The following is a 144,179-nucleotide window of genomic DNA, read 5'->3' on the forward strand; positions in this document are numbered from 1 at the left end:
ACTTCCATTAAGTTAAATAGCAAACCTTGTATGTTTGATGACAGGAACAGTATTAGATTGAACAGCCTAACAAGCATACCTTTTTGAGGAGAGAAAAGAATAAAGAAAAAAAAAATACATGAAGACCAAGCTTTAGTTTGACCTTTAGCTTCGTAAGTGATAACTTTCAAAAATGACCAAAAGGTTAACTAAACTCTAAAAAGGTCACTTGTCTTTAATCTAGGCCTTTTCTAGTGTTCAATAATTATTCAGCTACTGTTCATTAAATATCATCCTTTCATTCTCTGATTTTCCCCCCTTCTCTTTCAACAGAAACTAAGTTTTGGTTCTTTTATATAAATACTTGCAACTTTTCTTTATAACTGATATAACTGACTTGGCATCAGGAAATATAAAACTATAGTAGTACTCAATAGAATCTTTACACGAGAAACTCTTTCCAGATGAATTGCTTTATTATTCTGTTTATAATACAACATTACATGTATAATCTAGTTTCCTTGTAGTTTGAAGAACACAGAACAATATGCTTTTACATATGAGAAGAAAAAAAAAAAAAAGTGGTTGACTTAAAAATTGGCAAACATACATAGAAAGCTTGGGTGTTTTATGTTAGGATTTAGACTATTTAACCAAAGCATACTTAACATAGCACAAAATTATCAATTTACGTTAATCAAAAATAAAAAACTGAGTTGTATACAAGAAGTACAGTCAAACCCTGAAAACTTAACTTTTTCAGTTATCTGTAGGAAAATGTGTGTACAAAGATACTATGGAAACTGAATGAATCCTTTATTTGTTTATAATGCATAGAGGTTGCCTGTGGTTTGAAATTAGGCTATAAATACCTAATTGCAGGCAGGGGTATGACATTTTTATAAAAATGCTTTGGTCTCTCACCAGATACCAATAGGGCGCCTGTCACTCAAAAATCTAGTTTGGGCAAACAAAAAGATGTTGTTATATACTAATGGCTGTTCACTGATTTTTATAAAATTAAGTCCATGTAACAGTAGAGATAACAAGCATGGAAACCAAACTACTGAATTACCTCAGAATTAAAGGTTGAGTCACACTAGCAGCACAACACTACATTTGTGTCATTCAAAAAGAGAACGATGATATAAGTGCTTCTGCTGTTTCTTGTTCATTCTTTATTGGTACAGAGGCTTAGTATGCATGCTAAATAGCATGGAAAGGGGGAGAGGGAAAGGAAAAGAAATCAATCCATGAGCTACAGATTCAACTTTCCCTATCTTTCCATGATTCTAAATTACAATGCATTGCATCATCACCATGTACAAACCCATATGCAAAGAAGGTCTAGTTATTATTTCAATTCTAACCCTGCTCAAGGGTGATTAAAAGCAATCAGTAACTGATTACACTTTGATTTAACTGGGATAGGGACATATGGGAAGACATGGATACTTATTTTCATGAAAGCTCTAGACAGGTATGGAGTTGTGGCCAAACTTGAGGAAGGTACTGGGGAAAGTGCACTTGGAAATGCTTCTACTTCAGACAGTCACAGTCACACAGGATGTGTGAAAAACATGATAATGCTGGGTTGCCTTGGAGTCTTTCAAGCAAACAGAGACAGATATTTCATAGGTATGTGCCCTCCAAGGGCGATGGAACGCTGTGAGAAGAAGTGGTACCAGGCACATGTGGAGACCCCCTTGGGTGTCTGCAAAATTTCATGAATATGGACATACGCTCTCATCTAATGTGAATCCCTTACTTGTTTTGCAGTTTCTTTGTTCTGTTAAAAAGACAAAGTGATGTTTAATTTATTGGGTGTGCATCTATCTATTTGTGCATGTGTATATAGCAGTGAGTACATGGTAAAACTTTATTCAGTTTAAAGAATGCTTCCATTATTTTAAGTTTCTAAATAACCCTCTTGATCTGGATTAAAAATTCTGCAATCTAGCTAAGGATGGTTTCATAGATGTTAGCAGCTGCAAGACAGCATACAGATCACTGGGTCCAGCCCCTCTGCTCTTGGGCAGGAAAGACTGCTGATATCAGATGATCCCAGCAAGATGGGCATCAAGATGCTTTTTGAAGATCACCAGAGTGGATGAGTGTACCAGCTCTGTGGGGAGTCTGTACCAAACCCACAGCACTTGACTTGCAAAGACATTTTTTCCTTATGTCTAGCCTGAAGCAACCTGCAATCAGTTTGTGCCTATTATTTCTTTTCCTCCCCTTGGTGAATAGATGCCTGATGTATACCCTTGATATACTTATAGGGTGACACCAAGTCCCCTCGGAGTCTTCTGTTCTCCAGGTTGAACAGTCCCAAGTCTTTCAGCCTCTCCTCATGTGACCTATTCTAAGCTTCTAATCTTGCATGTGACCCTCCTTTGGATTCTCTTGAGCTTCTCCACATCCTTTCTGAAGTGCATCACCCAGAACTGGACACAGTACTCCAAATACAGTCTCACCAAGGCTGAGTAGAACCAGGATGGCATCCTTAACCCTGCTTGAGATGCCTTGGTAGATGCTTACCAGTGCTTGATTAACTCTCACAGCTACAGCATCACATTGGTGGCTCATGTTCACTTCGTTGTCTATCATCATGCCCAGGTCTTGTTCAGTTGTGGTGCTGGCAAGCATAGCACTGACAAACCTGTAAATGTGTTGTGGATTATATCCTCTCAGATGGAGTACTTTACATTTCTTCCTATTAAACAGTAGCAAAACCCCTAGTTTTTATTTTTTTTTAATTTATTTTAAAATGCATTCCCTCCCCTTCCCCAACCACTTCTGATTTTTTCTCTTCCTCTCTATTCCCTATAGATAAGTATAAGTAAGCTAAGATGTAGGATAAGCTTGAACATTTTATTTTAAGTAGTAAGTTTTTTCTCTCCCCACTTTGCAAATAAGTGCCTTGCTATTTTGATATAGATATCCACTGTTTTATAAGTGATAATTATTATGTTTTGTATTGATTTTTTGTACTGCTTTTATATTGTGCGATTACTGTTTTAGGCCTATATTCGTTAGGTTAGCATAAGTTATGTGAAGCTTCCATCTTATCCCCATGCCCAGTTGTGTAATCCATGACTCATACCTACCCCTCCTATGTAACTTGGTTCCTGAATGAATGGGGGTGAATGAGGGTGCTTGAGAGACAATGGCAGTAGGTCTAAAAATAGCTCCCTCTGAATGACCAAACCATCAACACCAATACCTGAACCAATGACCCAGCCCTTGGAACCACTCTCAGTATTCAAGAAACAAAAGATAAGGTAACCCACCATTGTGCCAAGGCTGCACATGCTCAGTAAGAACACCTGGAGCCCTCTGGAACAGGGCTGACCTTGCCTGAACAGGCCCTCCCCATAGGAGATCAGATCTAGTCTGCCCCATAAAAAGGGTAGTGAAGACTGACTCCTTGGGATGCCCTCTCCATGTGGACCAGCACCATGCCACACCACCTATCCACCCAGAGGCCCTGCCAGTGACCCCCCTCTGGACAACACCTACTGGACAAAGACCCCTTTCCAGCCTGGATAGGTAGCTATCACCCCCACCCCCTCTTCAACCAAGGACTTGGACTCTGTTTCTCTTCCCGAACTGGACTCCAGCCCTTCCACTGAGTCTTTCTCCTGCTGCCAGTGTGTACATGTGTATGTACCAATAACTTCATGGGACTGTGTAGCATGTTGTCTGTTTAATAAAGCTGTTATTTGGACCCCTGAGTTGGGTTTTGCTTTACTATGGTTCAGCCCTGCTCCAATCTCTGCTCCTCGCCCCTCTAAATTTTATCTCATTTCTCCCTCTCCTGCTTCTGGCTCACTGCCACCTCCAACACCTGGTTTCTACCTCAGTTTCTTTCTTGGCTGTCTCCTCCTTGCCACCGCTTATCTGCCCCCCACCTCCCAATATCTCAGCTGTTTGCCTCAGTTTCCAGCCCCAAGCTCCCAGGTTTCTGTCTCTCTATTTCCTGGCTGTCTCCTCCTTGCCACAAGGCTTCTTCCCCACCATGCACCAGTGACCTCAAGTAACCCTGGGACCACTTGATCTCAAGTAAACTCAAGCTTCAGTTCCTCAGCCAGATTCTCTCTAGTCCACTGGTTCTAATCCTGGTTCTGGCAACTTTCACTCCCTACACTTTAACTCTCTCTCTCTCTCACCTTAACCTTCCCCCAAGTATCCCAGGCACCCCAAGCACACACATACATACCGTACCATCCAAGTTAGGAACTTACCTATGTGTAGGTGGGTTGTATGCATGTGAACTGGTGAGTGTGTGAATATCATTGTGTGCATGATATACAAATTAGTGATCTGTGTATGTGTACTGAGTTTGCAGGTATTGGAAATTGATTTTTGTCTAATTTTTAGTGTTTACTGTGTATGTGCTTGAATTGGTGATAGGTATGTATGTATGTGCCTAGGCTGGTGTGTGTGTGTGTGTGTGTGTGTGTGTGTAATTGATTTGTGTGTTTGTATATGTGCCATTGTGTCACACCCTCCCGTCTAACAGTGCAATATTGAGATCCTGAGAGTTGGCCTGACCCCACAGGGCAACAAAATGACATCAGGTTGAGGTCCACCCACCTCGCAAGCTTGTCCAGGTCAGTCTGTTTTACCAGTCTCTCCGAGCATGACCACACTCTCCCATAGTTTGGTGTTGTCAGTCAACTTTGCCAGTTTGTTTTTAATACCCAAATCCAAATCATTGCTGAATATGTTGAAAAGCACTTGTCTGAGTACTGAACCCAAAGGAATGCCACTGGTCATCTTGTGCCATGATGACTCAGGTCCATCAGTCAATATTCTTTAGGTCCTACCATGAAGCCAGTTATCTAGCCACCAGACCATAAAGTATTTGAGGCTGCATTTTACCATGAGGACAGTGTTAGGGTGACTGTATTTTGATCTTGGGGAGCACTGGATTTGCAGCTGAATAAAGGCTTTACCCAGTGTCTTAGGAAAGCTGCTGACCACAAGGCAGAATTATATATTAAAAGTATAAGTACACTGCAAGACACTTAAGCAAGCATTTTCCTAACAATGGAGTATTTTGTTAAGATATAAAGCTCATTGTGTAAAAAAGGAACAAGATGCAGACCACCAAATATCAAATCAGGAGATAAAGCAGAAGCAAGATCTTGGAGATGAAGGAGTCAGCAAGAAACAGCAATGGACTGAAAGAAGCCGAGTTCATAGTCTTATGCATGCACTCATAGCAAAAAGGCATGCAAACGAATGAAATACATAGGCAATTCCATGCTAATGAAGGAAACAGTAAACAGAGGCAGAGCTTGAGCTAGGAGGAGATATGGGTGGAACAAAATGAGAGGCAAAGGTGGAGTAAATGTTAATGAGCATGAACCAAGGTGTATAGAATGGGGAAAAATCCCCCCAAAATCTCATGTTTACTATGGCTCCCTGGTTTTTTTGGGGAGTTAGTCCAAAGCCATCTCCATTTTGAATAAAGCTATTGCTAGCAAGGTGTGCTGGTGTTTGCTCCCTGTGCAATTGGATCCATGGGCAATTGGATCATTGTCTCCCTATTCATTTGGTGCCACATGGAGTCGGGGTCTAATAGATATCATGAAAGACCAGGTCAAAGGCCTTGTTAAAGTCCAAGTATATAACATAAATTTCCTCTATCACATCTATAACATCAGTAACCTCATTTCCCCTATCCAGGTGGTGATTTACTTGATCATAGAAGGAAATGAAGTTGGTCCAGCATGACCTGCCCGTTATGAAGCCATTTTGGCTATCCTTCAGAACACTGCTTTCTGTTAGCCCATCTGTAATGGATTCTTTGATAATTTTCTCCAGGATCTTACCAGGGATTGAGGTCAAACCAACTGGCCTGTCATTTTTCAAGTCTTCCTGTCTCCCTTTCTTAAAGATAGGCACCATATTGGCCTTCTTCCAGTCTTCTTGGACCCTTCCTGAGTGCCATGAGTCTTCAAATAACTTAGGCATAGGTTGCACGATTTTGTCGGCCAGTTCTTTTATCACTCTCAGGTGTAATTCATCTGGTCTTGCTGACTTGCAGATATTTAGCCTTTGTTGGTGCTCCCCCACAAGATCTATACCAAGTATGGGAACATGGTTACTCCCACCACGATCATCCTGCATCCTGTCAAGCAGGATGCCACCCATGGACTGGTGAAATTCTGATGTGAAGTATTCATTTAGGAGTTTGGTTTTGTCCCGAGTGAATGAAATGGGATGGCTGATATCCAACATCAAGGGTCCTATGCTTCCGTTATTTTTTCTCTGACTTCCTACATATCTAAAGAAGGACTTTTTGTTGTCCCTGATTCCAGTTGCCAATTTCTATTCAGTTTTCACTTTTGTCATCCTGATCTGCTCTCTACAGGTGTGGGCTGTTGCTCAGTACTCCACTTTGGTAGTTTTTTCTGACTTCCATCCCTTGTAGGCATCTCATTTTAATTTCAGGTGGAGACCCTAAATTCAATAGAACTAATACTTTCCAACTGTCCAGAAGTAGATAGGATTTAATAATTTAGTAAATCCTAGAGCCTCTACATTCCTATGTACTGATGAGCATACCATTCCTAGGTTCTTATTCTCTTGCACAGTTGCATTTTGAGAATTAATAAAAAGGAAGAGAGAGTACCAGGATTTCTAGATCAATGGCTATGTGGAAAATTTATCCACCTCTCTTCCCTCATTATGGAAGAGAAGACAACCATTATGGAAGCACCAAAGATAATTGCTAGTTTGCAGGGCAGGGTCATAGGGTCTTGGCGACAGGAATAAGATTGTGAGGATTTAAGAAAGAAAAAAAGAGGATCTCCATTTTAGTTCAAGTTGTTGGTGAAAGATCAAGAGAGAGTTATTATATGGGATTAGATAGATGAGGAACTTTGATTCTGAGAAGTAGATTTTTGAGTCAGCTGCCTAACAATGACAAATAAATTAGTCTAGGTGACATTCACATCAGATCTTCCACAATATTTAACTCAAGCATTTTACAGTCTATTCCAAGAAGTACAAATAGCTCAAGTAAACACTAATACAGCCAACACTTCTTTAAGGTCCACAGTTCAAATCTTACCTAGCTCAGGCATGACTGTCATCAATAATCATCGGTATTGGACCACTCTTTGGTGGCTGACAGGCATCAAATAGTCTCAGTCCAATGCCTAGCAAACATTGTAAAAATATTTATCTCAGCAGTTCAAATAACACAAAATGGCTCCCTTGTTTGTAGTTGCAGGATAGAGGATAAAAAAAAAAAAATATGGAGCTTAATCCACCTTCTTAGCCTTCTGTCACAATGGCACAGATTCTCTTGGACATTGGCAACAATATGGATGCACTAACAAGTGGCCTGATACAAAAAAAAAAAAAAAAAGTAGGACTTAGGTAGACTTTAAGGGCACCTATATACATGATGGACCTCTGCTCTGATGCGTGCCAATTAGCATGCATTAGAACAGACTTGATTAATCAAGTCTCCTGTGAGTCTGCTGGAGTGTGCTAATTAACGTGTGCAGCATCTCTGCATTTCAAAATGGTGGCGGGGGTGCTTTAACACATGAGGCTGTGGGAACTAATTAAAGCAGCTCTCACAGCTGCTCTAATTAAAGTGCACACCTCTTTCACCCCAGAGCATTTATATAGACACCCCATATGCTTTATCCATTGCTGTCCAGCTTGAACTGCAACAGCCAATTTTCCTCTTGCCCTCTCCACAGCCCTGCAAAAGTGTCATACATTATGCCTTAAATACCTCATAAATGACTCTGTTCTGGCTTTCTCCATCATACTCTGTAACCTCTCAACCTTCTGCTGCTCTACATTGTCAACTTTCCAGCCCCCCAGTCTTACCCCAAGAGCTCTGACTTCTTCAGTGGCTAGACTACAAATGCAAAGGCTATTCTCCCTTCACAAATGACCCTTAGTTGGGAGGAGCTGGAAAATGACAGGCCCACAGCACTAAGAGTTATTTGCCAAATACTAGGCCAGGCTTTTGTAATGAACAGGTATGAGGTCTTGGCGACCCTGCAGGAGATGGAAGGAGGAAACCTCTGGGCAGGAAACAACGCCACATTCTCCACACTCTGAACAGGTCAAAAGAACCAAGCGGACCCAGAGAAGGAGGCATTGAGTGATCGTCATAGGCGACTCCATTCTGAGAGGTACGGAAGGGCCCATTTTGCGCCAGGACCCTTCAACACGAAAGGTATTACTACCTGCCTGGAGCAAAGATTCAGTACATGACAGTTCAACAAGGAGAAATGCAAAGTGCTGCACCTAGGGAGGAAAAATGCCCAGCACACCTACAGCCTAGGGAATGACCTGCTGGGTGGCACAGAGGTGGAAAGGGATCTTGGAGTCCTAGTGGACTCCAAGATGAACATGAGTCGGCAGTGTGATGAAGCCATCAAAAAAGCCAATAGCACTTTATCGTGCATCAGCAGATGCATGACGAATAGGTCCAAGGAGGTGATACTTCCCCTCTATCGGGCGCTGGTCAGACCGCAGTTGGAGTACTGCGTGCAATTCTGGGCGCCGCAATTCAAGAGGGATGCGGATAACCTGGAGAGGGTCCAGAGAAGGGCCACTCATATGGTTAAGGGCCTACAGACCAAGCCCTGAGGAGAGACTAGAGAAACTGGATCTTTTCAGCCTCCGCAAGAGAAGGTTGAGAGGCGACCTTGTGGCTGCCTATAAGTTCATCACGGGGGCACAGAAGGGAATTGGTGAGTATTTATTCACCAAGGCGCCCCCGGGGGTTACAAGAAACAATGGCCACAAGCTAGCAGAGAGCAGATTTAGATTGGACATTAGGAAGAACTTCTTCACAGTTCGAGTGGCCAAGGTCTGGAACGGGCTCCCAAGGGAGGTGGTGTTCTCCCCTACCCTGGGGGTCTTCAAGAGGAGGTTAGATGAGCATCTAGCTGGGGTCATCTAGACCCAGCACTCTTTCCTGCTTATGCAGGGGGTCGGACTCGATGATCTACTGAGGTCCCTTCCAACCCTAACATCTATGAATCTATGATGGGAATAATCCAGGCCATGATTCAGCCCACCAATTACTACCCCATGGTCCTTGTCCATGTGGGTACTAATGATGCAGCCAGGAGAAGACCCGATCACCTGATGATGGACTACCATGCTCTGGGCGGTGTGCTGAGGAAGATCGGTGCACAGGTGGTATTCTCTTCCGTGCTACCAGTAAGCGGATGTGGAAGACGACATGAGAACTGCATTAGAGAGACCAACTGGTGGCTTCAGCAATGGTGTCTCGAGGCAGGCTTCGGCTTCCTTGACAATGACCCACACATCACGACGAGGGACATGCTCAGTTGGGATGGGCTTCACCTGTCCCCCAAAGGTAAGCATGTGTTCTCTTCTATGTTGGCGGATGTCCTCCGGCGGGCTTTAAACTAGGCTCATCAGGGGGAGGGGAAGATGAGGGTGGGGGAAGCCATGGACCACCAAACCATGTGGCACCCACAAGGACAGCCCAGCCTGAAGAAGGAGAACATCGGGAACCTGCAATCCATGGGGCAGCCAACAGAACAGCACAAGTAAGCAGTAAGCAGGTAAGCAATAAGGGGCCCTTTGGGAATCAGAGCTGGGGGGCAGCAAAGGCGCCAGTCACAGGGATCAAGTACCTATATACTAATGCTAGGAGCATGGGGAACAAGCAGGATGAACTAGCACTCCTGCTTGCAGAAAACACCTCCGACTTAGTAGGGCTAACCTGGTGGGATTCTTCCCATGACTGGGCGGTACATATTGAGGGTTATAAGCTATACAGAAAGGACAGGGGGGAGAAGGAAGGGGGAAGGGTTGTGCTCTATGTTAATGAGCAATATACATCGACCCTCATCAAGACGGAATCGAAGGAGGAGAAAGTAGAAGGATTGTGGGTTAGGTTACATGGAGGTCAAGGAGAAAGGGATTTGGTGGTAGGGGTCTGCTACAGACCCCTACACTAAAGGGGAAGAACTAGATCTGGGGCTCCTGAGGCAGCTCTCAGATACCATAAGAACTAAGGAGGCGGTAGTCATGGGGGACTTAAACTACCCAGACATCTGCTGGGAGACGCAGACAGCAAAGTCCCACCGTTCGCGCAGGTTCCTAACTGGTGTACAGGACCTGCACCTGACACAGGAGGTACATGGTCCCACTAGAGGGAATGCCTTACTGGACCTGGTATTGGCAACAGGGGATGACATGGTAGGAGACCTACAGATCGGTGGTCACCTGGGGGACAGTGATCACCAAATAACAGAATTCATCATAAGACGTCGAGTGGGTAAGGTAACTAGTAGGGTGAAAGTGCTAGACTTTAGGAAAGCTGATTTCAATGAACTCAGGTGATTAGTCAAAGATGCACTGCGGAGTAGGAGTTTTGAAGAGATGGGAGCCCAGGAAGGGTGGCTGTGCCTTTAGGAAATGATCCTTTGGGCACAAAGGGAGATGATCCCGATGCGAGGAAAAAGAGGGAAAGGGGCCAGAAAGGTTCCCTGGCTGAACAGAGAAATCCAGAGCGGCCTATGGGCTAAAAGGGGAGCATATAAAAAGTGGAAACAAGGAGAGATTACCAAAGAGGAGTAATCATTAAATCACTTTTTGTAGTCCTCTAAAAGTGCCATTTTGTTTGTGTCTGAGTTCATGAATATAGTAAGGAGAAGCAGGTTTTTTCAGACAAAAAGGTAATTTTAGTGAAAGTCATTTTTCTCAGAGTGATTAAGGGAGTTCTCAGTCCTCATAGAAGCCATTTTACAAGTGGCTGCTTTACTGTGCAAAACAATACAACCATATTCTATAAAAATAGCAGCTTGCAACGCAACTTCTTTTAAGGTATTAAGTGACATTACTCCAATTGGACAATTTCAGAATGTTTTTGATATAGTCTCCTGAATGAAACAGTACCCTTCATGTTATACTAATACCGGGCTTTCTTTTCAGGTTTTGATAAGCAGTCCAAAAACTTGCTCTCAGTTCTGAAGTCAATGGAACATAACTATGAAAATGGGTAGGTGAGTGGGAGAAAATGCATGCATCTAAAAAACCAAATGGTCATGCAACTACAAGTCCTGAAATTGTCAATTCTGAAATTTTCCCATCCCATATTATCTAAAAATACAAGTGCTTATCTATTATTTCCCAGCCCAAACTTCAACTACATATAGATAATTTCAACATAAAGTCTGATTTTTGCTGTCCAACTGGTCCTACTGGTGGAATAACATCTGGAATTTAATTTAAACTTCAAAGAGCAGAGCTAAAAATGCACAAAAATGTTAGTGCTACAACACTTAATGGATAGAGATCCTGTCACCTACTGAATTCACATTCTAGAGCTAAGCAGACAGACTGTATGTAATTCATGGGAAAAGTTAATGTAAACTCCCAAGTGTGGGGTTCAAAGAAGCCAGGATATAGACTTTTGAAAGAGTTGGCATTTCCTACTGACTACTTTAGCTGGTTCCATATGCAGTGTGCTGGCTTTTTTAAATTCCATTCTTAGGTGCCTATCACTGTTCATTGGCTAGGAAGTCTGAGAGCCTAATTCAGGGGTGAGGAATCAACTACACAGAAGTGTGCTTAAATGTTAGTCTCAACACCGTAATGCCCAAGTCCCTTTTGTAGAACTGACCTTCAAAAGAATTGGACTCTTCAGCAGTCCTGTGCATGTGGTCAGGTTCAGACTGTTCATGGTGCCCTCTTTCAGATAAACTGCAAAGTCAATATCCTTCCACTAGAAACGTTGTTGATGTGCACCGATGAACATATGACGACTTCCACCTGGAGCTAACCATGAAATTATTTCATATCTGCAAGTCAGAAGGAAATGGCAATACATTTTCCCCCCAAAGGGTTATAAATAAAGGGGTTTTGTGGGCTATTTTATTTTCACATTATCTAAAGTTGCCTATAGACAATACTTTCCCCCTCACTACTATTATTCTCCCTTCTGAGATGGTCAGAATTTGCTTTACTAATTTTGATGCATCTCTCAGCTCCTCTCCCCAACTATAGCTGCTTTTTGGAGACATAATCCATCGTTAATGATTTTTTCCTTGATGTGACAACAGTTTTTGGGACCCTCAGAGCCAACTTTTCCTTTCATACATACCACAAAGAATGTACTCAAGATGAAAGGAAAACTCATGCAACCTTGAAGAAAGGGCGATGCTTAGATATAAACATAAAACATGATCATCATGTAAATACAGTACTCTCAAACTTTTCTTTCAAATGAAAAAGGTCAGGAGACAACCTGCACTAGAATGTACAAGGCATTCAAGACACCCACCTGATTTGTCTGAACTACAAGCAATTGTTATTTTAATTACAGTTTTCCTAGCTCATTTCTATACTATGAAATAAATTACTCTCTCCATGCTACCTATTTTTATCTTTTGATAGAATGATACAGGCTAAAAATCCTTGCTAACCATTAATTCAAAGAGTATCATATGAAATCCTTAATTTACCACATAACCCAAATAGAATTTTACTTGAATAAAATACCTTCACAAAAAAGAAATGTGAGTAAATTGAAACAAGGTGGATATCTAGTAATAGATGAGATACTGTTTTAGTGTCAGTTTTTGCTATTAGTTGCTTTTCCACCACATTGTCCTGTTTTGTATAGTCCCATGACAATGACACTAAATATCCTTGAGAACAAATGAACTCCTCTACTGAAGATTCTTCAGGCTCAAGTGGTTATTTTACTGAAAGAAAACAGACTAATAATATTTTTTCTGCACTTAAAGGAAGCCCATTGTTACAACTTCAAACAATGTTTCTTGACTTTGTAGCTTTTGAATGTCTCCTGCTGGAACTCCTTTACTGTGTTCCATAAGGTGTAAGTTCTCCCCAGTTGTAGTGATTTACAAGTTATTCAACTCTACACTTTTAGCATATTATACTGCCATGACGGCTGTCTGTGAAGGAAGGCCAAGTGTATTGTTCGACAAAGAGAACTGTCAGGAGGGCTCAAAACATTTGTTCTCATTTAAGAATTCTGTAACTTTTGACATTCTGGATTTTCTTGCCAAGTAAATAATTGAGGAAACTTGACTTTACATTACAAATCAGGAAATGAATATTTAGTTAGATATGTGAAGATGGTGATGACGAGCCAGGCAAATGGGTGGATCTGTGAAAGTGACAACAAACAGTTGGACTGATATTGGGCTCAACTCTCTGGTGCCTTGCCTCATTTACTAGTATTTATAATTGTGCAAAATGGCTATTAAAGTTTATTATGCTACTCTGATAGAACTGAATATAAAATGGATCTATATTGTGAAGACTGAATGCCTAAACAATCTGAACATAGAAGACCCATTTCATCAGAGTTCAATATGATTGAAATCTATTAAAAAAAAACAAAAAACAAAAAAAAATTAAATTACACCAGAAAAATAATTCTGAAGCAGTGCTGAATTAGAAGCAGCATAATGATTACAAAAATTCAAGGCAGTAAAGAATGAGGTTGCTAGGAAATGATCCACAATACTGCACAAGGATATATTTGAGAGGTGGGGAATCCACACACACATGCGATTACCAGAAATCCAGGGTTTCTGTTTGCCACAGAAAAAACATGGTAAAACACAGGTTCTCTCATTTTAAGAAGAAAAACGCAGGAAACAACGTTTCGTTTCTCCTTGTAGGCTGGCAGAGTTCCAACCTGCAAGGGGCTGGTGGGGGAGCAGGAAGAGGGGATCAGGCAGGGGGCACCACATTCATGTGTGCGCACACATGCATGTGGCAGCCAGGCAGCATATCCCTGCAGGTAAGCCTGGGGGGGTGGAATTGAGATCCCCAAAATGTGGGAGGGAGGAAACTGGGCAGAGCTGAGGCTGGGGCTGCTGCCCAGCCAGGGTGGGAATGTGAAAAAAACACACACACACACACACACACACACAGGTTTCCCTTGCTTTATGTGGGTTATGTATGTGAGAATTCTCTCTTATGTGCCAAGCCTTTTTATACCAAAAATGTATTATATGCGAGATAAATTCACCCATATGCAATCAATGTGGTGGAAGCCCTCAGTCAGCTGCTTTGTGTGGTGCATTGTGGAAGTGATGTGCACCAAAATGTAGTTTCCTGGTTGGATCTGTGTTCCTCACTAGTTGTTTACGACACATTTCTATAGTTGCCATCCCCATACTGGCTTCTAAGCATCTCACTAGCTTATCTTCTATCCCTTTCCCTCATCCATCACCACCCTTTCCACACCAGCTAAACATTCACCACCACCCTGTGCTTCTGTGTACTGTCTGCTGTTGGTGAGTAACAAAACTGTCTTGTAAGACTGGTAGAAATGGGCCCGGGGGCCAGAGCGGTTGAGGTCTTGGAACGTATCCCTATTGGTTACATTGTAAAGTGGGTTCCATTTATGTGAATTCAAGTTATGCACCATTTTCCAGGAGCACATGCACAGCATAAAGTGAGGGAAACCTGTATGTATATACGTGCGTGCGCGCGCGCACGCACGCACGCACGCACACACACACACAGACCAAATCAGACCTTTGCTAGCCAAATCTTATGCTTTTTCAAGCCTGATCTGGCCTGTGGGTTGCAAATGTCCAAGATAGGAAAATGAGGTTGAGACACTCTAACAATCTTTTTCATTTAATAACCACTAACATGTATATCGTTGCCTCCACAGTCACAATTTTTATTTAAACCACCCTCTTCTTGGGCAGACCGATTTATATAGAAGTGGCACAGAGGGCAGTGCAAATCTTTCCTTGTTTTCATTTAGTTTTCCTTTCGAGATTTAGTTATATATGTCCTGAACATTTGCACAATGGTTTGTTTTAACAGAAAATCAATTTTTATCAGGAAACAGTAGCCACTAAACTCTCTCTCTTTTTTTTTTTGGTGAATTTAAAGAAGAAAGAAAAAGAAAGAGGAGGAGGAAAATGCAGGAAGCTTTCAGCTATGAAGATTCAGAAAGAATTTTAAATCACTCAAACAGATGGCATGTTTGGACCAGGAAGAGACTGCTTCTAAACAAACCTGTACATACGATACTTAAAGTGTAGCTGAAGACAGTCACAAGAATAAGATAAGTATGAATAATAGAACAGTAGACAATGTGTACAGTTCCTTTAAATACAAAGGAGGCAGTAAGAACAGAGCAGATGAAGGTTCTGAGCAGAAGTTCTGTAGTGACAGAGATAAGAGTTTTGGGACTCTCCTTTCAATACATATACTGCATTGTATAGATAAAAGAATACCTCCACATAACTTCAAATCTGTGTTTATGCCTAGAAATGCAGTGAGAAGAAATAGGCATCCATGCTGTGTGCCATCTTTACAAAATAAGTTATAGTATTAGCTATTATGTATACCCTCAACTACATTAAAAGGGTAAAACTCATGCAGCCACTAACACAGAATCAGTAGTATTGAATGGAAGTAAGCAATGCTCTAAGTTTTTGAGGGATGGAAAACATGGTGCTATTCAGAAGAAAAGATTATGTGGAATCATTGCAGCCACGGCACTCCAAAGGTAAGGATCATATTACCAATGGAAAGATCATGGTTCATTATGGGGGGGGGGGGGAGGTTGAGTAGGGGAGCATCTCCGAAACAATAGAGATAATGGGCTAAATCTGTATCCCACTGAAGTTAATAGGAATGTTACCACAGACTCCTAAATGAGACTAACATTTGACCATTTATTGAAATAGTGCACCTCTTCATTTTGAAAAAGAGAATTGCTGTGGTTTTACCTACCACAGCATTCTAACATACTACTTATCCACAGAGCCTTTAAAGTTGAGTGCAACGGTTGGACCACATGACCCCTTCTAACGTCAAACTCTGACTTTATGGCTACCATCAATTCTTCTCTTCCACTGGAAAAAGTTGCTATTTTTCCAGTGGAAGGGAAGAATTGAAGTTCCTACTTTTCCAGTCCTCCACAATTGTTTAGAAATGTTAGGTTGACTATAATTAGCTGGCCCAGTAGCTTCATCCAGATAATAGTGATGGTGTCAGGAAACTCAATAGCTGATCATTAAATGATTCCATATATAGCAAGTTGTTCAGTGATACAGCAATTTAAAAAAAATTGAATTCACAAGTTGTCTATAGGAAAAAAAAAACCCAAATAACAACAAAGTGAAATTCTAAGAACAGTTATATGATTAATTTTCATTGATGAGAAGTCAGTTCTTAATAATTTCTGTGCAACTTAAACTACAAAGCATCTTGTCTTTAACAAAAGAGATAACCTTGATGTAGAAGGTATAAACTGTAAAAGGTGATGATAACAACAAAAAAAGAAAATATTTTTTCCTATTGTTCAAGAGAGAAAGAAGCCCTGGTCCCAATTCAGTCAAGGAGAAAACTCATGTTGACTTCAGTAATATGGGAGTTCATAAACTTTGAGCTAGAAGGGAGCATTGCTAACACCTAGTTTGACCTTCAAAACACAGGGCATTGGACTTCCCTGAAGCAGGATGAATTCAAGTGTAATAGCTATGGTTTAGGTAGAACACATCTTCTAGAAAAGTGTCCAATAATCATTTTGAATTTTCCAGGGACAAAGAACCTTCCTCAGTCTTTGTTAAATTTTAATTATCAATTACTCTTTCTGTTAAAAAGATACACCTTACTTCAAGGTCTGAATCTATAAGACTCTCTGCCACTGGATCTTAGTACTCCTTTTTGTGCTGTGGAATCAAGAGCCTTGTATTATAAATTTTTGTTCCCCATTTAGGTATTTGCAGAATGAACAAGTTACCTCTTAACCTTCTGTTTACCTTGTTGAAATGAGTCCATGTCTCACTCTAAGGCAAGTTTTCTCATCCGCCAATCATTCTTGTGCCCCTGTTGAACCACTTCAATTTTTCAGTCTCTTCCTTAAATGTACAGTCTCCAGAACTGGATATAGGATTCTTTCTACAAGTGGTTGTACACATGGTAAACAGAGGTAACAAGCTTGGTAGTCACTATGTCTATTTATATATATTATACAAGCAACTGCATTTAGTTACCAGTGTGTTGCTATTGCAAAAAAGAGAGGGAAAAAAAAAATGTCAATATTTAGAGGAATATTCCCTATCGCATAAGTATGGCTTTCCTCAGAGGAGTACTTGCTTGGGACCTCCCCCACCTTACACAGTCTCTTGGAGCACCCCCTGAAGCCAGCCCTGCTGTAGCTTTTAGAGAGGGTGAGTCCCTGAATCCTTGGACTCTGAGACCAAGCTCTTTGGTCACTACAGAGGCATAGCAACTACACTGAGCACCCAGACAGGAGTGGGGTTGCATAGGGGTTTGCCAGCCACTGGGAAAGGCAGGGAAGGCTCACCTTTCTCGGTGGCTGCTGCCACTGCAGCCCCCATTGCTGTTTCTTGTAGCTGCAGCTGTATTAGGCAGCAACCCCATGGCTAGGCTCCCAGAGAGGTGACTCTGGTGCCCCATTAGCTTTTTCTACTTCTCCCAATATACACCTGTTGGGTACATGTCTGCTCTGGAAAAGGTTCCACAGTGGGTTGACAGAAAGAGCACCATTCTGCTCACTTCACTCACCTTCTGCCCTCTAAATGCACTGCTTAGCGTAGTACTGCCTTGCCCAGCTCACATGGTTAGGGAGGGCCCGTACACAGATGCCCGTGTCATAATAGACAGTCCCAGGGGAAAAGGGGTAATTCCGGGACCACCTGCTCAGCTGGGTTAGTGCCCTGCGTGTCCCACTTGAGTTTCACTCCCAGGTTACTGACACTCTTGATTATCCATGCCCACTCCCAAGATAGCTGCACTACTTCACTTCTGGAAAGGAACCTTTACTTCTCCAAGGGGACAGAATATACCTAAAATGCAATGAAGCAAACTACTCTTCTTCTAAACAAAACCAGCATTTATTAGTCAACCACAACATAGCAGGCAGAGTCCTTAAGTTAGTACCTCCCCAGGCAATCTCTGACAGGAAAAAAACAGCCTTTACCATTCTCTTTCAAATATCTCCTGCTCACTCTCTCCCCTCTTGTCTGTAGGCTGCTCTGTTTTTGAAGATGGTCTCTGCTTGTAAGTCTCTCCTAGAAGCAGTGGGATATATCTTCAGGTGCTGAGGATGCTCCCTACTGTTCTTCATTTGCAAATTGGTTCATTGATCTCTTGATGGCCCTTTCCCCTCTAATAATCACTCCAACAGGTTCTGACAGATCTGCCTCCTAACACAGTTGCCCCCTTCCCCCAGGTACAAATTAATGCCATATGCCTCAGTTTCCCTGATTAATGACATGAACACATTTAATCCAGAAATATTATAACAAAACCATAGTCTGTTACAATCTCCTAAATTCTTTTCTTAGATGTAGGATTATATAATTGGCTATATCAACTTGCTTGTATAGAGTCCACTAATTGGTCTAAATCACCTGTTATCAATAGAGACCTAGCCACCATTTACTACTCCCTAAATCTGTGTACTATTTGCAGATTGAACTAGTAAAGGTTAAATGATAAATCTTTAATAGTGGTGAGCACAGAAGTGATCCCTTTGGGTCACACAAAAAATACTCAATGGATTATGATTTCCTGCTTACATCTGGAATGATTAAGATTATGATCATGTGTGTACTCTAATATTGGGGCTAAAGTAACTTGTTTTTAATTGCAAATGGTAGTAATATATTGAAGGAACCATTTGGATTTTACATTTGGAAAAATAAGGTTACATAATTTGGCTTGTATATTATTTGAATTTAATATTTTATTGAGACTGAAGTATATTTAGCTGCAAGACTGAAAACAGCCTAATGATATATCACATTTTTTTCTCTGATGTGAACCAATCTTTTATGTATTTCTCCATTTCTATAATCATATTGCCATCGATTTTTAAATCTATTTACAACTTTGAAAGATCAGAAGCATGTTGCTAGCTAATGAACACCACAAGTACAACTCAACAGAATATTTTAATTGCCCAAACCAAATAAAAAGAAGAAATAGATACATTACATTTAAAATTCATCACTGTTTGTATTATTTCATTAAAAAAAAGTTAAGGGATCTTTATTAGTAAGTTAGGGTCCAATTAGGTGAAACCATATACAATAAACTGAGTTTACAACACCAAGTTGTTTGGTAGGTCACTGAAATACTTAGTGCCCATAGGACTCAGTGGAACTACTTATGTGAGCGAGGTTTAGAAAGTTAGATTATAGAATTGGCAGAAAGCTTAAGCCAGATCCCTGAATTTGATAAGCTGTTTAAAACAAGGATGGTGTTTTTTTTCTTTATTTTGTACCATGCAAAACACAGTAATTGCTCAATAGATTTTCTCCAAAAATGTATTTGACAATATTCATAATTATAACATATTAATTTTGCATTATTAGAATACCTATCCACTAACTATGAAATAAAGACATTTAATCCTAAAATATTAATAGATGTATTTATGGATTAATCAAAAAGCCCACAAAATAAAGAACCATAGGAAACAAAGAAGTGTACCATAGAGTTGGATTACATATGTCTCTCACCAATAAACACATTACAAAACGTGTGTTCTGTTTATTTATTTTCCCCTAAATACTATGGGCAAATTAAATGATGCATTAATACTTTCTTAGTCACCAGCTGCATCAAATAAGGTCAAAGATCTGCTTGAGCCTAGATAGTCCAACAGGATTTCATGATTATTCTAGTCAAAAGCATACAAGAGAAGGATACCCATATGGACCTTTGGCAGAAGTCTAAAATGAGATTTAAACTTCCATTTCTGAATCAGAAATATGATGCCTTAATAACTATGGCACCAAGCTCCTCAAGCTCCAGTCACATGCTAAATGGAGGGGGGAGGGGGACATAATATCAGATAATAATAATACCTTTTCAAAGAGCTATTTTAACCCATTGAACAAGTTGAGGAACCACACACTACAACAATTGCAAATATGTTAAAACACTCCAAGACACATGGGCAACACTTAGAGGGAGTACCAGGGGGCACATGCCCCCCCCCGAGACTGGCCACCACCAAAGCCTCTATCAGCTTTTGAGGGCGGTCACCACTGCTGATGTGCCCACTGGCAGCTGCGGGTGGTCCCTACTCACCACCTGCCCCACCCCAGCTCCCCTGCCACTGATATCGCAGGTGGTGGCTGTGGGCAGGCCCTGCTTGCCACCAGTTGCGAGATGCACCAGTCGTTTATGCCAAGACATCATCAAAACACTCTTCAAAGACTCAAAAAGATGGGTGGGGGAGGAAGAGAGAGAGAGAGAGAGAGAGAAGGTATAAGAAGAGCAAGGACAACATGATTAAATAGTCAATAATGATCATACTAGAGACAAAGAAAGAGAGATTTAGAAACTAGAATGATACAGATTGCTAAAGGTAAAACCCATATTTCAATACACTGCAGCAAAGGCCCAGTTGCCTAGTTACTTAAAATATGATGTGGAATCTTAAACTATCAACAGTGTCAGAGTACAGATACTCACCAAGCTGAGGCTGAAGAAGGAATTTTAAAATAACTAGAACCAACACTGTGAAGGGTCTTTAAAAAAAACCTCTCTGTTGGATAAGCAGCTATTGTAGCGAATGTATTATGATCACAGCAACTCAAGCCAGTGAGCAAACAAGCCATCTGCAATTGGTCAAGAAGCTCTTTTGAAAAAATCTTACTTGAAGGGATAATCACTGAGCTTGTAATCACAACAGCTGTGTAGTTGTTGCAAGGCTGTTACAAAGGTAAGCCTTCACAAATTGTACTCTTCAAAATAAAAATCAGAACACCACTTTTGTGTTCTAGTTTCATGGTATATATCCCAAAGTTTCATTTTCAGTCTTTTGTAAGTGTTATTTTACTCTGTTTAGTGAATTCAGCCAGTCATCATTACCATGTTTCCATACCTTGACATTTATTTGTATTTTTAAATCTTTCAGTCTGATAGAAGCCTCACTCCTATTGAAGTCAGTAGATTTCTGCTAGTGACCAGTCACAGCAGAATCAGACCCTGAGTCAGGCCTCTTGCTCGTTTTTGAAATTTCCTTACATGCTCTGAATAAGGTCCCACCCAGCTTGCTAGAACTTGATCAATGGGTTTCATTCTCTAGAACTCACTGAAAGTTTCTGGCTCAAATTCACTACATTACCACAATCCAACAAATTGATGACAGTTTCTGCAGTCTTTGGCAAAGCTTTAAATCAATGAGGTAATACATATATTATTGAATGCAGAATATAAACATTCATTATGAAGAATTTAATAGTTACAGAGGAACAAACCAATCCAAATGGAAATTAAAAACAAAACAGGAAGAAGAGTGGCCAAATTTTATTTGCAATAAGATTAGATTGGTATTAATGTTTGATGTACTGAAGTTAAACTAGGGTAAATATGAGGAAAGAATCTGGACATGACAAAAATGAGAGGACTATGAATATGATTTTTTGGGGGGAGATATTTACTGGTGGTGGCCCTTAATGAACTCATTACATTTATTACTAGTGATGTTTCCATGTATTATCTTAATTACATACGCACAAAGTATGTTTCTTCATCAATTGTAAAATAATGCAAACAAACACATATTTTAAGAATGATAAATTGAATACTTGGTTTATATATGTTTCTGATCTAAGATTATTGTCACTTTTTTCAGATTTCTGTAATTCTATACATCTAAAGCTCTAAGACATATTGTAAAATTAAAAATATATGATTCCATTCCAGGGAAACAAGCATTAAACTCATTTTCATGTCCCTGAACCAAGTCTTAAAGTTTATACTCTGTTTCTATTCAGTTGTTGCTCATTTAATTAGGTAAAGCCCACTGATGTGAGAAATGATTTTCAAAATGATGCAAAGGGAAATAAAGTAGCCATTTCTCATTGAAGGTCAAACCTTAAATCCTAAGCATACTAGTTCAAAGAAAATGAATAATGGGGCACAGGGGAGAAGAAATCTCCCAACTTGATCTACCAGATTAAAAGGACCTTATGGTCTGGTTCTGTTTTAGGTTTTCCTTCATCTTTACTCAAGCAAATCTCCTATTGTCACAATTGGAAAAAAGCCCTTGTCAATATGCATAAATAATTTCAAGATTCAGCAAGTATTACATCCAAAGTAGTTATTTTTTCATCAGATCTATTTCATTATTTATTATGTCTCTATTTTTAGAGTAATATCAATAAAGAGTGCAGAAGGTCTGGTTTCTATTTATTGGATAAAAAAGTGAGCTGAGGTCCAATTCCTCCTTCAGAGCCTTAGGTGAAATGTATCCAAAGTAATGATCCAGAACACTTTTCTTCTACATAGCTCCAAGTCTATGTCACCTCCTCAATTATGATGTTTTATTGCTTTTATTTTTTTAATCTTGTACAAGGAGACAGGATGTCCTGTATATGATGCAAGTGGCCACTGTGACATTTAATTCTTTTATGGATATATTTGAGTTTATATTGAGTTTCAATTTATCAGTTAATTTAGTCCTTGTATTAAAAAAAAACAAAACACAATTTCCCAACCCCTCCCAAAAAAACCCCTCTCAACTTTTACTAAGATATAACATTAATCTGAGTTAACCAGATTCCAATAAAGTAAGAAGGATCTACTGGCTTCCATTTCATAGATGTTTTAACTATGTGTCATTGCCTTTGAAAATACCAATGTCATAGGAAAACTAAAATTTTGTATGACACAGACAATCAGACTCACCCCAGTTGGTTACCTGACAGTATGGCTACTATAGACATAAATTAAAACTGGTGGCAGTTTGGCAATGATCCAGTAGTGATTGTTCTAATCTAATGCAACTATAATTTTTAAAGGTATAATTGCATGTGAACTTGAATAAGATCTTCCAGTATCTGCTGAAAAGATGATGTAATCTGTTTGCTAGGATACTGGCCTGGGAAACAAGAGACCAGGACTAGGGACATGGGCAGACAAGGTTCCTTGGGCTAGGGACAGGCATTCAAAAAGCCTGAGCCTGAATTGATTTCATTTTTGCAGGTTAGTATAACCTGCCTAGGCTGAACCAGTTTTCAGCTGAACAAACATTCTCTCTGGACTGAGGAAATGCAGGCACATGCCTGCAGTGGCTCAGGCTAGAAGTGGGGGTGGAGGTGCTAGAGCAACCCTCCCTTCCCTACCAGTGCTGAGCTGAGGGGGGTGTGGTCAGGCCCTGGCAGGATGCTTTGATTAGAGAAGAGTCATCTCCCCTCCCCCAGCAGCCCAGCAGGAAATTGATAACAGTGTTTATCACCCCATTAAGAAAACAAAGGGGCATTATCGGCTACCTGTTGATTCTCCCTTTGCCCTGCCACAGCATGGACCATAGCCAGCATGTGGTCTGCTAACTAATGCTGAGGTGTCTGTAATGCAGAGGGGAGGGGAAAGGAGGGGAGGGGAGAGGAGGGGAGGGGAGGAGCAGGCAGATGCCTGCAGTCTGTGTTGGAGTTCTAGCCAGGGAGCAGAGGGGAGGGGCTGTGGATCAGAGAGCTGTGCCTAGCCCAGAGAGCATGCCAGGATGCTGGGGGTGTCTGGTTTATCTTAAACCACCAAGGGGTCTGGGACAGACATTGCATAAACCAGTTTGGCACAAATCGGTTAAGTCTGATGCTACCTTCAACCAGGTTAATCACATACTGGTTTCAGCCATTTTCAACCTGGTTTATGTGCACTGAACATCTGTTCTGTTGCAGGTTTAAACCAGTTTCTGATCACTTAAACTGGTTTATGTGTAATACCTGTCACTAGCTCTGAAGTCTATTCCCAACTCTAACACAAACCTGTTAGATCACAGTGACCTTGAGCAAGTCACTCCACTTCTATTAGCCATCCTTGCTGTTCCTTGACTTGTTCATTTAAACTTCAAACTATTCAAGGCAAAGAGTCTTCTTATAGTATGAATTTGTACAGCAATACAATAGGCTTACCATTTTGTAGTCACTATTTTCTGAATCATATCACACCTTCCCTATATTGAAAACCTGTTCTTTACCCAGAACTCTTTAACGCCCTATTCTTGTAGTTAAAACATGTCCTTCAGGTTCTAAATATTGTCCTTCTACAACCTAAAAAAGTGTGGTCTTTTCTCAAATGTCCTTTCTGAGACTTCCTTTCACCCCAATAAATATATTCCATAGCCCCATATCCTGCCAGTCCCTCTCTCACCCACTGGTCAGAATTTCACTTTCTCCCCTTCCACTTTCCTTTCCCTGTCCTTTCTCCCAAGATAAGCTTTTTATTCTTCTTTGCTTAATTGTCCTGCAGTTTTTCACCCTTTGCTCATTTGTCATTCAACTCCACCTTCCCAACTGAGCCAAGTGAGATTTGTTGACTTAAAAATTATATTTAAAGGGGTTTGTTTGGGGGTCGGAATTAACTTATAGGTATATACATATGTTTTAGAATAGTTCAGGATGGGCAGCAGGGGTTAATTGATTTCTAAGAATCTGGGTCTCACAGTCACATGAGATCACAGCCTCCAAGGCAGACAGGCTGTATAACATAGCAAGGATGCATAGTCTGGGAACAGAGGGAGTATGTACCATACTGCCCATAACATAAGATAAAAGTAGCACCAGCTAACAAGGCTGCAGAGCAGGGCAGGGCCTGAGTCCTGGTTTTGGGGGAACAGACCAAATTAGGAGAAGGCCTGTAAGGACCAGATTAGTATTTGTGCATGTAATAAGCTACATGGACATGTGTCCACACAGAGGAGCCAACCAGAGATAGCCACAGATCAAGAGTCATCAAGAGTCATCAGGAGGGAATGAGAATTCAAAAGCAGAGACTTGAATAACAAAGGGTCCCTCCCTGCCGCTGTCCCCCAAGAAGGGTCCCTGAGGCCACCATGGACAGAGGGCACACCACCACCCCATCTCATCCTCCCCACTGGAGTGTGTGTGTGTGTGGGGGGGAGGGGCTTGGCATCCCACCTCCAGGCTGCTGTCATGCTGACATCTGACACCTAAGAGTGAGCCTCAGAGTGATGACAGCCCTAGGATTTGGTAGATATATAGAATTGCTTGATTGTTTCTATTGTTTCTTTTCTGTTATTATTGTGTATCAATACATTTGCCTATTTTCAAGTAGAGAGATCATGGTCTGTCTGAGGGTGGATTCCCACCCCATACCCCCCAAAACAAGGCCTCTGGGTTCTAAGTCCAGAGACAACAAGATTAATATAGTTTTTCAGTTCATTCTCTGTAGAGTTGATCAACTCCATCAAGAGAACCTAGCACAATACTGCCTTAAATTCACTTAAGGCCTCTAAGTACTGCTGTAATATAAATCAGAACAGGTTAAAAAGGGGGATTCCTCCCTCACCCCCAAGAAAGAAGAGCACCTCAGTATTTTTGTAGACCCAATATGTAATTAAGCCAAAATGTGTGAAGTAATAGAGAATTTTGAATGAAAATCTTTTCAGTGAAAACGTAGAAAGAAAAATAGTGTTGTGAACAAAGTACTTAATATAAAAATAAACAAAAAGGATTTGTGCACATAATTTGCCTAACTAAACCAAAAATATATACATGAGAAAATAGTTTAGATATTAAAGAACCCACTATATTTTCATTCATGGGAGGAATCTGCACAAATCTTTTGAATTAAGTATCAGAAACCAGTTTCAGGCTTTTTTTCCTGTTAAATAGTGTCACATAAAATGATCGCATGTACGTCATCTATGTCTCACTCCTACTGAACTACTACCTGTAATACAGGACTGTGACACACAAACTAGCCCTCTGTGTACCAGAAATACAATGCTGAGCTAAATTAGTTCAGAGCTATACTGGTGATGGCACAGCTGTACTGCTACCTAGCATATCCACAGGTTGCAGATAGTGGAATGACCTTCAGGAAAGGTTAGATATGAAATCAGCAGGGGTAACTCTGACAAATAAGCAATTGCAGACCAAGTAGCAGCAGCACCACCAGGATATGGTGGAGACAGCAGATGGCAATGCTTTCCCTCCTGAAAGCCACATATATCCTTTGACAGCCTTGTGATGTGGTGAGTACAAGTCACCATTATAATAATCCTGTCGAGCCCCCAGACATGGTTCTACAAGTCCTCAATGGTGGACCAGGTAGAAGATGATGTAAGAAACTCAGTGGCTACAAAGGAGGACAAAGGCTTCAGTGGAATGAGATCTCCAATTGTCTTAGCCTCCTTGCTATTGGATTAGGCTCTCTTTTTGTCAAGAACTATGTGGAAGGTGATGTTCAGTGGCTTCTTGATGATAAAAGAAATCATACACAACTGTCTTTCATGAAAATGGCTTTTCCAGTACATTTTTCAAGTCCTTTGGTTATAAGCTAGTGATAATGAAAGTAGGATTGTGATAGTCTGGAAGTTCCTAATCATGAACTGGCATGATGGTGACAGTTACAAAAAGGTTGTCTAGTACTTGGACAAGGCAGGAGTGCAATTTGGTAATGGGTAACTGCAAGTCAGCAGCCCTCTTCAGGATTCGCTCTGCTCACCCCACATAGAGAGAGGGCTAGAAAAGATGCCCTAAACATAGTTTGCCTACCTTTTTCCTGACTGAATAATCATGTCAAGTGGGATACCCTTCACTGCAATTGAAATCAACAAAGACACACAATAAGTTTCAAGACCTGGAACATCAGGATCCTCATGAATAATCCTAATAGAGAATGCCCACAGTGCTGCACCACAGTCATGGCTCAAGAACTCAGCTGACCCAATGTTGATATCATTACACTGAATGAGACCCAGTGAGCGAGAGATGGGAAGCTCAAAGAATAAGGAGGCAATTATATCCTATTCTGGAAGGTAAATAGGAAGGAGACTCTGACTTCATGTAGCTGTCTTTGCCATTAAGAATGAACTCATAGACCAACTCAATGAGTTCCCCATTGGAATTAATTAGTGCCTCATGAGTTACTGTCTTAAATTGGCAGGGAGCCAATATAACACTGTCATGAGTACATCTGCCCCAACTCTTGAACTGCCAATGACACCAAGAAAGAATTCTACACCAACATAGACCAGGTCTTCTCTGATTCCCCAGAGGGAGATGGACTTATTCTGCTCAGCAGTTTCAATGCTAGTCAGAAGGGACCTGACCTTCTGGAATGGAATCATCATCAAAGAATGTGTGGGAGAAGTCATAGAAGTAGGGTCGGAAGGGACTTTGTAGATCATCAGGTCCGACCCACTGCCCTGGGCAGGAGAGAAAACCAGGCTCAAATGACCCCAGCCAGATAGATATCAAATCTCCTCTTAAAGACCCCCAGGGTAGGAGCCATCACCACTTCCCTTAGAAGTTGGTTCCAGATCCTAGCCACCCTGACTGTGAAGTAGTGCCTTTGGATGTCTAGTCTAAACCTACTCTCTAACAACTTGTGGTCATTATTCCTTGTTACTGCAGGGGGCACTAGGTGGAACAAGGTCTCTCCCAAACCCTGCTGGTCCCCCCTAGTGAGTGTATAGATGGCCACCAGGTCCCCCCTCAGCCTTCTCTTGCGAAGGTCCCGTAGCCTCTCTTCATAGGGTCTGCCCTGCTGTCCCCAGATCATGTGGGTGGCCCTCCTCTGAACCCTCTCAATGCTGTCCACATCCCTCCTGAAGTGCGGTGCCCAGAACTGAACACAGTACTCCAGCTGCGGCCTGACCAGTGTCACATAGAGGGGGAGGATCACCTCCTTGGCCCAGCTTGAGATCCAACTGTGGATGCACGACAAAGTACGGTTAGCCCTACTGACCATGACCTCGCATTGTCAGTGAATGTTCATCTTGGAGTCAATAATGACTCCAAGATCTCTTTCTGCCACCGTGCTCCCAAGAAGGGAGTTTCCCAGCTTATAAGTGTGCTGCTGGTTCCTACAGCCCAAGTGCAGCACCCTACACTTGTCAGTATTGAAACCCATCCTATTTTCATTAGCCCACCCCTGTAGCCTGTCCAGGTCCTGCTGTAATATGTCCTTCCCTACTAGTGTGCCCACCTCATCTCAAATATTGGTATAATCAGCAAATTTAAACAGGCTGCTTTTCACCCCATCGTCCAAGTCATCCAAGTCATTAATAAAGAAATTGAACAGTGCGGGCCCAAGGACTAAGCCCTGGGGGACTCCACTGTCCACTTCTCTCCAGGTCGAAAAAGACCCGTCCACCACTACCCTCTGAATACGACCCTTCAGCCAATTTGCAGTCCATCTGACTGTGTAGGCATCAATGCCACAGTCAACTACTTTTTAATGAGAATGGGGTGGGAGACAGTGTCAAAGGCCTTGCTGAAGTCCAGAAAGACTACATCCACCACAACACCTGCATCCAATGCTTTTGTGACCTGATCATAGAAGGCAATTAGGTTGGTCTGACAGGACCTGCCCCTAATGAAACCATGCTGGTTGCCCTTGAGCATCATCCCTGCTGCTGGCCTATCACAGATGTGCTCCTTGATAATCTTCTCAAAGAGTTTCCCCAGGATTGAAGTAAGACTAATGGGCCTATCGTTCCCTGGGTCCTCCCTCTTCCCTTTTTTAAAGATGGGGACCACGTTGGCCTTCTTTCAGTCATTTGGCACCTGGCCAGAGTACCACAAGTGCTTGTAAAGCCATGTCAGGGGCCCCATAATAACCCTTGCCAATTCCCTCAACACCCTGGGTTGGAGAGCATCTGGACCTGCTGATTTGAATACGTCCAGCCCCTCCAGAAGCTCTCTAACCCAGTCCTCCCCAACCTTAGGAGTGGTGGTGTTTCTCCTGAGCCCATCTGGAATCTTGGTTGGGGAGTCCTGGTCCCTGCACAAGAAAATGGAGATGAAGAATTTGTTAAAGAGGTCTGCTTTTTCCTCTGGTGCAACCACCAGATTGCCAAGCATATCCTGCAGGGGCTCCACATTACCCTGTGCCTTCTTCATTTTCCCTATATATTTAAAAAAGGACTTTTTATTATCTTTGATCCTTGATGCTAGCCTTAGCCTCCGTATCTGCCTTAGCTTTTCTAACAGTCCCCCTACAGACCCGAGCAGTGGAGGCATACTCCTCTTTGGTGATAGCCACTCCCTTCCACAGGATGTACAACTCCTTTTTGGCAATCAGGCATTCATGAATGCCCTTGGTGAGCCAGGGGGACTTTTGGGCACTTTTGCCCCCTTTGCTTCTTGTTGGGATTGTCACCCCTTGGGCTGTGAGTATTGTCTCTTTAAGAAACGACTACTCATCTTGGGTACTGAGTTTCCCTACTCTTGAGGACCCCAGTGCCTCTCCCACTAATCTCCTCAACTCATTGAAGTTGGTCCTCTTAAAGTCTAGGGCTACTGCCTTGCTGCAGGCCCTTGACACCCTGTGCTGGATGGTGAATTCCAGCAAGCGATGATCGCTATCACCCAGGTGGTTGAGGACCTGGAGCCCTCTTACCAGTCAACTCTAATTGTGTCCTCCTCTTGACCAAATTCATGGAACTTGGACTCACTATCACCATGTTCCAACAGAAAACAGGCACAAGACATCATGGGAACACCTGCAATCTAAGCATTGGCACTTGACTGACTATATCATTGTCCATGTTGGGATCACAAAGATGTCCATATCACCTGAGCCATACTAGAACCTGATGGTTGCTGGACTTATCACCAACTCATCTATTCAGTTATCTCACTCAAACTGTCTCCCAAATGATGGCTGAAGAAAAAGAATGTCAATGAAAGACCAGTGCCAAAGAGACTCCTGGACCTAGTCAAGCAAGAACTTTTTCATCAGTGCCTCAACAAAAATCAGGCAGATTCTAATCCACAGTAATGGGAGAATGTTGGCAGAACTGGGATACCTTCAAGTCTACTACAATCAGCACATGTAAAGAGACACTTAGATTCTTTACCAGGAAACATCAAGACTGATTTGTTTAGAATGACCAGGAGATCCAAGAGCCGATTGACTGCAAGTACAAGGCTTTTTTTGCTTGTCTGAATAACATTAATTCCAAGCTGTCGGGGCCGAGGGGCTGTGGCCAGCAGCCCAGGCACGTGGGCCGGGGAAAGGGTCGGCATGGCGAACTAGAATTAGGCACTGACGCGTAGAGGTAGATTAAAGAATATTTTACTTACACCGTAGGTGGTCATTGTGCAGGCAGGAAAAACTTTCTTGAGTTGCAGTTACAAAAAAAACACACACGTGGAGTTTGCTAGGCTCCACCGAAGACACACTCATGGAGTTTGCTAGGCTCCGTGGACCATCCGAAATGAGAGTCTGAAAGGTGGCTCTCCACGAGCGCGCAGGGTGGGGCACGTTGAGGGATCGTGCGGTGACGGGGAGAGGCTAGAGGTTGATCAGGCCCCTGTATCCTCCTTTAAGGCATACGCGGAGTATGTTAGGCTCCACAGCGCGCTTAGAGTTCTTCACGAGATGGATGTGAAGTTCTCCTCCTCCAACTTGGGCGGAAACTGCTCAAGCCTCTTATACGGCTAGCAAGCCAATCGCTAACCGCCACGTGGGAATAATTTAGAAACAGCCAATAGTGGGAAACAAATTTACATATGGGTGGCAGGAACTCCTTTGCACCGGGGTTTTCTCTATGCAACTGAGAATTGCACCATGCAAAGAAAGCTCCATGTGGCGGGAAATAATTCTGCAGTGCCGAAGCACGCACAAAATCATACCCTTTGGGTCATGACACAAGCAAAATAAATTTTGCTCCAACAAGACAAGGCAGGGGTCCCACAATATGAAGAACAGATGGTGGAAAGACAAGTTGAAGGAGATTCAATATCTCACTGACATCCATGATATGTGCAGTTTTTCCAGTGTCACCAAAATTATCTACAGTCTGAGCACTAGTGACCAACTCCCTTGAGACCTAAGGATGGAGGAGACCTTATCAAGGAAAAGGGAACCATCAATGTTTGTTGGAAGGAGCATTTTGAAGACCTTCTCAGTTGAGACTCGGTTGTTGATGAGAGTGCTTTCAACTCCACCCTGCAACATCCAGTCAGATGTGATCTCAGAATCCCTCAAACCCTTGACAAGGTGGGGAAAGCCATCAAGCAGATGAAGAACAACAGGTTGATGGAATCCCCAATGCAATCTTCAAGCAGGGGGAAAAGGAGCTTACATCACAACTTGTAACAGGGAACCCTAGCCCTGCTACCAAAAAACTTTAAATCCAGAACCTTCCAGGTGCAGCCAGCTGGTCGAGTAGGGGTTAAGGATCGAGCCCTGCCAGCTGCTCAGGTGACAGGAAAGGGAAGAAGGCCAGAGAGGCAGGAGAGAGGGGGACTCCCAATAACTATGGTGCAGCTGAAGCAGCCTGTTTGGGAAGAATACACCACGCTGTGAGACAGAAGCATGATCACATAAAGTAAGCGGGCACTTTTCGTCTCTTATTTCTTTATTATGATGTTTATTATATGGCCATAGGTGCCTCTGGTTTACATTTGATGTTAAAAATGCCGGTGGTTTGTGGCTGAGGCTGTAGGGGTGGAGGAGGCCTCATTATCACCAAGGGGCGCCGTGATAGAGGGCTCAAGAAGCCCTGCTGCACTAGGGGTGCTGCACTAGGGCCACAAACTTAAAGTCACTTGAAGGGGAGATAGAAGCCTTGAAGCCAGGTCCTAGTGGGTGGACTTAGGTGAAAGGCCATAACTACAGAAAGAAGGGCATAGCCAAAGCGGGCTGAGGCCCCAACAGTCTTATGCCACAAGGGCGCACAGTGTAGAAGGGCCAGTAGGCCTGGTGTTGAATGGAGGGCCTTGAGCCCAAGTGAGAGAGCTAGAGCCTCAGAGTCAAGCCCCGATTATTGGGTTTTGACTGACAGGCCTAGCTAGAGACAAAGGGGGTAAGCCCACAGAGGCTGAGACATCAACATAAAGATAAATTTATAAAACCATTTGTGAGGCATGGGGCACATCAAGGGGAGGTAGGAGCATGCATTTTTGCCCTTAAGGCAACACCTCATTATGCCATGGATGGTGAGCCTGGAGCCTGTCTGGGAACCTGTGGGTCAGCCTCCCTCTTTCTTTAGAACCAAGTAACATCAAGTCGTGGCAGAAGAGTAAAGTGGGGGGGGGGAGGGGGAGGGGGAGAAGCTGATCCCCAGAGAAGAAAAATCCAGCAAGACTTGATGGGGGCACACTTACCAGCATATTTAGAAAAAAAATGCAGCTGAAGACAGCTCCCCTGTCACTCAGCTGAGTGACAGGGGGCTGTCTTCAGCTGCATTTTTTTTCTACATATGCTGGCCTCATCTTAAAGATCTGAGAAAATCCCAGATGACCCTAGGGATGCTATAATCATGACAATCTTTAAGAAGAGGGACAGGTCTGATTGTGGAAATTACAGAGTGATCACCTTGCTGTCCACCATAGAAAAGATCATTACAAGTAACCTTATGAACTGTCTCCTTCCACTTGCTGAAGAACTCCTCCCAGAATCTCAGTGTGAGATTGAGGCATCAAGAGGCACAGCAGGAAACATGCTGCTAACAACATAAACCTCTCTACACAGCCTTCTTTGACCTCACAAAAGCATTCAACTCTGTCAACTCTAGAAACGCTACAGAGAATTCTTCTGAAGTATAGATGCCCACTGAAATTTGTCATCATTCTTTGCCTGCTCCATGCTGGTATGCAAGTGGTGGTTCTCAGTAAATTATCTTTCACTGATCCCTTTGAGGTTAAGATAGGAGTTAAACAAGGCTGCATCACCCCTCCAACAATCTTCTTAATATTCCTTACTGCAATGTTACATCTGACCACCTTAAGTTTCCAGTCAGAGGGAAGCTGAACTACTGAATGGATGGTAAACTGTTTAATCTAAGCTGACTCCAAACTAAAACCAAGAGCCTGACCTTAATCAATGAGCTCCAGTACATTGCTGATGTTATAATGTGTGCTCACTCAGAAGCAAAACATTGGGCAATTGTTGACGTTTTTACCAAGGCATACAAGCAAATCAGACTGAGGCTTAACACTCAGAAGACTAATGGCCTTCATCAACAAGCTCTTTATGAGCAATCCCCAACTTTGGTAATTCAGATTTATGGTGAGACTCTGGAGAACATCGAGTATTTCCCATACAGCGGAAGCCATCTCTCACAGAAGGCTAACATTGACAAAGAAATCCAACATCACCTTAAAAGTGCAAGTGTATCCTTCTGATGCTCAAGAAAATGGGTGTTCAAAGATTGTAACATCAGATCCAAACCCAAGCTCATGGTTTATCAGGTGGTTGTGATCCCTAGCTTACTGTACGGAGCTGAGGCATGGACAAGAGTTGAATCAAGTCATTGGAGAAGTACCATCAATACTGCCTGCAGAAGATTCTTTGAATTCAGTGGGAAGAGAGACACACAAACATTAGTGTCCTCTTGCAAGAAAACATCATATGGATTTATAGATTCATAGATGCATAAATTATTAGGGGCTGGAAAGAACCTTGTAGATCATCAGGTCCAGTTCCCCTGCATTAGGCAGGAAAAGACAACTAGGGTCAAGTGACCCCAGCGAGGTGACTGGCCAGTCTCCTTTTGACAATTTCCAGGATAGGTGATTGTGCCACCACTGGAGGAAGTTTATTCCACAGTCTGGACACCCTAACTGTGAAGAAGTTTTTCCTAGAATTGAGCCTGAAGTGGCCTTTGAGTTTGTATCCATTACTCCTGGTCTTCCCCAGGGGTGCCCTGGTGAACAGCTGTTCACCGAGTTCTTGATGTACTCCCCTGATGTAGCGGTAAACCACTACCAAGTCCCCTCTCAGCCTTCTCTTCTGTAAGCTAAAGAGGACCAAGTCCCTCAGCCTCTCCCCATATGGCTTGTCTTGCAAGTCCCTGATCATACGGGTGGCTCTTCTCTGGACCCTCTCAAGTTTTTCCATGTCGTGGTTGAGGTGTGGCACCCAGAACTAGATGCAGTACTCCAGCTGTGTAGAGTACAGTAGGAGTATCACTTCCTTAGTTTTGCATGAGATTCAATGGTTAATGCATGCCAGCATGTTGTTTGCCCTTCTGGCCACAGCATTGCACTGCCAGCTCACGTTCATGTGATGGTCGATCACTACCCCTAGGTCCCTTTCAGTCGTAGTGCACATCAATTTGTCACCACCAAGCCTGTAGGGGATGTTTTCCCCCAGATGGAGTGCCTTACAGTTCTGAGTGTTGAACTTCATCTGGTTCCAGTCCGCCCAGCTCTCCATCCTGTCCAGGTCTGCCTGTATCCGCAACCTATCTTCTGGCATAGCCATGCTCCCCCATAACTTGGTGTCATCCACAAACTTGGCCAGTGAGCTTTTCACCCCCACTTCCAAATCATTGAGAACCATGTTGAAAAACACTGGTCCAAGCACGGACCCCTGAGGGACACCACTGACCACTTCTCACCAGGACAACACAGATCCATTCATCAGAACTCTCTGCATCCTACCATGCAGCCAGTTTTTCACCCACTGAACTGTTAAGCAGTTAAGCCCACAATCTTCCAATTTTTCCACACAGATATTGTGGGATTCTAGATCAAAATCCTTTTGGAAGACTAGGTATATAATGTTGACCTTCTGTCCCATATTCAGGTGGTGAGAGACCTGTTTGTAGAAGGAGATGTCATTGGTAAGGCAAGACCTACCTGTGACAAAGCCATTCTGACTGTCATTCAGAATCTTACCTTCAACGAGCGTATCGCACATAGATTCTTTAATGAGCTTTTCCATGATTTTCCCTGGGCTGGAGGTTAGGCTGATTGGCCTACGATTGCCTGGGTCCTCCCTCTTCCAATCCTCAGGGATTTCCTCTGTGTGCCATGATTTCTGAAAGAGTTTTGCCAGGGGTTCCGCAATGTCCTCAGCCAGCTCCATCAGCACTCTCAGGTGAAGTCCATCTGGTCCTGCTGACTTATAAATGTCTAGCTTTTCTAGTTGGCTCTGTTCCAGCTCAGCATCCACAGTGGGAAGGCTATCATTCCTACCATGCCCCTGTGATCCTTATCTCGCTTGTCTTTCCCTTTGGTCCAGTGAAATGCCAAAGCAAAGTGGGCATTCAGGAGTTCATTTTTTTCCTGAGTGTCTGTTACCAACTGTCCTGAGGTGTTAAGCAGAGGCCACATGCATGCATTTGATTTCTTTCTGCTCCCTACATACCTAAAGAAGGACTTCTTATTGTCCTTGACTCCCTTGGCTAACTTACACTCAGTCGCCACCTTAGCTTTCCTAATCATTTCCCTACAAGTGTGGACCACTGTTGTATAGTTCTCTTTGAGGACTGTCCCTAGCTTCCACTGTATGTACTCCTCTTTTTTTCTTTTTCAAGAGGACCCCAATGTCCCTATTGAGCCAGGAGGGTTTGCCAACCCTTCTGCTACCTTTCCTGGGAACGGTTTTCTTTTATGCTTCAAGGATTGTGTCCTTGAGGAATGACCACTCTTCATGCACCCCATTCACCTTCCGTCTCTCTTCCCGCATAGCCTGCCCTACTAATGCCCTGAGCCTGTTGAAGTCCAACTCCAGACTCCCAAAGCAAGTCTTGTTCTTCCAGCTCAGTCAAGGTGTATGCTCAAGAGGAAAACAAAGAAACTACTTTAAGGACATCCTCAAGGCCAACTTAAAAAAATGTAACATCCACATCAACATGTGAGAGAATATTGCCAGGACTGCCTCAAATGGAGAAACAGTCTGCTGCAAGGATCTCAGTACTTTGAAACCTTATGATGACAACAGGAGATGGAAAAGTGGGAGCAGCAGAAGCAGTATGTTGAGACTGAATCAGGAATCCAGAGCCACCCACCCCCTGTGGAAACATGTACCCAAATTACAACACAGTCTGTCGATCCTGAATCAGCTTTATCAGCCATCTTCAGACCCACAGATATAGCAATCATGGAAGACAATCATCCTTGGCTGTGAGGGATCACAGATATAAATCACTTCATTCAAGTCCTAGCACTGTAAAGCTTTTAAACACATACTTAACATTAAATCAGCAGATGGGGATCTAAGCAGCAGAAGGAAGGGGCCCAATTTAGAGAAGATTTTGAATCTATGTGAATCTCGGTGGACTAATGTGTATCTTGTTGAAGACACATCACTTAGTAATTTGCTACTTTGAAATCAATTTATAAGTAATCAAGTTATTTTGGATTCACTTAGATAACCACATAGTTTGGCCCACAGAGGTGTGTTTTTCAACACATGAATCTTGTCATCATTCACATTTCTGGAACACTTTTTTGGAGGTGCTAAGCAAACATGTTTTCCAAGCAATTATTTTGTATTTAGAGTGGCCATTTTGCTTTGTGATGTGTCTATGTCCTTACTGCTTCTTTTCTAATTAGTAGCAGGGTAGAGAATGTGTCAAAGAACATGTGTAATTCATTTTATGTTCCTTAACTTGTAACAAGAGTTAGATTTTTGCAATTAAGAATCAGATAGATATTCTGAAGTGCTGTTTACTGCACACTCAACACTGTTATGTGAGCAGTGTTAGCTTTATGAGTGGTGATTAAATATCTTCTGATTACCTTAAATACTTGTAACTTGGTTTTCTCATTTATCTTACAATAATTCTATTAATAGTCTTGTGATTTGGGCTTTCCTAACTCAAAAAGCCATAATGTTTGACTTCATGGTTTTCAGCAGAAAAGAACTTGCTCTGTTTCTCTTTTATTCCTTTCCAAGTGATAAGAAGAAATCTGGATGCAGCAGAAACTTGACATATCTGTCAGTAGAAATACCATCTCCCCTCCTGTGCTGAGGAGCCAGTTGTCTGTCATATGGATCTCAGTGGACATGGTAGCTGGGCTCTGGAGTTCCTATCTCTTTCCCCAGATGGAAAGTCCAGTCTAGAAGCCATTCCTTGCTTGACAGCTTTGGTGAGATGATTCCATCATAGGATCACATTTTATTTTACCACTTGGGGCCAGGTGTCATTCTTCAGGGAAGAGAATTAGAGCTTTTGTCACAGCATATTTCTCTTGTTTCACTTAACATCTACTCACCTTTTGGTATTAAAAAGAAAAATACAAACTGATAAGGATATCCCCAGGCAGAGTTTTCATGCTACTCAAGACAGTCTCTGTGGTTGCAAAGATCCTTCAATAATCTGTCAAAAACTGACATCACTGTGTAAAGAGCTGTTCATTTCTATATCTCATTTTGGATTGATGTACGTGCCACTTTTATATCCTTCAGCTCAGTATAACATTTGCCCTTTCATGTTCTCAGTTTAAGCCACTGGGAATTCAAAGCTATTTCAAAGCATAATTATACCAATCTGCATATAAAAGGCTGTATGTCCTACAGAGGGCTCAGCAGAAAAAGCAAACTCTCTGAAAGAAGAAAATTAGAAGTAAATCCCACAACTAAGATAAAGTAAAGTTAATACATTTTTCATCTGATGTGAACAGTCTGTGGATTTGTAAAGCCACTAGAAAATTACCTAAGCCACTGCTCTCAGTCAGTCTTATATAAAAATGTAGCCATTACAAGAGCCCCTCAGCTTGTTTTCACTTCTTTACTGACCTTCAGGGCTCGCTAATAGGCCTATTTGTTTAACCTAGCTTTGAGAGCCCTGCTGTTTCTTGCTGCTGGGGTAATGTTGGTAGTTGTGGAAGGAGCGACCTATTTCATCATTGCTTATTTAAGAATTGTCCAGGAACAGCTAGAACAAATGACAGGGTCTCTCTTTTTTTTAAATTGATATCTAAAAAAGTCAGACTAAATCCATAAAATAATGAATGTTTTCCACAATAGGTGTTGATGCTACATTGTTTATCATTTGCTTTCACAACTATTTTGACCTGATTGGAAATACCATTATGTCCTATTATTACAGCAATTGAGATACATAAATTATAGTCATAAAAGTTGCCACATAATAAGCTAATACCCAGGAAAAAAAATTGATTTGTCATACTGCCAACATCTAGCAGGCAAAAATCATGAGTCACCCTCCTTAAATCATGAAAATGGCTTAAAATTCATTAGATTTACCAAAAACCCCCAAATATTTGGGGTTGTTTTTCTTTTCCTCCTGCATTTTGCACTAGGGGATATTCTAGTCACTTTTTTCCAAGCTTTTTTATGTAACTGTGATAGTAAGAAACATACTTTTTTAAAGTTAAGGCTGACAGTTTTGCATTTCAAAAGACTTCAGGAGTTGCAGTGTTAAGAAATACACCAAGCAGCGTGAGACTCACAGTAAAATCAAGAAAATTTGTCATGTAGATTTGGCAGACTACAGCAACAATAGCAGTTTCTTCTTTTTATTCCTTTCCTTTTCCTCTTCTCTCATTCCATTCTCCATTCCTCTTAGAGCCTTCTTGTCCCGTTCTACTTTTTAGCACTCTTCCTTGCTCCCTCTCATACTCATGTTTCCTCAGTCCCTTCCATCTTCTCACCTTCCCTCTTTTACAAATTCTGATCGCATTTATGACTTGGCCTTCCAAAGGAGCCAAAAGGTGTTGGTAACTAACTCACACTGAGTTTCCTTAGAAAATGCCAGAAAATAACTAGATCATACCCAGCTGAGCATCCCTTGAGGAAAGAAATAGAATCACATACTGTTATAGTGCTGCATTATTTTGTTATATACAAATGGTAATCATCCCTCACAACAATCTTAAAACTAGCAATGGTAGCAAGAAGTCTCCCATGAATCTCCTCAGAACCAGGTGCCTATTCCTTCCTTTATGGGTCAACATGTGGACAAAAACCATCCTGCCTCATAGTCTAGAGAAATATTTTCTAGTCACTTTGAGTGACAGGAGCCATCTTCAGAGAGCCCAGAACTGTTTCCAATAGGGAAACCACACATTTGAAAATGTATGTCCTGGATGCTGTGAGATGAGTGGTTCCTTTTCTCATTCTATAGAAGATTGGAGCTATTGATGAGAAAGCTCCAATAAGCAAATTTGAGTTAAACATGCCTAAAAGGAAAACCTGGATAGGACCCCAATTGGATGGAGGAAAAGGTAGAACTGGGGAAAGAAAGAAATGAAAAGGTGTGTTTTTTGTACTTTAACATTTTACTAATGTGATGGATGCCTCCTAACAGTTATCTACTCTGTCTGGATTGTACTCCTTTGGGGCAAGTATTGTCTCTATTTCTATTATTTGCACAGTGCCGGCATAATGGGATCTCTTGATAGTACTATAATAATACTAGTAACAATAACAATAATGACAATAGCAAATCACCTTTAGCGTTAAGATAAGCTTGAAAATGTGAAACTGAACGTAATCAGTTTCTATCAGAGCTAATCTATTGGTAAAAAGTACCAGTATTATAATCACATGCTCAGTAATAAGTTTACAAGTAAAAAAGAAGGAATTTTATTTCTTCATTCAGTCCTGTTTTTAAATAAATGCATAGTTAGTTACTTCTTACTTGTAAATGCTGTAATTTGCTTTTATTTCAGAAATCCTGTATAGTTTAGAAAATGAGTAACTTAAGGCTTTTAGCACAGAAGTGTTGCAGCATATGGTAATCCCAGTCCCAAACACTAAAATGTGCCTGTCTGTGCCAGCTCTTAATTACTAGCTCATTAACACTCAGGTGTCAATTGCTGGTGGCAAAGGCAATACTCAGTTGGCCTGGTTTCTGTCATGCACAATGTAATTAAATTGACCTCAGCAAAAGGAGCCCAGTAGTTGTTTGATACCACTTGGACACTGGTTTCAGGCACTAATCACAATAGTGTAATTTAGTGAATCACACAGTGTAATGAGGGAAAGACTCTGGAGAGTAGCAAATTGTACTTGCATATGTAATAATGACTTTAAGGACAATTAGAGAAATAATCACTGCTCTGTTTTGTTCCAAGCTAATAATGAACTATGTAACTATTTGAGTGTGCAATGTTGATCTAAAACTTTAGCAGATATATAGGACTATCATTTAAAAAAATGTTAACAGTATATTAATAAAAAAGAATGAAGAATTTTAATATTAAGGGCAAACCCCTGACCTCAGTATTACGTTCTTTAACGTACTGGCTGTGTGGAAGGTCTTTGAGTAGTCCATAATGCATCAAATCAACTTAGGGGCTGAGCATAACTTACTGATCTCCAAAGGGTAAGGAGAAATATATGTCTGTAGCAGCTTTAAAAGGGGAACTGAGGCACTGGACCGCACAATAGTTATGAGGCTGTAACTTTTGTGCATGAGCCTGTAGCAAACCCACTCCAACTTTAACACTGGCACAATTCCAAAAGTGAACTTGTCATTCCTTTCATTGTGCCCATATACATGAAGGATGGGGCATATTTAGAGTTGTAGTGAATATACCACTTTCTGCTTCAGTATGTAGGATCCTTGTTATCATAATATGTTACTATCTCACTATGATTAATATATTTTATTCTTACAAATAGCCTGTGAGGGTGGAAAGTATTGTCTAATTTATAAACAAAGAACTGAGGTACAGAGAGGATTAAATGCCATATCCAATAAAACAAAAACAAAGCACATATTGACTTAAAGAAGGATTTGGGCAGAACTGAGGCACCTAAATCCAAAATTGTGATTAAAAATAAATTAATTAATTAAAAAGTCTGGTCAGTTGTCCTCTAAAAATCAGTAAGCATCATGATTACCGTAAAGGTTCCCTAGCCACCTAAAAACCTACTTATATGCATTCCCAGAACTACCCCAGTGTAAGTGACCTGGTGCTAAAACCTGACCAGGATTCAGAAATTCAGTTTTCCTTTGCCTCTGTCTCCTGAGAGGCCCAGTCTAGTAGACATTCTCAGGGTATACACACTGATATGGCTGAGCCTCTTAGAAAATAAATTTGTATACATCTTCCTTTACAGCACCATGGTGGTAGTGGCTATATAATAGCCTAGCAATTAGAACATCTGTTCTAGAAATGGGAGACCCCTAGGGTGTAGACAAAAGTGATAATTTTTGCCTGATCTGACCACAGAAAACAGTCTATAGCTGTGACCAAACACAAGTACATGGTTGCAAACAGCTTAAAAAATGCTGATTGGGTGAAAATCTGACCCTTCTTTGCATGAGGTATCAGATAAAGATGTTACAAAATGTAGTGTCTTTTGTAACTTGTGTCTGCAGAGCTCTCAGCCTGTAGCTATTTTCAGAATGGAAACAGGGAAAGGGAGTAGAGGGAGTTCAGTCTGTGGGGTTTTTCAGCCCTCCCTGGAGGGTGGGATGGGTGTATTGCAGCTCCCCTGAGGTGGAGCGGGGGCTCCAATTCACCTACCCCACCCTTCAGCACCAGCTGAAGTCCCAAGAATGGCTCTCTCTGCTGCCTTTCCCCCTCCCATTCTGAAAACAGCAAGCACAGGCAGAGAGCTGTGGCTATTGCTATAGAAACCTGGCTTCAGGCTCCCAGCAGGAATTAGGTTCCCATCCCCTCTGGAAGCAACAGTGAACTTCTGTTTGGTCTGTGGTAACACTGTAATTCAGAATGGTTTGCAAAAATTGCTCTGAGTTACAGCTGGGAGCTACAATACTGTCTGCACCCCTAGAGTCAATTCCCCCTTCTGGCTGAGGGATTCCACCTCGTCCACTTCCCAAGACATTTTTCTGCCTCTGCTTTGCTGTGCAGCAAATCATGTGATAGTCACAGTCGTTTGTACATTTAAACAAGCACCTAACCTCATCATCAGAACTGACGTCAACTTCCTACAGCTAAAAACACAAAACCTGCCAACTATCTCCAGTACCCCCACAAACTGCACACCAGAATCTATCAAAGACAACAAAACCCGACTACCTGTGAAGACACATTTCTCACCAAAAAAACACTCTCCCTCCAGTCTCTCAGGCCTCTGAGAGGGAAAAAATTACAATGCAAACCACTTTTCAGAGCTGGGCCTGTGAACTGCACTTCATCAGCCTCCTAGGTAGTAGGTACAGAAACTCATGGACTCAATATAGATAGTGGAGTTCTGGCACACTGCGACCTGCCAGACATCTGACACTCTAGGCACCTCTGCACTTTTACCTGCACTGCTTCATCCTCCTTTCCCCCCTACCCCCCACTCCTGCCTGTCCCTCACCCCCTGATGTCTCCATTTCCAATTCCACTGACTAGCTTTCTTCCCTGCATTGCAGGCCAGGCCAGCCTCTGTCTTCTTTACTATTCCTTCCATCCAGGACAAGACTGAGCAGGTATTTCCTCAGCATGACGAAGGGGTGTTCAACCCTAAAGCTGGCATCCCGGGCAGCTAAGCTGAGCTCACCGGGAGCCTCACAACTGCACTGTAACCAGCCAGGCCTGTCAAAGATGTGACAGGACTGGGCATTCCCCAGCCAGGACTTTGTGCATGCGTGCATTAGCTGGAGGTTATGGCACTTCCTCCCCACCTTTCACCAGGGGATCATTGGTCCTGGCATTTATGGGGCTGCCGCGCCACCAGCAGTCCCATCAGGCCTCCCTACCCTGGCAGGGTGCAGTTTTAGTGGTCATGCCCAGGACCTGGGGCCTCCTCCTTCCCCATAGGCCCAATCCCATACCTCCAGAAACTTCTCCTGGAAGGGAAATGAGCTCAGCAGGGACCACCACCAGCAGCCCTTTCCCCCTCCAAGGCATCCTTCACTATTAGGTGCAGCCTTTGCTCTACATAGCAGATGCCAACAAAGTTGGCATCACAGACAGCCTTCACCATATTGGCCCCATTGTCGGTGACCTTGAACCCATGGGTGAACTCGGCCTGCTTAACAAGCCATTCCTACACCATGCAGTTCATGGCCCCCATGATCTTCCTTGCCGTGTGGGACTCATCCAGTGCCTCATCTTGCAGTACAGCCCACTGACAGCCTGACTGATGGCACCAGTGCCCTGTGAGGGAGAAGTAGGCATGATCGCCACCCTGGCTGTTCCAGATGTTAGAGGTGAAGTGCAAGGCTACCTGCAGCCCTACCTTGTGCATCTCCTCCCTCAAGTACTCCCTGCATGCCTCATACAGGGAGGGCACCACTGCCCTACTAAAGGTAGTGTGTGCGGGCACTTTGTAAAATGGGGCCAGAGGTGCTACGAACCACCTGAACCCTGGCCACTCAACTAGGGAGAAGGGCTGGCTATCCAGAGCTAGCATTGCATTGGATAACCAGTGATCTGGGTGATTTTGCTCACCTTGGGAACATGCCCCCCTTTCTATCCACCTTTCCCCCACTGGTCTAGGGTGGCCTGCCTCTGCTTTGGGGGGAAGGGGGCTTTGGAGTGAGCAGGGGACTTCCCTTTCAGCACGCTCACTCTGGTGCCGGGCTGAGCAGGAAGAAGGGAAAGGGGGTGGTGCCTCCTCAGATACAGCAGCATCGCCATGGTGGAAAAGTGTCTCACAACCTTATCATGGCTCATGTGCCTTCGGCAGTGCTGTCAGATGGCAAACCTGGGATCATCTGCCAGCTCAAAATGCTCCCACACTACAATACTCCCCCGCTTCTGGGTTGAGGGTGAGGATCAACAAGGTGAGGCTCAACAGCGGGAGGAGCTGCCTCAGCTGAGCCACTTGCCTCTACAACCTCAGCCTCCTCCAAGGTGCTGCTTTCTGGAGGAGACCTGGGTCTAGAGGAAACTTGAGGGGTGTGGAGCACAAACTCTGATTCCCCCTCAGTCCCCAGAATTGTTTGAGTCAGTGTGCTCAGTGTCCCTACTTCCAGCTCCAGCTCCTCCTCTGGCAGTGGGAGGCTCACGCTGAGAGCTGAAATTGGGGTGAAGGAGACAGTGATTCCACTGCTGGTGCCTGCTTCTGGACTGAGTGGAGCTGGTGCAGGTGCAGGGACGTGAGGTGCAGACACTGCTCCCACCTCCTTGCTTCCACTGGCAGCACTGATGTCATGGCTGTGTTTGGGGGTGGTGGGGCTTGCAGCTCTAGCTCTCGCCCTACCCGCTCTCCCTCCCCTGCCAGAAGACCTGGCACCTGCCTTTCCAGCATGCTTCATATTTATCTTTCCTGAGTTGCAAAATGTCTTTGTGTTTGTGTCAATACTTTTTGTATTGTGTGTTTTGTTCCCTCTGTTGCATGCATGCACTGAACTCTTCTTTAATTGTTCACTTCAGTGTTAAGAGTTATATAAAAATTGTGTACTGTCTGTCTGTCTGTTTTCTTCTCCTATGAATATCTGGTTTTTCTTCTTTATATTGTGTATCTGTGTGCAATTTGTGTGCCTCCCTGAACAGTGATGGATCACGCTGGGAGGGAAAACACAGCTTTCTTTTTTCAAAGTTTGCAAAAAAAAAAAAAAAAAAAAAGAGCAAATATAAATTCAAAGAAATGAATTGAATAGTAATAGTAATAGTAACTGAGTAGCTAAGCTAAGATAAGCTAAATTCTACTCAATCCTTTCTAACAACAAAAAGGAGCAGGCAAGTTCAACTACTGAGTAGAGCAAGCAATCTGAAATGCTTGAGTCTGAGGGTTCCTTTCTCATGCAGTTCCTGAGAGGGAACAAGCTAGGAAAAGGCACAGCACGCCTCCAAACAGATGCTTTTATGCTGTTTCTAGGTCCCTCCCCCCAGACGCTGTCATTGAAAAGGCAGAGAAATCCTTCTCACTGGCCACCTACACGTCAGTCTTCCCCCCCACTCCCGCTCCCCACCCCACCCTCCACTCTCCCTCCCTCCCTCCCCCACTCCTCCTCCCTCTTCTAACTTTCACTTTCAGTGTCCAAAGCTACGAAGCATCTGAAGAATTTCCAACGCAGTTTGGAAGCTATGAACTGCTTCGGACATCTTAACTGAGCCCGCACTTCACTCTGGACATGCTGCTTTGGATGCTGAAGCGTCCAAAGCGGCCCCAGATCCAAAGTGCGATCCGAAGCCTCGCATAGCCCTAGTTCTTAGGGCTGATTCTCTGAATATGGGACATACATAAAATCAATTCTATAATCACGGTGAATAGTTAAAAAAAATCATGCCAAAGACTGTAGCTCATCTGCTAAATAGTTATTGAACTGGGAAAAGAACAAAGGGGAAAAAACTCTAGTTCCTTGAGAATGATGTAAACAGATTTGCTGACAAGTTTATGCAAAATATGTAGAAGAGAGAAATCATTTCTAGAGGTGTTACAAACTCTAATGAATAGATGAAAGCGTTTTGTCTATGATGTGTTTATTAAAGATTGAGAATTCTAGAGGAAGTGATCTATCTAGCAGTAGGAGAACAATGTTATGCACAGATTATGAACAGAAAGGAGGAAGCTGTCTTGAAGAGTGGCAGGCAGTCAAGGAAAGATGTTTTCTAGTGAAGTGCTCACAGATGCAGCAGGTGGGACTGTGGCAGTTGAAAGGGGCCCCATCTACAAATAAAGGAGATTCAGCACCTTTTGCTTCCTGAATAAGTTTCCATCTGGAAAACAGTTCTCAGTATGGGTTGAATAAACTAACAGTTAAAAGGGGGGAAACACCTCAAACTAAATCTCTTAGTAGATACTTGTAAACTAATCCTGAATTGCTTAAAAAAGAATGATTGCATTGCTGAACAATCCACCCTGAGATCAGGAGACTGGGAGTGTTGTGGCAGAGGCAGGGTCTAACGTTTTTTAAATTATATTAAAACATGTAATAGTCAGCTTTTCAGAGTTACTACGTATCTCTGGTTCCCCTTGACCTGGATGGCACCTGTGAGCACTCATCACATATTAAAATCAGGCATTGTAGACATATGAAATGCTTTAAAATAAATATAGCTAAAATGTATTCAGCATGTACTAGTAAATCAAGCCAATGTTTAGCAGGTTTCTTGGGCTGTGGGTTATGAGTGATCTTTTCACAGGCCAGTACTAAGACAAGATTTAGTTGCCACAAAAACTCTTTACTCTGGACATGTCTACACAAGATGCTACTGTGCACTTATATAGTACTTGTATAAACAAGTACTAAGTGAATGCACAGTAACCCGTTACTGAGCAGTAACACCAACAAATGCCTTTTTCTGATACTACTACGTAGTAGCCAAATACTACTGTGCAATCAATGTCTCATGTAGATGCGGCCTCTGTGCAGCTCTAAACCAGTTCACCCCAAAGATAGGCACACGGGAAGAGAACTGAGTGCTTCAAGTACAAGGGCAGTAAGGTGAAACCCTTGTGCATAGACTTCAATCCCACGGCAAGCCACTTCATCAGTTTGTTTATTATAATATTTGTAAGAGATCTTAGAGGACTATACACAAACAATTGGATTAGTTACTCATGACTTTAATAGAACATTTTTCATCCATAGACCTCAGATTGCTTTTCTGGGGATATGTAAGACTTCCTGGTACAAGTTCCCAGATAACAGTTGATAGAGCTTGTGCTATGGAGCTTTTGTTTTCCATTCTTTTTATACCGTATTCAATAATGGGTTATATTTTCTACAGGAAAATACTTTTTTGTGATTAACACTTTTTATTCTCTTTTCTAAGAAATCATGAAGGGATTGATATTTTTTCTTTCTTAAATACAGACTTTGGTCTAGAGGCTGTTGTTTGGAGATACTTCCTTACATAGACTACAGGTTGCAAATTAGGAGATGGTACTTTAGCTAAGCTAGTTAGAGAAACCAAGGGGCTGCAGAGGCTTGTCTGTAGCTCCATGGATAATGTTAATTGTTAGTTCTTATTCATGTATGCCTGTACTTATTGAACCTAGTGCCCATTTAATGAACAAGGAGTTCATAGTAGATGTTTGGAGTGATGCAAAATGACCTTTGTGTTTCTTTGATGCTTGATCTTCTCTGTGGATATTTGAGGAGTGCTGGAGGAATGTTCTGAAATATTACAACTTCCAGTGGCCCCAAGAGACAGGAATCAGTGAAACACAAATAAACTCCAGTCATTTCCCCTTATCCTTTGTCACACCTGCTAGATTGGTAGAGAAAGGAAAGGTTGGTGTAGGAAGCACGAAAGAAATTTTATGTCATTAGAAGATCTCCTTACCTTGCGTTTGCCTCCTTAGATCATCCATGACAGTTAAAGTCCCCCAGACCATTAGAGTATTTGTTCTTTTGGTCGAGTTTTTCATCCCCCAATTCCAGTCCCATATGACAGTTAAAAAAGCTCTCAAGCACAAATGTAATGTCCAGGAATATTAAAAGCTCCCAGAAGACCCAGGGGATAATTCCTCCTGCACAGCACCAGAGAATGCCAAATTCCAACATCCCTTCGCTGGTTTAAGAAGTTATTCAGTGGACAAATCTGTAATTAGGAGAAGCTTTAACAGGGAACACCATAGCCCATAGTGCACTCAAGAAAGGTTGCTCACTGCTTTATACCATTTACACTACCTGGGTTACCATATTTCCAGTTGCAAAAAAGAGGACATCTGGGGGTGGGGAAAGGAGAGGGAGTTAAGGGGGGGAGGGGTATATAATGGGGGGGCAGTGATATGTAGATGCTCTGCCCCTGCCCCTCACATCCAAGCCACAAACCCCCCAGCCCTGCTGCTGCCCCTCACTCGTGACCCACTCTACCCCGCCCCTCCCAGACCATGGTGCCCCTCACTCCCAACCCGCAGGCCCCCTGTCCTTGCTGATACCCCTCATTCTTGACTCATAGCCCCCTGCCCCCCCAACCCTGCTGGTGCCCCTCACTCCTGGGCCCCAGCCCCAAGCAGCTCCTTGCTTGGGCAAACCTGAAGTGCTAGGAAAAAAGCAGAGGCAGAGCAAAATCCCAGACATTTGCTTGCATTTCAAAAACCTGCCCAGACAGAGGACCCCCCAAAAAAGGACATGGAAAAAAAGGAAAACCCAGTCGTATGGTAACCCTACACTACAGCTCACAGAGAAGGCCAAAAACAAATGTTTCTTAACACTCTTTTAGCTCCTTCTCCTGCTGGGATATGAGTTCTGCACAGTGCAATTTACAGTCACAACATAGAATCTCACCTTCTATCTTCAGTCTATTTTCATCATTTATTTATTTACATATGGCTACTTGACTATAAAAAATTAAGTTCCATAGCAACCGCGATTGTTTTCACTATTTGGCCAAATTAGTCTCCTTCCAATGGACCTCATAGGGCAAGATTCTCATCTAGTAGATATGAGAAATACACTGATTTACATGAGCTGAGAAAATGGCCTTGCATCATATGGTTAGAATTTTGCCCAGGCGAGAAATTTAAACTGAAGCTAGCATTTCTAGAAAAGTTCTATAATTGACTGTATTTCCATATAAAGACTGTTTCCATTTCTCTTCTGCTATTATTTCATACAATTTGTTTAAAGAGAAACTCTCTGACTAATTAAGCAAATGCATAATACAGGGGTTTGCTTGTTTGTTTGTTTGTTTGCTTGTTTCCTTGTTTGCATTTGTTTTTTAGAAGAATAAAACAAAACTGAAAAAGAAAAGCCCAAAGGATGTTGAGTAATACTAGTGTTCATGTGAACACAGGGTTTTTTTGCTTTTTTATTTAGAATAACTATTACCCTGCAGTGTTTTCATACCAAATACTACAGCTTTTTGCTAATGCATGACATCCATAAAGTAAAATTATATAAGTATAAAACTCCTTATTAAATTTTAAGGAAAAAAAAATTGCTTACAGGCGCTCATGAATTTGTCATTTAAATTCCTTCATCAATGAAACCACTGCTTCCTCTAAGCATATGTAAAGATAAGTCATTATCCTCCTTCCAAATCAGTAGAAAGCCTAACAACAGTTTGGCTGCTGGTGGCTGCCTATCATGTTAACCCATATTGTCCCATTTTTAACTTATATGCCCCTGTTGTTATATTTTCATCCATCTATTGGCTTTCATCTTATATTGTAAATTCTTGTAGACAGATTCTATGTTTGTACAATACATAGTATAAAAAGATCCTGGTCTATGACTGGGATTTATAAGCAGCATGGTAACAGAAATAATTAATAATATTCAATGTACATGTTTTATTCTAACTGTAGCTAATTGATCTTGTTGCTGTGACCCTTGTTTTTGCAGCATTATACAGTAAACATATCCAATGGACATTGAGTACAACTGGCATAGAAATGGATGATAGTTATATTGACTGTTCTGCATCACCAAAGCATGGATACATTGCGGGGGGAAGTGAAGAAGGGGGTTGGGGAGAGAGCGAGCAAAAGAGTGAGCCAGCTGAATCTTGTATGTCAGACTCAGTGGGCGTGTCTACATGTGCTTTTATGTGTGCCTAAACTTAATGTGCATTTGCCTAATGTGCATTAAGGCAATTTAGGCACTCATCCACACGTGCATGTGCTAAGGCATATGAACTGGGTGTGCAGACTGACTTGAGACTAGAGTTAGTCCCAAGTCAGTTGAGATGCACAGCATTAATGCACCTTAGCGCATCTACACATCCATTAAGGCATTTTAGCTATTTGTATCTAAATTTGAAACCTGCTTCTGCAGCTTTTGCTGTAATAAAATTTAGGTACAAATAGCCTTAAATCACCATTTTTAAGGCGCATTAAGGGCACACACCTTAAATCGGCATGTGTAGACATGCCCTGTATGTCCCACGGGCTCATTTTACCAATGTATAAAATCTGCAAACAAAGAAACAGTCTCCTGAAACAGTAAATGAGACAGATATCCCACTGACCTCAACTGGACTATTTGTGGAAATATTATTATTCTGGAACCTTTCAAATAATCCAGACTTTGTGAAAACCTGAACTCATGGATTTTTTTTGATAATCAGCCAGTGTTAATATGAGTAAATCAGCCCCAGTGATGCATACTATTCAAATTAGATTCTTATACTGGCCTAATCACAATAGTATCTGAACACATTTTATTATTACATTTAATGACATGACTAATATCTGTTAGGTATTAACTATCTCGTAGACCCAGTGAGTCCTCTAAGACTTACAGATCTTCAGGAAGTAGCTCTTCTGTCTGAAATAGAAAGAGACTGGCACAGAATTGCTTTGAGCCCTGTCTTAACAAAACCATCAAGGAACCGAGCTGCTCATAAGTCTTATTTTATTTTATTTTATTTTATTTTATTTTATTTTAATTTTCTTTACATCATATTTTCTAAGCCTGATCAACTTGTGAAACAGGAACCACTGAATTACCTGCCAGATCTTCATGACAACCATCCATATTGCAATTGCTCCTTATTTTTTCAACAGGAAAATAGTTCTCATTCTGATGCTTGGACACAGCCAGACTGGAATAAGATAGTATATGGATCAAGAAATGTGACAGTCAGCATCTTTTACATCATGGGTATAGTTCCTTTAAACACCAGTGGGTATATCACAGTACTTTGTGAAAATTTCCCTTAAGGCAATTTGAGGGATTCTGGGATATCTACCCATAATGCACTGTGTTTTTTTATCAATGGAATATCCTGACATGTAGACACAAGCATTGCAACTAGTGCAAAAATAGGAACTATTTAGCTTTCATGTGAATTTGCTGAACATTTGTTTTGAAACGTTTTCCAAGGCTAGACTGGTGTTGGGGTCCTTTTTTTTATTCAGAAGCCCAGTGGTTAGTAAATTCACTCAGGTGGGAGATGTGAGCTATATCCCATCCCCTGTCTGAGAGAATATGAACCACATTTTCTACTGCCCAGCAGAGTGTTCTCACTATCATGGCTATTCTAACATGCGACTTCTTCATATTTCCTGAGATCTTCCACTTTGTATAACATACATAAATATTCATTGGCCTGGAGACTGAGAATGACTATGTGTTAGTCACTGTGGCCATAGAAGGGTACGTGCCTTCCAGACTCTCCTCTGGTATATATTTCATTATTTATGCAACATGGAATATTCCATACAGAGAATGCCATATAGCTTGGTAAGTAGGACACTTTAATGGGAGATGGGGGTTGGGTGATCTCAGGAAAAGGAGGGAATTGAACTCAGACATCCTACATCCTCAGTGAGGTTCCTAACAACTGAACCAAAAGGGGGACACTTCTTGATTCCCTCTGCTGTCCCAATGGCATCTACCCAACCACATAAATGTTGTTTGAAGTCTTATCTCATGTGCAAAGCAAACACACAAATGGCTAAGTGTTCAGTAGGCTGTGCTCTGAGTGGACAGGGATGTGTGTTATACATGTGTACCTGGGAGAGTGTATATTCCAAACTGCAACTAGGAAAAAAATCCATGAGTAGCAGGCATTAGATGAAGGGATTCCATAGTTTAGTCCAGAGTTTTCCAACTTCTGAGTGGCCATGGGTCACAGCCTGTATGGGCCACTGGGCCCCCCTGGCATGTGAACCTGGAACGGGCAGTATGACACCCCACACCTGCTCTTTGGTCAGACTGGCACCCCACCCCCCATAAGGGCTGCAGGCTCCCCAGACCCCCACAGGTGGGGGTAGGAAGCATGATGCAGAGGAGGGATCGGGATTCTGGGGACCCCAGGAGCAGGAATAGCTGGAGCAGGAGCGATGGGAGAAGTGGTGGCTGGGTGGGAGCCCACAAGCCAACTGGTGGCCTGCAAGCCACCAGCTGGACAGCTTTGGAGTATGTATAAGCATTACATTTAGATCTCCCTGACTGAGCTTAGGGCAATATAAATGGCTGGCTCTGCAAGTGTTTTCAGGGCTTAGGTCATCCTAAAAATGGCATGCCTAATCAGAGGAGAACTAATTTAAGATTGGCATCAGTTCACTGATCTAAAATGGATTAATCCAGCCTATGGTGACATAGTTTGTTGCTATGGTGATATAGCACTGGATGCCAAAAGTACATCATCGTAGTGACACACTACCTTGTTATAGCATGCCGCTACAGTGATGTAGCTGCTAAAAATAACTGTGCCACCAGGACAGCAAAGTAATGGCCATTACTGCTCCATCACTTAGTATTTCCTAAAGCAAGTACTAAATGATGGTTCAGTAACAACTGTACCATGAGAGGGGCACATGTAGACATGCTCACTAAGTACCTTTTGGGCAAGGAAATTGAAATAGGAAGCTGCCCTTTCATCTTTCAACATCTTGATAATCTAGCTGTTCATTTCCTTTCGTTTTCTTACATGTAGCTAAGAATAAAATATTTTTGGGCCAAATGGAATGTTTTGTTTAAGACAAAATGAGGTTTTCAAAACTCTACTCATTAATGCTCTTAATATTAGGAAATGACAGAATTCAATTTGCCTGAACCCGTATATTTTCCCCCTTGTGTATGTGGATTATGCTAAAGTTTTCATTATGGGTGAATTATATTTTCTTTCATGCACCTAAATGGCAGGTTTCTAGCCATGTGAGCAATTTTGGCCCTGCTTCTTGGCATGAATAAATATATGCATATAGACTGTGCATGAACAGTGAATTGTCCAGGCACATACATGTGTACCTGAATGCAAGTCCCAAAAGTCATGGGGAGGAAAACCTTCTATCCAATCTTTTCTGGAACTTCTTTGAAGTTGAATCACTGATCCTTGCATTTAATAGTCTTTGGATAAAATGGATAAAGAAGAGTACAGTCAGAAAGTTTCTCTCTCATTAGAAAGCAAGTCTAGACTAGAACCTAGGATATGCTCTTGTTTTGCACCAAAGTCATCCCACTGAGCCAACCAACTACTCTCTAGCTTGCCCTTATCCTTTTGGCCTCACATGGCTTGGCTACCCAAGAAGCCAGTTTCAATAGAGGAAAAGAAGCTCTGAAGAAAGGACTAGAGAATGAATTACCTGGGGCATGTCAGTTAGAGTGCTGTTCTGAGAAGTCAGAGAGATGTGGATCTCCAGTTTCCTGGGCAAAAGATGGGTGGGCAGAGATGTGGTGCTATATATGTGTACTTGGGTGAATGTAAATCCTTTAATCATTTTGCTTTTGGGGCTAAGATGCTGAGGAAGGGCACTCCTCCTTTGCCTAACACCTATTGTGAGTTTCTAGCCAGCTGTATTCTTGGGACTTAGATGTACATGCACATCCAGAATGGGCATGCATAGATAGCCATGTCCATGCCAGGCCAGCATATAGCCTATTGTGAATGCTCAGGCTATGTACTCGTGCTTACGTATTCAAAGTGTAGTGATAATAGATACTAGATATGCAACCTGTGCATAAAAGTGCCAAAATCATAGCTTATACAACTAGAAAGCTGTCATTTAGGAACACAAAGTGAAATGCATATGGACTATTTTTTTCAAAACCCCAAACCCTATCTTACAATACAGGATGGATAGGGAAATATGTAATCTACATTTTTATCCTCATCATTTAACATGTGTTGTTATACCTTTGTAACTGATATGCTTTGCTGTGGTGTGCCTTTCCAAATTCTTCCTCGACTTTTGTTATGAAGCCCACCACAATATCTGAATAGCTTCCAAATGTTAATGAAGCAAGGAAATATTATTATCCCTATGTAACAGAAAATAAATCAAGACACAGGAAGACTAAGGCCAACATTTACACATCCATTGACTTTTGATGTCTCAGTGATAAGGGAATCAATTTGACACAGGCAGTGCCTGATTTTCCCAAGTTCTTGTGCTTCTGAGCATTTCATTGGCTTAAGTTGTGAATGCTTGGTACTTCTGAAAACCAAACTGCAAGAATATATTTACACAACACAGTGTAGTACCATGCAGAACTAGCTTAGGTATAAGAAACAGGACAGCTGTCAGTGTAATGCTCTGCCCAGACTAATTAGACCGTCTGGTAACAAGCTAGCTTGGGCATCTTTCCATAGTACTGTGTTATCATGTAAACATACACAATGACTGTGCTAGCTGGTCACAACAGTAGACTGTGAGGGAGTCTGAGGGAGATGTATAACACAGTAAACCAAGGAGCTGCATATACTGGAGTGGCCCATTTTATAAATTGCATAGACAAGCACATGGATTTCTACGATAGCTTCTAAGGTAACATATCTCCTGTATCTCCTATTGTTTGTTTGCACAATGGCTCAAGGAATGCATCTCCTGCATGCCAAAGTCAAAAGCCTTGCAATCTTTAAAACTCCTGCTTAGCTTCTGCCCAACCCTGGAGGATGCCTAATCCTATGATATGCTCATTATCATAATGCATGCTCATTATATAAGCACTAGTTGCTGAACCAGAAGTAGCATAATCACCTTAGTGTGGTAGTACACGTGTCAAGTTGGTTTGCTAACTTTGAGGATGTGATGCACTTCTTTTTCTTACATGGCAAATTGCACATTCTTTTCAATACCATTTTTTTTTTTGAAAAAGTGAAATACTTTCAGCGCTGAGCAAGCATAGAAGCTTGTGTCCAAGATGGTTAAATTCATAAAAAACTGAAAACAAGGATATAATAAAAATATAAGACAACCCTAATGTACATTTCCACAGCATAAATGCTGTTCCTACTACTTCTGTAATTATATTACTAGAAACAGAGGACAAATTAGACTGCTGTATTTTTAACCCTCCTCAGTGACAGAAAAGCAAAAAGTAAATATTCAGCATTCATGGTGAAAAGTAAATTAGATTGTTAACACTGTAAAAAGCTAATGATCTGAGGTGATAGGAATAAACAACGTAAGAAAATCTGTAACTAATTTGATTTTTAACCTGGCACTGCTGTTTTAATATCCACTACACTTTGTTTTATTTACACCATATAAACCAAATAGAACAGGATTTATTTTTTTTTGGATGCCTTACTTCTCCAGAGGCTGAGAGAGGTTATAATATCACTGTAATATATGCTGTATTATCTCTTTAGACTGTATTAACTAACTACCTTCTCTCTCAGAGTTCCTCTTTCCTTTGTTGCCAGTCATAAATATAAATCAGATCAAGCTTTTTCACAAAGTTGAATGTCTCTGAGTTCTAAGGGCACTCTTTATCCTTAATTTCAGGGGCAAGAATGCTTGCTTACATTGTTAATTTTTTGCAGATACACTAAGCCACAACAAACACATTACTGTCACAGTGAACTCTTTGTTTCTTGTGATATTTATGTTGTTGAATAAAAGACTATTTAAATACAAATTAATGCCATTCATGAGAATAGTAAAAGTAGAAATAGAGAGTGATCATTTTTTCCTCTTTATAATAAACACCTCCATAAAATTATTTGTTTTAGGTAGAGTCTGCTCTCAGCTACATAAATATGTATCAGAAGTAGTGCCACTGAAGGAAATGGAATTACTACGGAGCATAATTTAGCCTGCAGGTTTCCCCTCAGCCAGATGCTAGGTTTTTTCACACTGAGTCATAAATGGAAACTTAGAATAACTTCAACAAATGGCTCTATGCATGTGTCTGTGGGTGTGTGTCAGTACATGTGTGTATGTGGACACATTTGCACTAAAGCAGTGTTTCTCAACCTTTTTTACACCAAATGTTGCCACAGAATAACTTTGAAATCACTCATTCATTGAGCCATAAATGAAATGAATGTGCTTAATAATGTGTTTTGAACCCACTTGTGTCTTAAAGATGCATGCACTTAGCTGTACTCATGGAGGTTAAGGCTGAAGAACAGTTGCTATTATAATCATTTGTAAAATTTACAAAACATTCATCATTTGGGCTAATATATATTTTATTATTCTTGGTCTCTCTCTGCAGCTTCATTTTTTGCTCTAGTTTGAGCATAATCTCTTCACTGTTTTTGTGTTCTTTGTATGTAGGATTAGTACATGTTTCTCATGTAGACAGACAGAGCTGCACCTGGAATGCTTAAAAACTGAAGCTTTGAACATGGAGATATTTTTTACTGCCTTAGCTTTACCTTGAGACAGAATCTTTGGGATGATCTAAAATAGGACCATCTGAAAAGTGCATATTGAGCATGTACAAGAGCATATTTCTTTAGATACATGTACACGTAGCCCTGGTGATACCTATTTGAAATGCACTTATAGTTAAAAAAACAGTTAGTTAGGTTTCCCATTTTTGGCTTGAAATAATAACAGCTTCTCTGGAGAAACTTGTAAGATATACATGTTAAAAAGTGTGAAGAACCTGAAAATCTCTATGACATCAATATTATTTCGGCCATTGCCTTCAGTGGGAATAGCTTGGATGCTGAATGCACAGAGCCAGGTTTAATGTTAATGAAATGTTCAGGTTGCAGGATCAGTCCCTTGAGTCTGGAACTTCCAGTTAAGGTCTGTATGGGTACTTTCATTCTGCTATACTATTTAAAGTCAGTCCTTTTTAGCTTTTTTATTATAGTTTGCTATTTATGTAAATCAGAACTGAGGTATTGAAATATACAGTTGAGCTATTATAACAGAGCAAACTTCACTTTTGGAATCTTCAGCTGTTGAGTGCTTGAGTTCAGAAATGTGTTTTGTTACAAATGGGATTGATTACATTTTTGCATATTGCAAGTTAGCATTTAATATTTTATGTATTATTTACCATTTTTCTCTTCAATTCTTGATTTTCAGGAAGAATAGCAAACCTTTCACCTGAATCCAGTGTGTCAGTATTGATGCTCTGTGGTTTACCAGATTGACACACAAATGGCACATAAATAGTTTACAAACAAATGGCACATTCCTCAGTCCAAGTACAGAAAACGGCATCTGTAGCTTTACCACAGTCCAGTTCATCATCACTAAGAAAGATTTCCAGCATTTAAATCTGTATGTAACACTTCTGACAGGAAGCTTCTTAAATGACATATTTGCTTTCTCAAGAATTACACCCAAATAGATTTCATTTTTCCTGATATTACAGCCAACCTATAATAGCATGAACTTTATTAACAAATTCAAATTTAAAAACAATTTCAGTTCAAGAAAGCTGTCCAAGTTTGTTCTTGCCCATTTCTTACATAAAGGATTATCTACAAAGACACATATGCTCAACAATAGATTTCTCATTGTATATATGTGTGTCGGTGTACTCACATATGTTGATCCAATTTGTACTAAAACAGATTAGTGAGAAAATAAGATAGAAGAGCTTCTTAAGAAGCTTTTGAATAAATGGTTGCGGGGATCAGTGCAACAGACTGAACTTGCAGTTTCAGATTTTCTCTTAGTGGTAATATCATAACTAAGTTTTACAGACCTGCTCATACCATATTTAAAAAAAAATCAAACTCCATTATGAATAGAAATCTGGTACCAATAAACTGCAGTCTAATAGTAATGAATAAACTGAGTAGAAGCTACTTATTATGAGCCTCTTATGAAGAACTCTTAGGGCATGTCTATATGTGCTTTTTCACGTGCCTAAACTTAATGTGCATTTACCTAATGCACATAACGGTGATTTAGGCACATGTCTGAACATCCACACATTAAGGTGCATTAATGTAGTGTGTGGACTGACATGTGACTAAAGTTAGTCACAAGTCAATTGACACACACAGTGTTAATGAGCCTTATCGCATTAACTATTTGTGCCTAAATTTGACATCTGCTTCTTCAGGTATCAAATTTAGGTGTGAATAGCCTAAAATCACCATGCTTAAGGTGCACTAAGGGTACACACATGTAGACGTGCACCCTTAATGAGTCTTAAATCAGGTTTAAGTGCCTTAAATCAGCACATGTAGATGCACCCTTAGTGAGAAAAACTGGAGGCCTGAATATATGGAACAATAGTAGATTCTAAGCAGCTTTCTTTCTACAGATCATATAAATGTATAGCAAGCTTCAAAACAGCCCTAAAAATTTACTGACATAAGATTATCTATCCATCTGCCCTAAACCCCTGAGAAATTATAAAGCATTGCCAAAAGAGTGAAAAGAAGGGAAAAAAGAGGAATGACACAAAGAAAGAAAAGAGCCAAAATCTTGACTTGTTCTTGTATGACCAAGTAATATATCACAACTCTGATGTTTATATGCATTTGGCCACACATGAGTGGCAGACTGTGCAATTGTTACTGCACGGTCATTTAGTACTTGCTTATGCATTTAGTATTTGCTTAGCTTGTTGCTACTCCACAGTAGCACCTGAAAAAAATGTGTGGGGATGTTACTGCGCAGTAACATTACATAAGCAAGTACTGCATGACTGCACAGTAGCATCCCCACATTTTTTTTTCAGATGCCATTGCTCAGTAGCAATGAGCTACTGCACAGTAGCATCACATCACAGTTAGTGCCTGCCAATGCTACTGTGTAGTAGCAACAAGCTGAACAAGTAGCTCATTGCTACTGTGCAATGAGTAGCATCTCATGTATCCCTTTGTGTGTATAATACATAAAAAGGGACTTAATTCCCATTTTAAATGTAAACCATAATGGAACAAACCATAACTTCTGTAATACATAAACTTATTGTCTACCATGATATCTGCGCTTGTGTCATTATGTTTGCATTTATCAGTAGGTGAATTATTTCACTGGCAATTTCTCAGATTTTAGTTGCAATTGTCTAAATACATAATCATTATAATTTAAGAGTTTCAGACTTTACAAGCAGATAAACATGTATTTCAGTGCATACTGTCATTCAATATTGTTATTCTTATACCACTTGGAAGCATTTTAACAAGAAACTTAAATTAACTTTTTTATTTCCTATTATTCAAGTCAAATGGGAATATATTAAGGGAAACACTCATTTTTATCTTTGAAAATACACTTTAATAAAATACTACTACTGTATATTAAACTACCTGATTTTTAAAAAAAGGAACTATAGTGTTTGTTACATTTTGAGATTCCATCACAAAGTCAATCAGAAAAAAGTTCTGAAGAAACTGAATGGGCAAGCCACTCAAAATTCTTTAATATTTATCTAATACATTAAAAATAAAAGATTTACATAACTAATATTATTTTCTTGTCCTTTTAGTCTTTTCCTAGGAAGTCTAGTTGACTCCACTGGGAGTTTTACATGGAGATAGCTTGTACTATTGTCAAATCCCAAATTGAAAACTGCACCAGATCCCTAATTAAAGAATAGATTTCTAACCCTAACACAACTGCACAGGTAAGACAAGCTCTTACAAACCCCAAACAGCCTTTTCTGGGCAAACACAGGAATCACAGAAATGTAGATTTTGCAGAAATATGAAGTCCACACCCTTGTTCTGAGATATGATTGAGTATACATTGAGCATTGTTGACAAATTTTGTCAAACCCAGTAGTTTTCAACCTTTTATAGACACAAGGCACCCCTTGGAAAATACCAACTTATAGATTTTAGTGTTTTGTTCTTTTTTACTCTAGAAAAATAAGGAAAGGAGCTTTTCTATTGCAAAGAGCTCAGGAAAACCACAACAGGTCAGAAAGTTTTTCACACTATGGATTCCTATTTGAAATCTCTGAGCTTATTTTGGGAATAATGGGTAGCTGTTTGCACACCTAACAGTGCAAATGGCATCCAGCATCACCCTTAAAAGGATCTCATGGTTGGGAATAAGTGGTCTAACCTGTTCTTGAAAGCCTTCAGTGAAGGGGATTCTATGTTTCCTACTGATCTTGTTCCACAGTTTAACTCTTCTGACAGTCTGAATGTTTTCATAGTATCAAACTTAAAACCTTCTCCTGTAAATTATGCCAATGATGTTTTTGTCCAATGAGTTGATCCAACTTTTGATGTTCAGCTGAGTGCAAAAACACGTTCAAAGTTCCTGTGGAAGGAACAGGATGGGGACAGAGGAAGGAAAGAAATAATGTTTGATTAAGTTCCTCAAAATACAGGTAAGTACTTAACAAGAATTTCAAGTGAATGAATGCTGAACTTGCATTGATTTCAGTAGTAGCTGACTGGTACAAAGTGGGCATGTCTACACATTAATTAATGTGCAGTGGTTACTGTTCATTTAATTTAGTATTTGTATAATCAAATACTAAATAAATGCATAGTAACCAGAATTACTGAGCAGTAGCATCAGCGAGTGCCTTTTTAGTGATGCTATTGCACAGTAGCCTAATAATACTGTGCAGTAGCATATTAGCACTGTCCATGTGTGATGCACTACTGCACATTATTTATTAAGCTACTGCAGAGTTAGCATCTCATGTAGATGCTCCCAGTGATGAATATGCTTCTTCTGAAGTAGAACATGGGAACATAAGAGAATTACACATCTTAGTGGCAAAAGGGCTTTATGCTGCCACTTCTTCTGGACTAAGGCTAAGATCCTCAAATGTGTTTAGGCATGTCCTTAGACCAACATGGCTACAACCTACACCCCTGTCAAATGTGTTTAGGCACCCATTGCAATCAATAAGAGTCAGGCCTCAAATATTTTCGAGATTATGCACCCAAGTGCCATAAACACATACTAGCCCTAACCAGTGTGTGTGTGTGTGTGTGTGTGTGTGTGTGTGTGTGTGTGTGTGTGTGTGTGTGTGTGTGTGTGTGTGTGTGTGTGGAGTACTTAAAAGAATGGATGTATGGAAGAATATGCACCATATACAGAATCCATGAAACAAATGCCTTTATGGAGATGAATTAAATTGTTAAGATATGGTTTTTGTAAATGTATGCAAATTGTGAAAGGGGTTTCAGTAAATGAAAATACTTTAATTATCTATAAAATAAAGAAAATAAATGTGTTTTTTTTTTCTTCCCAGCATAGAAAACAAACCTAATTTACAATATATACCAGTTCCAGGAAGGGCAATTACTTTCTTGTATTAATAGCAGCAATAACAAATTGACAGACTTCTTTAAATGAAATATACTTTACACATTTCATTACTAAAATAGTCCATTTTTCATAGAATTAACAAGGCAAGTAGGTGACTATAAGTCCCATTACCTAAAGCTAAAGAAACATTTCACTGTTGTGTTTGTTCAATAGTTATTTCTGTGCTTTTTGTGATTCATATATATAATTATATATATATATAATTATATATACACATACACACACACACACACACACACTTTAAAAAGAACCCCAAGATGTATCTGAAGTCATACAAATAATCTAGAAATGTGTTAAAAGTGTTTAACAAGTATATTTCATTAGACTAATGAAGTAAATTAACAACTTCAGGGCTGAATCCAGGTACTGTTCTGTGCACAGAACTTCCACTGTCAGTAGTGAGGATTTGTTTGGATTGATAGTGGGGTGAATTACATACAGATGATCTACAGATTTCTATCTAAAAGCAACTGCCATTTTAAAAAAAGCCTCAGTTCCTTATTTGGCCAAATATTCCTTATTGAGGCCAAATTCTGTCATCCTTAACTCCAGCTACAACAGGTAGTCACATTGGTGCAGTTACCAGAATCTGTTTCCAAGGTCTTATAAAGCAAGGTTTCCATTTCCTTTGATGGATACTGAATCAGGCCCTAAGGGCACCTATATATGAGCAGCAAGGCTGCTCTGATGTGTTGTAATTACAGTGCATCGGAGCAGACTCAATTAATTAAGGCTGCTGGGCTGTGGTAATTACCATGCTCCAGCAGCCTCCAGTGTCTCGTGTATCACCATCCTTACATTCAAAAATGACAGTTTGGGTGCTTTATCTAAAGTTCGTTAAACGAGCTTTAGATAAAAGCATCCCCACTGCCATTTTTAACCATGGGGATGCTGATACACAAGATGCTTTGGGCGCTTTAAATTAGAGCAGCACTTGGAGCCACTCTAATTAAAATGCACCTCCCCCCAAGCACATGTATAAATGCCCTAAGTATTTCTCCAAACTCCGATATCAGCTAATAACACAGACAGTGTTCTATCATTATTTTTCAGTGTTTAAGAAGCAACAATTAGGAAACATCAGAAAGAACACAGTACAGTAGCGTATGTAAAAACAGAAAAAAAATGTCTAGATTTTACACTTTCTGAACATGAAGGTAAACTTAAACTTTACTTTTCAAGGCTTGTTTTTTGATTTTTTTTTATAAAAAAAAGAGACAATATTTCAATTCATAAAATTGTTATAAAATATACAGATAATATGGAAAAGCTCAGTCCTGTTCCCAAAGAAGTCAGTAGCCTATTGGTTATTATTCCTGTAAGAGAAAGGTCAGTCTGAGAATGTGCCATGTTCCTAACTCCAAAACAATTTTTATATAAAAGAACAAAGATGACTAAAAAGTTAAAAGGTTGTTATACTCCAGGCCTTTGTGGTTTGTGTTTTATCAAAAACCATTTCTAGCCATGATGAAAAGATATATATATTTGCTTAGGTTTTCACAAAACTATATCAAAGAAAGATGTGTGTGAATTATGAGTGGTAAGATTTCCTTAAAATAGTTATTATCAGTTACATTATATCTTACATTGCAAAATGTACAGACACCCAGTCTTCTTTTTAACAACATATACAGGTGAGCAAAAGGCCCTTTATGAAAGGTTATGTGATACCAAATTAAAAAACTTTAGAAATATAATCAAAATAATGGAAACTGATATATACTTTTGATAGTACATAATGCTCATACTGGTAAAACTGACAGCTGCATCTTTGGCATTGAAAATTCAGTACAACTTTTAAGCAAAATGTTGCTGCTTACATCTTTAAAAAAACAAAAACAAAGACCAGAAAAACAGGATTGACCAAAATACGAAAATTGGGGAAATACTACTAAAGATTTATTTATTTATTTATTTTAGCAAGGATAGGTTAGGGACCCTGAATTACCTTCTCACTTTTAATGCATGATGTGGACTGCATGAATCCATTTAAAAATCAACTAAATTGTACCACATTGTTCGGAAAATTATATATAATATAATATAATATATATATTTTATATTTATTTAGAAGCTTTGAAATAGTACAGTAAACACTTTGCAACACGGTGTATAAACTACAGAATGTCTTTGATATTTTGTGGGTCCGCAGATTAACAACATTTTTATGACCCACAGGTGAAAAGAACATGATCACAATCTCTCTTGTAAAGTTGGAATAGTTTGGGGAACACTTGATCACACAAAAATAATATAAAACAGTCAAGTTTAAAACAGTGATATTGCATTTATAATGCACATTTCTTTTATCTGTACGACTGGCTTCTTGTGGTGAATATAAACATCTAAAGGGCTCAGTGACATTTTGGAGAGAGAAAGATATATAGTGCTGTAAACAGGCACACACTGATCAGAGAGGCAAGAACAGTTGCCTCTGAAGTTTCTACAGTTCCATACATTTCAACTCATTTCTCAGGCCTGCTGAGAGCAATTAGGTCCTGTTGTTGGCCATGATGTTTCCAACAGCACACAAATCCTTCAGTTACTCAGAACTGGATGGCCAAGACAATGAAGTTGAAAAGTTGATGCTTTTTTGTTGGTCGACTTTTGTGCAAATCATGCTGCTTCAGGTAAGTCCTGTAGAATTGACTAGCATATCCTTTTCCGTGCTGTGGGAAAAAAGAAAGACATTTCTGAGGAAAAAAAATAATTCTCTAATGCTACTATTTTTTTAAAGGATTTCTTAATGGGTAGAGAAATTATACTTGTGACAAGGTGTTGCTTGGATTTCCCATTTTAGTAAAAAGTTTAATGTTGATTTACTGTTCAGAAAAGTCTTTCTGCGGTTGATATTCTAGAAAAAAAGTCACACTTCACAGGCTGTTTTATTACCTGTCCAGTATCACAGCAAGTATTCCAATATGCCTTTAGAAAACCAGTATATGAATGAGGCAAAGAGTCACACTTGCAGGTTCAATATTACTGGTATTTCCAAGCCTATTTTTTCTAGTTCATCTTGTTATTTGAAGCAAGACCTAGACTCTCCAAAAGAATCAGAAGACAGTTTTCCTTCCCTTTCAAAGTGAACCATTATCCTCATTACCAACTGACCCTTTAGTCTGGTTTGACAGAGAGATGAAAAAATGATGCATTAGCCCTACAATTCAAATCCAAGCATTTACTGTCATGTTGGAAATTGAACTTGTATTACGTAAGTGAAGGAGGTCAATGCATTAGCAAACCTGTATCCTAATACACCAGCTGTGGTAGATATATTACCTCCAGACACTGGCTATTTTAACTGTAATTGGGAGCAAAGGTAACAAATGACTTATACTAGCATCCGGAGAAGACCCTAGCTTGGATTTTGGTATCAGTCACACGGATGGAGCTGAGATAAGGAACTGGCTTGTTTAACTGGAATACTTTTTTGAAGTGTTTGATTATAAAATTCAGGCTTTATCCTAAACTCCAAATTGGCAAATTCAGATTTAAAGGAATAAAATATCAACAGATTCATGGGCATGAATTGTAACAATTAAAATAAAAGGAATTTTTCCAACTCTATGATGATTTTACAGCTATAAATTACTTGTGTTTAGCTCTAATTTTCAGTCTATTTAAAATAAATACACAAATTAGGTCCCCCTAGAACATGTTCACTAATAAATTAGTAAAGTATAAATCACAGTGAAGACAAATTATCTACATGGAAGGGTACTAGCATAGACATCGTATGTTCATCTAATCTAGTCTGGCTAAACTGACAAGTATGGGGTACATGTGACATATATGCCATGTGTACCCCAAAGTGGGCCATGGGTTTGTATGAGCTCCCATGGAATTTACTCAGTGCAGTACTGGGACCTGAGATTGTGAAGATTCTGACCTGTTATCAGAACTGCTTATGCATATTTTTTCTAAGAATATCAAAATCAAAACTGAAGTCAATGGGAAATATTTTGCATTTTGAAAATGTAATTGTAAAGATATCCTTAATGCCCAACATAATGAAAACAGATAAAAAGCTAAGAAGATATTCTTAGAAAAAATATGCATAAGCAGTTCTGATAACAGGTCAGAATTTTCACGATCTCAGGTCCCAGTACTTCACTGAGTAAATTCCATGGGAGCTCATACAAACCCATGGCCCTTGTTTATTAAGTTCTGAACTTTCTTTTAATATTAACAAAAATAAAGGTCCTACAACAATAGCACTCAACATGTGTGAGTTTGTGTATATGTGTTACTTTTATTCTTTAAAGCTCTGTATAAACATCCAATTCTTACGTTTTTCATAATATCTTGGTAAAAACAATCATTACAGGGTGCATCTACACATGCGATTAAAGCCCATGGATAAACTCTGGGGCTTCTTGCTCTGGAGTTTATTGCTCCTGGGCATCGTGTTTGAATGTCAGCCTGGGACCACAGCACATTGAAGCAGGGCAGAGACACCCTGGCTGGCAGGGAGCCTGGGGAGTCAGCTTGCCAGCCTGGGGCTGCTCTCCCTGGCTCAACATGCTGCAGAGGGGCTGGCTGGAGCACAAGGGTGCTTCAGCATGGGGCTACTTGGCATGCAGCCTGCTTACTGAAGCACCCTCATGCCCCAGCCAGACAGGACAGTATTTTCATGTACACTGCTGCAGAGTATTTACAAGTACTATCTTTCTGCAAAGTAAATTAATTTACTTCAGCCTAACAGGGGTGCATGTGTGGATGTATAATGTTTACGGAACAGCTATTTAGTCTACTGTGCAGTAAACTTTTTGTGTAGACATGCTCACAGTGTCCCAGATTGAGAAAGCTATGGGTAGGACTGCAGAAGCCAGAAACCTCTACAGGCATAAATCACTATTCTCCTTATAATCCACTTTGAGATCCACAAATGGAAAGCACTACAGAACTGAAAAGTACCATAGTCAGTGAAAGAGCCGGCATAAAAACTAAAAAACATTCCTGTTGTTCATTTCCTTTAGTTTGGGGCCCTGTAGAATATGTACAGAATGAAGCCTCACAACCCTGCAGACCAACATGACAAATTGGGTCAACTGGAATTGGTGACATTCTTTTGATCCTCTAAGATGCACAACAAAATCTGTGTGTTTAGAGATATCTTAAACAATTAGAAGGATTTTGGGGTAGACTGGGTTGAGCTTTTACCTTTTCCCACACCTATCAGTAATATGTTTAATTATTATTTTAATTGAGACAAGATAATCAAGTAGTTCACTTTTAACACTGAATAAAGACCTGCAATGTTTGGGCTCAGGAGATTCATGCATCCCAGTTTTTCCTGTTACCAAAAATTAAAGTTTTCCATTTGAAAAGGGTTCTAAGTGACAGAAAACTGCAAGATTCGTAGGGTGAGGGAACTCTAACCCTTTATCTTATTATTTTCCATAGATATCTGCACAGAAATCCATGTGCAAAGTAATCTTTCTGACCCTGTATTATTATCCTTGTTTTACAGATGGGTAATATGAGTCAGAGAGGTTAAATGGGAAGAAGGATGCTCATGCTTAAAGCAGAGAACAGGAAATCAAGAGATTTGGGGTCTAATTCCTGGCTCTGCTAGAAACTTTCCTTGTGAATGTGAGAAAAATCACTATGCCTCTCTGTGTCTCAATTTCTCCATCTGTAAAATGGGAATAGTATAGCTTACCTATCACAACAGAGGTGCAGCAAGGCATAAATCACTATTCTCTTTATAATCCACTTTGAGATCCACAGATGGAAAGCACTACAGAAATGGAAAGTACCATAGTCAGTGAAAGAGCGGGCATAAAAACTAAAAAAATCCTCACTCTCAGTCTTTATCTCAGAACACATCTCTTTTTTTTTTTTTTAAATCATCATTTAACTGTTGTGTATACTGTTTGTAACACTGAAACCTAGTATAGAGGAGAACTGCACATAGATCTACTGGGAAAGATTGGGAATGATGGGATGGCAGCTTTTTGCTACAGATATTGTTTTTAGAATTAGTAAAATTTAATACTGTTACTACCATATTAGGACAATGTGTTCAGCTCTTTAATGTGTCTAGGGGGAAAGGAGGATTAAATAATCAGCACAAATAGAAAGCAATTTAAAATTCTGATTTTTTCCTCATTAGCTTGCTTGCTAGTTTAGCTCAAACAGTATTATGTATATATGGTGTATATTATTAGAGAGGTAGTTTTCTTTCTCCAAAGGTCTTATTCCCAGTAGGAAGGATTTTAAATGAATATAGGGTATTTACAATGGATTTCAATAAAAAAAATTGGAAGCAGAGTATAGAAGGCATGCTAGGATTTATTCTTCCCTTGATATACATGTATAACCCTCCCATTAATGCTGCTGAATTAGTTATAGGTAGACACTGAGGGGAGAAGACACACAAAAGGGTAGCTGTGGATGAACAGAAGAAGAATAAATAAAAACTGAGATTAAAAATAGGAAAGAAAAAAATAAAAAATAAACATACAATATTTATACTTAATGCTTTTTATGACAGATATGTCAGGAAAATACAAACATATTTATCACAGTATCTTCCCTTCTATTCCTTTGCCTTTTTGTATGTTATCACATACCCTGTTATATCCAAACTTAGGGCAAAACTATGGCTACATTAAGTGATCAAGAGATGGAATGGCAACAAAACTTTTTTTTTTTTTTTTTTTTCCCAAATGGGGACTGACTACACATCAAGTTTTTACACTTCTTTGAACAAAAGAGTATTCCTGTTGGGCCTTGCTAACTACCCCAAGCAACAAAGCGGGGAGTTGTGCTGTTCCCCGTCAGCAGCAAAAGGGAGTGCATGCTTCAACCATTTTATGAATATGGTTTCAGTCAAGCACATCCTATGGGCCTGGAAGCCATAGCATAATGCCTGCTACTGCAGCATGACTCCTTAACAATGACATTGGTGGTACCTTAAAGATCTAACAGAGCAGTTAGACTATAAACTTTTCAGGGAAAGAGCTATCTGAAGTGCCATGCACACTAATTCAGCTGTAATACTGTTACTATACTATGAAGAGGAGGAAGAGAAAGATTTTTTTCCCCCTTAAATCAGACACAGCCACAGAAACAAAGGAATGAAAGCAGCACTATGCTTCCTATCTCCCTAATGTACAATCTGTGTCAGGACTAAATTCACTCCCACTTGGCACATCTACACAAGATGTTTACTGTGCAAAGACTAATTAGCTGCGCAGTAAATGTCTCAGCATCTACAAATGCACCCCTATTAGGCTGGAGTAAATTAATTTATTCTGCAGCAGGATAAAATTTGTAAACACAAGTACTATTCTGCTTCAGAGGAAAAAAAAAAAGCCTCTGCAGCACTGCACATGTAGATGTGCCCCAGCCAGCCCCTCCACAGCACACTGAGCTGGGCTGGAGAGAAGCCCCAGGCTGGCAGGCTGACCCCCCACACTGCCTGCCAGCTGGGGCTGCTCTGTCCTGGCTCAATGCACTGTGATCCTAGGTGCATGTGCAGACATGCACCTGGGAACAATAAACTTCAGAGCAATAAGCACCAGAGATGATTGCTGCGCATTAATAGGCATGTATAGATGTGCCCATTGTAAAGTTTAGTTCAAAAGGCTTTCACACTATTTACCCCACAACACACTAAATATGAGATCAGCAGGACCAGATACACAGGGCACCATCCAATGTCCTGAGATTCTTGTCTCCTATGTGAGTCAAGCAGGCACAGAGGTGGTGGTATGAGTACAGTCCAAGTACGGAGCGAGGATTTTTGTTTTTGGTTTTTTTTATTTTATAGCCCCAATGCCCTAAACAGATAGTGCAGACAATATATTCCAGTTCATGAAGCCCATAGTAGAGATAAACATACATGGAGTCACATGGGAGACTTTCCTATACTCTAAGCAGATTTCCCAAATATGTAAGTCTTACAGGTAGAACAGATATCTCCCACAAAAAATTAAAAATAATATAAATGAGTCCTTTACCACATGTACAGTTGGGTTTTCAATTAGCATTATTAGCTTACTTAAAATATATTCATAAACTCTGCATTACTCTACATTGCAAATATAGTGGATGAAATTATGTCCTTATTAAAAAACCAATGACTTGGACAGTGCAAGGATTTAATCCAAGATGTTTGGGGAGGAGGGGAGAATGAATTACTCAGGTAAGTATTAATACAGCTTTCTGGCTCTGTTTTGAATTCATTACCAACTGTAATTGTTTGCTGGAATTCTGATGTGTGATTTAGCACATTCAGTCTTTTTGTTAGCGAACACATGTACTCATCCCAAACTCACCATCACACATATCACCAATTGTTGCATTTGCAAAAGAGGTCAAGGAGTGAACAGAAATGCAGAGAAATCCACCATAACTCCCTTATGCTTTATAGTTGTATATCTACATATGTGATGATATAAAATCATAGAGGTAGGGCTCATGGATCTAGGATGCAAAATATTTCATTTCTAGACCAATTTTTTACCAGTTCCCTGAATAAAGGAATACAGTACTCCAGTAACCCCAGTATCAATTCAGCATCTTTTGAAATAATTAGGTACTTTTTAAAATCTTATACTTTAAAGAGCAGGTTAAGTCATTACTGAGGATATTTTAGGAAAATGGCATGCAAGATATTCCAGATATTTCTTAATGAATTAATATAACTTATCTACTCCCCAAAACACACATTTGCATATATGAAGATATGATTTTGTCAAATATTCTATTCTCACTGATTAGTTTAGAGAATTTTTTTTTCTTTAAAGAGCTTAACAGACATTTTGTGTTTCATATAGACATATTTATAAGAGTACAATTTGCAGTGATTAGTTGTCTTCAGAGTGGGGAAGGTTTTCGAAAGAATTATCCTGGAACATGTCCAGGAAGGGCCAGCAGGGGAGGTTATACTTAGGGGCAACCAACATGGATTCATTAGGGGCAGGTCTTGTCAAACCAACCTGGTGGCCTTCTACAACCAGGTCACCAAGTCCTTGGATGCAGGTGTCGCAGTGGATACAGTCTTTCTAGACTTCAGGAAGGCCTTTGACATGGTCTCTCACCCCATTATCAGTAAGAAACTAGGAGACAGTGGTGTTGATGCCTACACGGTCATATGGGTCACTAAGTGGCTGGACGGCTGCACCCAGAGGGTGGTGGTGGACGGGTCTTATTCGACCTGGCGGGATGTGGGCAGTGGGGTTCCCCAGAGCTCGGTCCTCGGGCCCGCACAATTCAGCATCTTCATCAGCGACTTGGGCGAGGGGGTAGAAAGCACCCTGTTCAAGTTCGCAGATGACACTAAGATGTGGAGGGAAGTGGGTACGCTAGAAGGAAGGAACAGGCTGCAAGCGGATCTAGACAGGTTACAGGGGTGGGCCAAAAAGAACAGGATGGGGTTCAACAATGATAACTGCAGGGTAATGCACCTGGGGAGGAAGAACCAGTGGCACACCTACAGGCTGGGGAACTCCCTTCTCACCAGTGTTGAGACAGAAAAGGATCTTGGCGTCATCATTGATGCCACAACGAACATGGGCCGACAGTGTGGGGACGCGGTCAGGAAGGCCAACCATACCTTGTTGTGCATCCACAGGTGCATCTCAAGCAGGTCCAAGGAGGTAATCCTCCCCCTCTACGCCACACTGGTCAGGTCGCAGCTGGAGTACTGCGTCCAGTTCTGGGTGCCACACTTCAGGAGGGATGTGGCCAATATGGAGAGGGTCCAAAGGAGGGCCACCCGCATGATCAGGGGTCAGCAGGGCAGGCCCTACGAGGAGAGGCTGAGGGACCTGAACCTGTTCAGCCTCCAAAAGAGAAGGCTGAGAGGGGATCTAGTGGTAGCCTACAAACTAGTCAAGGGGGACCAGCAGGCATTGGAAGAGTCCCTGTTCCCCCGAGCACTCCCGGGAGTTACAAGAAACAACAGACACAAGTTAGGAAAGGGTAGTTTCAGGCTAGACATTAGGAAGCGCTATTTCACTGTCAGGGCGGCTAGGACCTGGAACCAACTTCCAAAAGAAGTGGTGCTGGCTCCTACCCTGGGGGTCTTTAAAAGGAGGCTGGACGAACATCTGGCCGGGGTCATTTGACCCCAGTACTCTTTCCTGCCACGGCAGGGGGTCGGACTAGATGATCTCCTCAGGTCCCTTCCGACCCTACGAACTATGAGTGCATAATTCATGCTTTCTTGTGCATTATTTTTAATTTGTATGGCAACAATTTATTGTAAAAAGGTTCAAAACATTTGAAAAAGGACACCAGAAAATTACTCATGTTCACAGGTATAAGGAAAAAAGTGGCCAAATTCACCACTGATGTAACTTCACTGATGTCAGTGGAATAACCTCAGGGCCCAATAAATTACATACCTTTTACATACAGCCCTCACAACTGGTGTATAGAGAAAACAACTTGGAATTACTATAAAAAAGCATTCTCCAGATGCATATATCATGGGAAAAGGATCTGGCTAATTCCTCTAGTCAGTTAGTTCTCACAACCAATATTTGTGTCTACATGCACAGAGAGGGTCAAGAAAGTGCTCTTCATCATCAACATGCCATTAGAGTAAGAAGGCATAGTCCCTATTTTCTTAAGCATTACTACTGCAGTTCTGCCTGGTTCTTGTAGATATCAAAGTGAGGACAGGTATGAAGAGACTGTTCTCCATGTATACTTATGTCCAGGTAAAAAATATCTCTAAGTGAATACGTTGGAAATGTAACTGGGTTGAAAAAGTGTCCCTTCTAGGTCCTGCATATGCCAAATATAAATATTGTTATTTTCTAACAAAGACCCTTGCCTTTTCAAAATAAATAAAACAAAAATATCATTAAATGCTGTTCACTACTTTTGAGAGAATTATCCACATTTTGCAGTCAAAGATGTTTGGGGGGGAGGGAGAGGGGGTTCCATAACATACCTAATTAAAAAAAACAAAACAAACTGTTCTTTCTTTTTGTCTCGTATAAGTACATATTAGATTCCATTTCCCAAATTCACTTGAATTAATTCAAGGGACACATGAGATGCTACTGTGCAGTAGCTTGTTGCTACAATGCAGTAGCATTGGTGAGCACTAACTGTGATGCAACATTACTGCACAGCAGTAACAAGTTACTATGCAGTAGCTCATTGCTACTGTGCAGTAGCATCTGAAAAAAAATTGTGCAGGGATGCTACAGCACAGTCATTTAGTACTTGGTTATGCAAGTGTGGACATGGCCTCTAGGTCCAAGGACAGTTAGGGTGAGCACTGATCAATCTTATGAAATTGACTGACTGTGATGATCCTACTTCAAACATCAAAAACGGATGTGTCACCTGTGGACACGCAAATGGGTAGCTTTGCATTTGTTTTTTTCATTTTGAACATAATGTAGAATTCTGCACCAGTGACAAAACAGATGAACATCTTGTTTTTAAGTTGTGCTGATCAAGTTTTGTACTGATATATACTCCATTAGCTGCATTAGCTTCAGTGCAGATTTTGACAATACATGTTTTAGAAATGTTGATTTTCTCTTTTATTACATGCTCTTGAAATTTCAGGGCCTCACTAATTATAGAGATACACTTTTGCCATAGTGTGAGCATGTCTGTATGGAAAGTTGGACCATTTTAGCATAAAAGGTATCACTTCAAGACAATTTAGCAAGGCATAGATAATATCCAGTGGTAAATCTTGACATTTTAATAACCAAGCAATAGATAATATCCGTATTGTTGCTGTGCTTCCAATTCTTTGTTTCTTTGGTGTTACTGTCTCCTTTTAAGACATATGCACTGCTCAGCTTTGTGCAGAAAGGTGAATTGCACCTTCTGTGAATAAATAGTGGGGTCACAATTTGGTAAACACCTGATTAAGTTGATCTCTAGTCAGTACTATACTGAAGCCTGTGTTTTTATTCTAATCATTGACTTCCATGGGGCATCAACACATGCATGAAGTTAATCACATGCTGAATAGGGGTGATTTGCTGAATCAAGGCTTGGTTGCTTGTTGTCATCAACATTCTGAAGTACATATGATACTTCTACATGTACTTTGTTTTCTCTACTAAATGCAACTGCCAAGAATAGCCTAGTGGCATAAAACATGTCAGATATGATTTATCTTTCCATTGCCATTATTTACTATGGAAACGATGCCTTCCAGTTACTATTATTCAATGTAGAAAGTAGCCAGCTATACTATATAATGAACCAAGAAAAAAAAACCTGGAAGCATTTTTCCACAAAACATGATAAGCAGAAGCAGAAAGTAGTAGTGCAAGAACCACATTATCTTTTTTCTCTATAGTGCAAGAACCATATTATCTTCTGAAAACACTACATGGTGCACACTACCACCACACTGTATTAGAAACCAACTGACTGCCATAGTCACCAGCTTTCATCCTAAGTACCCCACTAGATCCATTGTCTACAGCCAAACTCAATTACAGTCATATCTGTTGTAATCTCATTGGCTGGAAGTGAGATTAGCCATTCAAATGAACAGAATCATACTCGGACCTCATTCTAACCTGCTACAATACCAAACCCCTCAACAAGGACAACAGAATCCCTCTTGTTGCCCCATCCTGAATACCTTGGACACATCATTAATAACTTCCAACTCCTCCTGGTTAAGGATGACCATTTCAAGGTAGCCTTGGGGCACCAGCTGGTCCTGGTTTACAAGTGTCATGACCCAAAGGTCTGATTTTTTGTGTGTGCTTCGGCACTAACAATTATCCCCGTGGGTTTACAGCTTCATTGCACGGAGGAGTTCTGCTGCACAGAGAACCCGCGTGCAAAGGAGTGTTCCTGCCACTTTGCAGCGGTCTTTGCAGGGTGCATTTTCTTTGCAACACAGAAATGCACGGTGCAAAGGAGTTCCTGCTCTTCGCATGCAAATTTGTGCCCCGCAATTGGCTAGTGCTAAATTATTCACACGTGGCGGCTAGTGATTGGCCTGTTAGCCGTATAAGAGGCTTGAGCAGTTTCCGCCCAAGCCGAAGAGGACTCCGCATCCATCTCGTGGGGACTCTGGGTGTGCGCGGCAGGGTAATAGAAACCCTGTGTTTTGGCCAGAGGAGTTTGGCGGCCTGATCCACCGCCCACCTCTTCCCGTCTTCAAATGGAGCCTACTATAAGACGTATTGACGAGTTTTATGCACGCTTGTCCTGGACATCCGGAGTTCTGTCTGCGTGGAGCCTAGCAAACTCCACGTGTGTTCGTGTTTTCTGTTGTAACCGCAACTCAAGCAAGTTCTCAGCCTGCACTGCTACCATCTCGGTGTAAGTAAACAATCTTAAAATCAACCATTACGTGTCTGTGCCTAATTCTAGCTTGGCGCCTGCCCTCTCTGACCCGGCCTGCCCAGGCTGCCGGCCACAGCCCACGTGCAGAGCGACGAAAAGGGCCCGGGGGCCTGACCCGGCCCGCACAACAGGCAGCTCTGCAACCTCAAATGACATCTCTCCTAAAACAGACTTTTTAGCCACTACCCTTACCAAGGCACCAGACCTTGCAGCAGACCTAGATACCAGCTACATAACTCCTGAACACAGATCAAAACATCACTAGACCAAACAACATGCATTATAACACCAGCGGGTCATTCACCTGTTCTACACACGTCATATGCCATTAGCTGCTTACAATGCCCCTCTTCTGTGTACACTGGATGGGCAGGGCAAAGCCTACGTGAAAGAATGAATGGAGACTGATTTGACATCGATTCCAAAAAAGACACAAAATCCTGTGGCAAAACACTGGACATTCCATTACCGAGTAGCCATTCCTAAAAAACAAAACTATGCATCAGAATGAGTTATCACAAAAAAGATAAAGCACAGAGACACTAGAACACAGGTAGCAGAACATTTTTCCAAGGAGGAAAAAAACCTCCCTGTCTGACCTCACCCTTCTGGTGCTCAAAAAAAATTACAAAACATCTTCAAAAGATGAGTGTCAACAAAACATCTTCAAAAGATGAATGAACATTCAATAGTCCATTGGACATTAAGAACCAGGGGCTTAACATAGAAAATGACTTCATGGTCTGTTATATTTACCTGATACTCGCTAATCTTTGTACTTCACAAGTGATAACAACTATTCTGAACAGTCTTGTTCTTCCACTTATGAGATTTTTACTACATGTCTCTTGTCTGTTGGTTATTTGATAATTGCTCCGATATCTCCTGCTTTTATTTCCATATGAACTTTTATATAAGCCGTTGTTCCTTCTGCAGATTTCTCTCTGCAGTTGGTACAATAAAATATCATCCACAAATATCCTTGCCTCTTGAAAACTTTAAAACTAACTTGAACACAAAATTGAAGACCAAGAAATCATTCAAATACTAAACTGTGCTAATTATCCTCTCATCAGAGATTCCAGAGTCTTTCCCCTTACCTGAACTACATTTTAAATCCCTGACATACCTCAGCAGGTTAAATGCTTTGTTAACCTTTTTGATCTCTTCAACCCATTTTCCTCTCTCTCAGCAGTACCCCCTCCCCCATTCTTTCCTCCTTCTTTCCCTTTTGTATTTAAATGGCTCTGTTCTTCTCTCGTCTAGTAGCTCTCTTCTCTGGAAGTCTCTTCATAGCATCTGATGACGTAGGCTGTAGCCTACAGAAGCTTATGCCTTTCTGAATGAGTTAAAGGTGCTACTCTGTCTTGCCTTCTGCCTGAAAACACCAAAGGTAATATACTTAACAGCACTATCAGAACCTGAGAGAGTAACAGACAGATTCAGAGTGGAATGGCCAATATAATCATTGGAATGGCCAATATAATCATATATTGTGCTGAGACTTATTCCCAAAACTTTCCTGAAACATAGGTGGTACATCCAGCATCGAACACCTCTAGTGAAGATCATTTCAAGACCATTGGCTAGCTGCTCCACTGCCTTTGTGTCCTAATGGGCATGTCCCCATTAGCAGAAACATGCATTTCCCTGAGCACAAACAACAGCAGCATAATGAGTGTTGCTGCTACTTGTCCCCAGGGGACACCTATGCCATGCGCACTCTGGTATATGGCACATTGCCCTGCATGGGGTGTGGGAGGCTGCAGCCAGCAACTGTGCTGGCCCAAGAAACCTTAGCTGGGATCCTGGGGGCCTCCAGGAGCTGCAGCTACGGTGATCCTGCAACAGAGAGCCTGGCTGGCAGCCAGAGCATGGCTACTGCCAGCCAGGCTCCAGTTTTCGGTGGTGTGCACTGATGCCATGTGTGCTGTTCCTGCTTTTTTAGGGGTGGGTTTTTTTGACCCTGGGATCTCCCGGGGTCAAAATCCTGCCCCATGCAGCCAGTTAGCAGTATGAGGAATGCCCACACGTGTCATGTGTGCATCTCTGCAGACGGATTTGCGGCGCCACATACCACATGTTTGTGCTCGCCTGGATGCGCCCAATGAAGCAGAAATAGGGTAGATTTACACCTTATAAACTAAGTAATTCAGAGATGTGTACGCTTTCATACACAGCAGCTTACTTATTAGATGCTGAGAAGGAACTACAGAAGCCAGGGCTTTTAACCAGAAAAGGTAGGATGAACGAAGGAAAGAAAGGGGCACTGCTTCATTTACATACTTCCTGCTTCATTCTGAACCTCTGATCCTTGTGCTGTGATTACTGACTAATGTCAAGGTCTAATCACTTTCCTCTTTATAACAGGAGAAATAGTTATCCAGCCGCTTCCTTAGTTTTCCTTCTATTAAATTTATTAACTCCCATTTTCCTAGTCTTCCTTTCATATATTTTATTTTCAACATCATTCAAAATGTTATTGCACGTTCTTGAAATCTAACAGTATCTCTCTGTTAGGATGAGGAACCTGAAACTGAGTACATGAGTTTGAGGGTTAAGCAATGCAGAGAACATTGAAATAAATTAGCTTGCTTGTTCTTACATCCAATAACATGTAATTTACCATGGCACTGCTGGTTTATCATTTACTATACTGCCGGATGACTTTCTGGGGTATTATATAATCCTACTGGTATTAATTCATTTTACTTTTGAAGCAATTCAGATTTATTTTTAGTAACTAATATACAATCAGATTTAGCTGGTCCCTCCAATTTATCAAAATTACACTGTATTTAACTATGTGTCACCAAGTATTGGAAATGCTTTCCAGACTTCTGTTATTCAAAAATATGATTAGCATGCATCTTCTAAGTGAATAACAAGTCAGACTGACTCTAAAGATATTACTGAACACCTGTTCACAATGTGGTATTAGATCACCATAAAATCATTACTATTTGTATTTGTGAGCAAGATATTTAAAAACTTTTTCCCCTTCTTGCACATAAACATATATACAGGCATATTAATATGACAGGTGAGGACACATTTAATAATATATAACTGTGATATGAAAGCACAACCAAGTAACTAAACACCTAAATAACATATTTTGTTCCTGATGGTAATTTAAACGCAAAAGTTTAGCCACAATTATTTGTAGCTTCAATTTTTGGATGCAGGAGGGAGTACTGAACTGAAACACTGTTTAAGATCAGCCCCTTTTAATGTAGCCTATGTTTATTTGTTGCTAGGCCCTCCTCCTCATCCTTGTTTTTGATGGACTGCAATTTTAGGACTTATACTTCAGTATATGCGTATGGGACTGGATACCTATAATTTATATTATCCCTATTAATACCTATGAAAATAACACGTAGAACACAGCTGAAATTGCTGGACCAATTTCTGGAACCAACATGCTGAATGGCACATTGAATCTGAACTCTACATATTATCTGCTCAGATACTATATTTGCATATTAAACAATTAAGTGTGTATGTGCACACAAATACAGCATGTACTGTTGCAAAAAATCAATCATGCACACAATTTTTAGGTAGAATTTAGGAAATAAATTGTGAGGATTTGCTTCACCCTGTCCATGATAGTTTCTTCAATGAATAAAGACTGATATCCTCTCAAATAAATAAATCAAATTGTTTTAGATTGCTTACCATTCATCATACTATTTTACTCTTTATACTTAAAGACTGACTGTTTTATTAGTTCTTCCAGCAGTTTACAAGGTTCTGAAATTAAACTTAATGGTCTAACTGCATGGGTGTTCCATTTCCACTTTTCTAAACTAGATACTAAGGGCAGAATCATATTTCATTTTCACACCCAAATGATAATTATTCAACTACATAATTGCCCTTTTGGGTTCTCATGTACAATTTGTGATCTTATTGCATGCACAGCAGACTGTTAGTAGTCACACAATTACTAAGCACTGGACTGTGCTTTGGGTAGGCAGGCATGCTGCTCTATATGCATACACCAAAGCGTAAGGCCCAAAATTGTAGCCCAGCAAAAACAACGAAGAGGGGGAGGGCCCAGAAACAAATCCCATTGGTAGCAGGAATCACTACACATATTTAGTAGCTGATGTGAGAACAGGACTGAAGCACAATGTATGGATTAGCAGCCTTATCAGTTAACACTCGGCTACGGACAGAACTTATACACAAACCAGTTTAAAGTGATCAGAAACTGGTTTAAACCTGTAACAGAACACACATTCAGTGCATATAAACCAGTATCAAAATGGCCAAAACCAGTTTGAGATAAAACTGGTTGAATGTAGTATCAGACTTAACTGATTTGGCTCAAACCAGTTTATGCAATGTCTGTCCCAGACCCCTTGCTGGTTTAGGATAAACCAGACAGCCCCAGCATCCCGGCATGCTCTCTGGGCTGGTCAGGACTCTGCTCCACAGCAGGGCTGGCCCCTCCTCTTTCCTCTCTAGCCAGAGCAGGGGTGGGGCATGGCCAGACACTGGCCTGCCATAGCCTCTAAAGCAAATTCTTCCCTCTGATCCCTCTCTCTCCCACTGGCAAATCCAGCAGACTGCAGCTGGGGTTTGCCAGCCCCAGTTGCACCTCCTAGCTTTCCTGAAGCCAGGCAGTTAATTCCTTCCTCTGTCCAACCTGCCTGCAGCCAGGGAAGGGATTAATTCCACAGGGGAGAGAGGCAAGACCTGCACCTGTGAGCCCAGAACTAAGACCTGCAGGACCAGACTGAGAGGTGGGAAGTGTTGGCAAAGACCTGACAATAATCACATGTATATGCTGGAGATGGAGTTAAGGGAAGCTGCAGACAGCATCTAGCTAGAAGTTGCAGACCAAAGAATGCAGAGAGCTACATTTACACTATAAAACACAACCTGTAAAACCTAAACAAAGCCTTTCTGAATGCCTGGCTGTAAGGAAACACTCTGCCCTCAGGATTAGTAAGACTTATGCAAGACTCTCTTGTCTTCCTGCTTTACATTTTAAGTTAAACTAAGTTGTGTATGCTGCATTTTCCTGGGCTGTATCTTAGCTCAGGCAAAGATTTTTGGTAGTTACCTGTTGTATGCTTTAAAAATTGCTGTGTTCAATACATGCTTTCTTTAGAGAAAGGACTTTTTTTCCCATCCCCACTCGTGAGTCTGGCAACAGCTCTCCCCCCGTCCCTCCCCCCAGGCTGGTGGCTGGCATCCCATGTGTCATGCTAGCACCAGCTGGTGCCTGGCCACACCTTCTCTGCTCCAACAGGGAGGGGTGAGAGCCTTGGAGGGCGTCTCTCTTCCCTTCCCTTTGGAAGTAGCTGGCAGGCATGCTCTAGCAACCCACAGCTTCTGGATTGAGCCACTGCAGGCACATACCTGTATTTCCTGATTTAACAGAGAATGTCTGTCCAGTTATTAATCAGTTTAAGCTGTGCAGTTTAGACTAACATGCAAAGAGTTAATCAATTCAAGCTCAGGCTTTTTGAATGTCTGTCCCTAGCCTAGAAATTCAGTGCACATAAACCAGTTTTAAATGGCTGAAACTGGTTTAAGATAAACCTGGTTGAATGTAGTATCAGCCTTAACTGATTTGGGTCAAACAAGTTTATGAATCTTCCATCCTAGACCCCTTCCTAGATCAAGTTAAATCACAGTCCCCAGAATCCCAGCATGCTTTGTAGCACTTGGCTAATCTATCCTGTCTGGTCCAGAGAGCAGGGCTGGCCCCAGCCCTCTGGCTCCCTAGCTGGAGCAGTGAGGGCTGGCTGACAAGAGAGTGGTAGGGGGGCAAGCCCAGCTGGGTATGCAGCCCAGTGTACTGCCCTCCACCAGGCAAACCCTGGCTCGGGGCTGGGCTGGGGTCAGGGAGAATATTAAAAACCACTTCCCCCACTCAAGCTTACTGCTGGCTGCAACTGTGGACTACAGTCCCAGAAGCATCTAGAAGCAGGAAGAAGAAGTGATAAGCAACCCTGAAGAGTCCTGCTGCTGTAATTCTGGACTGCAAATCACAGAGACCTCAGGGGAAGCATGACAAGGAAGTCAACACACAGCCAGAGAGCCATGCTCTAGTGCCCCTGGCTTCTTGCCTGAGCCACTGAAGGCATGTGGCTGCATTTCCTGAATCAAAGGTTAATGTCTGTTCATTTCTATTTCAATTTAATCTGTGCATCTTAGACTAACTTGCAAAGACTGAGTTGATTCAGCTTCAGACTTTTTGACCATCTGTACCTAAAAAAAGTGAAGAAAAAAAGTGGTATTATGTAAATGTAGAGATGTTGTTCATCCCAGACACTTTATTATTTTTTGTTTCCAAATGATCTGGTACAGTCTTTTAAAAAGTTGCCCCCCTTCCCTTTTTCAGTACAAAATGAGGGAAGAGAAGGAAGAAATTTGTAGAGAGACAAGCAGGAATAGAAATCACAATATATGTAAGATAAACAGATATAGCTATAGATCCAGTATCAAATACCATTTATGGGCAAAAGTTTTAAATGTCCCTAAATAACTAAGGAGCCTAAGCCCCATTGCCTTTCAATGAGACTGAGGCTCCTAAATGACTAAATTCACCTAAATGCTTTTGAAATTTAAGCCAAATGCTAATAGTTACAGCATCTGCAGAATGACTGACAATAGCTTAAGCAGATTTTCTGGTAGTTTTTTTAGTTTTCCAATGTTAGCACTCTAGCAGGTGACATTCTATTTGACATTACTTAACCACTGTCATAAAATGGTGAGGGGGAGTGTCATGCTGATGTCTTTCAAAGAGGTGTAAAAGCAAGTACCTAACAATATGACATTAAAAAAAAAACCATGGTCCCATTCTTAAGCGTAACTGGTCAGAAAACCTAGTGAAATGCAAGTTCAGTGATAACATTTTTATGATATAAACAATCTCTCTCTAAATGTAGACAGTTTGTGTAGTTATTTTCTGTTTCACACCATGTTACTATATCTTGTTGATATTAGAAGCATTTCACCACAGAAGCAGGTGTATTTCATTGGTTTGCAAAGTGTTCCCTATGTTTAGCAGGATAATAAATAGGCTTCGGTCGGTGGGGGAAATGGTTCATGTCAAGCTGAAATGAACAAAATTCATATAAATTCTATTTTCTTGTGGTGCTGCTTAATTTATTTAACCCCTTTTTTTCTTTAAATCTCAAGTCAGTTTCACAATGGCAAATATCTGTTTTTAAAACAAACAAAAATATTTCAGAAATGCAAAGTGAAGTGTTTCAGTATCCCTATATAAAAAAAAAATTGTGTTTTGAAAATGCTTGAATGAAATATTTCACTGTTTTTTTTAAATTTCCCTACCCATTCCCGTCAAAACAGTTTGCTGTATTTTACATAAGTATATACCTCATATATAATTTTTGTCCTCTCAAATCAGCATTTTTCATTGAATTTAGCATATGATGAAAAAAAAAAGTCCCTGGATCTACATACTATGAAGATTGCATAAAGATCTTTAAGAATCTGCTGTATGAAGGATGCTATATAAATACATTGTAGTGTTATTAGATTATTCTAATTCCTCACCATTTTATAATACATGTTATAATGGACTTCTGTCTATATCACCTAACTATAGCAAGTAATACTTTTGAATTTGAAGTGGAAAACAGAATATTTGTCTGCTATTTTTCTTCATGTTAACAAAATGAAAATCAATCACAAATAACATGATTCAAGGGTGAATAGTTATTGAGCAATATTAAAATTAAGTAATCGCCATATTTTCTAAATTGTTTCTTCCTAATTGTGCCTTGCAAATCATCTATTTCGTCTCTAACTGTTACTACAATAAGTACCCTGTTATCATTCTTCCCTTTGAGTGATGGCTGCAAGAGGAATGTGTTCACAAGAAGAATACAAAACAGTGAAGAACAGAAAATAAAAAAACCTCTTTCATAAGTTACGCAGTTATCAATGAACAATGAATCACTACAAGTTACTTATGCAAAGTCACACAGTACCTACTGCAGTGAATGAAACTATATATACCCTCACACTCACCTAATTATGTATTCATTTTACTACCTAGTTTTATTTTTATTTAGAAATGTAGCAAAAAATTATTTTCATGGACCACAATGCATCTGGGTGGATAAATTTGAATTTTATCATTTGTGCTTCTTACCAATTTAGGAATAACAAAGTAAGAGTTCCTAAAATTGATTGGTAGAAATGGTAGTAGAAAAGAACAAAAACACAACTAGATGTGTAGAGACTAAATCCCGCCTTTCTGATCTAGCCTCCATTTTCTTGTGTGTACCTGTAATCTCAAAATCATCATTTGCATATACATGCAAATGATGGACTCTCAGTTATATGGATAAATATTTGCATGGGGCAGATATCCACTGAATTTACTGGGGACTTCCTACCAACGTAACCTGTTCACTCACATTAGATTAGATTACAGGATCAAGAACAGTAATTTTAATAGACTTTTGCACACAATATTACAAAGTTTACACATTGATAATCCACTTGCCCATGCAAATAGGATTTTATGCATATGCATTCTGTATTTAGACACACAATTGATGCTTATTAAACTTTGAATGAAGATGTTTTTGAAGCTACCTTCAAGCAATTTAAAGCTCAGGGTCACTGTTTATAAGTAGGAATACAAATACACATACATTTTTAATGAGTTTGTGAGCCTGGTTTCCAGTGCGTAAAAACGGTGTATTTGCATGAGATATTTAAAAGAAAAAAAGAAAATCAACAGTTAAGGGCCAAATTAACCTTTTAAAAAAGATATACGATTTGTTTATGCAATTATATAAGAGAAAACACAGCGGTGGTAAAATGGCTAGAAGTAGTATTTTAAAATCCTTTTAAATATCAAGATATTTTGTTTTCTGCTTAGTGAATATATAGATGTTTTCTATACTTAATACATAGGGTAAAATTATTTCCAAAAAGAGATATAACTTAGCCAAAATACTAAAGAAAAATCTGCTGCCACTGTACTGACTATGGAAGATTATTATCACCCTTAGGATATTCAATTTTTTTTCCTCCAATAATATAAATAGTATTTCTAACAGTAATAGTATTTCTAATTATACACACACACACACACACACACACATGTTATCATGTCCATCCTTCAAGGAGTCTTCAAACATCAGAAAGGTGATTATAAGGAGGGTATTGATAAACTATTCTCTTTGGCTGCAAGGGACTACAACCAATAGGGTTTTTACAATGACAGAATTTTAGGTTGACTATTAGGAACAATATTGTACCTATGAGGGTGGCTAAGCATTGGACTAGATTAGCTACAACAGTGGTTCTTAACCTTTTTAGACTCAAGGTACCCCTGGACAGAATGAAGAGATCCTTCAGAAAATGTAAGTTTTTAGTTTTTACTCATTTTTTAACTACAAAAAAAATAGAGAAATTCTTATGTTCAAAGGAACTCAGAGACACAACAGGTCAGAAAGCTTTATCTATATGGATTACTATTTGAAATCTCTAGGTTTATCTTACAAATCATGTTTGCACATCTAACAGTGCTAGCTAGCATTGTGTGGCATGCTCATTGAGAATTACCGAATTAAAGGGATTGTGGATTCTCCACCCCCAGAAGTGTTTAGGATCAGGTTAGACAGACAGTTGGCCAGGATGATTTAGGCCAGGGGTCTCCATATTCTACATGGCTGGGGGCTGTAGCAGTTTGAAACTAGCTCTTAGTGGATGATCTACATGTGAAATAAATATAACTGAATAAACTCTGGTTCATTTTGCATCAGATTTTATTGTTCCCAGGTGCACGATTTAAGCATGCGCCCAGGACTACAGTACATCAAGCCAAGGCAGAATAGCCCTGGCTGGCAGGGAACTCTGAGGGTCAGCTTGCCAGCCTGGGGTTGCTCTGACTCAGCTCAATGTGCTGTGGAGGGGCTGGATGGCAAGCAGCCCCCACAATGAAGCACCCTTGTGCCCCATCCAGCCCCAGTCATTGTCTACATGATTTGCAGAACATTAAATAACATTAAATAATGCCGCTATAAGATGGGGGATGGCAAGCAGCCCCCACAACAAAGCACCCTCGTGCCCCATCCAGCCCCAGTCATTGTCTACATGATTTGCAGAACATTAAATAATGCCGCTATAAGATAGTACTCGTGTTGGCAACTCCCCAGTAAACATCTCATGTAGATGCACCCAGTAGAACTATAATGTGCCACTAAAGTAGTATTTAGAAAGCCTAAATACAGTACTTTTTTATACAGGGTATGTCTGCTAGAAGACATTACCCAGAATTCTTATCAGGAAGTACTATGAACATATGTTTGGAAAGAGAAAAATGAAGCTTTGGAAACTGTTAGTAGCCAGGATGAAATTTGTGTTTTCTTCTAGAAAAATAAGATAAGTGTACAGTATTCTGAATTCTTTATACCTTTGGTACTAGCCCACCCTGTCTTATAAGACAACAGCCCATTCACTGCATTGTCAAACCTGTCCGAAAATCACACCTCTCAGATGACAGCTATCATCATAAATCCATTTTACAAAAAAGGGTGGAGTGCAAATGCTTATTATGGGTGAAAAATTTATTTACAGGTTAACCTGTGCATCTTGTGCCAGAGTCCCTTCACTTGCAATGCTGCAATATCCTCAGGCCAGATCCTTTCCCATTACCACAGAGCAGAAGTATCAAACATGATGAGGCCCAAGGGCTACTGGAGCCTAGGGAAGTTGATGATATGGCTGGGGAGGGGTGAGTGGGGAAGGGTGTGGCCTGTTGCAGAATATGAGGCCCTCTTGATCTGGTGGACATGGCCATCTGCAACAGGAGGGTGAGTGAGGGCTGTGTTGATACAGTGCCACGTGCCCTGTGGCCACTTGGCTCTGCACCAAAATTGCAGTGCCCCTGATGTGACAAGCGGCCACTTGAAACATAGCTACTTGCCCTACCACTGCTGGCACTCCTGCTGTTGCCCTGTATGCCATGCTGGATCCTACCCCATCCCCCTTGTGCTTGGCCCTGGGTCTTGAGCTGCGTCTGGCTCATGAACAGCATCATGGTCTGGATCCAGCTCAGGACACAGGGTGATTTTAAACACCCCACCATAGAATAATCTAGGGAAAGACATTCTTTTTCAGTGGCAGTATCCAGATTTACTTTAGTATAAGTGATGTATTTTGCATTAGATAACCTGGAGAAACAGCATTAGAAGCAGGACCCAGAATCAAAGACTCCCTCCAGACATAATACCTAGCTAACTGGACCACAGAAGTAGGCTCCATCTGACTTGCCCTCTTCTGCTCCATAAACTTAGATTGCCTGGTCACCTAGTTTCAACAGATGGTATAGAGGAAGCAGAGTCCTGTCTAGTTGATGATCTACTGGTTAGGGCACTACCCTGGGAAGTTGGTTCGCACCCTTTAAAGTGTCAAGATAAACAAAGCCTTAGTGTATGTTACCGCTACCTAGCATTGCTAGTGACCACGCTGTACTTGTCTCCCGTATGGTTGTCTATTGATCTCAAAAGAATTGTAGGAATTAAAGTATAAAAGAAAGACTTAAAATTCATTTCCATGACCCAGAAGAAATACAAGCTTGTTGAAAAAAGAGTTATAAAGGAATTTCAAATTTAATGGTCATATCCTGAGCTGCTTTGAATCAGCATACCTCCACTGGACTCAGGGAGCTACTTCATTTTACACCTTCTGAATAATCATTGCTTTAGAAATTAGTTTATGTTCTTAAGGGCTAAGACAATTTCTTATAATATGTGGTATGACCAACACCCAACACAAATAGGGCCTGATCCTTAATTGGTAACTTGGCACTACAGTAATATTAATAATAGTAACAAAAAATATGACCAACTAATAGCAGAGCAAAAAAGGAGGGCTACACTTCATTTAAACAAATTTACAGTTCTGAAAAAAATGCATTTTTTCCCTATAAATATGCATTTGGTTGATGAATTTGCTTTGGCCAAATTCAGCATGTTGTTTCTGTTTTGATTTCTATTAAATAATCAATTAAGTGATTTGAAGATATAGTAATCTGCACCTGGTTTTCCACTAGGAAAAAAAAAAGATAAATTTATATGAACATAGAAATTACTATATTGAAGTGTCATGGCTTACCTGGGGAAGCTAACAGTGCAAGAATCTTTACTAGATGCTCACAGAGGATTTCTTTTAAGCCATTTGAAACATAAGGATTTACATCCTTTATACATTTTCACTGTAATTGCTGATAGTCTCAGTTATTCAAATAATCATCTGATTCTTTTTTTTTAAAATACACTCCTATGTCCCAGTTTAAATTATATCCTATGGCAATAATTATTAATTAACCGATGGAAATTATGTCACACATATTTCTTTTTAAACTGCATCACAAGTATTCCTATTTTAAAATTGGCTGTTTCTGTTGTCCCCTCATTCTTATGTTATAATAAACAGTAAATGGGAACATATACTTTATATTTGTAGTGTCTTCCTTTATATGAGGCAGATTCAGAGGGGTGCAACAATGCAGTTGTACTTCCCCCCCCATTCTGTCCCCATTCTCTCCAACTAAACCCGGAGCTCTATGCAGACTCTCCTTGTAGCTGGAGCTGCTAAGCCAGAATGGGATACAAGGTGCTAGGGGGTAGGCACAAGCTTGCCATCACTACCATTGTCCCTTGCTGAGCCAAGCATGGGGGAAGTCCCAGAGTCTCTCCTGGCCCACTCCAGCCATAGGCTGATGCTTCATGGGGTGCCAGGCCTGGCAGGGGACAGTGACAGCAGCAGTCACACTGCTACACATTGCTGCTCCCCCACCATGTCTCCATCTCACCAGGAGCAGGAGCTGGGAGGAGGAACCTGCCTCCCACCACTGCTGTCCCTGACTGACACAGGTACAGAAGCAGCCCAAGAGCCAATCCTGTCCTGCTCCAGCTGAGGGCTGCAGGGAGCAGCTGCACAGGGTGCTGGGCTCAGCCGGACACAGCAGCAGCAGAGGGTGGGTTCTTCCTTCCAACACCTGCTCCCTGCAGCAGAGGATGTGGGGAAAGGGAGAGGAGAGGAATGAGCAGGGGTCCTGTCCCCTCCCTTCATGTACCTGCTCCTTGCCCTATCCTCCAGTGTTGCCTGTTGGTCTGGAGGCTCCCAGCACACCTTGCCCCCATCAAGGTCTGAGGGACAGTGTGCCACATCCCTCTTTACTAAATCCTAGATCTGCCCATGTCTGTTAACCTATATTCCTCGTGTTCCCCCTTATATCTTCTCTCAATTAATTAGTGCTAATCATTTTGGTTCTTTTTTCCATTGAAGTATTTTATGCCTCTGATTGTTAGGCTATATCTATTTTTTTTCAGATTCAATAGCTAACCAATAGATGAACCCAGAGATAGGATAAAGAAGTATATACATAATGGTATTACAGATTTTGAAACACATTTTCTATTTTATTCTTTTTACAATGCAGTATTTTGTTTGTTATTCTGACTAGCACAGTACATTAGCCACACACTTTTCATTAAACTGTTCACAGTGTTTTTCCTCAGTGGTATTTTATAATACCTAAAGGTACATGAATAGTTCAAATTACTCCTTACAGAATGCATTTCCTTTCTACTCTCCTAGCTTTTTAAAGTCACTCTGAAGCTCTTCATAGTCCACTACAGTTTTGACTGAGTTAAATAGTTTTCTATTATCTACAAATTTCTCTCTCTCCATTTTTATCTCCTTTTTCACACCATTAAGAAATACCAAACAGTATGGGTCCCAGCCCAGACCCCTACAGAGCCCCCTGTTAAAGTTTTGCTGAAGCTGAAAACGTTCCATTTATCCTGAGTATTTTTTCTCTGTCTTTTAGCTTGTTTCTAATGTTTAACATTATTTCTGAATTTTTTTTAAACATTTCATAAGTGTTTCACAAACAGTACTAAAGTAACCATGCGGAGTCATAGGGTGAGAGGTAAAATAATCTATCAGTTCTCTTTTACCCACCCTTAAAAATTCTAATTTTCCATGACAGATGGACAGTTTGTTCCTATTGCTGCCATTATTTTATATTATTCTGTCATCCTCATTTTAACCATTTGCTTTAGAACTGGCTCACTGGGCTGTATTTCCAAGTTCACAAACATCTTTTTTTAATTACAACTGCAGCCACCCACTACAATGGCCGTCATAAATTCCACATTTCATTTTAACTTTTTCTAAGAATATAGGCTGCTTGCAGATGTAAAAAAAAAAAAAAATGAACAAAAAAACCCATGCTTTACCTGAAGCAGTAGTGTGTTACTTTGACCCAGCTCCGCAGATTCAATCAGCTATTAGATAAAAACACCCCAAAAGCCACACTAAAGCACCTGATCTATACAGACATTGGGTGAGCTGGGTCCAACTAATGCAATGCCTCTCCTGGACATGCCCTGGGCTCTGTGTGGGGGTGTGCGGAGTTTAGAGTAGAGCACTGTTTTTTGTTTTGTTTTCAACATTTGCAAGCAGCCGTAGAGTGTCTTAATACCATGTTTCTATTTATTATTGCCTTTTTTTCCCCCAGAACCTCATATTTTCAAAACCCAGCGTCAAATATTTACCTGAAAAAAGCTGGTCTGCAAGCAGGTATCTCCCTAATGCTCTCTCCATTAAAGACTGATGCGGAAAAAAAAAACAAAACAAAACATTCAGCTTCTCTTCAGTGTGCTTACCCTTACTAATTGTGGCTCAAGAGATTCACTAGTTCTCTCACAGGGTTCCTACTTCTCATATGCTAGGAATGTTTTCATTCATTTTCATGCCTTTGGCTGTTGGCTCTAAAAAGTCATTCATTTCTCTTAATTTCCATCCTAAAGTTTGCCTGTTATAGTGTATGCTCCTTTTTATTGGCTTTACTAACGCTAATAATCTTTTTCTCTTCTGTTTGTTCAATAGATAACATTGGACTAAAATAACTTTTTCCTTGCAATTTAACAATACTGATTTTTTTTCCCTTGCCTTCCTTTTTTCTTTACATTTAAAGCATACATGTTGTTGCCATGCTATTATTGCATGGTTAAGAACAATCCGTGCTGAGAATAGTTCTGAATATAGTGTCTTCCCTTCAAGATCCTTTCTAACCAACTTGGGATTTTTGCTGTTGTTGTTGGTTTGTTTGTGCTTTAAACTACCCTTTCTAAAGTCTGGTATCACCATAATTTAGGGTACAATTCTTCCCACGAGGATGCTGAACCTAATTATATTGTGGTCACAATTACTTAATGACTCAACTATAATCGCTTCCTGAATCAACTACTGTGTGTTTCTTAGAACTAAGCTGAGCGTAACTTCTCTCTTAGCATTGTTTTTATTATATAAAATATTTGCCAAGGTCTACACGGTACTATTTTCATTTCCCCCCCCCCTTTTTCCCCTGGTACTTCCTATGCATGTTTAATCTAAAATTATACCAAAGAAAAATATAAAAACACAAGACAGAAATATGTGTTCTCATTGTAGATTTAGTTTTGAGGTTCAGTGAAATTCAAATTCCAGCTTTAATTCTGCTTCGTATAACTCAAATCATACCACTCACCAATATTATTGGACTTTGTGCCAAAGCCAACTGAATTATATTTTATATTCTCATGCCATGTTATGTGAAGAAAGTAAACTATAAAGTATGGAACAATTAGTTACCAGACTGACAAACAATCAATTATACTAATTTAACGAAAGTATAAACTAAACTAACAGGAAAATAGCATATTGATTAAAAAAAAATTGCACTCCAAAACCTGTAAAAAATAAACATAAGCATCAATTTGGCCATACAAAAGAATCTTCCCAATAATAATTTTACTAAAATTGAACAAGAACAGGTGTATTGTCACGATTTGTATGGCAATGCTATAAAACTGTAAAACAGATTTTAATTAAAATGTAAAAATAAAATAAAAAATAACCCACCGTGATAGAATGAGCTCTAGTATTATGGGAAACTGAGATGTGAGCAAACTATAGGGAAATAGTCAGAAAAAAAGGAAAGTTTACTAGTAGGTGATGGCTTCTATTTTGTTCTACATGGAATGAGGTGTTTCCTTTTTTTGTTTGTTTGTTTTTTGCTTTTTTTTAAAGTTCAGATCATAAAACTGACATCACAATTTGTCAGCTTTTTGGTAGACCCAACAGAGAGTCAATGGATTGAATAGGCAAGACTGAACTATTTTTACACTTTGAAAGGTAAGACTATCAGGGCAGAGCTGAGAAAGAAAAAGAGAAGCAAGCACTATTTCTGTCTGTACAAACAAAGGACTTCAGTTTCCAAGGCTATCACTGCAGCGTATTTTACAATCACCAAATTAATTTAAAACATAAATTAATATAAAGCCAACTCTGAGCAATATTTACTTGCCTGACATAATGATTTAAGATATCTCTGTTGCTTTAAGAGGGTGTTTATTAAAATAAGGTCCTCCTTGACTTCAGAAATACAGATTGGCAAGTATCAAACTCTTCAAGTCAAAGTAGATATAGAGGTAAATTAAAGGAATACTTTGGTCTTAGATAATGTTCTTCATCTGGCTCAGATTCCAAAATGAAGTGTCCTTTCTGGGTCTATACACTCTCTGTATCAATTAACCATGGTCATGAAGATGACTAAAACAAAAAGGCAAGAATTCAGAAGACAAAGTGTTGACTACAACAGAAAAGTTGATAATCATATAGGTTGAGGACCAGAAAGGGAGACAGTGGAAACAGAGAGGGAAAAAAAAAGAAATAACTCATCTGCTGCTTTCCACAATGCCTAATTTTAGCAAAGAAGCAGTATTGTAAAAGTGTTGTTTGGTCAAGTGATATGCTTAGTATCAATAAGAAAAAAGAAGTAGTTTAAGAGTATTTAGAATGCAAAAGACCCTTTGCCTGCCTTCATTTTGTACTTCAGAAGTGTTTAGTCTAGTATGCATCTCTTTCAAAAAGTAGTGCAAGGAACCTTCCAATACATTTCATCTTCCAAAAAATAAAAGAACACTAATTATATTTTTACTTTTACCAACTGTGTCTTAATAAATTAAACAAAACCTTTTCCTTTTTAAATACTTTCAACACTGCCCTCTTCCATAGTGCCTTAATCCAAGAGGAATCAACTTTTCACTTTGCCTCCAATGATCTGTCTCCACTATTCCTAGTGAGGAATGGTGGTGAATCAAGTTTTAGTCCCACAAAGGGAACACTTTCACACAGCCTTTTGAATACTACTTACTCAAATATGGTGGTTTGTAAGGCGCTCGTGTATTAGACAGCAGTCCATCCAACTCCTTCCTCTCCAGAGTATTGTGAAGGGCCTTCTCTTTGCCAAAGGTGGAGAAGGATCTTTCTGCCCCAGGCTGGGCTTCTGGTGTTTCAAACACTTCAGTGTCTGGAACAGAGTCCATACCAGGTACATGCAGATTGCTGCGGTAATCTGCAGCTTGGCGTCCATCGGATGGAACAAAGGAAGGCATCCAGCATCGATCTGAGTGACCCAGTGCTTTACATTCCTCTGTGCAGTTGGAAAAGAGATCCATGCCTGCAAGCAGGAGAGAGAAAGAAACTACAGATATAAGCTTCAGCATCATGACCCACGGCTGACAGAGGAGAAAATACATGGTGGATGAAAGAGATATATGAAGAGAAATCCTCTGAAAACTATTTCTACTCTGATCATCCCACCAACAAAAGAGCTGATTATTTGGTCTTCACAAGTCAAAGTCACCATTTTAAAAAGAGAAAGTACTGGAGCATCATGCTGTGGGGAAAAAAAAGGCGGGGGAGAGAGAAAGAGAGAGAGAGAGAGAAAGAGAGAAAAGAAGGGTGATGATGAGGTTTAAAATTAAAATCTCTTATGGATATTACTACATAAATCTCTTCAAGCACAAGATGAACTCAGCTTGTAGATGATGGCAGAAACTTGTTTCATAATGCCAAAATGGCATGAAGAAATCACTCTTTGGGGGAAAAAATACTGATGAATATGGATCTTGCCAAAAGAATGAACTATCACTACTAAGGAATCAGATTTCACTTCTGAAACAGAATGCTAATGAATCCTATAAAGTAACTGTATGTGCATGTTTGAAAATACAAGTAGATAAAGCCTACCATAAAGTAGCTGATCATGTATGAAAATATAGGCAGACAGACCCTACAAATTATTAAAAGTAGCTCTGATAAAATAGGTATCTGTGTGTAGCCAACATTTTAGCTTTTAATCTGACTAAGTCTGTCCTTTCCATCATTCCTTTGGAGTTTGTTATCATCATTGCCACAACGACATCCCTTCCTATTATCAAGTTACCCTAATAACTGGAGAGAATCCTATTGTAAATTACTGTAATTAGTGGTGCAAAGTTAGCTGTAGACCAGTGACATGGCTGCAGATACTATTGACAAATGTGTTATTGCTTCCTCTATATCAGCAAACACTTGTCCCTGCCAACTCAAAACTGTTTGCTTACAAGTAATTTAAAGCTATTAAGATTTCAAATGACAAGCAGTCCTACCATTGTCTACCTTCAGAGAGGCATTCCAGTGGAATGTTTCCTGGCTGTGATTCCTTAAGTCTTTGGATTAGATTCCTTGAGGACAGAGTAAAAGTCCTTGAAGTAGAAAGAAACATCCACTATTTTCTCTCATTGATTTTTGGTAGCATTGAGAGAGAGTACAAAATAATGCCATCCCTTCTCTCCTCTTTTCCCATTATTTGTAGAGAAACTGAATGTCTTCGAATAGGTATGCATCAACATGGAACAAAATCAGTTATAAATACTGTATTTACAACTAGTGCATTAGGTTTACAAAAATGTGCCATAACTCACAACGAGAAAAATGGGGAAATTTTTCAACATCTGTAACAATATTCATGTAATGTAGCTCATTCACCAGTTGAAACTATACAGAATTTGATTAGCTTTATCTCTTGGGTAACAATTAGTGTTTAGAATCCTGCCACATTTCTGCATAATTTGATTTATATTAGTTATAGTTATGTGTTATCTCTCATTATGAAAAACATTGTTTTCATCAAAGAATTGCCTGTGAGTGATCAACAGGTACCTGAAAACTGAGAGAAGTCATTTAGGTAGATGGAAAGGAAGAAAAAGAAAAGCTTTATATTACAGATTAATCTCACTTTACAATGACTTTTTATTTTATATTATGTTATGTGCAATATTAAGTCTGGCTTCAATTATAACCCTCCATTGATAATTGATATGCAGTAGTCTGGAAATAAATTACTGATCAGTGAGCTGTTGAGGAATGCAAACGTGCACTGCAGCTTGGATTAAGGAATTAGAAAAGGAACAGCATGCAAGACATACAAATAGTTCAGGAGGCAGCTGGCTAGTTTAGTCCTTGATGGCATGCTGGTAACATCTATCACAAAAAGAGATTCAAAAATAAAAAAACAAGAAAACCCTGGGAATGAAGGTTTACAGTTATATATTTTTAAAAATAGTGAATGTATACCATTATTTCAAAAGTCAGTATTAGAACTGTTCAAAGAACAGTAATTCTATGCAGGGCCAAACATATTTTGTGTGTCAGAGACTTTGGCAGCCCAGAAAATACTGGCAACATTTAAATCAAACTGATATTTTCAGTTTTGCTGTTACCTAAAGTCACACATAAACCAATAATATTCCAACCTTATGAAGGAATTTTTTTACAAATTACATTTTGCTATCCCAACTACATTGAATAGTTTCTGAAACTGAATGGTGGTGAGAGAGAGACAGAAAAGCTTAAGGATAAGTATTAAACTGTGTTCTTTTCACCAGTAGGTAGGGAGAGCTTTAGCTATTTGTTCAAGGGCAGACCTTTTTCTCTCCTTGAATTTATTTTTCCCTTGGTACATTACCTCCTATTTTACCATTTTGCTTTTACACCATCTGTTACACTGCAAAATTTGTCTATCTTGATACTACGACTTATTTTTTTCTGATTTCTGCTTGCCTATTGCAGTGTACTGAATAGGTAGTATTATATAACAGCTTATTATCAAAACGATGTTATAGCCACACCAAATCACCATTTTAAATAAATGAAGGAAAGAAAGAAAGAAGGAGGCCTGAAATGTGTATCTTATATAACAAACATTATTTTTCCTCTTGAAGGAAACGGAAGCTACCAAAAGAGGATTACACACGCACGCACAAGCATACACACATGTACAGGATAGTAATAGCTATAGCTGGAATGGACAGCTGGAATTCAAATGCATGTATCTGTAGGTAGGAAAGGAATGACATGTTCAGAAAGGATCAGGACTTCATATTGCTTCCCCAGCAGAAATGGCAAAATTCCAACAGGCTTTAGTAAGAGCAAAATTCAGCCCTTTGATAATATTTTTACAATGCAGTATATTCAAACTGGTACCCAGATTTTGAAATCACATTGGCCCCTATACTCATGATTATTAACTATGATATAGTAGCAAGCTATATATTTTTTTCCCTTTTTTAAAAGGGATAATGGGATGACATCTCATACTGCTTCTGACTGACAGTACTCAATACTTGAACGAATAGTGAAAGGAAAAGGGTTGTCTCTTTTGCGAGAAGGGAGCTATATCACAGAAGAAGAAATAAGGCATCTGGCACACAACTCCTTCGTAAACCAGGAACCATATTCTTGATTTATAACAAAAAGAAATATTCAGCAGTATAACACTTCCATCTCATCTTCCTCATAAATATCGCTAGGTATATAGTCTTTCTGGATGAAACTATTCATCATAATTGCAAACCCACAGTGGAGAAATACCTAATACTATAAGTGAATTAAAAATATGAAGTCTTACATACAGATGAAACTCGAGATTTTAAAGATGAGTATGTGCTATGAATTAACAATGATGGTTTCTAAAAAGATACACAGAACACTCAAATAATGATACATGATAAACTTTGTGAGATTTTAAATACAATATATATGTAAAACTGCATGGAAAAAAGACCTGGAACACATTCCCTACCCTACTTCATTAGATCTAGTTACTAGATGGGTCAAAGAACAGCAAGTAAGTTCACCTGCTGCATTAACTGCCCTATTAAAAAAAAAAAAGGAAAAGAAAAGAAAAAACAGGGCAGTAGTTAAGGAGGAAATTTTCATTCTTAATCTGAATTTCTAGAATTGAGTTTGATTCCTATTACTAATGCAGTTGACTTTCTAAAATGAATATTTCCCATTATTTCAGAAACAGAAAATGAAAATGTATATGAATATGTATGCCAGTTAGCATGAAAGAACCTCTTTAGATATGATTTTTTTAGCAGAAATGTATTTTAAATAATTTATTCTTTCTTAATTTAATGAAGAAAACAGATTCATATATCAAACCTTCAAAGTAATAAATGAATATATTCAAACATATTCTTGATGCTAATGGTGTAATTAAAACTGAAAACAAAAAAAAAAGTTAACAAAATAACTGTAGTCTGTTTTTTCAATCTGTGCTATTTTCCACAGTCTTTGCTTTTATTAATCATTAGATTATGTTTACTATATTCTTCTGCTATGAGAAGGAGGCCATGTGGGCTAGTGGATCAATATTGGACTGGCATTAGAAGTCCAGGTTTCTATTCCCAGGTCTCCTTTTCAGGCTGCTAGATGACTTTGGGCAAGTCACTTCACCTCCCTATGTCTCTATTTTCCTGCCTATAAAATAGGAAACCTGTCCCTGACCTCTTTTGAGATCTATTAGAAATGTATTATGGAAAAGGTAGGTAATATTAGTGGATGTTGCTTTCCGTACAACTGTCATGTGTACAATAGCGAGAATAAACACTTAAACATTTCTAGCATTCAACTCTTCCAGATATGAACTTCAAAGCCTAATCTGGATCATTGAGATACAAAGGTTGATAAGAACGTAAACCCATTCAGTTAAAATTAAATCGCTTTTTCTAAGCCATTTTTTCCTTTGTGTTCAATCTTATTTTAATTTATCTAAATAGGCTCTTTAACCAAGTGTTCTTCAACCTAGGATTTACCTCTCACTTCTTATAGGCTGGAAAGGAATAGAGGCTTTCTCTGTGTCTTTATGCCTAGATTTTTTTCTCTTAAATTTCTTAATCTCTTCTCCCCTGACAATCGCAATATGGTGCCTCTTCTGCATCCCCGGATCTTTCAACTTCTGCCAAAGCTGTTCCACAAATCACTTGTCTAGAGGGTGCAGGAGAATGTCACAGCTTGCACCTTCATTCTTACATATACAATCAGATGTCTTTAGAATCATAAAAAATAGATTTGGAAGGAACTTGGAGAGATAATTTAGTCCAACCCCCTGCTCGTTTTATTAGACGTACATGTCACCCTCCTCAAAAGAAGCATAAAAGAGCTTACTCTAAAAACCAGATAAATTATGAAAACATATAAAAAAAGATTAAAACAAAACAGTACGTAACAAAACAATTTTAACCCTGCCTGCTTAAGACCTATTCAAATTGAAAACGGCTCTACAGTCTGGATAATGTCCAGGTGTGGGCTGTGATGGATCACAAGGGAGAGAAAGTTCCAGAAGAACAACTCCTAAAATGCCCACCCACCTTAGCCAAATGAACCTGGTGCCCTGATGTTATTTGCAGGAGGCTGTTCTCAGCATTAAGGATCACAATGCAACATAAGGCAGAAGGCAGCCCCTTAAGTGTGTAGGACCCAGACTGTTTAAGGCCTTACAGGTTAAAAGCAGCACCTTGAATTATGCCTAGAAAGATATGGGGACCACTGCAGACTCTAGTGCAGCAGTTCCCAGTCTGTGGTTTGTGTACCACCAGTGGTACACAGACAACCTATCAGTGGTACGCATTAACAGATTTATTATAATTACTTTATATGACAAAAATGGGCTGGTGATACTTAAGGTTGTATTGTTTTAAACTGGTGGTGCACAATCTGCCAGAGTTTGGAAACCACTGATCTAGAACACTGGACTAATGTCCAGCGGTAGCCCTTTATAGCCCGCCCTTGTCAGAAAATGGGCTACTACGTTCTGCTCCGATTAAAGCTTTCCACATGGTCCATACAGGCAGTCCCACATACAAGCATGCCACAATAGCCCAGTCTTGAGTTGATTGTTCTAGACATAGCAAGAGAGGACTAATTTTAGAGATTTCTGTCTATATTGCCAACTTATTCCACCTGGTACTGAATCATTCAAATAGGCTGCAAATCAGGTGGGTATGCTTGCTAATGGGACAATAGCTTTATATCTGCAGTGTTTATCATACACTTCTGCCAGAAAATATACCCAACAAATGTTTTTAAAACGTTCTTTTAAATTTGTAACGTAAATTGAATGTTGAACAGAATTGCTCAGATCCTGAGTACAAATGCCGTGTTTGAAAACGATTGTTACCAGATGGTTAGCTGGTAACCAGCTACATGAGCTGAGTTGATGGCATCAATCCAAGGCTTACAGGACAGGTGTCTATACTATATTACTTAAAGGCACATGTACACACAGTGCACTGACTGGTATCCATGTTGACAGCCTCCGGGTGGTGTCACAAGTTCACCTGCAACAGTTGCATATCAGTGGAATGTAATGACCTATTTAAGTTAACACCTGTAGAAGATGACCCCCAATGCCAGGAGGGCATTTAGTATGTACTGAACTGCCTGACTGTGCCCCTGCTTGTGTTTTAACTGCACTTAGTCAGCCTTATGTTTAACGTGTGACACCAGCCACAGAAGAAAGACCAAAAATGTCAAGGTAGGAAGAAAACCCAGAACATGATTGAAGTACATTCATAAGTTGATAAAGGAACTTTTCTACAAATAAATTCAGACTGTTGTCTGTAGGGCTAAAAACAGCCAGTTTCTCTCAGGGCTGAGTGTTCTGGACTTTGACTCCCATCAAAACAGGCACATGAAGCTTGAATGGGCAATTAGCTTGAATTAGCTGAATTATTGGAATAGGGGGAAGGGTGGGGAGAAAGTTTTATCTTGGTTCTTCACAGATACTTAGGATGGGGCAATGGGCTTGTACCTCTGCAGGATCCCAAAATAAAGCTTTGTCCCTGGGGAAATCCAGTCCTCTATCTTTAGCCTAAGACTCTAGTGAGGAAGGAAGGTATGGTGAGAAGGGTATTGGCCTGGATTTCAGGAAACTCCACTCCCTGCTCTTCCAAGTACTCCCCATGTGACCTAGGGAAAGTCAGTTATAATGGGATTTTCATAACACCTTAGATGCCCAACTATAATCAAATCAATGTAAGCCCTGCTGAAAATCTCTCTATTCATTTATGTATGCCTCAGTTCCTCAACTGTGAAATGGGGATAACAATTCTCCCTACTTTACGGTGGTTGGGGGAATATAAATACATTAAAGACTGTGATGTACTCAGATAGTATAGTACTGGACCCATATAGGTATCTAACACAGACAGACTCAAGAACGAACGCTTCAATAGCTTTAAATTCAATCACTGTTAAGAAGACACATTTAAAAGAAGAATAAAGATGATCAGTTCAGTCCATGGCACAACAGGTTTTTGTTCTTGCTGGTTTTTTTACGAGCTGAGAATCTGGCCAGTAATATGTAAAAGGTTAGTAGTTCAATGTGATTTGTAAAAAGTTGTGCTACGTGAAAAACTCTGTTTGTGTAGAAGCATCAGTGCCATGTTTTCCAACTGATAATCCACTGTCTTCAATAGTCTCCTTGTCTAAGCAGTGGATAGCTAATGACAGATGGAGAGGTCACACAGTATGTAAACTGCAAAAATGTTTTCCAGGTAGACAGTGGAACTAGCTAAAGCATAAATTGTATTCTTCAGCCAGAATCATTTATAAAGTATTTCTGGACAGATATATGATGCTATACTATACTGTGGCAGCTACTAATATAAAAAAGAAAAAAAAAAGTACAATGACAGCAAAATGAGAAGGAATATTGAAGGGAAAAAAAGACTGGGAAAGGGTAGGAAGAAATAAAGAATTAAGGGAAGGAAAAAATAGACGCTGAGGCAAAAAGATGGGAAACAATAACATTTAGATCAAAAGTCAAGAAAGCAGCAGCCTAAGGGGGCCCCATTTAGCACCACATTAATACCCCACATAATTTTTCACTGAGGTTATGCTGATCATCAAAATGCAGACATGAACTATTATGTTTTCTGTTTGCCTAGGCCAGTATTCAGCCATTCAATCAATCACTGTGTTTTCCCTCTGCTAAATTAGAAAGAATCAAATAAAGAGGAGCAGCATTTAAAACAAATCAAGCAAGAAGGACCTCAAACATTATATACCTCAAGCCATTTAAGTTCAAAGAAGATTTACTCCCACCCTTTCCTCAAATCCACTGAGAAATACTAAGAGCATGAGTGAAGATTTAATATTGAAGCTCTCTTTGTCATCACTGATGTTAATGAGGAAGTGCTGTCCTGTGCAGTGACAGCAGGATTCAGGCCAGGGCTTCCAGTAGACTATAATACACGTACCCAGTATATCAGGAGAGATTTTTGGTGTACCATACATGTACATATTTAGAACATGAACTGTAAAAATCTTTGTGCAAATTACCCTAGATGCATTGTAGCAATTTATAAAAACTGGATTTTGTTTGAGGTGTGTTCGAGTTTTCAATTAAAAAAAAAAAGAATTTTGATTAGATCAAAAAGTGATTGACAAATGTAATTTAGATATATCTATGCTCTGCTTTAATTGTATGAGCCTATAAATCAGATTAAGCCATTACTGAAAAAGAGAACTCAACAACAAATTAAATGACCTTCAAATAACAAATCAGTTTTGTTTCTTAATTTGTTAAAAACAAACAAGCAAACAATACACGCACACAGGCTAAGAACTGGTATCAAGCTTGAGAAAGACTCCAATGTTCATGTGTAACTTGTAGTCCTTTTACAAGGAAGTGAAAAAAAGAACTAAAGCATAATTATAACAGCAGCACTGGATGCTTCTAAAATAAAATAGCTTTTGGTTGATGTGCAGCTATGTGATTATATTCCCACCATCAGTCTTTCAAATCCAGCCCCTTTTGCAGATGTTTATTCTTTTCTCTCCTGTTTGGTTATTATGGTTCATTATGTTGAGGGCCTAAACTGATTGAAATGTTCACTGAGATGAGTGCTGCAGTAAAACATGTAAAAAAAAAAAAAAAATGAAATGCAGCTAACCAAAAAAAAAAATTAGAAAAAAAAAAACCACAGAGGGAGAGAGGAGGAGAGGGAGCTTTTTATAACTCTCTAGCACTGATTGCTGCATCAGAAACTCTGCAAAAGAATGGGTGGGGGAGGCTAAATGCATGGCTTTTTAAGACAACAATAAATCATACGCCATATATAGGCCAAAAATGAAAGAGGCTCTGTGTTCAGATGTAAACTTCTGGCAAGACCTGGTTTGTTGTCAGGTTCCCAGACACAAAATAGACGCTCTGTTCACTTAGCATGAAGCCCTGCAAGGAGCAGAGAGCTCCGGAGACTCTTGGCTCTTCTCAAGTCTGATTAGGTCTGCATATTAATGACTTGCAGCAATATAAAGGGGCTCTTAGTGGCCTTCTTTCTCTCTGGTGTCTGGGTTTCCCATGGTAAAAGGACAGTGGCAAAAGCAGCGAGAAGGCACAGCACACTAGCAAAGCAGGGAGTCCTGGCAGGACCAGCTCCTGGCCCACGTGAGGCAAGGGCTGCCTTTTTGCCTTGATGCTCCTGAAACTGCCAAGAGGGGAAAAGAAGGTGAAAAGTGAGGGAGATGGGAATCACCTTACACCAATCACTTGCTGCAAAATATTTTAGGGGATGTAAAAGAATGGGGAAAATGGCTACTGTAATTTATCTTGGGTTCACACACCTTTACTATACTGACTGTGACCAACTGTCAAACATCAGCACTATGTGTCTGCATATGTGCATCACACGTGGATGCATGCACATGTGCACAAACGTGCATGTATGTTAATGTGCCAGTTATTTCCACAGAAACACTGAACTGCTGTCTTAAAAAAAACCCAAAAAACATGTTAATGTAAGAGCAAAGACAGACAGCCACATGTAATTATATTCCTTGACACATTTTTAAGCCATACATTATCATGATATGGTAGTATGCTTAAACATTTTTTCCGCTTCACAAGACTGAAGACATGACCATCACAGGCCGTATACTCGTTAATGTGGAGATTGTTCCACCATGTAGTCCCTTGATCTGAATGATAAACAATCCTCAAAAAATCTTCAGGTATCAGACATTACATATTCAAAGCACTCCGTGCCTCTCCACCAGGCCCCTGCAAAAATCTTAACAGCCTAACTGTCACTCAATCCCAAAGCTCATTCTTTCTCCCAGGAACTCCCCCCTAAGCTTCATACACTATGCCAGCTGAAGCTGCTAGTAAACAAAGTGACCTAATGATCTGAAATCCCTCAAATCAGTCATTCAAAAAAATGTACAGTCTCTTGTAAAATGTACTAACAACTTTGCCTTAATGAGCAAGGTTTTCTAAAGCCAGTGATACAAAATAACTTATAAAACACACCTGCAGATCAGGGTTCAAAGCCACTCTCCTGACTCTCTCAGCTGGAATGTCAAGTTGACCCAACAACATAACCTTTCATACATGATGTATGTGTACCTGCAAACTCATATTTATTCTTATACTTATTGAAACACATAAGAAAGCCTATCTGGCTTTCTTATTACAAGAGCAAATATTTAGATTCTTTTCTCACACTTACCAGAGGATTGACCTCGATTAGTGGCATCATGATCACTGTCGCCTTGCTCACTGTCTCCGTGACCACTGTCTTTAGAGCTTACTATGTCTGCTTCCTGGAATGCAGAACTAGAAACATAAAGATTCTCAATATTAGAATAAACATGAAAGAGGAACTCATAAAACATTCTTCTGCCATCACATGGCCACACAAGGTGCTGCATTCACCCAGACCTCCTTTCTGCAGCACTACAGCCTGTCTGCCCATCATGAACTAAACTTGCATTTTCAAGCACTAATAATCCAACTGAACCAGACAGTGGCCATTATTACACCACCTCTCTTACATGCAGCTGTTATAAATAATTTGGTAGCATTTGCTTATGCTGGGAAGCTAAATTTGCATTCAGATAAGTCAATATTATCTGTCAGAACCTACAGAGTGATTCATAAGTATTTAAAGCATGTTTGAGATGAGTACAAAATTAGATTTTGCTCTCTTTTCAGATGGCATACAACCCATAATTCAGATATATTCACTTGGCACTGCTTATTTAATTGCATGTCTAAATAAATTCATTTATCCATTGCTTAGCTAGTATTGAACATTTTTGCATCCCATTCACACTCGCTAAAGCACACATTAGGAAGCCAGGAATAAGGAGCTCATACCTGTTTACCCGTCGGGGTCTATCAACTAGATAACTGAGCTCTGCACGCTGATGTTTTGTCTAGAAAAAAATAATTGGAAATATTTGAACTCTCAATATCTTGACTACTATTGACAGCACATGGCACACCAGAACAGCCAAGCACATTAGTTATTTTCTGTGGTAGATGTACACCTATAGGTAGGCCATAAATAAGCTTTTCTATAGGAGTTAAATCCTGAAGGCCTTACTTGTGCAAGTGGGAACACAGATCAATGATCAGGGATTTCCCTAAGTTACTGAGGCCCAGTATCTGATACTTTTATTTGCACTGAGTAGTATCTGACGCTACAAGTAGTCCCACTGAAATTCATGGGACTGCTTCTGGAAGGGGGGAAAAATGCTCTATTCCCTGTGAGCAAGGGTGTTACAATCTGATTTGGAGTATGTTCTATAAAAAGCCTCAGTGTACAAGCAAAATGGAGACAGAAAAATCATGGGAAAGACAGAACTAAGCCTGGGGGGCTCTGGTATGGGGGAGGGGAAGGGAGAGGCAAATAAGGGACACCCTTTAGCCCAAGGACAACAACAGAAGTCACCTTTTTACAGGCATCTGATGAAGGATCAACAGTAAAAACCAGCATTTAAAAACCTTATTGTGGAGTGAAACGGTTTTTAAGGAAAATAAGACTTAGAAATGCCTCAGCTGGCCTTGGAATACTCAATAAATCAGTATTAAGAAATAACGTGCCTCTGGTGGTACGCCACCACAGATGTATTGGTGTACCCTTTAGCAGAGTGGAGACAAAATGCTTAGCAGTAAGCCTCCGCATACGTTTCCAGGACATAATACAGCATAGAGAACACAGACAATTGGAGGGAGTGCTGAGCTTTGACACATGATTTCAGAGCAATTATTTAGTGATTATTGTAATTTTCAAGTCCTGCTTCAGTATGCAGAAGAACTGTTTAGCCAGAATCATGAAAAGTTAAATTAATTAAAAAGCCAAAAGACTTTCCTTCACAAATTAATTAAAGCTTTTGCCAAGTGTAGAGGTGTTCACAGCCCTGGAGGAAGGTTCCCCTTCCCCCCACCACAGACTTAATCATACATGCAAAGACTTCTGGAAGAAAATTTAGACTCTTGACTCTTTTGGTGTTAAATGACTGAGTGCACTGCCTCTGCAATTTCATAACTGATAGTTGCAGCAGTTCTGCAAGGAGCAGTGCCCAGAAGAAAAGAAAAGGCATTCATTTTCAGCAACCAGTTAAAAAAAAAAGAAAAAGATCTGGTGCATCATTATGTCACTTGAAATATCAACACGGCCTGCACTAAGTAAGCTTCATTCAAATTCACATGGTGTGGGCTTTTGGCTGCGACTGTTTCTGAAAGGCTGGTCCAGTGCACCACAGCTGGCTCCCAATGCAAAGAAGCCACTGCTTCCCACCGTAGTTTCAACAGTGACGTGCTGCTTCAGCAACGTCACAACTGAAACTACGGTGGGAAGTCAAACTTACCTCTGGTGGGCATGTGATTAAAACCAGGGAAGCATTAACATCAAAAGGACAGGAGGGGGTTTCAAAAAAGGGAGTGGGGGGGGGGGGGGGGGAATTCTTCCCAGGCAAAGGAAGGAGAGGAAATCCAAGCTGGGGCTGGGGAGGGGGCAACTGCAGTGCAGCTGGATAGGTGAGAGTCAAGGGTGGGAGAGCAGAGAGCTTGCAGGTGCTGAGGAAACAGTAGGAAAAGAATCCTAGAAAGTGAGGGTTGGAAGGGACCTAAGGAGGGCATCAAGCCCAGTCCCCCGCCACAAGCAGGACCACCTTCAACTAGATCCAGTCCCCTGCCCCAAAGCAGGACCACCCCAACTAGATCAAGATCCCTTCCCCAAAGCAGGACCACCCCCAACTAGATCCAGTCCCCTGCCCCAAGCAGGACCACCCCCAACTAGATCCAGTCCCCTGACCCAAGCAGGAGCACACCAACTAGATCCAGTCCCCTGCCCCAAGCAGGACCACCCCCAACTAGATCAATATCCCTTCCTCAAAGCAGGACCACCCCCAACTAGATCCAGTCCCCCGCCCCAAGCAGGACTACCCCCAACTAGATCCTGTCCCCTGCCCCAAAGCAACACCATCCCCAACTAGATCCAGTCCCCTGCCTCAAGCAGGACCACCCCCAACTAGATCTAGCCCCCCTTCCCCAAAGCAGGATCACCCCCAACTAGATCATCCCAGCCAAAGCTTTGTCTAGCCGGGTCTTGAAAACCTCCAAGGATGGAGACTCCCCACCTCCTACCTCTCTGGGTAACCTGTTGCAGGGCCTCCACACCCTCCTGAACTTTTCAGTGGCCCGGAAAGAGCCAGGGGGCCTGGGAGAAGGAGAGAGCAACAGGGCAGGGAGAGAAGGGGGGCAGCACTGGGGAGAGGAGGGGAGGGGAGGGGGCAGCAGCAGGGGCTCACCTCGCTGGACAGGATGCTGCCGTTGGAGATGATGTCGGGCTGCTGGTCGGCGTAGGCGGTGACGATGGCCCCGCACGGGCTGTGCTCGGCGTCGGCGCTGCGGGCCGGGCTGCAGGGCTTGAGGAACATGAGGTCGGTCTTGGCGGACTCGGGCGTGAGGCAGACCTGGTAGCAGTAGTTCTGGCTGTGGTGGTGGGAGCCGAAGCCGGGCGCGTCGTCGGCGGGGCCCTGCGCGGCGCTGCCGGGCGAGGAGGCGGCGGCGGCGGCCGCAGCGGCGGCGGCCGCGCTCTGCACCAGCATGATGTCCGACTTACTGAGCTTCTTCTTGCGGGCCCGCGCCTGGCGGCCGCAGCAGCAACAGGCGGCGGGGCAGCAGGCGCCGCAGCAGCCGCAGCAGCAGTCGCCGGCCAGGCAGGTGTAGATGCTGAGCTTCTTCTCCTTCTGGCAGCGCACGGCCAGCACGATCATGGCCAGCAGGAAGACGAAGGACACGGAGCCCAGCGCGATAATGAGGATGAGCGTGAGGTCGAGCGAGCTCTCGGCGCCCGCGCGGCTGGGCCGCTGCTCGCCGGGCCCCGCGCCGCCCAGCCCGCCCGCCGCGCCGGCCCCGGCCGCCGCTCCGCCGCCGCCGCCGCCTCCTCCGTCGCTCCCCGCTGCGCCGCCGGGGCTCTCGTCCACCAGCACCACCTGGATGGCGGCGGTGGAGGAGAGCGGCGGCTGCCCGTGGTCGCGCACCTCCACCAGCAGGTCGTAGGGGCGCTGCGCGTCGCGCTTGGCGGGCACGCGGCGGGCCGTGCGGAGCTCGCCGCTGCGCCAGTCGAGGCGAAAGAGGCCGGCCTCGTTGCCCCGCGCCAGGCTGTAGGTGAGGCGCGCGTTGTCCCCGTCGTCGGCGTCCACGGCGGCCACGCGGCTGACCAGGTAGCCCGGCTCGGCGCCGCGGGGCAGCAGCTCGCGGGCCGGCGTCCCGTTGCGGCCGGGCAGGGGGCTGACCACGGCCGGCGCGTTGTCGTTCTGGTCGAGCACGGCCACGTGCACCGTGGCGTTGGCGGCCAGCGCCTGCGGCTCCTCGCCGGCGTCGCGGGCCTGCACCTGGAAGCTGAACTCCTTGAGCTGCTCGTAGTCGAAGGAGCGCAGGGCGTAGAGGAAGCCGTTCTCGGCGTTGATGGACACGTAGGTGAAGACGGACATGCCCTGGATCTGCCCGTCCAGGATGGCGTAGGCCAGGCGGGCGTTGGCGCCGGCGTCGCGGTCCGTGGCGCTGACGGCGAAGATGTAGGCGCCGGGCACGTTGTTCTCGCTCACCTGCACGCGGTAGCGGGACTGCGAGAAGCGCGGCGCGTTGTCGTTCACGTCGCTCACCCGCACCTGGATGCTGTGCGTGGCGCTGAGCGGCGGGCGGCCGCCGTCGCGGGCCACCACGGTCAGCGTGTAAGCGTCGCCGCCGGGCTGCTCGCGGTCCAGCGCGCCCTCGGTCACGATGGTGTAGTAGTTCTTGAAGGAGCTCTTGAGGCGGAAGGGCGCGGCGCCCGCCTGCACCAGCTCGCAGCGCACCTCGCCGTTCTCCGCCGAGTCGCGGTCTGAGACGCTGAAGAGCGCCACCACGGTGCCCGGCGCCGCCGCCTCGCTCACCGCCTCCTTCACGGTGGAGAAGCTGATCTCGGGCGCGTTGTCGTTGGCGTCCAGCAGGCGCACCAGCACCTTGCAGTGCGCCGGCACGGCGTTGGGGCCCAGGTCCTTGGCCTGCACGTACACCTGGTAGGCGCTGCTCTCCTCGTAGTCCAGCTCGCCCGCCACCTCCAGGCGGCCCGTGCGCGGCGCCAGGCCGAAGACCTCCCGCGCGCGGGCCGAGATGTGGCTGCTGAAGGAGTAGAGCACCTCCCCGTTGGCGCCCTCGTCGGGGTCGCTGGCGTTGAGCTGCAGCACCAGCGTGCCGGGCGGCGAGTTCTCGGCCAGCGCCACGGCGTACACGGCCTGCTCGAAGGCGGGCACGTTGTCGTTGGAGTCCAGCACCCGCACGCTCAGCAGCGCCGTGCCCGTCCGCGCCTGCGGCTGCCCGCCGTCCACCGCCGTGAGCACGTAGCGGTGCAGCGCCTGCTGCTCGCGGTCCAGCGCCTGCTGCAGCACCAGCTCCGCGAAGCGGCTCCCGTCGCCCGGCTGCGTCTGCACGTCCAGCGAGAAGTAGGCGTTGGGGGTGAGCTCGTAGGTGCGCAGCGCGTTGGTGCCCACGTCCGGGTCGAAGGCGCTCTCCAGCGGCAGCCGCGTGCCCGGCGTGGCGCTCTCCGAGATCTCCACCGTCAGGTCCGGCTCGGGGAAGGCGGGCGGGTTGTCGTTGATGTCCAGCACCTCCACCTCCACGCGGAACAGCTCCAGCGGGTTCTCCAGGAAGACCTCGAGGTGCAGGAGGCAGGCCGGGCTCTGCTTGCAGATCTGCTCCCGGTCCATCTTCTCGCTCACGGACAGCACGCCCGTCTCCAGGTCCAGCGCCAGGTAGGGGCTCCGCGAGTTGGGCGCCGCCTGGAAGCGCCGCGCCGAAAGTTTTGTAACGTCCAAGCCCAGGTCCTCCGCGATATTCCCCACGAACGTGCCATGCTCCTGCTCCTCCTGCACCGTGTAGCGGAGCTGCGCCCGGGCGCCCTCCGCTAGCCACAGCCAGGCGACGAGGGACAGCAGCACCATCTCCGCCGGGGGAAGGCGAGCGCCCTCCCTCCCGCCTCTCCCGCCCCCCAGCCGCTCCGCAGCGCCTCCCCCTCCTCCTCCTCCTTCCCCGGAAAACCCCGGGATCGGGCTCTGCCTAGCGCTGCTCCTCCTGGCTCCTGGCAGGATTCCTCCTCTCCCCCATCTCCCTCCTCCCCTGCTCCCTCTGTCTCTCCACCAGCAGCACCAGCAGGGTTATTCGGACCAGTCCGAGCGGTGGCGCGGAGCCCAGCACGGCCACGGGCGTCCAAGCCTCATCTGCGGTCTTGCAAATCCTCCCCCTCCCCGGGAGTCGCGTCGGCCGCGGCTCCCTCCAACCCGCTTTTATTTATTCCGAGAGTCCTGGCGCTGCACCGCGGCAGCAAATCCCAAGAAGGAGCTTTTGCCAAGCTTCACGATTGTCCTCGGCTCGTCTTCCCGCTGGGAGCAGGAGGGCTGAGGCTGCCGGGCATGCCCTCGGGAGATGCAAAAATCAAGGTGCGGGGCGGAAAAAAAAAAGCGGGGAAAGGGTGGTGGGGGGGGGGGGGCGGAGATCGAAAAGGAGGAGGGAGCGCGTAGGCAGCGGGAGATCTAGGGTGACAGCGGCACCCAAAACTTTCCTTCCCTGAATTGCTCTGGGGTTTCTTCCTTTATTAGGATGTCTTTTTTTTTTTTTTTTTTTTTGCTTCTCTTGCCTGCATTTAGGGGCTTCTCGCCGCTTCTTCTGCCACTGCCATGGCTCCCAGCAGCTGCGTTTTGCTCTTGTCTGGGGGTGCTGCTCTTTTTGGGGGTTTGGTTTTGTTTTTTCCTCTTTCGCGGGGTTCTCCCTCTCCCCCTCTCTCTCTAGCGCTGCCGCTGCTGCTGCTGCTGCCGCCGCCGCCGCCGCCGCCGCCGCCGCTCTCCTCCTCCTCCTGTCCCGGCTCCAGCTCCTCTGATCTCTGCTGCCAGTTTCTGAGCTCGAAGCGCTCGGCTTCGCTGTTTTTGCGCAGCGCCCCGCTCCTGCCAACCAATCCCCTCGCAGCAACACCCACAGGGTTGGCAGCCGATTGGATGCCAGGCAAGTCAAGTAAGCCGCATCATAAGAGGGGGGAGGCGGGGGACCCGGCGCCCCAGCGGAGCCGTGTGTGCGCCAGCGAGAGCGAGAATAACCCTGCAGCTCCCGGAGCGCTTGCTGGGGAATCTCTGCCTCGGAAAGTCGCTATTCCCCCGCCGCCGCTGCTGAGCAGGGAGAGCACCTTTCGTCATCGGCGGAAAGACGAGATAATAATAAACAACGTTTCCCTTAGAGGAGGAATTTCCATCAGCCACGAACTTTCCTTTCCTATTTGGCCCGGGCTGCCTCTGTTGCAACAGTGACACAAGCCTTTCCAAAAAAATAAACAAGGGAAAATCTGCCCTGTGTGTGTGTTTTCCCCCTTCCCCTGGGCTGCCTTAACTCATTAGGCGAGATGACAACTTGAGAGGCAATTTTCCAGCCCGCATCTGCACCCCCCCCCCCCTCTAATTCCACCCAATGGAAATTATCGCCATCATCAACTCAAATAGTTAGAAAAAATCTTCTTAAGCAAGCTTTCGGGTATAAATACCCTTCGTCTAGCTGGATATTTGAGTTGGGCTAATAAAAGATATCAGATTTACCCAAAGAACCTAGTCTGCCTATGTCCTTAGACCAACACGGCTGCAACCAACACCCCTGCATCATCAACCATCACACGTTTGGCCTTCTCCCTCCCTTGTTTCCAGCTGCTGAAAGTAAAGGAGGATGCAAATTGAGGCAGAATTTCAAAGTGTGATCCTTGGGCCGGACTAAATGGCAGCCAAAGTTCAGTGTGACATGCATGGAGATGTAAGCTGGGGGGCGGAGGACCGGGGTTACTGGGTTACTGGGTAAAACTCACCCAGATCTGCTGAGATAGACATCTCCCTCTCTCTCCAATCTAACTCAAAGTACTCTGGATACCACGTATCTTATTTCTCCCCTTCAGTATATGCTACTGTTTCAGCTTTCCTAACGTGGGTAAGTTCAGGCACTTTGATAAGTGCAGTTCAGTAACTTTCACTCTCGCGAGTGTATCCAATAAATATTTCTTATCCATTGTTCAGAGACTGTGCTGCCACTTCTCTCACTTAGTGCACTTCAGTGAGCTCCCCTGGATCGCCTTACGCTTCAGACAGCAGCAGCGCACTAGGTGGGGACGAGCATTCTCCTCTTCCCTGCTGCGGGGAGGATAGCACTAAAAAAAACTCAGGGCTAAAAAAACTCAAAGACAGCTTCTGCATTGATACCTTCAGGTCTAGCACATCAAGTGCTCAAGTTGCACGGCCATGGCAGCAAGGTTTGCGTGTGCTCGCCCACACTCGGCTGGAAATCGCATGTTGTACAGACATTGGAGTATTTAGCAATCGTATTGGGTTAATTTTGGTAACGCTATTCATCAGTCCAGTCCGTGGACACATTAGTGCTTATCTACTAACGCTCTGTGGTTAGGGCAATGACACGGTCCCATCTGTGTAACCTTCAAAGCCCTGCACAGGTGGGATAAAATATTCATTCCTTTCGCTTTTTTGTAAAACGCTGCGTTGATTATTGTTTATCGGGAGCCTCCAACGTGAAGCAGGAAGAGCTTCTGCTTTAAAGATCAATGATTCGTGACCACATCTTTGATCACAACCAGTAAAACAGTGGAAGGATGGCTTCCCTTGATACATTTCAGAACACCATGTGTTCAGATGCATTTCCTACTGTGGAAATAGAAGAAATTACATTTCTATACATGTTCTGTTCATTTTCCCCCCTCTTCTCCCGCCCCCCCCCTCCTTCCTCCTCTCCCCGGTGTATTTATAAATATTTTTCACCCATCTCTCCATTCATTGCAGTCTGGTCTTGTCCTCCTCCATCCCTCGCTCCTTTCATGTGAATGAATCCTGTCTCTGAGCAGTTAAAACGCTGGGTTGCCAGCAAAAATGGCTAATCCCTTTTCCAGCTGCAGTAAATTTACGACCGGGCAAAGCCAAGCAAAAAAAAAAAAAAAAAAAAAAAGCCGCTGCAGCTAAAATGATTTCAGCCTCACGTCTGGGGCTGAGGATGGAGCGACAGTTTATAAAAGGACCTGTGGATCGATGCAAAGGAGATTATGGCGTATCTGAATATTAATGAAGTCACCGGATCAATATATTATCCCTTTGCCCCCCATTCCTTGTGATGGGATGAGAAGAAGGCTTCACTTCGAGGGGCTTTAGCGGACTCTTGGACATTTTGGAGCGCTTTCTTTCTATTTTTCTTTTTCTTTTTTTTCTTTTTTAAACGCCAGTACAATTTGTGTATGTTGGTCCAAAAAGCCACATGAATGACAATGCGGACTGCTGATTTTGTGTTCCTGACTATCTGGGAATGGAGATTAATGGAAACGATGCAAAAGCGGAGTACTCACTGAAACCTGGAAATCTGAAAGGGGCGGGCGCGAGAGAGAGATACAGCTAGATGGACGGATCTGGTTGTAAATAATCACTGCATCCACTCTACCACTCAAGTTTCCTACAGATGTAGTAGCTGAAGGGCTGCGTGCATTTGCTTCGCAATCGTAGGTAGCAGGCGCCTCCTAGCGTTTCCACGCAAGAATTGCATTCGAGCTGGCATTTCTTGGGAGGTATTTCTGGGCAGGATGCTGGCGTCCGTCCTCCTCTCCTGGCGGATCTCCCTGGGGTCTCCGACGGTGACAGCTCTGCCTGCGCTGCGGGGGGAGAGAGCCTGTAAGATTCTTTCTTTCTTCTATCCATCTGTCTCACTACCCGTTTCTGTTCCGTGCATGGCTGGCTCCCGCCTTCATCCCTGACCTGCCGCGCGGTTGGTGCATTTCTTGTGGTCCCTGGAAGGAGCAGAATCCGCATGCAGCCTGCACCCAGGGAATCTGAATGGACTTTTTAATGTCGATCTAGATACTGACCGACAGAAGGCTCCCCCCCTCCTCATCTAGGACTTGATTTTGCATTTAATCACCAACTTTACGGGGGATTGTGTTCTTGCTCTGTTGATTTTTCTTCACAGGCAGCTTTTAGTTTACAGGGATTACATAAACAAATGGCTTTGTTGTTATAATGACGGCTGCTTTGAAGTGCCATAGACCCGGCGCAGCGCTGCCTCTCCGCTGGAGCGGTAATTACAGCCGAGCTGCTTCTTACTGGGGAGGGGGGACCCATCAGCGCTGCTCCCGCCGCGGGAACTCGACCTACAGTAACAATCCTGTCCCCTCCCTGCCCCTCCTACCGCTCAGCACAACAACAATCCTCGGCATGCGGTTTCTTTCCTTTTATTCAAAGATTTGTGCCGATTCTCTATAATAAACTGATCTCATCACAGAGACTGGCTCTTTATTTTGGATGCGATTCATTGATTTGTTGGGGGGGGGGGGGGGGTCCGCTTCTCTCCCCACACCCGCAACCCCCAATCAGTGCTTCCTTTTTTATTTTAAGGCTAATGGATTTTCTACCCTACCTACCTTTTCCTATCGGGCAGGGTAAGGGGGAGTTTGTAAAACCTGTGTTTAGATAAATGACCGCTTGCCGTGATTTACTAGGGCTTGGAAGCGATCTGTTTTTTTAAATCCTCTTATTATCTCCAAGAGCTCCAAGAAAGGCGATTTTTCAAGTCATTGAGAGGGAAATGGTGAGTCCCTCCCAAGCTCAGATGGGGCTATTAAAAACACAAACAATGGCCCCCAAGGGGCAGGGGACTGCAACTCATCAGGAGAGACAGCTCTAATCTGCTAGGGAAACGTGACATGCCTCCACCGGTGTTTCCAGTAGGGAAGCAGAGATCAATATTATACAGTAAGTTGCCTGATTGAGCTCTTGCCACCCAGAGTTCATCCACACTGAAAATAATGCTCCTTGCAAGCAGAGAGAGCTCTGGAGCTGCTGGGTGAAGGAAGCATGTTCCCATCCACACTGAGGTTGCACAGCATATGGTGCCTCCTCTGAGATCAGTCATTCCTGGCCCAGCTCAGGACAGTATCAGCTCTGTCCAGGATAACTGCAGTCCTATCTCCATGTTTACAAAACAAATACATGTCTCCATTTTGTTTAAGCTACATGCTATATAGCCCATTCATTCCTAGGCAGTTGCAGTTGTCAAGCAGGGCCAGGCGTTTTGTTAAACTCTAAACAGTGAATTAAAAGCCCTGATGATCTGAAGCAGTCCTCTAATGCAAAATGACAAATTGCACTTAGGCAATACATGAACGAGAAGATGATTTATGGATTTTCACGATGGTCTGAGCAAACGAAGGCAACATGAATTATACATCCTAATGCGCACTGTATCATTTTCTAATAATACTGTTGCATTTTTGATGCTGTGCACCACTCTCTTCAATAGGGGGTATTGATTAATAAGAAGTCCAGGGCTATCTTTAAACCAGGCATGCTTTTCATGCGGGGACCAAATGAGGTTTGTATTTTTATTTAGTTATTGCTAACGCAAGTGACGAAAATCGACTCCACTGATACCGTGCCTGTCAGCTCCTCCATATATCATCTTCTCAGTTGGCAATTACTTAGACAAGTGAAGAGTAATCTTTTGCATAGCCTCATTTTGCTCGGTGCTGCCACTTAGAAATGTAAATAAATGGCTTCAAGTTTGTAAATTCACTATTCTGTTTGGAATGGAGAATCAGCAAGTGACACATACTTTCTTTCTCCCTCTTCCACCTAAACCCCTAATACCTTCCACCCTCTCTCAATGTGAATACTCACTTGCCTTCTTTTCCTCCAAAAATAAATGCATTCCTTACCACATTCTATCCAAGTTTCAGGATTTGGGAAACAACTTCCTACACACATATATTGGTGTGTAGGTTGGCTCTAACTTTCCATGAACTTTCCTTGCTAAAATATTTACAGTACTTCACAGAATTTTCTTTAAAAAAATCTGGGTGCATATTCACACTGAACAGTGATTGCTTCCTTATTAATCCCCTCCGCCTCCCCCCCCCCCCCCCCCACACACCTGGAACTGGTAAAATATTAAGACATCTTTTGGCTTTGTAGAAGTTTGAGACCCCTTCAGTCCAGAAACTTCAGTCAATTAATCAGAAGAATATTTTTTAGGCTATCTAAAATATAACACTCACGGTCTCTTAGGGTCTTATTCACACACAGTGCATCTACATGTGCACTTAAGGCCAAACAATAAACTCAGGTGCAGTTTCCACCAGAGTCCACTGCTCCCAGGCACAGCATTTACACATGCACTGGAGACCACAGCACTTTGAGCCAGGGTAGAGCAGCTCTAGACTGGCAGTGGGCTCAGGGGCTCAGTTCTGGGTGGCAGCATCCTGGCTGGCTGGAGCACAAGGATGCTGAAGTGCAGGGCTAGGTGGCAGGCAGCCCCTGCACTTTAGCACCCTCATGCCCTAGCCAGTCCATGTCACCATCTACAGGGGCTTTCAGCACATGTAAGTACTCTGTCGTGGATAGTACTGTCCCTGACAGTACTATCTCATGACAGAGTACTTACATGTGCTGAAAGTTATGGGGAAATTAATTAATTTACTGCTTCCTTATACTGTGCAGGTAGATGGTAATGCTTTACTGCAGATCTAATTAGTCTACTCCACTGTAAAACACACATGTAGATGCACCTGCTGGGCATGTCTTTGAGAGACACCAACGGCACAGCAGAAGTGGCTGCAGTGATCAGCTGCAGCAATCGGCCATCATGGGTTTGGCTGTGGAGGTCCTCCCAGACAGCAAGATTGGCTGCGGGGGGGATGGGATGTCCCCCCGGTCAACAGGATGGGTCAGTGGGACTGGTTACAGGGGGGGCACGTGCCCCCCCTAACTAAGGCAGCACCAGTCGCCCATGAGTCATTATTTGTCCCAACTCTCCTCCCTCCACCCTTTCTACCCACAGAACAACAAGAAGACATCCTGTGTTCGGGTATTTGAATTTGGTAAATAGTTTTGATAAAAAGAGACAGCCAGAGGAAATGTTGAAATCCCCTCTTTCTGCAACTCATAACTGAAATATTTCAATTATCTGGCTAGTCACAAGAGATCATAGATATCATTTTCCAACTGAACAGGAAGCCTTGGCTCCACTGAACCCTACAGCTTAACAGTTGGGCTACTCACTGAAAAGGCAGAGGGCTGAAGGTCTCAACATTTTTCTTCTTGAGGTGGGAAAGGACTGGAGTGTGAGGGCCTTGTTACATGTTGCACTGTGAGCTCCTATACAGGTGATCAATGTTAGTGCTAGCTGGAGTTTGGAACAGACTTAAAGCTAAAAGCCTTCTCTAACTGTTCCCCACCTGCACAGATCTGACTTGCCCCTAGAGGGCTGGCAACTAGGGGCCTAACTAGGAGCTGCAGCTGTAAATTGCCACTATAGGGCAGGTGACGCAGGAAATGCTTCTATCCCTGGTGTAGCTGGGGAAGTGTGAGAGATGGGTTGGGGGCAGGGGGGAAGCAGGAACATGAAGCTGGGAGCATTAATGGGATGGGGATGGGTAATGAAATGGGAGATGGAAAGGAAATGGGGGTGGAGGAAGGGCAGTGAAGTGAGGGAAATCAGCCACTGAAGGCTAAAATAAAAAGAAGTTAAAAAAAAAAAACTTTAAAAGAAATAGAAAGGAAGCAAATCGAAGGAGGTCTCATGTATTAATAAATTGGGATTTGAGATTAGGGTGTATGGGGTGCTGGTCATGTATCTTGAGGTGGCTGCAAAGCAGGAGCAGTGAGGGAAGGTGCTTTTAGAGGAGCTACTGCCCCGGCCTTGGGGACGGAGCCGCATCTGATGGGGAGATGATCCAGCCCCCTACCTTGTTCTTCCCCCACCCCTTCCAGACTCCATTCCGGGACCTGTCTATGACCTGTGACCCGCTAGCTGGCACGTGCTCTGCAGGCTGTTTGGGATGGGAGGGAGCGTTTACTTGGTGCCAGAACCACCCTGGAGTGGCATAACTTTAAGCCTCCTAAAGTGTGCTTAAAACTAGTTTCAGGTGTTAATGTGTGGACAGTCAAGGGGTTAAGAGCTCAAGGGGCTGCCTAAAATTAGTGGGTAACAAGGCTTTGAGCATCTTCTCTCAACCTGGTGATTGCTCTAAGAGTAAAGGTATTCTGTGAATGGTGCCTGAGTCTCATGGCGATCCTGAGCCTTCATTTCCAAAATTCCTTTGTGGTTTTATAGACAAAACAGTTTAAAAATACCTGGAATCAAAATGATTTTTGCCCCAATTTTTATGTTTCAGCCACCAAAACAAAAAATCAATTATTTACACAACTATAGATAGCAATCTTGGTCTCTCAGCTAGGGTATACTGTGGCATCTTTACTACTTGGACCATTAAAATCACATATAGAGTTTTTTAACTGTCTTGAAAGATCTCTAGAGTGTCATTACTCGGCTTAATTTTAATTATCTGGGTTTAAAATACAAACAAACAAAACCTACCCAGGTCCTGCTTTGAGAGAATTAATAACTGCTCTTAGTGTAGGAAAGATTACTGAAATCAATGATGTGATTAGGATTGTAAATAAGAACTACAAGATGTCACCATTAAAAAAGCAGACTGCTTTGCTAACAGGAAGATGTGTAAGTTTTACTGATGGGGCATTAGGCTGAAAATCCTGCTTCAAACATTGAGGTCGATACAGAACTATTTCAGAAATTAACTGAAAGTCCTGATTAAGGTTATTTGAGAGAGAGAGGAAAGGTTCATAGCTACTACCAACACCACTCCTCCAGTGGGTCTCTTTCTTAATTGTCAATGATGAGACAAAACAGGAAGCCCAGACCATTTGGCTAATCAATAAAAACTACTTGCTTTTGTATTTGTCTGAGGAGTAGCCCCAGGGTCTGATCAATATAGCAGTCAACAGCCAATGTCTTGTTGAGGTCACCAGTGATCCAGACAATCTCTGATGACTTTCTAAATCATGTTAGAGACATGCATCTGCAAGTGTCAGTAGGATTCTGGAGATGCTGTGTTAATCAACATCCTCATGCTTACAGGAGTTGTGGTGTCAACAACTCATCATCATATTTATGATCCTATATTAATAATACCTTTAAAGTTAGTACTTTGTTACATGTTCTGTGCTGCATGAGCAATCCAATACCATGGATCCACTCCAGAAGTCAATGCAAGTTACTGGTTATAAACTACAGCAGTAGATCCATCCTTAAGTTCTTAAGGCCAAGTTCTACCTCCAGTCTACCACCCTCATGGTTTCACTGGGATGTCTTATGCAACAAGGCACTATTCCATGCAGGGGTGATAGAGTTTAATTTAGGGTCATGATGTCTCTTTCTCTAGATCTCCAAGTTTAGAATGTTTATTTTCACAGGCAGGTAAAATGACATTTTCAAGGAGAACTAGCATGTATGATTTCTTCAGGCTTCAGATACTCAACCTGAGATTTCTTAAAAAGTTCTGATTTTTCAAACGGTATGTTCTCAGGTATGTTTCTGAAAATTAGACCACTTTACAGTGCCACTTGTGAGCACCAAAAGTTTGAGTCACCCAAAATCAACAGTCACCTTTGGAAATTTAAATTTGTATTTTGTTAAGCAAAATGTAACAGTGGGGGCATCTACACGAGATGCTATGGCACAGTAGCTCATTGCTACCACGCAATAGCATTGCTGGACACTAACCATAATATGATGTTACTGCGCAGTAGCGTTGGGAAAAACCCATGCGGTGATGGTACTGCACAGTAAGCAACTTGCAAAGTACTAAATGACTGCACAGTAACAACTGCGCAGTTTACCGCACATGTAGATGTGGCCAATATGATTTTCCACAGTTTTGCTTTTTGGGCACTCCTTTAGAGCTGTGAAAGGAGTAGATCATCCTAGAAAATCTCTCCCATTTCTCCCCCATTTATAGTTTTGGTAGCATTTTACATGCACTTTGAACTCCTTTTGTACCAATGATAATGATCTCTTAAGATCATCTAATGGTATAGAGTGAGGTCCATTATCTTAATTGATTTACATGTAGAAAAGTGATGACATCTATGTACTGCTGCCCTTATCAAATAACAAGGTATTTTTGACAAGGCCATTTTAATGTTAATAAGAAGTAAGAGAAATTACTTGCCATGTAATTGTGTTTGTAACGATCTTCTTTTCTTTTACCATCCATCCATAAAAAGGTACTTTTGTGAGCCCCATCTACCAAGAAACAAATAGTTCTGGGTATATAAATGACATTAAACTCTTGCCCATTGTTTTGAACCTAACTATGATTTGGCTCAACGAATTTGGCTTCTCTTTGAAACCTGGGTAAAATATGACTGAATTTAGCAAGTGTTGTTAAGCTGGTATTATTAGCAGTGTAAATGGGAACAAAAACACAGTGGAAAATTCCAGTTGCTCTCATTTCTGTCACAGTTCTCATTTCTTCACTGATAATCTAAGTGAGTATTATTCATCATAAAGAAAATTGTTTTGTTGACGTTTAACAGAGTTCAAACGTTGAACTAAGGTATAGTTTTTCTTAAGGTTCAACTTGAAAACAGTAATTTAATGTATTCCATAATGTAAAAGGCTGTTGGGTTTTTTTTTTTTTATTCATTACTTGTATAGTACATCATTTTACAGAACAAATAAATATTGATTTCTTTATTAGAAGTGTATATAATATTGGGCCCCCATCTTACCTGTGTAACTGCATCATGTGGGTAATCCCATTAACTAAACAACAGAAGGAGTCAATACCACAGGCTAGGAATAGGAAAAAGTCAGACAAGGCAAGCATATTATAAGTATGCCACAGCTTGGGAGCTGGACAGAAGCAACTGTTATAATGATTATAGGTAGAGTTAGTATCAAAGCCTGTAATTAAGGTTGCTAAATTTCCCACTGCAGAATATTTTAACACAATTTTTTCATGTGAAGTATCTGCCTCAGACTGAATCTTTTGGAAAGTATCAGCTAAAGTAGTAGAGCCCCTTCAGATAATTCAAAGAGAAAACACAGTGCTTTGCCCAAGACAAAGATCATTACATTTTTTTTCCTGAGACACACATGTTCAAGTACAGAGTAGAAATTTGGTGTGTGGGCTTGCCCTGGTATCCTGGAATTCCTTTTCAATCTCTTAAACCTATGCAAGTACTATTACAAGCTTTTTAAAAATGTCAATTCAAACATACTCATTAGAAATTTGTAAAGGTTTGGCCACTAAATTCTCTAAAGATGCTGTCTGCGTTCAGCTTGCTTTATCTCCTTACAACTTCTAAGTGGTGACCAGACTTCACATATGCCATTATTGCAGAGCAACCAGTGGTGTAGTAGAGTTGGCATCCCGAACAAATCCTGCAGGAGAGCAAGAGGGGGATGCATGGTTCCAAGAGTGGCAGGGGGGAACATGCATGATTCCAAAAGGGGGAGCGGGGGCAGCAATCTTACCCAGTTCAGGAACTCCTAAACAGTCCCCAGTTGAGCTGATGCTGACACCTGTGTGCTCTGGCTGCCCCAGCTGTTGCTCTTAAAGCAGCTGGGGCAGACAGAGCACAAAACATGGTTATGCAGGTGAGGCACATGCTCTACAGAGGTATGGGGTGATTCTGGTGCCCCTCCTAACTGGGTGTCTGGGGTGGATGCCCCTCTCACCCACCCCTAGTCATGTTACTGAGAGCAAATAAACATGGTCTTCCCCTTGTCTGCAGGGACTCAAGCAGGACTTTCTCTAAAATATTACTCTCAGGTACTGTGGAAAACCAGCATGGCAGGCACCGGAATAGAGGACTAGAAGTCTATTTTTCCCATGCTCCTGTTGTTTCTAGTTCTGTCCCTAGGCAACAGAAAAGGAAAGATTCCACCTCATTTCAATGCAGAGTGTTAATAGGGGAAATGGAATTCAGTAGGGAGCAGTGAGAGAGAGAGGTTCTGGAAGTGAGAGCGTGGGAACTGGTTTGGGGTACAGAAAGAAAGAAAGACTACAGTAACTACCAGTTACTCCACTCATTCACATGGAAGAAGTTTGAACTGTTAATATAATGGTCTAAACCCTGCTGATGACTCATAATGGGCGTCATTATGGTTCCACATGATGGAATGACAGGTTTTCAGTTATAGCAAAAAAGCATTAATGACGTTTTAAAGTCGGAAAGTGAAAAAGTCAAAATGCTGGACTTCTGAACTTGTAACAGTGCAGCTGTCATGCATTCATGTGTTTTGACAATCTTTATTTACATGATCACACCCTACACTTATCATGAGACCTTTGCTTCATTCAGTAAATCAGTATCATGCACAGAGGAGGGTGGTATCCTGATGGAATCCTAATTTTTATGTTCCTGAGGTTGGAACGTATATAGTGAACGCGGCTTGAAAATTCAGGAAGAGAAAAAGTAGTCTAATGATTAAGGAAGTTGAATGCTACTCAGGGAACTGGATTTTTGGCAAAAGTTTGATTGATTGATAAACTAGGCATGTAACTGTGACTTAGGTGAAATTTAGGCACTTAAGTTGCAAGAAGTAATCTAGAGTAGCTCCATTTTAGCAGCCATAAAACCCTTTGGATGCCTACATTCATTCAGCAATTGTATTTCACACCTCAAAGAGAGGCCTAAGCACTTCAGTTCAGGCTTTTGTGCATGCAGCTAGGCTCTGAGCTCATGTGCAAGCTGTGAATAACTTTGTTGATACCTAAACTCTGTCTATGGCTGTGGAGAGACCTGGGTATCAGATAAGCTAAGAGTATACCTAACAGCAGAAAACACAGCAGCTACTTTTCACTCAAAAACATAGTAATTGGAAATAAGGCTCAACTTTTACATGTGAGTTCACTGCTTAGAGCAGTCACATGGGAAGCAGAAAACCTGAGTTCTAGGTTCTTATTAGCCTGAGACAATTCAAATATGCTTTCCCACTTTCTGGAGACAATACACTAGTGGTGGGCACCCTCTAGCTATCCTGTTGATGCTGGGCTACTATGCAATCAAGTATGTAAGAGTTATAGATCCAGAAGGAAATCAAGAATGAAAAAGCCTAGCTCTTCAACACAGTGATTAGGTAATTTAGCTGGAATGAAAGATCCATGACTGTAGGTTCCTAATTTTAGTTTCATAGTTTCATAGTTGGTAGGGTCGGAAGGGACCTAAGCAGATCATCAATTCTGATCCCCTGCCATGAGCAGGAAAGGATGCTGGGGTCAAACAACCCTGGCTAGGTGATTGTCTAGCCTCCTTTTGAATACCCCCAGGATAGGGGCAAGCACCACCTCCCTTGGAAGTTGGTTTCAACTCCTAGCCGCCCTGACTATGAAGTAGTGCCTCCTGATGTCCAGCCTGAATCTACTCTCAGTTAACTTATGGCCGTTATTCCTTCCTAACTCTCAGTAGTGCTTGGGGGAGCAGGGACTCTCCCATTGCCTGCTGGTCCCCCTTGGCAAGTTTGTAGGTGGCCACAAGATCCCTTCTCAGCCTTCTTTTGTGGAGGCTGAACAGGTTCAGGTCCTGTAGCCTCTCCTCATAGGGCCTACCCTGTTGCCCCCTGATCATGAGAGTGGCCCTCCTCTGGACCCTCCCGATGCTATCCACATCCCTCCTGAAGTGCGGCACCCAGAACTGGATTCAGTACTCCAACTGCGACCTGACCAATGTTGCATAGAGTGCATGCAGCTAGACTTTAAGATTATATTTGTCTTGTTTTCGCTCTCTTTTAAAATGAATGACTAGTGTAAAAATGAGAAACAATCCACGGGGTAAAGTGATAAATGCAAGACTCACTCCTTCCAAGTGCCCTAATCTTTAGGTTAAAGAAATAAACTTCCTTCTACTTGTTTTCCTTCTGCCCCATAAGGCCTAAATTCTTGTGTGAACAGTAATCCACCTTCACCAATACACGTAGAAGATATAGTTATTACCAGGTTCAGTAAACACAGGCCTATGCGAATGAAAATAATTAAACAATGAATTTTATTGTGGAGCTGTAGGTGACCTGTGCAGACCCTTTGTCTGTCTCTCACTGACTCCTAGCTAGCTGCTCTGAGGGAACAGCTCTCATTTCCCAACTCCCTCAGTCACCTGTTAGGGATCCTGTCCAAATTATAACTTCTATCACTACAGAAGATATGTATCCCACCCTTCAATGATTATTCTATAACTTGATGGTTAGGATTCTCTCCTGGGAAGTGGGAGAGATTGGTTTTAATCTACTCAGGCTAAAGAAGGCCTGCAAACTAAGTCTCCCACTTCCAGACCTACTGCTCTAATGCAGCAGTGGGAAGTGTTTTCCAGAGGTGCGCTGAAATCGCCCAGCTCAGCTCTGAGTCAGGCTGACACTAAGACCCAGTCACTGTTCCCACCGCTGTTTCTCCTAAGTCTGCTTCTCCTTGCTGCCTCGCGGTGGCATGGCAAAATTTTTGCTGACCGGCTACCTAGCTGCAACATGGCAAAGGCAAAGCTCCCTGCTGCCAAACACCGCTGTAGTCCCAGTTTCACGGATTAGATTCAGTGGTTCCATGGTTTGTACCCAGCCAGCAAGCCATAGGTTACTGGCCCCTGTTCTAATGAATTGTAAAATATGGGTAGCGATTATAACATCAAGTCAGATAACAACTACCTTCAGAAAACAGCTCTGCATCTTATGAATACAAGTAGTGCCAGAACTCCAGAAAGTGGTAGGACTTCAGACACCCTTATTGTGTACCAGTGTTTCATGCTCTACATGGCTACCCAGTCTCCATCTAGGTTCTGTATCATCAGACTCCTCTCAATTGCCTGGATATTGTCTGTAACAGACTTCTGCATTCATTCCTTTGAATGAAATTTCCTTGTCTCATAGAATTCCTATGTGATGCTGGGCAAGTCACAAGTCATGTAAACCAAACTTTTCACAAGTGATCTCTAAACACTGCTCTGTTACTTTTTCTGGAAGCAGAAATATGAGACACCTGGGGCAGTATTTGCCAAAGAACTGAGCTTTCACAGCTACAACTGAACTCAATAGAAGATGTGCTTTAGTGCTTTGAACATATAAAATACTACAAAAATGCTATGAACTCTAAGAATTTTGGTGTCTGAAGCTGACTACCCAATATTAGCATACACTATTGACAATTTTGGCCTCTGCAGAACTCAATTCCCCAGCAGGAGAGTAGATGTAATAATACTGCCTTGCCCCACAGGGGTGTCCTGAATATAAATTCTTGAATATTTGTGAATCAGTCAAATATTACAGTGAAACACCCATAGAAATGTTCAGGAGGAAATTACATTCTTTAATAAGTACAGGGTTTGAATTATATGCATCTAATAAAGCCTGGGGCCACATACTAAATTAGGATGATAAAAAGAAATATGGAATAATTACCATGTACTGAATGAGGCAGGGGACCCTTTAGAGTATGAGTGTGTGATCATGTAGCTAAAGACTATATCATAACGTAAAGAGGGTGAAATAAGGTTATGTCTACAAAGTAGTTTTACTGTCGACACTGGCAACCCCCACAACTATACTGTGCTGCTCCAGGACTGCTAAGACTGTTACCTAAACTGGAAGTAGTGTAGTCATATTCATATACTACTTCAGGTGAGCTAATTAGCAATGCTGAACAATAATGCAGATTGTCTTTCCTGAAGCTAATTAGCTCATGGGTATAATTGTACAGCTATGGCTAAAGCTATTTTTAGTTTAGGATGCAACCTACTTGCAGCAGTGTAGCATGTTTGGCGGAGCTGCCTTCAAAGATGGCACATTTCCTGTATAAACACAGCCTAGGTTTGTGCAGGCACTTTAATTCTGGTGTTCCTTAACTGCTGAATTATTGACTGCGAAACCTTTCCAACTTTTGGGATTTTTAATATATATTTCTGTGGTATGTAAATAACTAGAAATATGTGCATGTATAGCCAAAGCTATGGCTTACACAAAATCTGGAAGAGGATGATTTTGAGACAGGATTTAAAGGAGGTAAGGATAAAACATGATAAATATATCCATGATGCCTAAATCATATAGGTGGCAAATGAACTATATGATGAAATAATTCTTATGAGCAGCTTGGGCGAAGGAAAGAGTTTGAGATAAAGTTGAGGGAATAAAAAGAATGATAATAGCCAAGTTGGAACAAAGTGCCCTATTTATTCAGATATACAGTGGCCCTGAATATAAGATGACGCCCCCAATAGTTCGGTGCTACATATGGAAAATGTATAAATATATTATAATTTTCCAGGTATAGAATCTAAATATTGGAGGTTTGCCTTCAATTTTTCCCCCTCCCACCGCTACAGAGGGAGAAATAAATCTGGGTGGTTAGGTAGCACCCTTGTTCTTTGCACTGAACTTCTTCACCCTGCAGCCCCTTCACCACTCTCCTTACTGTCAGATCCTATTCTTTCTGAGCACATGGAAGTGAGGGATAAATCTGAAAACACTGACTTGGAATACACATACGTGTGGTAATTCACATATAGACAAATTATTACAGAGACTTATCGTCTTAATTCATCCAGAATTGATGCTTTTTACCTCTTTTTTAAATTACTGTAAGTTTTAGCATAGGTACTCCATAAACACTTTAAAGCAGCACTTTCATAGCTACTTATATATAGTAAAAGCTATTCATTATATTAGCCCAAGGCCAAAAGACTCATGATTTATTATATAGCTCATTGAACTGGGCCCCAGAAGAATCAACAGCATTGCAAGCCACAGTTACCCCATAGCTCAGCACTTCTCATTATGTGGGTGTACTCCAGATCCCCCCATAAAGGATCCATGTGCTAATTAGCTCATGCATTCCCATGTCTGAAACTAGCTATTCTTGCCATGAATCTTGGGATCCTCTGAAAATTAATATGCAGATGAGACACAGAGAGACCTGGCCTGACTCCACCTCATGGAGGGTGGAGGCACATTAAACATATGTTACAGACTGAGAGAGGAGGCAATAGAAGGATTCTGGTTGAACTTTTGGGGGTCCCATTTGGTGATGTTTGCCAGACATTTAAGGCTGTTTAAGAAACAGGAATAATTGGAAATGGGAAAGAAAGGTGCAGCTCAGCTGTGGAGGTGAAGAGGAAGTTGAAATATATTTAACATAGTGGCACACCATGACCTGGAAAAGAGTCAGCACTGAAGGGGACTATGTGCAATGGGTACTACCATATATTTTATTCAAATGGGCTGCACTACCTTAATCTTGTGGTACGTTCTCATCAGTATGTTTGCCCAGTATGGGCCACACGTTTTATAGTTGCACTTAATATTGGCTGCATTTAATCAACTTCATAGTTGGTTTCCATTATTGAGCACATGCTGTTTTTGGAATCACTTTAAAGATAGAAAATGTATTTACTGCTGTCTCTTTGTATGCTAATATAAGCCAAGGGACTTTTTCCCCCCATGCTAATTGGGGGGTGAGGAACCTTATCTTGTATTCAAATAAATATGGTACATTTTAAAACCCATAAAGGGTAAGTGGTATGTGGGAAACAACTGAGAAGCTATACTATATGACTGGAGAATAGCAACTATAATGCTTCTATATAAGGGCAGCAAGAAAATACTTAGAATGCATTCTGAGGAACAGGATACTTAAATACACGTGCAAAGAGAAAATGGGATAAAATGCAACATGCTTTGACAAAAGATGTACTGTTCCAGACTACCTAGATAGCTTGCTTTGGTCAGATACCTTTTCAGGAGAAAATGAGAGTTAGAAGAACTTCAATGTGGTCAGGAGATGAATAATGAGAACACATCAAGAGATAGTACTGAAAGGTTGAAGGAAAGTTACTACTGGCACTCTTCAAGATCAGTCCTGGGAGCAACCTTTTTAAATCATAAAAATCATACAGAAGTGGGGTTGTAAGGGACCTCCAGAGGTCATCTAGTCCAACCCCTTGCCTGAGGCAGGATCAGCCCTATCCAAACCATCTTATACAATCCATCACCTAAACTCTTTGAAAAACTGCCATCAATCTTGACACAACACAAAACATAACACTCTAACCTGCCACTGGTAAAGTAGGAAAACCAGATCAGTTACTGCCTTGCTTCTATAAAAGGTTGTTAATATACACTCAAGAGATCCCAGTAGATGGCCATGCCCCTCGCTACAGAGGAAGGCAAAAACCCACACAGTCAGACCCAATCTTACCATGTCTAAAGTTCCTTCCTGACCCAATTATGGTTATCATTCTGACCCTGAGTGGAAGGGCAAGACCCCGTAGCCAGGAACCTCTGGCTTTGGTCCCAGCAGGAGCATTGGCACACTCCAGTCAAAATCCCCAGCCTTGGTTTAGCTAACACCCAATGCCTCTGAAGAATGCTTAAAAACACTCTAGTACATGTAACAGAAAGGGGTGGAGAGGGGAACCAGCAAAGCCCCATAATAGAACATAGACATAGCTATGCCTAGATCAACCTTGACCAGTGGCTGTCTAACCCCTTTTTGCACACCTCCAGTGATGGATATCCCACATCTTTCCAAAGCAGTCTGTTCCACTGCCTAACTGTTCTAACAGTGAAGTAGTTTTTCCTGATATCCAACCTACTTAAACTTACTCTGTTACAACCTGACATCATTGGTCCACACTCTACTCTCTGCAGCAAGAGATAAAAGCTTTCCTTCTTCTTGATGGCAGCATTTCAAGTATTTGAAGACTGCTATTATATCCCTTCTTAAGTGCTTTTTTTTCCAATCTGAACATACCTAGTGTCTTCAGTCTCTCCTTATATGACTTGCTTTCCAAACCCTTGATCATCTTCTTTGCCCATCTCTGGACCCTCTCTAATTCTTCCACATTCTTTTAAAAATGTGGAGCCCAAAACTGCATGCAATACTGTAGATGAGGCCTGACTAGTGTCAAGTATAGAGGCACTATCACCTCCTGCATCTTGCACCTAATACTTTTACTGATGCCTCCCAAAACTGCATTTTCCTTTTGTGCAGCTACATCACATTACAGACTCATTGAGTTGTTGGCTACAAACGTCCAACTTGGGATCCTTAAAATTCTGGTTTATTAGGCGGACTGAAACACTGTAATGAAGTTAACTCATAAACCTTGGGGCTGGTTCCCACACACACACATAAACACACATGCACACATACAGTAGCAAGCTACAATACCTATCCTACAAGCGCTGGAATCTGCTGTCGATGGTCAGTCAAGGCTTCTTTCAGCGTGGTGTTATCCTCCAGAAGGGGATCACCGGCTTGTCCTTCTGGCTGGACAGGTCTGGTTGAGTTGGAGATCAAGAGGGCGCCACTGAGGGTCACTTTTCACTGCTTTTTATCTGTCCTTGGCAGACTTTGGTGACTCCCTAGTTTTCAGGTTTGCCCAATCCAGGGGTCATTGACCTTCGTGGGACTTCCCCCCCCAGTGGCTACTGGATGGCATCTGTCAGCCCCAGGGGTTGTCCGCATGTACGTTCAGGTTTGGGAGTCCGTTGATTAATTTTGAACAGGGCTCTGGGAGCAGTCGATTTGGAGATATTCAGCCCAAAATTTGGTCCCCGGCATTAATTAACTCAGGCCAGGGCTTCTAGCCCTTGATCAGTGATGTTTAGAGATTTCCCGGTTGTTACATTGTCTTCTATTGAGTTCTTCCATTGGTTGATCTGCAGTTTCCTTAGGTGTTAATTGCTGCCTGCTACCGTGTTACAGATTCAATCACTGATTCACTTGCTCTTTCAGGGGCCAGCCTGATACAGGGAAGGGCAGTTCGATTCCTGCCCTTGTTAACATTGTTACAATGTATAACTTACTTATGAAACTAAACACATTCAGTTGAAAGTTGAAAGATGAGGATTATAAAATATAAGCTACAAATGCCATGGCACACAAATAGATAAAAACACCAAAATACAAGGGGAGATACAAAATGCGCACACACACATTTCAAAACACAATTCCTTATCTTAAAGTGAAAGAAAGAGGAAGGAAGAAAAGGTAGAAGAGGAAAAACATATTTAAGGAGGGGAGAGCAAATGCAGGCAAGAGGAAAAGGGGGTTTTCTGCTACAGAGTCTGTGATCTATTATGACTCCCACATCCTTCTCCACAGTTCTGCCATACAGCCAGGCATCACCCATTTTGTATTTGTGTTTTTGACTATTCTTCCTGAGGTGTAAAACCTTCCACTTGTCTGCATTGACCTTTATGCTGTTAGCTTCAGCACAGCTTTCCAGTCTGTTGAGATCCTTTTGAATTGGATTTTGGGGGGAGGGGAGTACGAGGGCAGGGGAAGCTGTGGACCACCAAACCATGTGGCACCCACAAGGACAGCCCAGCCTGAAGAAGGAGAACATTGGGAACCTGAAAGCCATGGGGAGGCCAGCACAACAGAACAGGTAAGGAACAAGAAGGTAAGAAACAATGGGCCCCATGGGACTGGGAGCAGGGGGGCAGCAAAGGCGCCAGTCGCAGGGCTCAAGTGCCTATATACTAATGCTAGGAGCATGGGGAACAAGCAGGATGAACTAGCGCTCCTGCTTGCACTAAACACCTATGACTTAGTGGGGCTAACAGAGACCTGGTGGGATTCATCCCATGACTGGGCGGTACATATTGAGGGCTATAGATTGTACAGAAAGGACAGGTCGAGGAAGAAAGGGGGGGGGGGTTGCACTTTATGTCAGTGAGCAATATACATCAACCCTCATCAAGACAGAATCCGAGGCTGAGGAAGTAGAAGGATTGTGGGTTAGGCTACATGGGGGGCAAGGAGAAAGGGATTTGGTGGTAGGGGTCTGTTACAGACCCCCACACCAAGGGGAAGAAATAGATCCGGGGCTCCTGAGGCTACTCTCGGAGACCATAAAAGCTAAAGAGGTGGTAGTCATGGGGGACCTAAACTACCCGGACATCTGCTGGGAGATGCAGACAGCAAGGTCCCATCGCTCACGCAGGTTTCTAACTTGTGTACAGGACCTCCACCTGACACAGGAGGTGCATGGTCCCACTAGGGGGAATGCCATACTGGATCTGGTATTGGCAACGGGAGATGACATGATAGGGGACCTCCAAATCGGTAGCTATCTGGGAGACAGTGATCACCTTATGATAGAATTCAACATAAGACGGTGAGTGGGTAAGGTAACTAGTAGGGTGAAAGTGCTAGACTTTAGGAAAGCTGATCTCATTGCACTCAGGCGATTAGTCAAGGAAGCACTGCAGAGTAGGAGTTTTGATGGGATGGGTGCCCAAGAAGGGTGGCTGTGCCTAAAGGAAACGATCCTTTGGGCACAAAGCAAGACAATCCCCGAGCGAGGCAAAAGAGGGAAAGGGGCCAGGAGGCTTCCATGGCTGACCAGAGAAATCCAGGGCAGCCTAAGGGCCAAAAGGGGAGCACATAAAAAGTGGAAACAGGGTGAGATCACTAAAGATGAATATACCTCCTCTGCTCGTGCTTGTAGGGAGGCAGTTAGACGGGCCAAAGCTACCATGGAGCTGAGGATGGCAACCCAAGTAAAGGACAACAAGAAATTGTTTTTTAGATACATAGGGAGTAAAAGGAAGGCCCAGGGAGGAATAGGACCCCTGCTAAATGGGCAGAAGCAATTGGTGACAGATAGAGGGGACAAGGCTGAACTCCTCAACGAGTTCTTTGCCTCAGTGTTCCTAAGCGAGGGGCACGACAAGTCTCTCACTGGGGTTGTAGAGAGGCAGCAGCAAGGCGCCAGACTTCCATGCGTAGATCCTGAGGTGGTGCAGAGTCACTTGGAAGAACTGGATGCCTTTAAGTCGGCAGGCCCGGATGGGCTCCATCCCAGGGTGCTGAAGGCACTGGCCGACGTCATTGCAGAGCCACTGGCGAGAATATTCGAATGCTCGTGGCGCACGGGCCAAGTCCCGGAGGACTGGAAAAGGGCTAACGTGGTCCCCATTTTCAAAAAGGGGAGGAAGGAGGACCCGGGCAACTATAGGCCGGTCAGTCTCACCTCCATCCTTGGTAAAGTATTTGAAAAAATTATCAAGGCTCACATTTGTGAGAGCCCGGCAGGGCAAATTATGCTGAGGGGAAACCAGCATGGGTTTGTGGCGGGCAGATCGTGCCTGACCAACCTAGTCTCTTTCTATGACCAGGTTACGAAACGCCTGGACACAGGAGGAGGGGTGGATGTCGTATACCTGGACTTCAGGAAGGCCTTCGATACGGTATCCCACCCCATACTGGTGAACAAATTAAGAGGCTGTGATGTGGATGACTGCACAGTCCGGTGGGTGGCGAATTGGCTAGAGGGTCGCACCCAAAGAGTCATGGTAGATGGGTCGGTCTCGACCTGGAAGGGTGTGGGCAGTGGGGTCCCGCAGGGTTCGGTCCTTGGACCGATACTCTTTAATGTCTTCATCAGCGACTTGGACGTGGGAGTGAAATGTACTCTGTCCAAGTTTGCAGATGACACAAAGCTATGGGGAGAAGTGGACACGCCGGAGGGCAGGGAACAGCTGCAGGCAGACCTGGATAGGTTGGACAAGTGGGCAGAAAACAACAGAATGCAGTTCAACAAGGAGAAATGCAAAGTGCTGCACCTAGGGAGGAATAATGTCCAGCACACCTACAGCCTAGGGAATGACCTGCTGGGTGGCACAGAGGTGGAAAGGGATCTTGGAGTCCTAGTGGACTCCAAGTTGAACATGAGCCGGCAGTGTGACGAAGCCATCAGAAAAGCCAATGGCACTTTATCGTGCATCAGCAGATGCATGACGAATAGGTCCAGGGAGGTGATACTTCCCCTCTATAGGGCGTTGGTCAGACCGCAGTTGGAGTACTGCGTGCAATTCTGGGCGCCACACTTCAAGAAGGATGCGGATAACCTGGAGAGGGTACAGCGAAGGGCAACTCGTATGGTCAAGGGCCTGCAGACCAAGCCCTACGAGGAGAGACTAGAGAAACTGGACCTTTTCAGCCTCCGCAAGAGAAGGTTGAGAGGCGACCTTGTGGCTGCCTATAAGTTCATCACGGGGGCACAGAAGGGAATTGGTGAGTATTTATTCACCAAGGCGCCCCCGGGGGTTACAAGAAACAATGGCCACAAGCTAGCAGAGAGCAGATTCAGACTGGACATTAGGAAGAACTTCTTCACAGTTCGAGTGGCCAAGGTCTGGAACGGGCTCCCAAGGGAGGTGGTGCTCTCCCCTACCCTGGGGGTCTTCAAGAGGAGGTTAGACGAGTATCTAGCTGGGGTCATTTAGACCCAGTACTCTTTCCTGCTTATGCAGGGGGTCGGACTTGATGATCTATTGAGGTCCCTTCCGACCCTAACATCTATGAATCTATGAATCTATGAACCCAGCACTCTTTCCTGCCTATGCAGGGGGCCGGACTTGATGATCTATTGAGGTCCCTTCCGACCCTAACATCTATGAATCTATGAATCTATGTTCTCCTGTTCTGTAAAGTGTTCACAATCCTTCCCAGTTTTGTGTCATCCCTGGGTCCTCCTTTTTGCCATTTTAAAGAGGGGAACTATGTTGGCTCTTTTCCAGTCCTCTGGTACCTGTCCTGTCTCCAGCACCTTCATGAAGATCATTGTTAAGGGCTCTGAGATCTCCTTTGCCAGTTCCTTTAGCACCTGGGATGAAGTACATCTGGCCCTGCTGACTTGAATTCATTCAGACCCATCAATAATTTTCTGACTGTCTCTCTTGTTATCTCCTGCCTCAGCTTGCTCCCATCCTTATCCATTTAATCCTTATTAGGTATCTGGATGAAAGTTTTTTGGGGTTTTTTTTTGCAAAGACTGAGGCAAAGTAGCTGTTGAGTAGCTCTGCCTTCTCTGCATCTCCTGTCAAGAGTTCCTCCTGGCTAGTTGACAGTGGACCAACAGATTTCTTGGTCCTTCCTTTCTGGCCAACATACTTATAGTATCTCTTCTTGTTGTCTTATCTTCCTTCAAATCAATAATCTTGACACAAATACTGTGACTTTGGGAGGCATTTTCAATACAGGGGAGGACTGGGATATCATGTAGAAAGACCTGGCTAACTTAAAGAACTAGAATACTAAAATGGGATGAAATTCAATAGTAAAAATGCAACAACTAAAGGTGAGGATGGCCTTGGATAACCTACTCAGTTACAGGATGACTAGAAGCCACCAGAAATGGAAGGTTGAGACAAGAGATAAGGCTCAATTAGTGCCATTGCACAAGGTCCTATTGAGACCACCCATGTTCAAGAAACACAAATTCAAATTGAAACTGATGTAATTAAGTTTTACTAGAGTGATTCCTAATTTTTCATAAGATAGAAATGCAGGTCCTACCTTATGAGAAGACTTGGCTTGTTTATCTTAGCAAATAGAAGCCTGATGTCTTCGAGTACATCAAGTCATAAGTATTAGGGAGGGGAAAAAATTATGTAAGCTAAAAAGCATTGTTGGCACAAATACAAATTGGTATAAACTGTCCATGAATAAATATAGATTATAAATTAGAAGATTTCTACATGTTAGATTAATCAGTCTGGAACAGCTTTCTAATGAGAATAGTATAGACAAAAAAGAAAATAAGGATTGCACTTGACATGTTTATGAGAGGGATCATATTACATGATGCCTGAAGGGGACTGTACTTAATAACTGAAAGATCCCTTCTAGTTTTATGGGCATCTTTACACATACTCTGGGAGTGGGGAGGAGTACAGTGTCTCATGTATGCAGTGTTCTGTGCTTCAAAATGGTGGTGGGGGTGCTTTAACTAAAGCTTGTTTTATGAGCTTTAGTTAAAGTGCCCCACCACCATTTTGAAGCATGGGGATGCTGACTATATAAGATGCTGAGGCTCCATTAATCAAGTCAGTATGTAAATACAGCAGGTGTCCTGTACATCTACAGGCACTCATAGTACCTAATAGTTAAAAACAGTAGGCAAATTTCTTCCTATCTGGCACATCAACTTTGTCCCATGAAAAAGTACACTGGACATACTGTATTTTCTCATATACCACAGCCCCAAATAAGACATGTACTGTATTTACTCAAATCCAAGATGACCCTGAATTTAAGATGACTTCCAATAATTAGATAATGTTTAATGTATACAGTCTAATTATTGGAAGGTGATTCATCCCCTGCCACTGCTGCAGCAGAGAAAGCAGCAGTCAGAGGGCCAGGCAGTAGGGGTCACCATACCTTACCCTTGCTACCTATCCCCCCACCTTGGCAATCTCCCTCTCCAGTCTCTACTCCATGGCCTGCAGCTTCTGCCTGCTCCATACCCCCTGATACTTACCCTTGTTCTGCTCTGGCTTGCTTCAGTCCCGCTCCAGCCTGGGACATGGAGCATGGCTCCTGCTTAACCTGATAGCAGCGGTGACAAAGGGGTAATGCTGGCCTCAGTGATAAGGCCTGGCTGGAGCTGCTGCTATTGCCACAGCTGCCAGATCAGGCTGTGGCTGTCTTCCATACCTTGGGCTGGAGCAGAACTGGAGCCTGCTGCAGCAGAGCAAGGGTAAGCAGGCAGGGGGAAGGATGGGGGCAAGTGGGAGAGGAGCAGAGACTGAAGGAAGGGAGACAGGGGAAAGGGAGCATGAGGGGTGGGGGGCTTGAGGCTGTGCAGGGTGGGGAGGGGGGTAAGAGGCTGTAGAGGGGAGAGATGGTGAGTAGATGGGGTGGGGGTCAGGCAGCAGTTGCAGCTTTGGTCCCAACCCTGGGATGGAGCTGGAGTCAGAGCTGCAGTAGGTGCCACCACCCTATACTTTAATCCAAAATGAAGGACCCCCCCCCATCCCAGCCCACCCTCCCTCCTTGTTAAATGTTTGTTTGTTTTTTCATCTTTGATTTGAGTAAATCTCATACCTTGTTTTGAGGACAGAATGACAGACAGAATGAAGGAAAAAGACAGAATGAAGGAAAAAGATTTTTCCAGAGTTATGATTACAAAGAGCAGGGGCAGGGCCTAATCTTCACCTCAATCATTCTTCCTTTCCTGCTCAGGCAAAAGCTATCATTTTAACTCTGTCACAGGTGAATTGTTAGTAACTCTTGGTTGCTCAGGCAAAAACTGAAATTGTAGGACTTCATGGTCATATCTAGGATTTTGAAAAGAGACAAAAATCGTGTGTAGGACTGTGAAAAGAGAAACCAGGAGTATCTAACAGACAGCAAAATCGCCAAAGAAAGAATTACTTGATTAGTGGAACATTAAGAACATTAAAAAGGTCATTAATAACCCTGGAGTTAAGAAGAATTAGCAGGAATTGGGTAGATGAAGTCAATTAAAACTTAATTAAACCAATTGACTCTTTGAACACTGCCTAAATAGAAATGCTACTGTTGCTGCAGTGGCACTTGGTTTTAAACTTTGGGTGGAGCAGGAATTAAAAGCTGGTAAAACCTGTGGGAATTAAAAGCAAGTGTGGTCTACCCCTGTTGAACTCCACCCCTCTCATCATGCAATTGCTGGGAGGAAGAGAAGGAAAAGAAGCAACAGTCATCCTATGGTGTCTCCATGTTCTATTATGGACAGAAAAATTAGCTTCCCCACTTAAGATATGCATCCCTATTTTGGAAGGCTATTTTTTTTGGCAAAATGTGTATGTGCTATGTAGACAAATACAGTAATAGTCTTAGTAGAATTCCCTACACACAAAGGAAATTTTTGTCAGTGAAAATTTGGTGAAGGTGGTATAGCTGCCTTCTATGCCATTTATCTTTTGTGAGCTGCTTCCACTGTCACTCAGCATGGGCGAAGGCAAGGCTACTTTGAGAGTGGGAAGGTAAATGTTGGAGCAGATCTGCAGTACTGCTGATCTTTAATTGGCATTCTTTGGGGAATGCCAGGTACTTAACTCAGAATTGCTCCTTTACATTAAGCTTAAATGTAAAGCTGGGGCTGGGGGACATTGGATCAGTCAGCACCATGTGATAGCTTCTTACACTACTCCATTGTGTCTAAGTGGAGCTTCAGCATGGTAGAGAATAATTTTGTTATTTATTAGAAAGTTTGTTTATGTGTCTTCAGTCTTTTGCCATATTTGTTTACACACAGTAATAAATAAAAGTGCAAAATGAAGGAAATAGCATACTATTGTATACAGGCTTACTGAAAAAAACATTTCAGAAACGCTGTCCTTCTCAGCACAGGGAAAGATTAGAAATGCAAAATAATAGTTGTGTACATTTTAATTCAAAAGATGCCTGCAGGTTTCTTAGGTATCATTTAAATATATTAACTAGAAATTCCTGCCTGGACTTTTGAAATGTTTAGCGTTACCAAAAGTGCTTTATTTGCATAAGTGTTTATACAGCTGACAACATTGTAGTGCTTGCGTTTTTTACTTTTCAGCAGGGCATAATTATTCTTCATCACTTTGAGTGTTGGTGCTGAGGGGGGTGGGGGGAATAAAAAACAAATCTCTGATTGGCATTCCAATTTGTTGAACTCAGACAGGTATTTAACCTTGGCCATGGTTTGTCAGCGGGGAAAAATATGGTTAGATATATTTATATATTATTTTTTTCCAGACACAGGATTATTTACTAGCTTTCCACCAGAAGGACACTGCCTGTAAGGCTCTCTCTATTGGTAAAAGCCAATTTTGGAAAGTATCAGAAGTGATGTAGTAACATGATTTCTACAAGGGTTATCTAATTGCTACATGACCAAGGGAAGAAGTGATGCCCACTGGCTGGTGCACATAACTAGAATTTACAAACCTAGGCTTTGTTTTAATGTTGTCACTGACCTGGAGAAAACTACTTTAATTTTCTGTGCCTGCATTTCCCCATCTATATTTTGGGGAGAAAAGTATCTCCTGTATAAAGCACTTTGAGCTTTTTTGGAGAAAAGTTATGTAATACGCAACCTCCCCATTATCATTGTTTTACTGAGGAAAAACAAGAAATCAGAAATGACACAAGCAGTAGGATTCAGAACTCTCCAACTCCTAGTCACTGCACATTGACCTCTTTACCGTGCTACAAAATCACATTCCCAAATCACTTATTCTCTTCCTTTCACTCTTAGCTTCCAAGTGGCCAGGTTCAACAGGAGGAGCAGAGGATGCTGTCAGCCCTGCCTAGCCCATGTCCAAGTTGTTTGGACATATAGGACTGTGGGACATATAGGTTTAAATTCCATCAGGGTGAGGAAACTTGGGGCTCCTATTCCTTGGGTTTTAAACACTACTTTACTAGTGGGATGACAGGAGATAGGAACCACCACAACTCCAAGTGCTGTGCATAGTTTCTCTTCAGCTAAGGATGTGGAGATTAATGCAGAAGTTGTGCACATTCCTGGCTGGAACTGGATTGCAACAGAGCTCAATGTGCAGTTAGGTGCCTCTGGGGCTGTACTGAATCACTTCTGAGTACGCTCACAAGGCCAGGTTTAGCTGCTTATGGATCTTTTCAGGCTCAGATGGAAATGCATAAGGAATCTAAATGTCTAAAAAATATTTTGGAGGCTACGTGGGATGGAATGGCATCATGTAGTGGTTTGGACACTCAATAAGTGCTGTTTTTTTGTGAGTGACAGAGTAGGACCTGCACTTCAGGTATTTACAGTGTTTAGGTACCTACAGGGAGGTTTTGATTATCACAGTGGTCACATCTATATGAGATGCTGACTGTGCAGTTGTTACTGTGTAGTCTTTTAGTACTTGCATACCCAAGTGTGGGAGCATGCTTCCCATGCTCCAGGAAAATTCCAAACGGGAACCGGGAAGAGGAAAAGTGCTGGACCCCAAGAAGAAAATGGCTGACCTGGGAAGGGCTGCAGGAGCTGCTCACCAGCTAGATAGCACCTTGGCAGTGCCAGGAGAGCTGCAGACAAGTCCTATGCAGCCTCCAGCATGCTTTAAAAGCGTGTTCTGGCTGCGCGGGGGTGGGGAGGGGTGGGCAGTCAGCTGTTTCCAGTTTGGCCGGAAGCGGCGAGCCAGCTTTAAAAGAAAGCTGGCAAACAGCTGAGGGCAGGCAAGTCAGGGAAGACCAGCAAGAGCAGTGGTGCCTGCATGCCAGGGAAGACTGACAGCAGTGCAGGCAAGCCGGAAAAGACCAGCAACAGTAACCGTTCCTTCACACTGGGGAAGACTGGCAGCAGTGCAGGCAAGCCGGGGAGGACTGGTGTGGGCAGTTGTGCCAGCATGCTGGGGAAGACCGGCAGTGGCAGTAGTGTCTGCATGCCAGAGAGGATCTGCACGAGCTTGGGAGCCAAAAAGAGTAGAGTGACTGACTGAGGGAGCAAGCCTGGCACAGCATAGGCTGTCTACCCCAGGGAGGGGATAGACGCTGAACAGTATAAGTCCAGTCACTTGGAGAAGTGACTGGCCAAAGGACACTGGAGTGAGACCCCAACTGTGACGTTTCTGGAAAAGGCACTTGACAAGGAATAGAGATATGGTACTGGAAAACATCTAATTGTGAGTCTATTAATAACACAGTTTCCTTTCTAAATTGCAATAAGACTTTATTGAGTCAACTGAATTATTATTGATGACAGACACCAAATCAACATAAAATGACTTTGAGCTTTTTATGAGGTAGCATCTGGTTGGTGAATGAATAGGGTTCAAGGGGAGGTAGGAGCCTAAGGAAACAGCCAGTAGTCTCGCCTGAATACCTTAACCTGGGGAAGCCTTCCGGTCAAAATAAATAAAATCTAAGTCATGGCAGGTGAGAACGGAAGACTAGCATACAGGCGTATATATAAAATAAGCCTTGACTGTTAAATGAGGCCCCAGAGGGCGAGGACTAGATTCCAGTGCACCTGGTTGCACAACACCAAACGAGCACCAGTTACACCAAGTACTAAATTACTGCACAGCAACCAGCATTACTGCACAGTACCATCTCTGCACAGCTTCATGGTGATGCTAACTGCTAACTGTGCAGTAGCTCATAAATGCTGCACAGTAGTAATGAGTTACTGTGCAATAGTAACAAACTACTGCACAAGCATCTTGTGTAGACATTACCAGTGACATTTAAATGTTGAACTTAAGAATAAAATATGTACTTTGGTCTTTGTGGTTCTAACCCACAGCTCTCATCTTGAGATTGTGGTGGTGAAAAGCAACATAATTATATAATTTTACATTAGCTCTTGTTTAATCTGCTATTTAGCTCTGTTGGGCCCATTTCTCTGCCAGAGACCTAAGGAAGGATACTGTAGAACTTAAAAGCTTGTCTAAGTCTATTCTAACCATATCATTATCTTTCTGCCCAAATAGGAATAGCAATACACTTTCTTCTGCCCAAATGGTACACTTTCTTCTGGAAAAAAGCTAACAGGTAATTGTCACAACCCAAAGTTGTGGGTTTTTGTTTGTGTGTGTGCTTCGGCACCGCTAAATTATTTCCCGCCAATTTGTCGCTTTCTTTGCACGGTAGAGTTCTCTGCTGCTAGAGAGAACTCTAGTGCAGCAGGGGATTTCCCGCCAGATTGCAGCTTCTTTGCAGTGTGCATCTCTTTCTTGCACCGTAGTGATACACTCTGTAAAGAAGTTCCCACCATTTGTATTAGGATCCGCGCCATGTTATTGGCCGATTCCTAATTTAGGCACACGTGGCAGCTAGCGATTGGCTTGCTAGCCGTACAAAAGGCTTGGGTAGTTTCTGCCCAAGCTGGAGGAGGGAGGAAGAGAGAGAGTTTCTGTGTAAAGATCTCCAAGCGCTGCGGACCCTCGCGGACCCGGCGCGCCTCCCCTAAGCAGGCAATAGAGGCAATAGAACCGAGGCTACGGAGCTTTCGCTCCTCGCCTCTCCCCGTCGCCGAGCGCAATCCTAGACGTATCCCTTTCCTGTAACTTCGGACCCGCGGAGCCTAAGTAACTCTGGGGAAACTTTTCGAACCCAACTTTACCGGTCCCGCAGAGCCTAGCAAACTCCGTGGGAGCAATCGATTTGTCAGAGTCCTCCAATGAGGGTTCAAGCGGGAGCTGTGCCTGGAAACCTGTCCAGCCTACACCAATACCATCTTCGGGTGTAAGTAAATAATCTTTTCAATCAACCATTATGCCTCTGTAACTAATTCTAACTCACGTGCGCTAAACCGCCCCGCGGTTCTCTCCCGCCCCGCGTGCCCGGGCTACTGGCCACAGCCCGTGTGTGCACCAAAGATGGGTCCGGTACGACCCCGGTTCACTCCTGCTTGCCCATGGCAGCCAGAATGGGATCGGAATCACCGCCGCACATGGCGAAGAGGGTGGGATCGGGGCCCGGCCTGCACGGTAATAGTATACTTTTCATCTGGAAAAGCTTTCTGGTAAATGATAAAAGGTTTGCCTTCAGGTGACTACTAAGGCAAACCTTATTATTACTGGTCAGTGACCAGTAATATCTATGCTTATATTGTAGTTCCGTGCACCTTTTCTCACTGATAGTTTTTGTACTGATTTATTGGACATTTGTACATGGAATAAACTATATCAGAGTGACAGAATATACCATGTAGAGGATAGCAGTAGGAAAAATTAAAATCTATAGATTATCTTTGTTTAGGGGATTAGATTTTAGTTAGATTTAAGCCCTTACTTTTCTTGCTGAAATATTTACTAGTTTAAGTTAACAATGGCTTATATGATGTGTTTCTATGTCAGTGATTTTATTTTCCTTTTGCTACATTAAATTAGCCACATGAATTTGAATTATGGAATGAAACCCTGAAAGTTTGAGATTCCCAAACAATTTCTGATCAATTTAAAGAAGAGCAGTGAATAAAAAAAGAAAAGCATGCATTTTTGGTTATTGGCTTTCCAGAGTCATTTTCATATTCATTTAACTGAATTGTTATCAGCAGTGCCTTTTACATGATCAGTATGGACTAGATCCAAAGCTTGTTTAACGCAGTGGATAAAGTACTCCTTGATCTCGGAGAGCTTTTGATCAGGACTTTAATATCCCAGGAACTGCAGAGTTCAATAGAACTATAGTATATATGGGGTTGGTTTCTGTGGTTAAATATGAAGGAGATGGAGATTTACTAACTGATAGTGTGTATTTTTTAAATTTAATTTCATTGTCACCCTTTCCCCTTTCCAGCTGTTTTGAGTATAAAGAGTTCCAAGAAAATCCCCTTAAAAACTGTGCTTTTGTATTAAAATATTTAAAGTCCAAAGTTTTTTGTACTGAAGAGCTTTAATGAAAGAGGATTTGTCCAGGCATAGCCTGCAATAAACATCTGGGAACTGCAGGGTTCAGCTAATGGTAAGCTTGCATGGTGAGAATAGTGTTTCACTGTCTGGCATTACATCAGGATCAAGTTTCTCTCTATATATTTTCCTTTAACATATTCATTTTTTATAAAGGGTGAGCAAGACCTATGATGGCTAAAGATCTTATTGTATAGTTCACACACAAAGTAAAATATGTCTCTTTCTAGATGAATACGCAGAACCAGATTTCATCTCTATGTGATATCCATCTGAAGAGCAAAACTGCTGATTTTTAGAGATAACAATTAATATTTCTAGGTAAGGCATAGAAAAGAAAAGTAACACACAGGTAGCGGGTGGCACCTTGAACATACTGGACAGGAATTTAACATCAAGAGGAGTGCTAATATACTAAAAGGTTGGGGGTTAGGCGTAAGCAAAATAAAAAGCAGAGGGTGCATTTATCTGAAATAAAACTTTGAAAGTAGCAAAAGTAGGTGGTAAAAAGGATAATGAAATGTATCATGAAAATACAGAAAGAAATGGGGACAGGGGGAAGGTACAGGAAAGGGAAGGCAATATTGTGAGAGATTCCAGTGGTTGTATGTATAACAAGTAAAATCTGAAGCCATTACTCAATGATTATACTTACTGACTGCTAGGTGACCTGGCAAAGACATCATCATGCTTAGATATGTTTCATTGGATCTGTGTAATATTCTCTGATAATCAAATTCAAGGAATTAGTGAATAATCTTGAATATATTTATTTAAGGATAACTCTTAGAATTATCGCTAGTGACAGCTCAAGTCTTGATTAGATGAAAGAACATAAGGATATAAAGTTGTCCTCCCCCAGATTTAACTGTACTTAAAGAATAGTTTGACTCTTACAGCGTATGTCTACACAAGATGCTTTACAGCACAGTAAACTAATCTACTGCACAGTAAAGACCCACTATACAACCATGTAGAGCAGCTACTGCTCATTAAAATAGGCTAATGCATGGTTTTCTACTACCTGTAAAAAAAGGTAGTAGATTTACTGCACATTAGCTAATGCACAGTAGCACATGGTTACATAGCTGACCAGGAGCAAATTGCTCCTGGTCAGCCAGGCAGTAGGAGGCAGGAAAACTGTCCCTTCCTCCAGACATCTGCCTGCTTCCTATCCCCTGCTCGGATTGGGTAATTGGAGAGAGGGCTAGGACATTGTCCTCTGCCCCAGGCAGCTGCCTGCTGCTAGGGCTAGCTCTGATCTCAGAGCTGGGACTTGGGACAGTGTCCCAGCCCTGGCTCCATTCTCAGAGCTGGGACTGGTAGCTGCCTCCTGCAGGGGTAGAGGACATTGTCCCAAACCCCAGCTCTGAGACTGGAGCCGGCCCTGGCAGCAGGCAGATGTCCAAGCCCCTGCTCTGATCTTGGAGTGGGGGTTGAGCAGCAGGCAGGGGTGTGGGGTGGGAGGCAGCATCCTCAGAGGTTCTACAGCTCCCCCCACATCCTGAAGCCCAGACCTTCCCTGGTGCCCCCTGCCAGCCCGGGGCTATCACTTAGGGAGCCAAGAGCTCTCCCTTGCTGCTATATGGGAGCAGAGCAGGGCAGGAGTAGCTCTTGTTGGGAACAGATTTGTTCCCAATGGTCATGTGTGTAGATGTGCTCCCAGAGAAAGCTTACTGAACAATATTTTACTGCGCAGTAAGTTTTCTGTGCATTAATTACACATGTAGATGTGCCCACAGGGAAGTAGGGTGAAATCAGCAAGAGTTGCCTGTATATTGAATTAGCATTTGATCAAAGATAGAAGGATATATTTAATCGATTGAAATAGAAATATGTAAATTATACTTTTACATGGCAGTGGTGGCTGCTATGCTTCTTCAGAAATAATGTATTAAGGATTACACGTGGGAAAGGGAGCCTTAGCTTCCACTAGAGGCACCATAAAAAGTGGATCCCTAGACTTCATGCTCGTATCACTCTCCTTTATACAATTTACCATTTATTTGCCTCCAATCCTTTTCAGGGACCATTGTAAAAGAGAGGTTACAATGAACTTGCAAAAGAATAACAGGAAGAGAACTAGGAAAAAGATACTCTTATAGCAAACTATATTGGGGAGCAACTTGTAAATGCTCCCTGTTAATGTTTATTCTTCTTTGCAAAGACTCCTGGCCAATTTGATTCTGAATTAGGAAACTTTTTGCCAATAAGCAATTTAAAGATAATTATTCTCAGCTGCATGTAAAGACAAATCAAAATGCAAATGGAACTCTTTATTTATGGTATGTTTTTAAGCATTTTTAGTGTTGAAGAAAGGTGCTATATTGACAGTCCTGCACTGTAGTAGATACAGGAAGAGAGCAAGGGAAGTGTGGACCCCTGGATTCACTAGCTGATCAGAGTAGGGTCTGGCAGAAGCCTCTGCTTTTGTGTGGCTCCAGAGTCCAGGGAGTGAACACTGCTCCTATTTGCCCATATACTCCCCTCCCTTCTCCTAACTAAATTCAGCAGCAGGGGAAAGGAAGGGATAAGCAGTGGCAGGGGTGCTCACCCCCTGGAGCTGTGTGAAAGTAGGAGCTCTGGCCAGACCCCATGCCAAGACCTCATGTAAGGCACAGGTAAGTGGCACTGTGACTACAGCAACACACCCCTTTTAGATCTGGATCTGGTCCTGGATACTTCAGTTCATGGAAAGTCATAGAATCCTAGGAAATCAGGGTTGGAAATGACCTCAGGAGGTCATCTATTCCAACACCCTGTTCAAAACAGGATGATCCCCACATGAGCTTTAGTCAAACAAGCTTTAGTTAAAGCACCCCCACCATCATTTTGAAGTATGCAGGCTGAAGGTGCTTTAATTAGAGCTTCTCAGAGCCTCTCTAATTAAAGTGCCCCCTCCCCAACCTCTGGAGTATGTGTAAAAAATGCCCTCAGTCTTCTCTTCTCTGGATTAAATAAACAGTTCTATCAGCCTCTCCTCAGAAGTCATGTGCCCCAGCCCCTAATAATTTTTATTGCCCTTCGCTGGACTTTCTCCAATTTTTCCATGTCTTTTCTGTAGTGGGGGGCCTAAAACTAGACATAGTACTCCAGATGTGGCCTCACCAGTGCTGAATATTGGAGAATAATTAGTTTCCTTGATCTGCTGGCAATGCTCCTGCTAATGTAGCCCAGTATGCTGTTAGTGTTCTTGGCAACAAGGACACATAGATGGCTCATATACTGCTTACGGTCCACTGTAATCCCCAGGTCTTTCTCTGCAGAGCTACTGCTCAGCCAATCAGTCCCTAGCCTGTACCAGTGCATAGGATTGTTCTATCCTAAGTGCACCCTAAGTCTTACAGATCCATTGGCTTCAACTGAGGATCAAGCCCTGAAGAGACACTATTGGATTATGGTGCCCCTACTCAGAGATGACAATCAAGATAATTCATTTTACACAATCTACTCAACCACATTTAACAGTTTCAGGTGTGATCAACCTTTCCAGCTAAGATTTTAGGAGCAAATAATCCGGTGAGTGACAACCTTTCATATGGAACTGTTTCAAGATCACAACCTGTTATTACTATCATATATTAATGGTTTTCACTTTTAATTTCCAGTTTCAAAAGCCAATATACTATTCTTGTCAAATAAAAGACATTAGAATTGGCTGAAAGTTGGAATTTCCATTAATTTAGTTTATCCCATTTTAACAAAAGTTATGATTATGAAAATATGGAAGTAGCATGACATTTACTGGCCTTGCACTGTTCATTCAATTTGTATGTACTACCCTTCCCTGCATCTGTTTTATTAGCTTGTAAGTACCTAGGGGGACTGTCTGCTACTCTGCATATGTACAATTTCCAGCCCAGTGAGGCCCCATTCTTGGTTGACTCTAAAGCACTATTTAATAGTGCCTAATTAATAATAAAAATATATGATTCACAAAGGACTTGAACTTTTTCTTGGCCTTTGAGTAATAAAGAAGTCTCCTTTAACCCTGTGATCTTTACAGTAGTGGTGCCAGGACCGGCTAGAATATGCTTCCTGAATTTATGAAGAACATTAAGGCCAAATAATGAAACAGGGAAATTGATCCATATTTAACATTGGGTTGAATTAATATATTTGTTTTAGGTTGAAATAATGGAACTAAAATGACAAGCTCTTGAGGATTCCACATTCCAAATGAATTAATTGTGATGATTTTCATGGATTAATAAAAAAAATATTGTAAAATGCTCATTTTATATACTGATTGACAGAATAATGTTTTCTGATAGTTTTCTTACAGTTTCTGTAATTATGTGAAATAATTCAGCTTAATTGACCATGAATGATGAGTTCACTTGTTACTTTCTTTACCCAATTTTAAAATTTAAGGCTTAATGTTAACGTTAGAATGTGAATCAGATAAGTTATCAGACCTGATTTCTTTATATAGCTTTAGTTATAGCTATTTAGTATTTTAAGGATTTGATTGTAAGATCAGAGCTTTTGGCTTGGGTTCTTTATGTTATTCCTCAAGTACAGACTAGTTTTGACTGTTCAGAGCCCCACCAGTTTCATGCCACTCTCAGGGCATTTGTTTTCAAATTCTGTTGGCTGGTCTCAAAAATATTGGTGGAATAAAGATAAAGGTTACATGAAAAAATGCCCACAGATGCATGAAACCAAGTGTACATTTTCACAAAAAACAAACAAACAAACAAAAAAACAGGGTGTTGTTTAATTGTCTTGCAAATATACAATTTTCCCAGACTCCATTTTGAACGCTACAAAAAGAATGTTTAATCTAACTTGGGTAACAACCCCATGCTTTCATTCTGAAGAAATGAAGTGGATTAAACAGAGTAACTGCTTTTTAATTGCTTATTTCAACTCCTTTACTAGCAAAATCACAGGCTGGCAAATTTGGGTCTGAACATTCATTTCTTTTGTGCTCAAACTTCAGTTGTCTTCAGTGGGTGTACTGTGCATGGAACAGTAACAGTACTGGGAAATTATAAAG

At 41.9% G+C, this 144,179-nt stretch overlaps 1 protein-coding gene and 1 long non-coding RNA gene across 10 annotated transcripts; both read right to left on the reverse strand.

Moving 5' to 3' along the window:
• Positions 1-508: 508 nt before the first annotated feature.
• On the reverse strand, positions 509-18,103 carry LOC132248345 (uncharacterized). Of its 3 annotated transcripts, none has more exons than XR_009459522.1 (5): positions 17,960-18,103; positions 16,776-16,914; positions 11,630-11,784; positions 7,067-7,342; positions 509-1,768 (listed from the first exon to the last, which is right to left on the reverse strand). It is a non-coding gene; the product is annotated as an uncharacterized LOC132248345 (long non-coding RNA). The 3 variants fall into 3 exon arrangements; XR_009459521.1 differs by having other exon boundaries at positions 7,067-7,154; positions 11,630-11,807; XR_009459520.1 differs by having other exon boundaries at positions 11,630-11,807.
• Positions 18,104-49,814: 31,711 nt separating this feature from the next.
• Positions 49,815-108,593, reverse strand: PCDH10 (protocadherin 10). 7 transcript variants are annotated; one of them, XM_059722057.1, is made up of 6 exons: positions 104,449-107,175; positions 102,011-102,069; positions 101,361-101,467; positions 90,893-91,222; positions 66,038-66,115; positions 60,225-63,041 (listed from the first exon to the last, which is right to left on the reverse strand). In XM_059722057.1, the coding sequence occupies exons 1-5, from the start codon at positions 107,122-107,124 to the stop codon at positions 66,081-66,083; spliced, it is 3,207 nt and encodes a 1,068-aa protein (XP_059578040.1). In that variant the 5' UTR covers positions 107,125-107,175; the 3' UTR covers positions 60,225-63,041; positions 66,038-66,080. The 7 variants fall into 7 exon arrangements, with proteins under 7 accessions (XP_059578037.1, XP_059578039.1, XP_059578040.1 ...); XM_059722059.1 differs by lacking the exon at positions 66,038-66,115 and adding an exon at positions 79,861-79,908; XM_059722055.1 differs by lacking the exon at positions 66,038-66,115 and adding an exon at positions 88,251-88,305.
• Positions 108,594-144,179: the final 35,586 nt, after the last annotated feature.

Source organism: Alligator mississippiensis, chromosome 2 (assembly GCF_030867095.1).
Source record: "Alligator mississippiensis isolate rAllMis1 chromosome 2, rAllMis1, whole genome shotgun sequence".
Taxonomy (NCBI): domain Eukaryota; kingdom Metazoa; phylum Chordata; order Crocodylia; family Alligatoridae; genus Alligator; species Alligator mississippiensis.

Excerpts from the sequence above, each read along its gene's own strand:
- PCDH10 (XM_059722054.1), bottom strand. The coding sequence starts at position 107,124 with ATGGTGCTGCTGTCCCTCGTCGCCTGGCTGTGGCTAGCGGAGGGCGCC. Across the intron at positions 102,070-104,448 it reads GCAGCATCCTGTCCAGCGAG|ACAAAACATCAGCGTGCAGA; the intron begins GTGAGCCCCTGC and ends ATTTTTTTCTAG. Across the intron at positions 59,347-90,892 it reads TTACAAACCACCATATTTGA|GAACTTTGAACGTGTTTTTG; the intron begins GTAAGTAGTATT and ends TTCCTTCCACAG.